This window comes from Microcebus murinus, chromosome 23, assembly GCF_040939455.1.
Source record: "Microcebus murinus isolate Inina chromosome 23, M.murinus_Inina_mat1.0, whole genome shotgun sequence".
Taxonomy (NCBI): Eukaryota; Metazoa; Chordata; class Mammalia; order Primates; family Cheirogaleidae; genus Microcebus; species Microcebus murinus.
The window spans coordinates 5,643,159-5,787,337 of record NC_134126.1 but is presented as its reverse complement, the minus strand read 5'-3'; the positions used below and the strand labels follow the sequence as shown (position 1 = coordinate 5,787,337).

Here is a 144,179-nt window from a genome sequence, read left to right as displayed (position 1 = left end):
ATCCCGGGCCAGTCCTGGAGGCCCAGCACAGCCCTCTGCTTATCACTTTCAGTAATGGTTTAAGCACACAATGTTCTGTACTGAAATCCTTCTTGCTTAAAATACATACGGTGGTAGTTTCTGTTTCCTATAGTGCTAGTGCGTGCTGACAGAGTAAGAGGGGACAAAGGGAGGGAGGGAGGGAGGGAGAGAGAGAGAGAGAGAGAAACCACAAAGAACTCCCAGCACATAACAACTCCACTCTAAGCCCTGCACTGGGAGCCCTGACCAAAGCTAGCTGGCCTGGCGTCTCAGCAGCCTAAGGTCACACCCCTCAGGTGACCCCATCGCCTTAGAGTTTGTTTCTGTCTGAGAAGCTCAGGGCTGTCAAAAGCATTTACTGTTAGTTCTAGCCAACACCTAATGAAAGGCGCCTGGCCTCCCTTTCTTAGAGCATTTATGAAAAACAACTCAGGATTGTGAATCCTTCCTCGGCCTCCCTGAGATGGGTGGGATCTGCTACGACTCCCTGTGAGACGACAGACCCTAATCTTGATCACTGCGGGCCAGCGAACACAGCCAGCCGACCGCACGCACCTCACGAACCCCATGCAGGCGGTCACCTCCCTGACTCTACTCCAGCCTTCGTTTTCTCCCTGTCCTCACTCACCCATTTCTTTTCTTTGAAATGCCCAGTCACCTCTGTGCAAATCAGAATGGAGCTCAGCTCTCTACCAGTAATCACTGAATAAAATCTGTTCTTACTGTTTTAAGTAATGTCCAACTTTATCTTTGACTAAAGAAAGACGTGTCCTCTTTGTTCTTTTTCTTCTACTCTTGTTAGATCCACTGTATCTGAATCATCATAATAATTTATTTTTCTATTAAAACTTCATATTGGCTCAGTTTAGATCATAAAGATTATTAAATGCCATAATGATTTGCTGTGGGTGGTTATAAACTCACATTTTCTATATACTTTGTGTATTTTAATGTGGGAGTTGTTTTCCTCTCTCCAGAGTCTTTTTCCTGTGATTTTACCTAAAGCCCAACAGACTAGGCAAATACCTCAACTGCCATTCAGTGTTATGAATCAATCCTATAAATGTTGGAAAACCCTGCTCTACTTAAAGTCTTAGGCTAAATGTTAATAAACTATGTGTCTCCAAAATTCATCTACATATCTATGATTTAGTGTAGGTACTATAAACTACAAAATAACACTAAGAGTCATTTTTGACAATTAGCAGCAAAAAATAAAATCTCCTATTGATGCTTTAAAAGGGAAATTGCGTGGAGTAGAGAAAGACTGCAAGAGATCCATTCTTTTGTAGCCTTCGATTAAACAGAAATATTTCAGAAGACCTTGAATCCTCTGAAACACATTTATTATGCATAACTCGTGAGTATCCTCATTTCATGTAACATTTAGGTTTTGCATTTGCAGGAAATGAGTAATTAGTCAAACGGGCAGACGTCCCATTATTTAGTTCAGTTCTTTTGATGGGATAAAAGCAGTTGTTTAAGAGGCAGTTGTAGAAACTTTGTGTTTTAAGAGTAATATACTTGTAAATGTTTCTGACTTGGAAGAAACTGCTGACAGGTGTGGTTATGGGTTAAGCTTTAAGAATGCTCGAGAAACTCCCCTGTTGACTAAGTATCAATTCACTGTAGCCCAGAGAGTTATCCCCTGGACATCCCCTTTGAACTTTTTTTCTCCAAAGGGGTTCATGCAAGGAACTGTGATTCCTCGTATCATTTTTTCCTATAAAGAAAGCACCTACATGGACAACTTAAAAACTTCCAGTAACAATAACCTTATCATTTTTCTCATTATTCTTAATCATTTCTAATAATGAAGCCATGAAAAATGTGAACAACCTGGAATAAATGCTATGACCTGGTAATCATTAGCTCTCATTTAATTCCTACTTCATTAACTTCCAGTGAAGGCCAGACAATTCTCCATTTCTAAAAGAAATGGTAAATTTTTCCCACTTCCAACCTCATAGGAATAACATGAAGATAAAAAAAAAGAAACTGTACCAGAATATGTGAAGTCATTGGGGGAGATTAATATTTTTAGCCATAATCTTAGAATTATAATGCTAATTATTTGGAATAATTATATTATAAAAACTTAATACTTTACAAATTTATAATAGGAGAAGGAATGTAGACTTTTGGAACTATAAAGATTATAATTCCAATGGTGCAAATACCTTCTTGACATAAATATTTCTTTCATTTGTGTGAGATCTCAAGTCAGACTCAATTATTGAGGAAATTTTCTGTACCAAGAAATTTAACTAAAACAACTGATGGGATTGTCCCCAGTTTTCAAGAATATTTCAATGAGAATACTGACTACTACACTCCTATCATTTCATCTTTTTAAAGTAAAGGCAATTAGAAGAAACTATACATGTATAAAAAAGATGATATGATAGTCAAAAATAAGGGGGCACAGAACATATGATGAGCTTAAGCCTTTCTGGATACAATTCCTATTACAAACCATACTCAAGCTGTATCAGAATCATGAGATGAGACGGAGGCCAATCAAAGATGCTAACATCCAGGAGCAGACGGCAGACAGAGGAAGGCGCTCGGTGTGAGGCTGTTCCGGGGCTCAGAGTACTGGGTTATTGAGTGAGCACATTAGGGGAACTGTGAACCACTCTTTTCAGTAAGTATGCAGATGACTGCAACATTTTAAGGTGACTGCTAATGGATCTTGGCAATTTATGGTTTCCAGGCTCCATTTAACTAATATCACAGAGACTTTCGTCAATTTCATTAATGCTGATTTCCACAATCTCTGCACAGTCTTCATAAAGTAATTACTTTTGAAGCAGATGCCAGCACTCACTTAGTACATTTGTGTTTTCCCTTTTTAATGTAGTGATAGATAGTATACAGATCCCACAGTAGATGGAATATGTTGAGAAATGTTTTGTGCCAGTTCACTTCTATCATCACTTTTCTTGAATAACAGACATATGTAGTTCAGTTTTAATTAAACATACACTTTTTAAACTTATTATTGCTGGAAGTATTTTGTTGCAAAATAAAAAAGTAAATTTATAGATTTATATTTACATTGTATGATAAATTAAAAAAACACTTGCAAGAGTATTGAGACTATCTTCTACACATTCCTTTGCAAGAGTGCTCAACTTATATTTCCTGGCCATGTTTCATGTACAATTAACTTTTCATTTCCCCACATTTCCCCATGACTCCACAAACATAAGATTTTCCATTTTATTTTAATGCAATAATAAATAAGAGTATTTTACTAAAAATAAAAATCTGACACAAACGCTAAACCAGTAGGGATGATTGGACATAAATATAAAGCATAAATCACAATCATCTTAAGCAAGCTAATAGTTAATGTGAGGAAATAGTCATAAAATTAATATTGGAATGAAATCACAAATGAAATAAATATAAAAGTGAGCAATCAGAACTCTAATTTTATTTTTCAAAATATTTTATCTATTTAAAAAAATATTGGGATATTTTGAACATATACAAAAATTTAAATTACAATTAACATCCAAATCTTTATTATCCACATTTAATAAATGCTAATATTTTCATACTTATATATGATAATTTAAAATAAAAAACTATTTGGGACCAAATATTTACTTTCCTCCATCCCAGATAGAAATATTACACTATAGTTGGTGTACATCTCCTCTATCAGTTAGACATTGCTATGAAAAATGCTGTGTAACAAACTGCCCCAAAACTCAGTGGCTTAAAATTCTTAATTCAATCTTTTATTCTTATGGATCTGAATGAAAGCTGTGGATTTAGCTAATCTAGGCTGGGCTTCAGTGGGTAGCTCTGCAGATCTCGGCTGAACCCATTCATACATGCAAAGGCTAGTTGGAAGACAACTGGTTGAGTCTGGCTCCCTGTGTCTTCCTTTTAGGAGTAGCAGCTGGCCTACGTATTTTTCCCCCCAACAAAGCAGAGGAACAAGAAAGAAAGGAGAAATACCACAGCTCTTGAGGCCTAGTCTCAGAACTGTCATATCACCATTTCTGTGTCATGCTTTTGGCCAAAGCAAGCCACGTGACCAAATCCAAAGCCAAGAGGGGGAAAGTGCAGCCCACATGTAATGAGAGGGCACACAGGTTATAAGTCAAAAAGGCTGAATACAGGAAAGGCTGAAAAACTGGGCCAAAAATGAAAACAACCTCAACTTCCACACATATTTTTATACTTACCTTTTCTGTCTATATTCATAAAAAATAAATTAGTTATGTGCATATTTTTAACTTTTAAAATTTATATTAAAATGATATAACATTTGACTTGTGCAGTTTGCCTTTTTTAATCATTTTGTTTGCAATGACTACCTATAATACATTGATCATTAAATGTAGATTTTTTTACTACTGAATTTTTTCTGTGACATAATTAAGCTATAATGTATTTATAATATGTTGATAACATGTATGTTTTTCCTAATTTCTTATTATTACAAAAATGAATACAATGAAAGTCTTGCATACATCTCCCCATGCAAAAGTATGAGAATTTCTCTAGGGTGTATCTAAAATAAAATTTCTGTGTCTTAGGGTAAGTGCTCTTTTTACAGTCAAGATCAATGTTGTCCTATAGAAATATAATGTGGTCTCCAAATATAATTTTAAATTCTCTAATTCTCATGTTAGAAAAATTTTTAAATTTATATATTGAACATATTTAATAAATTTTATATAATACAATATATTCAAAATATTATAATTTTAAAATATAACTCAAATACAACATTATTTATGCAATATTTTACCTTCCTTTTTTTGGAAACTAACGTGCATTTCATGCTCATAATTCAGCTCAGTTTAACACATTTCAAATGTTCAACATCTACTTGTAGCTAGAGGCTACCCCGTTAGGCAGTTGTAGATATCACTGAATTACTAGCCTAACTGTTGGTGCAAACATCTGAGCATTCCAATTGTACATCCTGATCAACAGTGGTATATCACATATTTTCAATTCTTTGCCATCCTTAAGGTTAGGCAGAAAAAGAACACTAATGGAAAAATTGAAGAAATCTGATTAAAATCTGTAGTTTACTGAATCATACTATACCAATGTTAATTTCTGAGTTTTACTAATTGTAAAGAACAATTATAGAAAATGTCAAAATTAGGGGAAGTGAATGAAAATTATACATGAACTCTGTACTATCTTTGCAAGTCTTCATAAGTCTAAGATTATATCAAAATAAAAACTTTTTAAAAATCACCCCTTAAATGAACTTGAATTTCATTTTCTCCCACAGATCACAATGTATATCCACTCAATCAAGCCTTCTGAAGCACTTTTTGATATACTAATTGAACGTATTTTTATTTAAACTATAATAGTAGATAAAAATTTTTACTAATCCCAGTCTCGGTTAACTCATCTATTAATATAATTATAGACTGACCAGACCATTCGTGTCAGCGAATGCTGGAAGCAAGGTAAAAAGAGGAAGTAAGCAACTCTGGGAACTGAACTTGACATCTTCAAGAGTTCTCCATCTTTCCAGTGTTGTATCACTTTTCTGTACTTCCCTAGTAGCGTTGATTTTATTCTGCCATGTAGTTAATGTAATCGCGTGATTAGCATGCAGTGCTTTCTCTACGGGTAAATAATTAAAAAGAAACAATTCTGCATTCTTTTTAGTAGTGTGCATAATGTACTAGTCAAATGTCTCAAATTGAATAGATGGTGACAGTAACATTCTAACCCTTAAGAATTCACTAGAGAAGTTGAAATAACACATTCTTCCTTTCACTTGAACTTATCTTTTACCATAAAATTTTGTCTCTGCCCCACAGTATTCCTCAGAAGTCTTCAAAATAGTTTCTTAGTAACTCAAGGTCTTAACTAAAAGGAGAAAAAAAGTAAATAAGAAAAACACCCTGTAACATACTCCTGTTGCTGCCCTACTTTTAGTTACTTAGAAATCGTGAGCCTCTTCTGAACCAGCCGAGGCTGCAGTGAGGCCCGCGTCCTCTGAGAGGCCGCTGCGGTTCTTCCCCAGCTCGGCGCCAGGGCCTCTTCCAGACCCGAGTCTGCGGCGGGGCTTCCACACGAGCACTGTCCCTGAGTCTCCACTCTCCCCTGCTGGCCTCTGAGCAGTACTTGCCACAATTCATGTGATAATTCAGCTTCCACTTAAATTTTCAGTTTGAACTCACTTTTATAATAAATAGCCAAGTAAATCCACTTTTAAATGAGCTTCAAAGGTCCGCAAATCAGTAACTATTCAGAATAAGCATCACAAGGGGCTAATACAACTCGGAAGTTACAACTCTGTCCTGAAGTATTTCCCCTTTAACCGTAACAGTCACTGATTAAAATGCAGGGAGTGCAGGTTTCACTCGTGCGAGTGCCCAGGAAGTGCGCTGAAGGGGACAGTGACGGGTGCGAGCACAGGGCCACCGGGGAGAAGCAGGGACTTACACGCCCCGTCCATCCCATTCGTAATCGCATCTATGACTTATGTTGGAATTTCTCAGCCTGGATTTTCAAGGTTAAGGTTTTCAGTAGTATTTCCTCCTTAGCTCAAAAGACACAATTCCCAGGCCTCAATGACACACTAAAGGTGCAGCCTGTGTCTGCAGCCACGGTGTCATTTTCAAGAGCTGTGTGAGCCAGCACTTGAGTTGACTACTCGAGCGTTCAGCTAAAGCTCTGAAGCCGCAACACAGCAAAGAATGCTGCATGGAGGTAAAGAGCAAAGATCTGTCTCGATCGATGCAGCCGATGACTAATTGTGGCCACTAACTTTTCCACTAGCATTTTCTGAAGTTTTGGAGCCATTTGTTTAGACAGAGAGATAGGATGCTAGCAGTTGCCACCATCCTAAAAAAAGAGCTTGAGAAACTGTCAGCGGAAACACTTCCCTCATATCAGATGTCAGTGGGGAAGTTCAAGAGTGAGACTGAGGAGGAGAAGCGGCCTCTGAGGACGAGGCGCGCTGGGGGCCGCGCGCTGGGGGCCGCGCGCTGGGGGCCGCGCGCTGGGGGCCGCGCGCTGGGGGCCGCGCGCTGGGGGCCGCGCGCTGGGGGCCGCGCGCTGGGGGCCGCGCGCTGGGGGCCGCGCGCTGGGGGCCGCGCGCTGGGGGCCGCGCGCTGGGGGCCGCGCGCTGGGGGCCGCGCGCTGGGGGCCGCGCGCTGGGGGCCGCGCGCTGGGGGCCGCGCGCTGGGGGCCGCGCGCTGGGGGCCGCGCGCTGGGGGCCGCGCGCTGGGGGCCGCGCGCTGGGGGCCGCGCGCTGGGGGCCGCGCGCTGGGGGCCGCGCGCTGGGGGCCGCGCGCTGGGGGCCGCGCGCTGGGGGCCGCGCCGGGGAAACGCGGCTCGGCGTGTGGGGCGGGACGGCCGCGCGGTGCTCCGGAGTGGCCGCGCCACTGCTCCAGCAGGTTTTCTCCACTGACTCAAAGCCAAGGCTTTGCCAGGCAAGTGGGGTGTGTGTTTCACACAGTGAAGGGAAATGCCCTAGAGAAACTCACATGCATTCTGTTCAGTACTCACAGTAGCACGGGGCGCCATCGAGGGCACTCTTGACTGGTAAGAGGCTGCTGAAGACAGTCACTGCTGAGCTACTAAAACACCTCCTCTCACTCTTACTCAAGGGTAGGTCTTAGGAGCAGATGTTTCCGCAGTTTTACTCTCATGAGTAAAAGATCATGTAAAGAAAATATTCCAGTTGTGGAGATGGCTATTATCCCTAGCCATCGATTTGTCGATGCTTTTATACCAATTAAATTCCAGTGCTTATAAAATTAGCATGTCTTAGTTTGTGTACCCCATGGATAACGGAATCGGGAGCCCTGTTTCCTGGCTCTAACATGATGGAGTCAATAGACTAAGGAAAGGAAATAGGTAGAGTGGACAGCCATCGGGTGTCAAATCAGACATCTGGGGTTAAAAATTCTAGACCTAAAACATGTAAATTGTGTAAAGTCAGCAAATTACTTAACTTCCCAAACCTATAGTTGCCTCATTTGTCAAATGGAGATTAAGTAGTCCCTTCCTCCTAGGGTTATTGTGAGGATTGATGAATATACAGAAAAGATAGTATGTAATGACTTCTCAATATGTGTATTTGCAACCTTTAAGTTTCTAAAAAAAATCTGTAAGTGTAGATATTACATTTTAAAATAATAATATCTATCTCATTTTGTAGTAAAGATAAATTAATACATGTGAAAAATGTTGTTTGTGTTCTAAAGATCTATAATACACATATTATAATTCATAGTTTTAAACCAATGAATCTTTGTAGTAAAGATCTTTTAAATTCTTTAAGAGAAGCATAATACGGCAAGAAATGTAAATGAAGTGAATTATTTTAATATCCTTTTGAATGATATTTATAAGAGAAACACAGAGAAAGCATATGTAACATTCAGTTTCATGTGTCTACATGTCAGCATCGATAATAAATACAAGAACACACAATTGTATCAGCAAAGTTGCCTGAGAATTTGATTGAAGGTGGGTATCCTCCCATCAGAGTTTTAAGTATATCACGTGAGAAGTAAGCAGCCAGTGATTCCCGGAAATGGCCGCTTTGGCATGAGCTAGTGTGCAGGGCATCCTGCAGGGCTATTTGTGCATCTCTCTTATCTTTTTTGAACCTATTTCCTGCACTGCAAAGAAACTGACACAGGATGCTTATGAAAAAAGGTTTAATTTTTCAGTCCACATGTGTTGCAGCTGAACATCAAAAAACCCCTAGATTTCACAGAAGCACATTTCAGTATTTTTCTAGTGGAAACCCCCACGCTGTGGAGGGTTCTCACACATCGCCTTGGAATCATGTCACTAAAGTCTCTCACACTTCTCTCCCAGGGTGCTGCCATCAAGGTCTCTTTTCATGCTTTCACTTTGGCACAAAGTGTGGTCCTACTAAGTGATTTTGAAACATTAACTGTAAAAACAACATACCCTGTTGAGAGTTTCTCCACACTAAAATTTATAAAATATACTTAAAATAATTGTGTAATAAAGCATTTTGAAATCCAAAAAATTGAGTGCCTTTTGGTCAGGGATGTTCAATGAGGCATACAACTCACAAGTTAAATCTTAAAAATCTCATAGGATGATACATTTTCATTCTAATATTGAACTGAAAAAAAAAAAGCTAAAATTTCTGAATCATACTTGAAAATTAGATAAAGGTCTTAATATGCTGTTAAAAGCTACCGTCTTCATACAGTTATGAAAATTTCTGTCATGAGAACTGCCGAGGGAAAGAAAGCAATCAATTAAGTTGATGGAGGGAGGGAAAAAAAGCCAATCTAACGTATAGCTCTGGAAGGTAAAAGTTGCCAGGAAAGAGCTTTGATTATGAGCTGTGGGTTCTACAAAGGAGCCAGGAGCCCCAGGCCACACTCCAGCTGGGAAAGACACAGATGTGAAAAGGAGCCACAGCGTAGGAGAATCACTTGATCTGGACGGGAAAGTTCCTCTCTTTGCTGTCCTGGGCGAGTCTTCAAATGCACCATGCTCAAGACACTTAGAGGAAATGGCACCGTGAAGTAGTGACAGCTTTCACCCAGCACAGCAGCAATTTGAGAAGCAGCTTAGAACAATGGAACAAGCATGAACTTTGAAGTCAGGCTTCGGTTCTATTCCAAGTTTTGACAGACTTGATTAGAAAAGTTAATCTCTTTGAAACTCAGTTGTCAAATTTGTTGAGTGGGGATAATGACATTTCTCTTAAAATATTATGGTAAAGATAAGAGCAAGTAATCTAAAATGTCTAAGACGATTTTATATCTGTTATCTTAGCATATTTATTATTGGCTATCATGATTATTTTTATTAGTAGTGTAAAGTGTTTTTAGACCAAACCTGTAGGAAAAACATGGCCATGAGTGTTTCTTAGGATAATACTTCCTTTTAATTAGTGATGCATGTAACAAATGAAAAATTAACCCAGATAATTGTGCCTGCAAGAGCACAGCACAGTCTCCTGATTATCAGCCTGCTCTGGATCACTTTACTTCCCGGAGTTCATTCCCCTCCACATCATACCCCTAAAATATCACTACATGGAAACAGCCTCTTGAATGTGATTTTTATTTCCAGATGCCTATACTATGGCAAGGTTTTGTTAATTGATAAAACCACTGTAAATAGAATATGTTGCTTTCAAAAATGATAAGAAAGGGAAACTGGTGTGTATTAATTATATTGATGCATTTCTAGGCCTATCTGTGACACATCCGAACTTGAAAGTAACTATTTGACATAAGTACTGTGACAAAGCAAACAATACTTCCCCAACCACGTTAAGTGTTTTAAATGATGGAAAGTGTGGTCTAGAGGTTAGGACAAGTGGTTGGAAGTCACACTCCCAAGAGCTGTCTCTGGCTCTGACAGTGACGCACTGCCTGACTCCAGACCAGTCATTTGACAAGCCACGAGCCACTCTGTTTATTTCTGTTACTTGTCGTAAACCTCACTCATTAGTGATTATCTAAGTCATTAAACTTAAAGTCTAATATTGTGACACAAATTTAGATCATTTGATATCTATACAATCATTATATTAATCAATAAATAAAATACAATAAATTCAGCATAATAGTGCCCAATAGGTCCAAATAATATTCTGATGAATATATGAATGAAGAATAAAATTTCAACATGGATGAATTGCTATCAACATATAATATCAAAGTAAGAAAGAGTTAGGCCTAGGAAATAATGATATCAACACAAAAATGACACAAAAACTACGGTTATTGAATTTGACTGTCACCACGCTGGAGATTTCTCTATTCAAAAAATTACTATTGTAGGACTTTCAGAACATCTGAAAATAAAGAACAGTGATCCATGAGAGATGGTAAACAAGTAAGTAAGCCACAGTTTACTGGCTGGAGAAAATGTTTATGCTACAGTGGAAGACGAAGGAGCCCAGACAGAATCCAGCAGATTCCTCCATGAGCTGAACAGGCAAAGCTGGAAGTTCAAGGAGATCAAAGCAGATATCAGCAGAAAAAAATTCCAGAAAAGAACAAACTATACAGAGAAATAATTCTAGAATTTGCAGAAGGCTCTACTTCAGTATGTAGTTGAATATTGATTAGCACCTGTATATGATAAAACTGCCAGGGGCCAAGCAAAGAATGACTCGAATGGATTAGAGGGCACAGTGTTTAGACATCACAGAGGGATGGGATTAGTCCTACAAGCCAGAGTGAAAAATTTAAAATTGAAAGGGTGTCCATTTGGTAGAGTACTAAGAAGGGCTTTGCCTTGCTAGTGGAAAAAATAATTAACCTTTGATGAAATATTGCTTTGATTCCACCTAACACAGCTGGACCCGAAAAAATATATTTTAAAGTAACTTAACTATGTCCCATAAATAAGCATAAGAGTATTTATAAAAATGCAAAAATATCTAGCACCTTAAAAGGTAAAATATACAATTTCTGGCATCAAATCAAAAGTTACCAAGCATGTAAAGAAGCCTAGAGCATTAAACTGATAATGAAGAGGAAAACCAATCAACTGAAACTTCCCCAGGAATTACACAGATAAAACAATTAGTAGACAAGGACATTAAAACAGATTTTATAACTGCATTTCTTATGTTCAAGAAGTTGGAAGAAAAATTGAACATAGTAAGTAAAGTGATGAAAGACATAAAAAGACACAAATCAAACTTCTAGAAATGGAAACTACAATGTTTGAAATGAAAGATGCACTGGAAGAAATAAATGTCATATTGAATTGAGTAATATTACTCAATTCTAAGAAACGACAGTGAGCTAGCACCACTTATATTATCCTGGATTGAGCTTAAGCTCATTATCCAAAGTGAGGTGACACAAGATCAGAATAATGGGCTCCATATATACTCACCATCAAATTGGTACTGACTGATTAGCACTATGGTGCTCAAAGGGTGGTGGTGTTCACCAGGGATTTGGGGATTGGAGGGGTAGTCCCACATCTGAAGGATGTGGTGAGTATTGTGGAGAGGAAGGGCATACCTCTAACCCTTGCTAGGGAGAGGCTAAGATATAAAATGTAACCAAAATGTTAAGAAAAACAAACATCTGTCAGGTGTTGGGCAGGTGGGAGGGGGAGGAGGGGATGGATATATACATACATAGTGAGTGTGATGGGGGGGATGGACATGCTTGAAACTCTGCCTCGACAAGGGAGGGGAGACAAGGGCAAGGTATGTAACCTTAACGTTTGTACCCCCATAATATTCTGAAATAAATAAATGTCATATTGGACATTGCAGCAGAAAGTGTTAGAAAACTTGAAGACATAACAATCGAAACTACTCAAATGAAACACAGGGAGAAAAATGACTAAAAAAATAAAGAGAAATGAAGAACATTAAAAAAAAGAACCAACTAGCAGAGAGATGTAGAACAATTTTAAGCAGCCAAATATATATGTAATTCAAGTCCTCAAAGAAGAGAAGAGTGGAAAGGAAAGAAAGAATATTTGAAGATATAATTGGTAGAAAATTAGTAAATTTAATTAAAACTATAAGTCTATAAACTGGTATAAAATTAGTTGAAGGTGGACAGTTATATGTGAAAGATATTAACTATAAACTCTAAAGCCAACACTAAAATAATAATAAAAAAGATATCTAATAAGCTAACAAAAGAAGTGACATAGAATCATAAAAAAGACTAAATTATTCCACACTGAGGTAGAAAAAGAGGAAAAGGGAACAAAGAACAGATGGGACAAACATAAAACAAATAGCAAGATGGTAGATTTAATTCCAGCAATCCCAATAATCACTTTAAATATGAACAGTCTAAACACCCAAATTAAAAGGCAAAGTTTGCAATGGGTACAATATATACTATCTGGGTGATGAGCACACTTAGAACTTTGACTCAAGTAGTACAAAAGCAATCAATGAGACCAAAATAGTTTTACCCCCCTAATATCCTGAAACTGAAAAAAAAAAAAAAATCAGAGTTTGTAAAATTTGACAAAAAAGCAAGACCCAACTATACGATGCCTATAAGAAACACATTTTGAAATGGGTAAAAAAAATCATAAAATGATACAGAAAGAAATACCATGCTAACACTAACCTAAAGAAAACTGCTATGGCTACATTAAGGTCAGACAAAGCAGACTTCACAGTAGAGAATATTACAGGAATAAAGAAGACCATTTCACAATGATAAAGAGTCTATTTTATCCAAAGGACCTAAGAATTATAAATGTTCATACATCTAATAAGACAGATTCAAAATAAATGAAGTAAAAACTGATAAAACTGCAAGAAGAGATAAATTCACAATTATAGTTGGAGACTTCAGTATCCTCTCTAAGTTAAGATTGAACAATAAGATAGTTAATTCATAATAATATAAAAGACAAACAACATTATCCACCAACTTGAGCTAACTGACATTTATAAAACACTCCACCTAAAACAGTAGACGATACAGGCATATCTCAGAGATCCTGCAGGTTTGGGTATAGAACACCACAATACAGCAAATATCACAATACAGTGAGTCACATAACATTTTTGGTTTCCCAGTGTATATGAAGGTTATGTTTACTCTATGTTGGAGTCTATTAAGTGTTCAATAGCATTATGTCTTTATAAAAACAATGTACACATGTATATACCTTAATTAAAAATACTTTATTGCTAAAAAATGCTAATGATCATCTGAACCTTCAGTGAATGATAATCTTTTTGTCGTGGAGGGTCTGGCCTTGATGCTGACGCTGCTAACTGACTGGGTGGTGGTTACTGAAGTTTGGGTGGTTGCAGTAATTTCTGAAAATAAGACAGCATGAAGTTTGCTGCATCAGTTGGATCTTCCTTTCATGAAAGATTTATCTGTAGTATATGATGCCGCTTGATAGCATTTTACCCAAAGTAGAACCTCTTTCAAAATTGAGGTCAATCCTCTCAAACTTTGCTGCTGCCTTATCAACTAAGGTTATGTAATAGCCTAAATCCTGTGTTGTCATTTCAACAATGTCCACTGTAGCTTCACCAGGAGTAGAGTTCATCTCAAGAAACCACTTTCTTTGCTCATGCATAAGAAGTAACTCCTCATTTATTCAAGTTTTATCACGAGACTGCATCAGTTCAGTCACATCTTCAGAATGCACTTCTAAGTTCTCTTGCTGTTTCCACCACATCTGCAGTGGCTTCCTCCACTAAAGTCTTGAACACCTCAAAGTCATCCATGGGCATTAAAATCAACTTCTTCTAAACGCTTATTAATGTTGATATTTTGACTTCCTCCAATAAATCGTGAATGTTCTTAATGGCATCTAGAATGGGACAACCTTTCCAGATGGTTTTCAATTTCCTTTGTCTGGATCCACCAGAGGAATCACTATCTATGGCAGCTATAGCCTTACAAAATGTATTTCTTAAATAATAAGACTTGAAAGTCAACATTACTTTACTCCTTGATCTATGGGCTACAGCATGGATGTTGTGTTCTCTGGCATGAAAGCAGCATTCACCTCCTTGCACAGCTCCATCAGAGCTCTTGGGTGACCAGGTGTATTATCAATGAGCAGCAATATTTCAAAAGGAATCTTTTTTTGAACAGTGTGGCTCAACAGTGAGCTTAAAATATTCAATAAACCATGTTATAAGCAAATGTGCTGTTATCTAGGCCTTGTTGTTCTATTTCTAGAGCACAGGCAGAGGAGACTTAGCATAATTCTTAAAAGTGCTAAGATTTTGGGAATGGTAAATGAGCACTGGCCTCAGCTTAAAGTCACCAGCTTAGCCCCTCACAAAAGAGTCAGCCTGTCTTTGAAGCTTTGAAGCCAGGCATTGACTTCTCCATTCTAGCCATGAAATCCCACATGGCATTTTCTTCCAACATAAGGCCATTTCATTTGCATTTGAAATCTGTTGTTTGGTATAGCTTTATCAATTATCTTAGCTAGACCTTCTGGATAACTTGCTGCAGCTTTTACATCAGCACTTGCTACTTTTTTATGTTATGGAGATGGCTTCTTTCCTTAATCCTCATGAACCAATCCCAAACTTTTCTTCTGCAGCTTCCTCACCTCTCTCAACCTTTGTAGAACTGAAGAGAATTAGGGCTTTGCTCTGGCTTAAGGGAATGTTTGGCTGGTTTGATCTTCTACCCAGACCACTAAAACTTTCTCCATGTCAGCAATAAGGCTGTTTTGCTTTCTTATTATTTGTGTGTTCATTGGAGTAGCACTTTTTATTTTTTTAAGAACTTTTTCTTTACATTCATAACTTGGCCAACTGTTTACCACAAAAGGCCTAGCTTTCAGCCTATCTCAGCTTTTGACATTCCTTCGTCATTAAGCTTAAGCACTTCGGTAGGAACACCGACTACAGCCGACAGCCACAGGTGAGCGCGCACCGCGACTGTAGCCGGCAGCTGTGATGTGACTTTTCTAACTTTTCATCTATCAAAATTAAACTGTGAACATTTAAAAATAACATAATGAAAACACATATGTATATGTTACCTGTTTTGATTTACATGACAAGTAAGGCTGCCTGTGAAGCAGAACAAGCTGTCAGCGCTTCAGCTTTCCTCGTGGCACACAAGCGAGCGGCCCGTCAGTGCGCAGCGCGGACCCGCGCGGACTGCGCGCCGCGGGCGGGTGTCGCCGTGGGCGCCGGACCCAAGTGGTTAATCATGCCTAGCTTTTGATTTAAAGTGAGAGTCATGCACCTCCACCTTACACTTGAACATTTAGGGGCCACCGTAGGGTTATCAATTGGCCTAGTTGCGATATTGTTGTGTCCCAGGGCTTAGAGAAACCTAAAGAAAGGGAGAGAGATGGGGGGCCGCTGGTCAGTGGCGCAGTCAGAACATACACAGGGACTGACCAGTCCCTCGTCTTACACGGGCGCGGTCAGTGGAACTCCAAAACAATTACCATAGTACCAGCAAAGATCACAGATCACCATAACAGATATAATGACAATGTAAAATTTGAAATAGCGCAAGGATTACCAAACATGACACAGACATACGAAGTGTGCACATGCTGTTGGGCAAAGGTGCCAATAGACTTGCTCGACACACAAAGTGGTCGTTTTTTTGAGGCATAGTCTCACTCTGTTGCTCGGGCTAGAGTGCCTAGAGTGCAGTGGCATCAGCCTGGCTCACAGCAACCTCACAGTCCTGGGCTCAAGCAATCCTTCTGCCTCAGCCTCCCGAGTACCTGGGCCTACAGGCATGCGCCACTATGCCCGGCTAATTTTTTCTATATATTTTTAGTTGGCCAATTAATTTCTTTCTATTTTTAGTAGAGATGAGGTCTCACTCTTGCTCAGGCTGGTCTTGAACTCCTGACCTTGAGCAATCTGCCGGTGTCGGCCTCCCACAGTGCTAGGATTATAGGCCTCGACAAAGTGTTGCCACAAACTTTCAATTTGTAAAAAAAAAAAAACTCACAGTATCTGTGCAACAAAGTGCAATAAAATGAGATATTCCTGTGCATCTTTATTGAGTGCACACAGACCCATGTACCAGGATGGAAGATATTTGGAGCCATAAACTGTCTCAGTAAGTTTTAAAAGATTGAAGCCATACAAAGTAGAATTAAATTAAAAATCAATAACACAATACCTTTGAAAAAAACCTCCAAGTATTTGGAAACTAAAAAACACACTGCTAAATAACCTATGGGTCAAAGAAGTTAAAAAGTATTTTGAACTGAGTAAAAATGAAAACACAGCATATCAAAATATGTGGGATGTTGCTAAAGTAGGAATAGAAGGAAATTCAGACTAATCATCTTAGAAAATAAGAAAAGTCTTAATTCAATTATTTCCATTTTCACCTTAAGAAACCAAAAAAATAAAAGCTCATGAAACTTTAAGCTAACAGAAAAAGGGAATAATAATAATCAGAGCAGAAATCAATAAAATAGAAAACAAAAAATCAAGAAAACCAAAAGCGTGTTCTTTGAGAAGATAAATAAAATTTCTTTTTCAAAATATTGACCACTGTATAGTACCATTCAATAGAAATTAGCAAAACCAACTATTCTGGTTCTCATATCCTCTACCCACTAATTATTTTTCTATTGCTATATGGTTTCACATAATCCCCTACACTTACAAGCACATAATTTATTAGATTATGTATCTAATACTGTCGATATTCAATAATTCTTGACTTACAGAACTGCCAATTTCCAGCACCATCCAACGGATTGGGCATGAACGCACCCCTGACGGAGCATGCGCGCCGCCCAGCCGAGCCAGTCCCAGGCCGCCGGGCGCGGGTCTCGGCGCCGCCACCGGAGGCCGACAGGGCGGCGCACGCCTTCTGGAGGTCGTTCTCCGCCACCGAGAGCCACCTCGCCCACGGTCTCGCCTCCTGCGAGGCGACCTGCACCCCAAATGAGCCAGGAGCCTGAGAGGCGCAGCTCCTGGCTGAAGGGGTGGGTCCGGAGGACAGGCCTGGCGTCGTGACGGCCGCAGGCGCTGAGCCTCTGGCGGGGCGGTCGGCACAGCCTCGCCCTCCGCCCGGCCTCCCTGCCTCCCAGCCCCCGGGTCCCACCGTACTGACCCAAAACCAGTGCCCAGGGAGCTTCCGACCCACGGGTTTCTTTCTCAGAGTTGGCTTCATGGGGAACCCAAACTGCAACATTTTTCTTATCTTCTTGTAGCAATATGAAGAATGTTTGCACAGGTTGAGGAGGAACAGAACCAACGTACAAGGGACTAGTATATCTAATTCTGGAAAGGTTTGTTTTTATTTTTAAAAAGAAGATGAAAAATATAGAAATATATATTTAATATATATCATGTATGTTAACTATATATACATCTTTAGTTACCATGCGTTTAAATAGCACATTTCTAGCGACTTACAAGGCTATTTTCATGAAATGTTTCTCTTCAAAGTTCAATTCCACATGGATGTCATGTCTCCTAATTTTATCACTGAGGAAAACAAAATCAGATAATACTTTCCCACTTTTACAGGGTCCCAAGGCTCATTTGTGATTAGCAACCTAAGCAATGCATTTTCTATTAGAGATATCCTTCCTTCTGTTTTGAATGATGTAAAGCAACAATTGAAACTAAGCTCCATAGGAGAGGATACTGAGCGTGCCTGTTTGTCTGTTTGTCCCATTGCCACAGCCTCTGAGAAGAAAATTAGAGGCAGAGCCCCAAGATATGGAAACCTAAATTTTTATTCACTAACAAAGAAGCCTTAACTACTGGGCTGTAAAGCATCCTATCACTGAGACCAAAAAGGGTTGGGGGAAACACTTCAGATAGAAGATTTTGCTTTCTTTTTCTTGAAATACGTTTGTTTGTTTGTTTGTTTGTTTGTTTGTTTGTTTGTTTGGTTGGTTGGCTGGTTTTTCTTTAAAAGGCAAAAGGGTAGAGAATGAAGTGGAGCTAAGGGGAGTGGAGAGGTCTCCCCATAAGGCCTTGCCTGAGGGGGGCACGCAGGCCTCAGAGGCTGGGGTGGAGGAGGAGCTGGGAGCAGACACCGCTGAACTAGAACTGCTGGCAAAGTGACAAAGAGTTTCTCAAGACAGAGAGCTGTTCGCCAGTCCAGGGAAACAGAACAAACAGAGGCTGAGCATGGAATGAGGAAAAATCCTCTGTCGTTCTTGATTAACTACCACGTAATAGCTGTCTGACCTTGGGGGAGTTATTTAATCCTCCCTTTCCTTAGCTCGGATGGAAGTTTTGTGGCTACCTCACAGGACTGCTCTAAAGGTGAAATGATGTCATCTTCCTCGTCAGACTGCTCAGCGTGATCGGCTTCTCAGGAGCCGGTGGGGCTGTGATAACCGACACCCGAGTCTCGGGTCCCTAGCATGTGGATAGAATAGGGAGCTCTTCTGTGATATTCTATAAAACTTTATTCTATTTAAGCTCTATTGTATTCTTTTCACAACTTTTAAAACACTGCAGCGGTGTGAGAGCAGTAAGCAGCACTTCTTCAAAGCAACGTTATGCCAGGAAAGCACCATGGCCTGTCAGAGCCACGAGACAGCGGGTCTCACAGCCTTCTTCCAGGGGCTCAGGGAAAAGTCGGTTCACTGTGGAATCCCAGAATACACCCCAAATTTCACCAAATCTAAGAGTTCTGATCGTTGTTTCTGAGTAGAATATATGAGACAGTGGTAGGACATTTCTCCTGATACAATTAACTTGAAGAATGAAAACAAAGTAATTGCCCAAAAAATGTTGTATTTTTAAAGATATCAGAGAGCTGTAGAGCAAAGAGAACTAGATGAATTAAACTTCAGAAAAGGAAAAGCCCTTTGTAGTTGGGCTGAGATCGCTGACCGTTTTCTTCCCTGGAAACATGTGCCACACTCATGCCTGAGTAGAGGATGGGCTTTTACACAGTCAGAGAAAACCCTACAGGGGAAAAGAGATATAAGCAGAGCCTTTGGTGGACACATGCTGGGTTAGAATCTAGAACAGCCCAAGCACACAGTGAGCTTTCTACATGGGTCATCTGTTTTGCACTTTTGCTGGGGGCCTTGCCTGGAAAAGCTGAATGACGTCTCTCTGAGTGTGCTGTACTCAGCTGCCCCTTGAAGGCTCTGTGGAAAGAAGCCCATGATGCATAATCATGGAAGAAAGCAATCAGAAAAAACTGGGGAGGGTTTCATTGCCTCCTCTCTATCTGGAGCATGAACTCCTTCCAGGAAGGCTGGAACTCATATTCCTTTTCCAACCCCCATGTCCCAATCACCCAGCACTCATGCCCAAGCAACTACAGTTGGAAAGAGAAAAAAGGGTAGAGGTAATTGAAGATACGCTGAGTTCCTTCCCTTTTATTGTTGGGTGTCAAATGATATCTCCCAAAGGTAGTAAGTCAAGTCACAGTGGTAAAAGTTTGATCATTTTACTTTTCTCATGTACAAGACATCTGGAGGTCTGCTGGTGGCCCTAAAGTGTGACTTCATGATCTCATCATGGACTCAGATCCTTCTGTATTTCTGTTCAGCCATCCTTGGTCACTGGCTTTCACTCTTTTGAAACTTCATGGTAGCAAGATCGCTACTGAGGCAGATGGGAAAAGGGGACAGGGCAAGGGACAAAAGGCATATGCCTGTTGAGTCTGGCCTCTTTTAAAGTGCCTGCAAGTGTAGCTGGCACATAGTAAGTGTTATTGCTGAGTGAATAAAATGAATGAATCCCCCATGTCCCTGCCTACACCTGGTAGGCACCACCATAATCCTCTCAGAACACCCTATGCTCAACCCTACATCATACACAACATGTGTGTGAAATCTCTGTGCGTTTGGCTCCCTCCAGGATAAGATTCACCTCTGGATTCCCTCATAGCCTAGCAGAGTGACTGGCATACAATAAGCACTTAATAAATATTTTTTAAATAGTTGAACAAATTAACATAAGCTTTAGCCTTTAACCTTTTTATTCAATAATATTTTTCAGTACCTCATAGGTACCAGGTACTATTCTGCACATTTGAGGGGAAAAAAAGATCCCTGTCTTCATGGATTTTGTTTTTTTACCTGTTTTGTAGAGATGGGGTCTCACTATGAGGTCCAGGCTGGTCTCAAACTCCTGGCCCTAAGTGATCCTCCTGCCTTGACCTCCCAAAGTTCTGGGAATACAGGCATGAGCCACTGCACCCAGCCCTCATAGATTATTTATTCTAGTGGGGAGACACAGAGAATAAATGTAAACATGCTATATTAAATAGTGCGTTGGAAGCTATTAAGTGGAATGAGAGGGAAAAGCAGACCAAGGCAAGTGAGACCCAGGATGTGGAGCGGTCAATTGCAGTTTTAATCACAGTGGTTATGGAAGGCCACATGAGAAGATGACATTTGACCAAAAGCTTGAAGGAAGTGCAGGAGGTAAGGGGAGATCTGGGGATATTCCAGGCAGAAGAAAGAGTTGGTGTAAAAGCCCTAAGGCAAGATGGGCCTGACAGGTTGAGAAGTAGCCAGGGGGCCAGTTTGGCTGGGGGTATGTGAGAGGAGGGAGGGGTAGCAGATGCTGAAGCTACAGAGTTGTGAGGAATCAAATCACATCAGGTCCCACCGACCATTATAAGAGTTCTGCTTTTCGCTTTGGGTACAGTGGGAGGTCTTCAAAAATATGTGTTTAAAAATAAGTTATTTTTCATGGTCCACTAACTTAATAAAAAGACAAGGACATTATCATCTGGAACTGGTTTGGAGAAGAATCTCTTGTTTGAAGAGTTGAATTTATATCCACATATATCCACTGTTCAAATACATTTTAAATTTTTGAAAAATATTTTTTTCTACTAAACTAAACTCTATTTCCTACCATATAAAAAGTAATTTCAATTTCAATTTTCCTTAAATATGTCTCGACAAAAGTCATGGCTTATTCTTATCTGTTCAAACAAAAAGTTTGTTTAGAAGAAAATTGTTTTGCTTGTGGAGTATGACTGAAAGATTACAGATCATACTGGGATGTAGGAGACAGAGCCCTCAGAAATCCTAAGCTTTCCGCTACCCATTGTGATGGTCTGTTTTTGTTATTTTTCTAAGTTCATAAAGGAAGACTTAACAAAGGTAAAGATTTCACAGGGAAATCAGGCAAGGAAAGAAAAAAAGAGAGAGACAGCAAGAGAGGAAGGAAGAAAGGAAGGAGAAAAGAATTCAGGTACAAAAATACAAAGGTTTTAGCAGAAAAAGAAAATTAAAGAAGTAGGAAGAGGAGATAGAACATCTTTTCTGAGAAAGAAGAAATATTAATGAGTATGGATAATGTCCTTAGTATATATTATAGTTGGGCACAATTTTAATCATTGGTTAATTTATCAAGTATTTCTGTTGAGTTAGTTAGATGTGGCTAATATAGACTTTAATTCAATGTAATCATGGGTCCTTTTTACAGTTCTCTATGAGATCACAAACACCTGTGATCCCTCATCTCCCAGCAGTTGTGCAATCAGATGCTTTGAGAGAGAGCCACAGCTTCTCAGACCTTCTTCCTCTGCATCAACTGATATTTGATTTGAAAGTTGGGTATGGTTTCTGCCAGAAAAAGAAAGGAAAGGAGAGAAAAGAAAAGAAAGACTCAATATTTTAAACCTATTTCATGATTATTTATGAAGTGATATTTTATGTAAAACACACAAATTTTCTCATAAAAGAGAAGTGAAATGGTGGCATTTTCCCTGGTATTACCCCATTGTCTTTGAAACTGCCCTAAATCAGGGGAATTCTATATAAAGGGGAAAATTCCAATGCACTGATAATTTTAGGTCTTCCCAGCAGCTTCTAATTTTCCATGAGTGGTGAATAATGATTCATCTAAAGATGTAAATGATAAATTACAAAACGTGACCATCTATAAGATACTTTTTTTAAGGAATGTGATTTCCAGGACTGAACAGGGTCCCATAATTCATGATGCAACTATCATATTGGGCAGTGGTTTCCATTTTCTTGGGAATCAGTGGCTGCTCCACAGTGAACAGTGACTGTCAGGGGAGTGGCAGTTCAGCTTCAGAGATCATCATGGACATCCTCAGCCCCATCCGTATCCCACTCTGTCCTTGCTTCCCTGTTTTCTTGCACATGTCAGCCTCCTGCTGTCATTTGGTATAAGCTTTACTAATCTCCCCGCCCTGTCTGCAATTGCCTGCTCACATTTTCACATGGAGCAGCTAATGCTCCTCAACCTTGCTTAACCAAAATGTGAGAAAAGAAACCCCAGGCTAGAAGAATGGAACAAACTCCCACACAAACCAGGCTTCTTTTAATATTCTGTACACTGTTTTGGTATGTTAAAACCTTAGTATTGTAACTAAAAGCCTGGCCAAAACAGAACCAACAGGGGGAAAAAAACCAAACAAAACAAAACACCAAATGAAGATGCAATAGAACTTAAAACTTCACAGTGACAACAAAGAGAAGACAAAGATCTCTCAAGTGTAAGTTATTTGATTTTCATAAAGAAAATAACAGTTTATAAGTTTATATCTCCTGATCTATCATATCATCTGAGACAAAAGATAAAACAAGATTATGAACTTGTTCAAAGTTTGAGTTTTCCATCAAATGTATTGCCCTGGTTTTCTGCTTCTACAACCCAGTGAAAAATAAGACAAAACACGCTGGAGGAGAGAACATGGATAAGAAGAAATTATTTACACCTTAGGATTCTGCTACCTTTGAAAGTGTGAAATACAAGCCCCATGAGTTGTTGACAGCCACCTTTCCCCAATTTGTAGTTGGCCCTGGTCTACAACAAATTTATAATTTACAAATGTTCAGAGCCCACACACCTCCCCAGCTCAGGCTTAGCTAACCTTCGAGGGGTTTGTCCAACATTCTCTTATATTACTTAAGGTACTCCAGTATACTTTCAGTTTTCTTCCTATTTACCTAAGCTACTTAACACTAAAAATGGGGCTACTGACACTCGCAACCATGAAAATCCTATCTAAAGTAACAGACAACTCAGTATGTTTCTACAACAGAAGCTTTCCACCCCTTCTAATGCAGACGGAAATAACTTAGGTTTTCCATCCTCATTACGGATTGGCTCAGAGCCTGCAGCTGGGTATGATATGCAGTTGGGAGTGATCAACACCCAGCTATGAGGACCTAAAAAGCAGATGGCAAGAAAATTAGATTGGGGTTGGCAGGAATAGTCTGTGATATTTCCACATCATTAATATCTGATGTTTCACATATTAATTTACAGAAATACAGCTAGCTAAAAGAAAAATAAGTCCATGACAAATAAATATTGATAGGGAAAGCAACAGTCTGAAAGATTAGCCCAGGCAATGCAGGGCTGCAAGGCTTGGAGAAGTCCTGCATTTGGAGCAGTTCACTTGCCAAATACTGAGTTTTAGGGAGGAGAATTCTAAGCAAAGGGCCATAAAATTGAAAGAAAAATGGAAAACATACTACGTATGACAAAGTCTATCTAAATCCTATTCTTTCTGGAGCTAGTTTTGATCACTATAGAATCTCAAAAGGAGATCTTTCCACACCACTACCATAGCTGCAAGTTGCTTAATGATCACCTTTGACCTTTACACAGAGGAAACTGAGTAGAAGTTAGCTGATTTAATCAAGTTCACACAACAGGAAAAAGGTACAGCGTGAAATTGAACTCACATTCCTTTGAAATGCAGCAAGATTAATATGCCACTAGGATTCAACAGGCTAAGTATTTCATTTATTTAAAAAAGAAAAGAAAAATAGGATAGTAAATCAAGTTTAATTGAAAGGGACAGAGCAGGCACAGGAAACAGTGCAGTACCACAGACCACTTATACCCACAATAATAGGAGAATCATGCTAAGAGTGGCCACTATCTGTTGACTTAAAGCTAATTTCTCAAGTAGGAAGAGTATGACCAGAAACAAATATCCAGTAGGTCTGACCTCAATACTTAGTAAAAAATAAATATGTAAATAGACACAAAAGCAAAACATTAGAAAGGACATAAAGGAAGTGCAGTTAATGTATTCATGAGCAACAAGTGGTCTGGCTTTGGAAAGAACAGAACATGTCAAGCAACCTTGTTATAATTTTCTTTAAAAAATCACACAATTAGCTGGAGAAACAAAGCAAATAAGTCACTGTTGTTAACCACTTCAAAGTTTAGTAAGAGTAAAGGAAATCAATGGAATAGAGTTATTAGAAACTTAAAAGTTAATACAGTCATTTATTGAAGTCTCTAGCTAATATTTAAAATACACCTTCCTTTATAAATCCTCTACATTCTGATCTTTGAGTGCCTTTGTTTTTGCATTTGTGTCATGTGTTATGTAATATAACATTCCAATCCAACTGCAAATAATGTGCCGATGTTCATTTTGATGAGGAAAATGTTGGGCGCCGGGCGGCAGCCACTTGCCACATCCCCATCGCTCCGCATCTCCGCTGACCAGCGCTGCACGTGGCCAGTTGGAGGGCAGTTGCTGGGGCTGGGCCCGTGGCAGAGAGCCACCCGGGCCCCCAGGCCCACCTGCCGCTGCCTGTTTCCTGCCACGCTACTTGCGTGATCCTGATTGGGTAATTTTTTAATCCCACTGTTTTTGATTGGACGTTAAAGCTTGTTGTTGATTGGATGTTAAAGCTTGTAGTTGATTGGATGCTTTTTGAGCCCCACAAAGGGTATAAAAGCAGGAGGAGACCGAGGAAGGGGGGCAGAAGGGGCAGAGGATTGGAAAACAGGAAGAGAGCTGTAAGACTAGGTGTGCTGAGCCTGCTGTGGAAGAATAAAGACTGTTCTCTGACTCTGAGTGCAGCTTGGTTGGGTTCTTTCCCTGGTCAAGAGCTGTAACACTAGCTGTACACATTGCCGCAACAATTTAGCATACTTGTCCATTCATTTGGATTTGTGAGGAAGGCCCATGCTTCAGTACTTGCCAAATTTTATCTTGAAAGTACAGTCAACAGAGTCAGTTGTGATTACTCTCCCTTGTTGAAAAATTATAAATGACAGGTGATAATAAATGAAAATAAGTCAAATGTGGAATAAATATATCAAAGACCATATTAATCAAATATTTCTTCAGTATTTTCAAGAATGACTTAGAGAATGAGCCTATTAATGAGAATTTAATTGATAAGATGAAATTTAGAGTGAATGAGGCTCATAGAATGACCTGAGCCCAGTTCACTGATGATCTCACATTCAATTTTCTATTTTTTTGTCTAGTATAAAAAATTTTATATTAAAAAACCTTTCTGAACATTATTCACATCACATATTAGAGGGGTATCCACTCCACAAATGGCAAGGTTGTTACAAGGATTAAATAAGAAATGGATATATACTCCAGTCACAAGGTCTCCATTAATACCACATTGTTTTCTTTTTTGGAGTCTCAGAGTCAAAGGGTTGTCATCCAACCCCTGGTCATGACACATTGCTTGTTCATGATCTACATCTTATCATTAGCACTGCTTTCTTATAAACTCTCAATTTATAGAAAGGGGTGCTCAGTATTAATTATAAAACTAGAGCAGCGTGAGAAAAAGAAACTAGATTCTTATCTTGCTCAGTTGCATTTACTAAGATCATTTACTGATTTCACTGAATTGCAGGTATTTGATCTTATTAAAATCCCTCATACTTCTTCATTATATAATAGAAAATAAAATCGTAAGCAACTCTAAAATGTTTAATCTTTTCATTTATAAATGATACAAAGTTCACACTAACCCACTCTGCATACACAGAGAAAAATCTTTCCAAACTACCTTTGTTGAAGTTTTTTCAAGTAAACTCTCTGCAATTTAGCTGAAACACTGTCAGTAGTCCTACCTATGATCCTTGAAGACCCTGGAGTCTGCAGGAGCCAAAAGAGACCCGGGTACTCTTAATTCCCTAACCATGGAGCAGTTATGCTAATTCAACAAAGTCATCCAGAGCCCCTTTTAAAATTTGCAAAGCTTTGTGTTTACAGATAGGATCCATTCTTCCATGATCTTTGATTATGTTTGAGGTGTCTACTTGTTGAACACCAGTTTCTCCATTGCAGCCTTTTGAACTTTCCAAGGGGTGCTGAGTGCAAATGCAGGAAGGCAAAGAATAGATGCGTGTTGATTTTGTAGCCAATGCAGCAGCACTTTGGTCCCTTCCTATACTTGCAGTTATTCACTCCTTCTGTGCTCCTCCCTCAGCACATTCCTTTCTCATGGCACTTTGCACACACATCTGCCTGCCCTACCACACTGAGAACCCTTCAGGACAGAGATCCCTTCATCCTTGCAGCTGTAGTACCTTATGTCTGATAACATTGTAGGAACGCAATTAAAGTTTGTTGAATCAAGATATTTTGTTTCATTGAGTCAAAATATGCGTTCGCATCAAGGACTCTTGCAGTATAGATATATTTTTATTTTTAAGACACAATCTTATTATTGTCTCTTTTCCTACAATTCTTAATATCCACAACAAAATTGTGACAATATACTAAAGGCTCAATCGACATCAGGTTTAATCAATATTAAGATTCAAAATGTCATTCAGCAAAGCACTCCCCACCAGTATTCAGGTAGTTGGAGTAACTAGAACCAAAATAAAATCAGCTCTGCAAAAATGAAAAATTCTCTCATTTTTCCCATAAAAATTGATAGCCACAACCTGAAATATTTTACTGAACCAATCTGAGTGGTATCTTAAAATATAACACTGGGATTTTTAGGGCAAGGAAACTATTCTGTTGATACTGTAATAGTGGATACTTGTCATTATTCATTTGTCAAACCCATAGAATGTACAGCACAAAGAGTGAACTCTAATGCAAACTATGGACTTTAGAAGATAGATGTGTCACCGTGAGGCCATGCATTGTAACAAATGTATCACACTGTTGAGGGGTAGTGAGGGCGGTAGAGGTTGGGGCACAGTGAGAGGTGGAAGTAGGTGAGAACTCTCTGTACTTTCCACTCCATTTTGCTATACCCCTAAAACAAAAACCAAAGTCTATTTTGTTTTTGTTTTTAAAAAAATATAACACTAAGACTACATGAAATATTCCTTTTCTTAGGACTCCAACCTAGATACTTAAGCACAATTTCACACCGGAAAAAAAAAATAACCCACATTGTTGGGAAAGCCACTGTATCTTCTATTGGCTTTTTTGAAGACCTCTCAAGTTCAGCAAAGTCATTGATTGAATAAGGCTGCTATGTTACCCTCTGTCTTCACTTAGTGAATTTTACAAAGACAGGCCAGACAATGGCGCTGTGTGAGGTTGACAGGGAACTTCCAGTGCCTTGCCATGGACTGGGCAGTCCCTGCCTTGCTGCACGGGCCCTGCGGCTGGCAAGAGCCTCCGGAACAGCTGCGTCACTATGCTCCGGGTGCCTCAGCATGCGGCCAGACATAGGGATTCCGGAAGGACGCTCTTTGGGGAACTTACTTCTCTGTCGAGCTTGAGAGCATACAATTGTAAATGCTTGAGCTTGAAAATCCGTATTAGAATAGCAAAATGTTGGGAGGTTTAAAGCAATTTGTTAATACAAAAGAGGTAATATTTATGTTCATCTCAGATTAGAGTTTCCTAATGTGGTGTCAAGAGAACGTTGTTTTCCTATCTAAAGTTTTGGTTCTTTAACAAGTTAGGAACCCAACATTCACAGACTTACATAACCTGCTGCTGCTGCTGCTGTTCTTATGCTTATTAACATCCAAAGGAACTATTGTTGTAGAAATATACTTTGAAAATTGACAATATATTTGGATGATAATAATAGTAGGCCACTAAAAATAACCTTTAAATCATTTTTCTCTGACATAACTTACTCAGAAGTACCTAAGGGAGTGAGAAGTTACTAAATAAACAAACGTGAGCAATGCTGAAGATGTTATCAGGAAAGTGAGTAGGGACTGAACCACAGGAAGTGTACACACAAATATCTTTATGTCATCAGTCCCTGTGTCCCATCAGTTTTGTTTGGGTCACTTCCAAAGTTGTGAGCTCATATCACTAGTTCTTTTTTTTAATGCATCATGTTATCTTTCTAACTAACATAAAAATTATTCTTATTACATACAATATGATAAGTTCATTATCTTGAGATTTATGACTGCGTGCAAGTGAATTTTGTAATATTGTAAATATGTTTCCTTCAAATATTCTTCATCTTGATGGTAGAATCAGGGCAGAAAAGTTCATACTTTCTTCTCTTTTGTCAGCTTTATCCAACACCATCAGAAGCCTCTCTAAGTAAAGGCTGTGGTCCCTTTGGGGACAAAATCCAAAGGATGCTTAAGTTACACTGGGCATTCTGTAGATAAGCCACACTGCATAAGCTCTATAAGAGCTTATATCACACTAAAGACCTCTACCCTAATAAGCGATTAGTTCTTTAGTTCCTTGCGTTTTTAAAAAACTTTAATCTTAATTAAACTCGACTACATCTCTCCAGAGATACTGACAAAATCTGGAAGATCATCACCTAAGGAGTATACATTATTGGTCTATCTAAATGTACTTTTATTTTACCTTGAGAAATTTTTCCTTTGATACTGTGTGATTTTAGTATCAATACACATATATTATGTCATATTTGTGTGTCAATTATGCTTTTTTATGTATAGATTTATTTTGATTTAATTTTATTCTTTTCTTAAGCAGTAATATGTAGAAATTATTTTGATATATTAATTATGTTTCTAATAAATATTAAAATAATATTAAAGCTACGTACCCCTTAAAATGATCATGTGTGTCACCAGTAGGATGTTTTGCGCATACCTTGGAATTAGAAAATACTAACAAGAAAATTTCCTGCCATGGAAATAGAGGATGCAAGTCAGAGCGGGAAAACATGCAGGTAACCTCTCCTAACTCTCCTTCCTACCAGATAGGTGGAAAATAATCAAACAAAAAGTATTTGTTTACTTTGCACGGCTTCTCTCAAGATACTGTCACCGATGAATTTTACAGTCGAGGACTATCCAAGCATTGAGGGGAACTGAACTCTAATGTTGAGCTTCTATGTGACACAATAAACACATTAAATGAAACATTTTATTGGAAGGCGCAGTTTTTAAGAAGAAACAAACCCACTCTGGAACCGAAGCCTGATCTGACGAGGCTCGCACATGTGCTCTGTGTGTGCCTCTGACAGTCTAATGCTCCTTCTTTCTAATCAAGTGACCTGTTCTCGTTTGGTTAAGTTTCAACCACAAGACATCACTGTATGTTTTTTTTTCTCTCTCTCTCTCAAGATACACGTCACAGCACACAAAGAAAAGGGGAACTTCCAGTGTCTGTGGTAATATCACTTGATAAACAGACTCCTTTGAACAGCAAGGCCCGTCTGGCCTCACTATATAAAGCAGCAGAGTCGTCGGCCAGCTGGCACTTGCAGTGAGGAGACCATGCGAGCAGCAGCCATCTCCATGCCAAAGTTAGACAAAATGCCAGGAATGGTCTTCTCTGCTAAAGAATTGAAAGGAACGGGACATTCACTTCTAGATGACAGAACGCAGAAAAGGAGGCCAAAGACTTTGTAAGTTCATTCAGTGTCTCACTTTGTGAATTTTAACTTAGGTTATCTTTAATGCAAAAGGATTTAGGAAGAATGGAAGAGAACATGAGCATTTAGTTTAGCCAGATCAGAGCAAGTACCCGTTGTGAGTTATAAGTAATATTCAGTGTGTTAAAATATAAATCATGATACAGCATTAAATTAGGTGGAATTATTTTCTAGACATTCACTTATAAAAATGGGCTGTATTTTAATATAGAAAAATGTTGTATCAACACTTTTTATTATTGCCTTACTCCTCAGAAAAGTCTATTCTATGCTCTTTTCTTCTTATAAGTGAAAGGAATTCTACTGAAGAAAAATGAATATTCACTTTTGTATCTTTTGTAGTGGAATGGACATGAAAGCATACCTGAGATCCATGATCCCACATCTGGAATCTGGAATGAAATCATCCAAATCCAGGAACATGTACGTACGATGATACTTTGAACTAGCCTCATCATTTACAAGAGTAGCCTGTGCATGTAGCTCTATATCCTAGCAAGAGATTAATACTGCATATAATAGACTTCATTGCTGTTAAGTAATATGCTAAATACAATTAGGCTACATTAATACAAATGTAAGCTAAATACAAATGTGTATACACATATATTTGCTATTTTTTCACACTGTCTGGTTTTATCTATTTGGATTCTTTTCAAACTTTATTGACATATTTTTTTCACAACTGTGATAACTCTAAGGGAAATTTGTTTTTATAGATAAATTTTTAAAAAATGTGTTGTAATTATAGTCTTAGTTTGTGAAGTTATCAAAATGTAGCAGCCATTCTTATTTCATTTGTGCTTACACAAAAAATATCTTACTAATTTACATAAATTTTCTCCTTGCAGACTTTCTGCTGATGAAGTGATACAGTGGTCTCAATCTCTGGAAAAACTTCTTGCCAACCAAAGTAAGTATAGATTAACTATTGAATGTTGCTGGGTTCAGCTCTCTCAATCTATTAATACCCTAATAGATTGAATGGCTTCATTAAAATATTATATTCTAGATAGGATAGTGTACAAAAGTTATATTCTAGTTTTTCTGTGGTCACTGACAACTTCAGCATAGCATGTATGCCCCTTTGTAATATAACATTGACTTAGCATTCAACTCTGCTGCTATCTTTTAGACAAATTTGCCAAGATAACTAGATGTTTTCCCATGGATCACTAGAGAAATAAAAAGATTGTGCTGGGGTTTTGAAGTTTAAAGGTTTTAAAAGGAAGCCAAATAGCAATATCTTGACTAACATCTGAAATGTCATTTTGAAAGGTGCCGAAAGAATGCACTTTTGTAAAGCTGGATTGTAAGAGTAGGATTTATTCATTTAATTATTTGTCATTCGTACCTTCATTAACTCCCTCGTTCATCCCGTATTTATGTGGCAGGCATTTTAGAGGAGCTAAGGATTCAAAATCAAAGATGTGATCCCTTACTGCATTAAAGGTCATTGAGATACACTAAGTAAATAATTGCAGTACATGTAACATGATACACGTTATAACATAGATATAAAAGAATTTTTAAATACAAAGAGTCTTGTGAGGATTTTCTGATGAGAGAAGGTAAAGACTGAAATCATCTTGCCTTCCCATTGTCATGGGCACTGCAAATCCACTGGGGTGGGACCTTGTCCAGAGGAGTGGATAAGCAGCTTGGCTCTATCCAGAGGGTGAGATTCTCTGGAATAGAGAACCTCTTCTCCCTACAAACACTTTAAAGACCCTGGCTTGAGAATAAAGTAGTTCAATGTAGTTCTTCCATCTTATCATCTGACTTAATTTATAATTCAGTCAAATAAATGGCATAGAAATTGCTCCTGCAAAAGTCTCAGCGAACACCAGCAAATATAGCCAATACCCCAGGCACATCAGTGATGTACAGGCCTAATATTTTCCAGCCAATATGAATAAGATGAGGAAATTACATTTGTTAGGTATTAACATGACGCTAATACTCTTTGCCAATTATTGATTCCCTAAAATACTCTACATTCTGGCTAAGAGTTATTACTTATAAGAAAAGAGATTGTTCCATAGCCACCACTGAGCAGCTGTGTCACAGTGGACAAGTTCATCTGGCCCCAGATTCTTTTTCTATAAATAAAAGAAAACCTAAGGCCTCCCCATCTCTACAAACTATAGCCAAGCTATTTCAACACTAACCATCTCTTACCTTTGTACAAAAAGAATGCAACAGTAATTTTCTTATAAATTTCTTCTTCAATTTGTTCATTTATTGGCTCAATTACTTTAATTATTTCAATCTATGCTTTCTTTTTAGCTGGTCAAGATGTCTTTGGAAATTTTCTAAAGTCAGAGTTCAGTGAGGAGAATATTGAGTTCTGGCTGGCTTGTGAAGACTATAAAAAAACAGAGTCTGATCTTTTGCACTGCAAAGCAGAGAAGATATATAAAGCGTTTGTGCATTCAGATGCTGCTAAACAAGTGAGTATTACGTTCATTTAAGCAATTTCTGTATAAAAGAACTTAGACACAGAAATAACATGCAACATACATAACCAGATGAAATCCTTTTTGGATATCATGATTTTACTTTTATATATTTAAGTATATAAATATAGTTCAGTGCAACTAAAATCTACTTTTCTCTATTTGTGAAGATTACAGCACAGTACAATGAAAAGATGGATTTTGCAAAAGTAGCTAATATGATAGGGGTAGGGGAAGGAGTATGGGTGTTACCGGCCAGAACTGCATGTCAGGGAGTCCTCCTTGAACTACCTCATCTTAGATAAGGATAAAATGCAGATCAGTGTAATATATACAATTACAGTAGCAAAAAATATTTCCAGTTAGCAGTGGTACTACCTTCTAGATAAATAGTCTGGGTCCAAGCAGAAAATAGCCACACAAAGAGGCTCCTCCTATAACTCTTGAATGCCCACATCACTCTTTGCAATATATGTACCACCTAGTTTAGATATTTACATTGTTCATGTTTGCCTCTTTCACATCTCCCAACTATACTATGAGCCTTGGAGATCTTTTTATGACAGTCCTTTCTAAATCTTCCACTCCTTGTACTGGGCAGATTTAGAAAAAGCATTCAAAAGATATTGAAACTAATTTAAACGAGGGCTTAAAACTACTTTTAGGTGCTTCAAAAAACATAGCAATGTCATAAAATTTGCAATAAATAAGAAATGCATATCAACTAATGAGGATTTCTTTTTAGATCAATATTGACTTCCATACTCGAGAATCTACAGCCAAGAAGATTAAAGCAGCAACCCCTACGTGTTTTGATGAAGCCCAAAAAGTCATATATACTCTTATGGAAAAGGACTCTTACCCCAGGTTCCTCAAATCAGATATTTACTTAAATCTTCTAAATGACCTTCAGGCTAATAGCCTAAAGTGACTGGTTCCCGCTGAAGGGAGTTAAAAGGTGGTGTCAAGTACAGAAGGAATGTGCCAGTTTGGCTCCCTGGGTGGAAAACGTGGCCTCTCTGGGTGACTTGATGGGCCCAGGGGAAGAAGAAATGACAGAATGGATTGACATGGAAGGTACCCGGCACTGAGTCGCAGAAGCACATGCAAGACAAAGTGGAAGACTGCAGAGGGGCGTGATGGCACTGTCACACGACACAGCGGGCCTCTGTGTCAGAAAATCCCTCAGCACCAAGCAGGCCGGGTAACCCCAGTCACACAGAAACTGTGAATAAAGGTTATGAAACTGATTTCAACAAGCTATAAGCTTCAAGGTCAACTGACATTTATGCTGCATATTATTATATATGGTTTGTATTGAGCTGCTGAAATCTCATTAACTTAGATAACTAGTTGAAAAGATATATTTTGAAATCACCATTTATTGACACGAAGATGTTAGGTGTTGTTTTGTTTGTTTTTTGCTTGGAAGAAAACAGTGCATTTAACTTTTTAGTGCTCTTAAAACCATAAAGTTAGAATGTATTTGTAAATTAAATTATTGGGCTAATAAAAATGTGAGTTTTGTATTAAAGATGTATAGAAGCAATTTCTGTGTACATTTCCTTGCTACTTTTAAAAAATGGCATTTATTCCTCAGATTTAAAAAAATCAAGCAAGGACTTTCTTTCTACTACCTCTTCAAGTTCTAAAACTACTATTAAATGAATACTATTCTTTATGCATTAGATTGGACAGAATTCGTCAGTTTTCTCTCTGCTATGACAATACATAAAAACCAAACAAATATGATTTTATGTAGTCAAGCGTGGAATCAATGAGAAATTAAAGAAGTCTTTTTAAAAAAGCAATAGAAAAGTTACTTAGAGAAGTAATCTAATAATTTATACTTTATTGTGATGTAAAGTTTATAAAACTCAGATGTACTTTCTCATTTAACATTCATAGCAATCCTATGAAAGCTGAGACTCAGAAAGATTAAGTCATTAGCTCCCAAATTTAGCTAACTATCGATATTACCTAGAATGTTAAAATGGACACACGTTCTCCTATTTCAGGGTCCCCTACCAGATTGACTGAATTAGAATCTCCACGGGGAAGGGTATAGGAGTCTATATTTAAAAGGGAAGATGATCTAATAACCCAGAGTTGGGGACTGCGGATTAAGGTGCAGTCACACTGCGAGGAATTGCTCACCAGGCCTCTGACTACACAGCCTGTGCTGCTACCTCTAAGCGACACTGCCACCCGCTGACCAGAAGACGTAAAGTCAGCAACAGTCCCAAGTGTCACTTAAGTAGGAGAATAAGATCCCTCTATAGGGATCACCTATAGAGAGCCAAAAAATAATGGAGGTGTGCATACTCCCATGGATCCTGTACAGCCGTATGTCCCCATGCGCCTGTGCCCACAGCTTATTCAACCATCAGTCATCCACGCAGCACAGTGAAACGCTGCGGGCAGTCTCACTACGAGCTGGCCCAGTCATCAGGCATAAAACAATGGGAAGGAGCAATATGCAGATCAGCTATAAACAGCATTGTTCTTGAGTTTCTATGGGACAGAGTCCAAACTGGCTCTGCCTTATGCTTTATTCCATCCTTTACCAAGTCATATAAGAGAAACTAAGGAAGGGAGTCCAGTTTCTTCTTCTTCATCATCATCATCATCATCATCAGGTATCTCTCTCTCTTCACTCATTCAATCACCAAATTCTCTCAATTGTTTTTCTACAATTAGTGTACAAAATTACAATTAATTACAACTGAAGTTGGCACATTGCTTGCTCATTTTTATTCCCCTGTAGTAACAGGCTTTTGTGGCTTCCCAATACATGTTACATGTTCTCTCTCTTGTCAGCTTCTTTCCTTTAATTCATCCTCTAAACAGTCATAGACAGCATTTTCTGAAACACGGATTTGGCCATGTCATTTCCCATGACATATAAAATGAAGTTCAAATGTCTCCTTCTGAAATTCAAAACCCTTCCAGTGTGACCAATATAGCTGTCATTACTCCCCTCCGGGATTTCTTCCTACGTTGAAGTCAAACTGGATTATTCACCTTTTCTTAAACAAGCCCAGACCCTCACCATTTCCAGGCTTTTTGTCACTATCTACTCTCTATCTAAAACACCTATCTCCTTCCAGTTTTCAAAGTCCAGGCAATTCTTCAAGGCCAGATAGAATAAAATACTTTCTCCATGAAGACTTTTTATCACCTTACCCCATTACGTGGTTATTTTCAATGTCCAATGGAGATGCGCGGCAGCACACAAACACAGGACTATTTTTAGTGTTACTGTCACACTGAAGAGAGTCCAGGCCTCACGGCTGTGAGGGGAGAGCAGTGCCACTGTGCAGCCCACACACCAGTCAGACGAGGAACGCTGCCGGTCTTCGTCTTGACAGAATGCCATGTTAAAGACCCACCAATTTGGATCAGATGATCCAAGCAAGCATATTAGATACTGCCTTATTTTGAAAAAAATGTCATGCTGGCTGTTTCGATTCAAGATAATATAAAACACTTGAAAAGATAGTTTTCTTCTTATTGTCATATTTTTGTTATTTTGTGATAGTTTCATAAGACCTGTCGAAGAAATCTGATTCGCGTTAGTGACATTAACTATTCAAAGAAATCCGCCCCCGCGGCTCAGTCTGAGATCCCAGCCCCCAGGCTAGCGCGGCCGCCCCGCGCAGGCGACACCACAGCCTGCACTCGCCCCGCGGGGCGGAGCGGCCTGCAGCGCCACCGGCCCGAGAGCCTGGAGGAGGCGAGTGGGTCTCCAGCCCAGATCCACCCGAGAGCCAGCACTGCGAGTCTAAAGCCCCGGGAAAGGAGGCGCCACCGAGAGGGAAGGCGGGGACCTGCTCCACCCGCCCGCGCCGCACAGGCAGAATGCAGGCTGCTCAGCGCCCTCCCGGCCACGCCTCCCGGCCACGCCTCCCGGCCACGCCTCCCGGCCACGCCTCCCGGCCACGCCTCCCGGCCACGCCTCCCGGCCACGCCTCCCGGCCACGCCTCCCGGCCACGCCTCCCGGCCACGCCTCCCGGCCACGCCTCCCGGCCACGCCTCCCGGCCACGCCTCCCGGCCACGCCTCCCGGCCACGCCTCCCGGCCACGCCCTTCCGGCCACGCCTCCCGGCCACGCCCTCCCCGCCGCCGACCCTGGGGCGGGACAGGCAGGGGGAGCGGCCTGGCGCGGGCTGGCACCACTGTGAAGCCCTGGACCCAGAAAGCTGCCCCTGCCAGGGGTCAGACCCGTCGCTGCTGCCTCCCCACCGCCCCTGCCAGTCTCGGGTGGGGGGCAAAAAGCATGGAAAACCTATTTGAGGAAATTATTGAGATACAAGTTACACGATGGTCACCAAACCCAAGGAAGATTCATAGCAAATAGGACATCTCCAAAACACATAGTCATCAAGCTGGCCAAAGTCAAAACGAAGGAGAAAATTCTCCAAGCTACAATAAAAAAGAAACAACTAACTTAGAAACGAAAGCCCATCGGACTAACAGCAGACTTCTCAGTGGAGAGGTTTCAAGCCAGAAGGGATCAGGGCCCAATTTTTAGTCGTCTTAAACAGAACAACTGCCAGTCAAGAATTTTGTATCCTGCAAAACTAAGTTTCATAAATGATGGAGAAATAAAGATTTTTGCAGACAAGCAGACACTAAGGGAATTTGAACTAGACCTGCCTTACAGGAAATACCCCAGACGGCATTACATTATGGAACAGCACATAAACACCACCAATATAAAGACCCCTGAAAGTTAAAGCTCATAGCTCTAATAAAACAATAGCACAAGAGAGAAAACAAAACAACAAGGTATCATCCAACATGATGAACAGAACCATATCCTAGTCTCCCGCATATCAACGCTAACACTGAATGTGAACAGTATGAATGCCCCACTTAAAAGACACAGACTGGCTGAACAGATGAACAAAACATACTACAAGCATATGCTGTCTCCAACAAACACATCTGACTTGCAAGGATTTGCACAGACTCAAGGAAAAGGGATGGGAAAAAATATTCCATACAAGTGGAAACCAAAAGCGACCAGGTGTAGCCATTCTCATATCAGATAAAATAGACTTTAAATCAACAAATGGTAAAAATAAAAAAGACAAAGATGGCCATTTTATAACCTTCTACAGATGTTTCTCTACAGTCTATGTTTCACTAGGTATTTATTTCTCAGTGCCTCCTTGATCTTGAATTTGGAAATGAGACAAAAAGAAAAAGAAAGAGAGAGTGGAAAAGGGAGAGGGAAAGGGGGACAGGAGGGAGGGAGGAGGAGGAGAAAAAGGAAAAAGAACTGGCTGAGTGTCTTAAATGTTTATATTCTCTTATATCTCATTTGATAATTTGAATGCCTGAACTGCCATACTTTGAATATTTTACATTCTCAAATTGATATTTTAAGCCAAAAAGGATTTTGCTACAATTTAGAGTTATCTGCATAAATTTACTCTAAAACTCCCATAACTGATAATAGATTAGGCTAGGAATTTGAATCTAAGTCCAAAAGGCCAACATTTATAAACCCTTGGGGACCATGCTTTAATTTGGAATATTTCCACTTATGGAAGATCTATGTGGTAGGTTTGATCATTAAAAAAGAAATCAAGTTTGCAAGATTAGGGAGCTTGTTTATTTAAATAAGAAAAAATGGTACATTGTAAGCCCATTTTTAAATACAGAAGATGTTGTTAGTTACGTCCATTACATTTTAGAATTTAATGTTCACATCCTCCTACCTCCCTCTCCTTTCAAACTTATAAGCAGTGTCAGATGTCTAGGACCCCTCAACTGAGTATGACAACTTCAAATATTGTAGGTATCTTTTCTAGAGGACATTCTCTTACATCACCCGAGAGAAAAGACAACCTCCCCACTCCTCAAATGAAAGTCAATATGACTTCAAAATGTTCTTTAACTGTAATGTTTCTTAGAGAAAAATAATACATTATAATATACATTGGATTTTTTTCATCTAGGAAAACTATTATGTTTGCTTTTGTCCTATATTTAATGTGTATTTTTACTTTTTATAGTATTAGGTGGCTAATTTTGCTCCTTTTTTTAAGAGGGAAGGGATAATTAGGGTGGATTTTGAAGAATAAATACAGCCCAGTCAGGGAAGAGATGAGGTGAAAACATTCCACATGCAGAGAATAGTCTGTGAAAAAGTCAGAAAATCAAGAAAAAAATACTGTTTGTTCAGCAATAGCGACTTATTTAGTTTGGCTGGAATATGTGGGGGAAGACAAAGTATAACAGGGAAAGCTAAAATGGTAGTTTAGGATAGATTCTGAGAAGTCTATTCCAAAGACTGTTAGTTTTATCTTTTATATGATAGGTAATCACTGACGTTTTAAGTAAAAGAGCAAAGTTATAAATGGTTTTGAGCATCCAATTATGGGCCAGCCACTGTGCTGGTTACATATATTACTGGTTTAGTCCACACTAAAACTCTTTGAGATAAGCACTCTTAGCTGCATTTTATTGATCAATAAATTCAGAAACAGGTGAAAATATCCAACAACAAGTGAACTGCAAACCCAAGATTTGAACCTAGGGTTGAATTTTTCCAAAGACCATTACCTCATGCTTCTTCGTGGAAGGGACATATTTCATGTGTTTTAAAAAGTTAATTCTAGATTTAGTGTGAAAGATACTTAAACAAAACAATATAATTAAGGAAGGAAAGCCAAATATGAGGCTACTTTTGTAACCCAGCAGGAAATAATCAGAGCCTTGATTAACAGGGCAGTAATCAACACAATGGGAAGGAGAGGACAAATTGGTAATGCTTGGTGAGTAATTTTCTGCAATGAATAATTAAGAAAGAGGGATATAGGTAGGACACATCTGAGATATCTATCCTGAGTCCCCCCAATTACAGCAGAGTCCTTTGCCATAACATATTGTCTTTGAGGTCCTTCAGTTACAAATGTACCTTAAACAATTTGGAAATAGAAGACAAGAGCACTGGAAGAAGATTAAGACATGATTTTAAGAGGTTCCACTAGCAAAATAAATTATATTTACTATATCTGCTTTCAACAGATAATGGTTTATTTCCAGCCAGTCTGTATATGAACCATTCCCTGTGTTTTCTGTGGGGAATCACTTTTATCTTGCGCAAAAGAGAGGCTTGCACATCACCATGCTGAGAACTAAAACCAAGAACCAGGAGACTCAATAGATTCGCAGCAAGGAATTTCTCCAAGGTCAAAAGCACCTTTCAAAGTCAGGAAACAAAACTGAAGTCTAGGGTTCAGGACAAGAGACAGGCAGAACAGCTGTCGAACAAAGCAGAAGCCATCACAGTGACCAGCACACGAGATGGCCGGGAGGAGGAGCCCCGCTGCTGCGGCGCAGGGCCTGGCCATCAACCCGGTGCCGGGCCTAAGCGACTGGGGCATGTTGTAGTGCTCACTTCCTGCCACAGAGACGAAAAAGAGGACTGAAGACCTGAGGCAGCCAGTTACTCCTTGGGACATTTTTAATTTCAATCATCCTTACCTTAACTCCTCAAAATAGGCAAAGTTGTTTTTTACCCTTTATTTCTGGAAAGAGAAAAACACCCAGGAAGATAATAAATTTCAGATATTTTCCTATCCTTCCCCACAAAAATTTGCTGCTGGTCTAGTCAAACCTAAAAAGTGAAAAACTCAGTAGGCTTGGTTTAAGTTAGTAAGATCTACACATTCCACACTCGTTTCCTCTTTTATACTCTGCATTGAAACACTCAGTTTTAATTAACCATAAAAACAGATTGTACTCCTAGCCTAGTGTTTTTTTCCTTAAATCTGTTAGTTAATTCAGGGTTTACAATTGACCCACTGTGAACAAGTAATGGATAGAACATGTTCCCATATGAAGAATTCAATAAAATAATTCCTAGAATTTTTATTTGGCATAATTTTGACTAGGATGATTACAATTCATAGTATCTAATGTGGTAATAAGAAGTGTCAAAGTAATGGGGAAGAAGCACAAATATTTCTTACTCAAAGATTTCTTAATTCATGCTTCAGAATACTTGGCTCAACTATATTCTCCTAGAAAAGAGTCTAGACCATTTTCTAGAGTCTAGTCTAGAAAATAGTCTAATGATGAATTGATGAATTAATATATTCACCAATAACAACCCCTGCTATATGCCATAAGCCCTGCTAGGTGCTAGGGACACTGAGATCAATAAGATATAGCCCTCAATACTTGAGAGGTTCATTGTGTTGTGGAAAGAAAGGAGCAAATGAATTGCAGTGAAATAGAGTAAGCATGATAGGAGAGGTGTAAAAGAGACACAAATAAGACTGTCTGATAGGTGATCCACCCAGTGGCTCTCTTCAAGGTGGCCCTTCCTCCCTTAGTGGGAGAGACTGTAGTTCCAACGTTGTATCAGCACCTCCCTGGGCATCAGGTCATGCCCAGTTTGTCTGCTCTTACAAGTCATCTCTCTGTATTTGTTGCAAACTCTGCTGGATGCTATCTCCTCCCTTCCAGATATCCTGTAAATAAAAGGGGAGCGGTGAAGGCAAGCCACACCTGCCTCTCCGTGGGATGCCACAGGCTGAGGAGTCATGCACAGCCTGCCCCTCCTCCTGCTCCTGTGGAGCTTGTCCTGGCCTCCCCTGGGCAGACAGGAACCATGTGCCATGAGACCTCAGAGGACAGAGTAGTGAAGTAATTTTGTCCTGGAGGAAGATTATGGCTTCAGAGAAGTAAGAGTTGCACAAGAAAGTGTGGATGGCATTCAGAGTACAACAAATTACTTTTTGAACTTCTAGATCATTAAATGAATTGCAAGCTCTGTAACTTACAAGTAAATGTAAACTCTGGTGTTATTTGGCTCCAAAAGGCTAGACTAAGTCTGTCCCACTAATTACCAATATTACTTTGCTTCACATTAATATATTTTTACTTTAGTTATTGTTATTATCCAAAATAACAACATTCTTTTTCTCATTTGTTTTAGGAGATTTCCTAACTGCTCACCACTCTCAGGCCCTCTCTGGCCCTAGGAAGACTACATTTTCCCATGCCTGTGAAGGTAGGTGGTAAAAATAGGACCTTCTATGGACGTTTCTATACAGTTGATATTTGACTGGGTATTTACTTTCCGGTAGCTGTTTTACCTTGAATTTGCTACTTTCCCTTGAATTATTAGGGACATAAACTGAGTACTATTTGGTGGAATGTGAACAGATGGAATAGCCACCAGTTCCAGGCCTGGCAATAAAGCACTTTGATTGTTCTCTCTTCTCCATGCTCCTCCTTCTAGAATGAGCCTTCTAGTAGCAAAGGAACCTGACATTACCGCACCACATGAAGGGATTCTCATACCCAAAATATCTTGCTACCCACAATGGCATTTTCATGAGTGCTAATTAAAAGCCACTGAAATTTGAGAATTATTTGTTGCAGTAACTAGGGAGTTTTTACTGATGAATATGAAGAGACTGATATAAATTTAAATTCCCTTCCCAAAAAAACCCAGTTCTTATTTCGTCTCTAAGGATATATGGAGCCACCTTGGAAAAGCCCAGCAATTTCGCCATCATAATGCAGCCTCGTTTAGTCCCACACTAGGCAGAGGTTATCTCTCTAACCCTGTGACGTTCTCTGAGATCGAGCTGCCTGGAAAGGGGATGTAAGCTATGGATGAGAACAATATGTGAAAAGCTTATTTCAGACACAACTTATGACAGAAAATTCCAAAAACAACACAAAAAAGGGAGGTGAAGGCTAGCAAGCAGGAAGAGAATAAATGATGGAAAATTTTGAAACTGATTTAAAAAAACTAAGAGAAGGCAAGTTGGCCATGCAACATGGATTTTCCATCACTTGCTTCGACTCAATTTAGAGCCACATCCCACACGGACATCACTACAGTGGGCTTAAAATGGCCAATTACGAAGGACAAGGCAGAGGCCAAGCAGATTCGTGGCCTGGAAAGCCAGCCTGCGGGCGGCCTGGGACTCCGACAGGTGCGAATTCACTGCGCCTCCGAACAACCAGAGGCGTGAACTCGCCAGGGCCCATTTCCCTGGGAGAGCAAATGACTACGCAGGGGATAATTCATGCGACGACGACAACAGTCTTGTGATGGACAACTTTGAACTCACAGAAGCTGGACGCAGCTGGAGGAATCGGCTGCTTCAGCAAGCGGAGCCCGACACGCACTCCGCCTGGGGCGCGGCCCAGCGGCGGGCCAGGACAGCAGGAGAGCGACCGGCCGCAGAGGACACGCGCGCCAGCTTCCGCCAGCCTCTCCAACACACCCGGCGGGCGCCGCTCGGACCGCGCTGTCCTCCCCTGCAGGCACGCCCTGCCCTGCTCCGGACGGCGCTGTCCTCCCCTGCAGGCACGCCCTGCCCTGCCCTGCTCGGGACGGCGCTGTCCTCCCCTGCAGGCACGCCCTGCCCTGCTCCGGACCGCGCTGTCCTCCCCTGCAGGCACGCCCTGCCCTACCCTGCTCCGGACCCGCGCTGTCCTCCCCTGCAGGCACGCCCTGCCCTGCCCTGCTCGGGACCCGCGCTGTCCTCCCCTGCAGGCACGCCCTGTCCTGCTCCGGACCCGCGCTGTCCTCCCCTGCAGGCACGCCCTGCCCTGCCCTGCTCTGGACGGCGCTGTCCTCCCCTGCAGGCACGCCCTGCCCTGCCCTGCTCGGGACCCGCGCTGTCCTCCCCTGCAGGCACGCCCTGCCCTGCTCGGGACCGGCGCTGTCCTCCCCTGCAGGCACGCCCTGCCCTGCTCGGGACCCGCGCTGTCCTCCCCTGCAGGCACGCCCTGCCCTGCTCGGGACCGCGCTGTCCTCCCCTGCAGGCACGCCCTGCCCTGCCCTGCTCCGGACGGCGCTGTCCTCCCCTGCAGGCACGCCCTGCCCTGCTCCGGACCGCGCTGTCCTCCCCTGCAGGCACGCCCTGCCCTGCTCCGGACCGCGCTGTCCTCCCCTGCAGGCACGCCCTGCCCTGCTCCGGACGGCGCTGTCCTCCCCTGCAGGCACGCCCTGCCCTGCTCCGGACCGCGCTGTCCTCCCCTGCAGGCACGCCCTGCCCTGCTCCGGACGGCGCTGTCCTCCCCTGCAGGCAGATGGGAGCAGCGACGACCACAGGGCCGAGCAGCAGGCCGCTGCCCACCTGGGGGACGTCGCTGGCTCCCCGCGCGGGTGGCTGGGCCTGCGGGGTGGCTCCCACGATAACGGCCTTCTTCTCGCCCGGTTCTGATTATTTAAGAAATAAAATGAAAAGATTGAGGCGGAAGCCAAAATATTGCTAGTACAGATAGGTCAGAGAACCCAGCACTGGGAGGGTCAGAAGGGCCGCTGATTCGGGGCAGAACCGGACGCACTCGCTCCAGCTGCGGGCCCGGCGGCGTCCCGGGTTCGAGCCCCGTGCAGGGCGCAGGGCGCGGCCTTCTCCGCGAGGAACAGCGGGCAGCGCCGGCGAGGCTGGGAGGAACCGGGGTGGGAAGGAGAAGAGAAGAGAAGGACGATGGCCGCGCCGTGGTCTCCAGACAAACGCGGGCACACGCGGGCGAAACGCGCCGCCCGCCGCCTTGCGCGGCCGCCTGTTCCAGCAGCGAGGGCTCCTCCCGCACCCGGCGGCGTTCCCGGCGAGCGCGGCTCCGGCGTGGAGGGCGGCGTGCGGGCCGTCCAGGGCGCAGCGCTCTCGGCCGCCGGCGCCTCCCAGCAGCCGGGCGCCCGCCGCGCCTCCGCGGGCCGGATGGAGAGCGTTGTCCCCGACCTCGGACGCGATACGCCGACGGTCAGGGTTTGTGACCCATCTACTTCTGAAAACGGAGTGTTATAAGATTATGAACTCAGCACATTATATGATAGAATAAATTAAAATTAAATAAGGCAAAACCATCTCAAGGGAGCATCTGTCCATTATTTACAACACATATCTGTCGAGGCTGCTCTGCAGACAGGGCTGGGGGCCGGGTCGCCGGGCGCGCGGCCGTCGGTGCGCCAGTCCGGCCTGGGAGCGCGCGGACCGCGCCGAGCACCGGCGCGAGGAGACGCGCGCTCCAGACCTGGACTGTCCCTCCTCTGACCCCAGAGCCGCCCGTGAGGGAGACCGCGGGCGGCCGCTACTCCCGTGTCACAGACAGCGAGTCAAGGCTGAGCGCGCGAAGCAGCTCGCCCGAGCACCGGAAGATTCGTCTTTCACTCCGAATCCGTGTCCCGCTGCGTTGTGACGACCGCTGTTGGGAGGACGGCCTCACTCCCGATAGGTGGCACATGTCTCGGCCGCCATCAGAAAGCCTCTGAGGGACATGCACTTTCATACGAGTCAGCCATTTGGAGAATTTGCTTCGTCTTGCTTGGTACCTTTAATTATCTTTTCAAACATTTCAAAAGTGTTCAGCGTCCCTGGGTCATGCCGGACAGTCTGCTCAGTGGTCCTGCGCGTCCTGGAGCAGAGCTGCGCGCGGCCGTGTGCCGGCTCGCTCTCGACGCGGCTCCACCACGCAACACGAGCCGCCGCTCCACGGGAGGGCGTGCTCACTAGCATCGGCCATAACAGAGGACGCAGAACGCCGCGTCCAAACGACTCGGTTCTGAGGCCGGCTCTGGACGGCAAGCCTGCGGCGGCGGGGCGTCGCGTGGAGGGTTGCTCGGCGGCGAGAGAAGGAAATCGAGTCTGGAAAGAGAGAGAGAGAAAGAGAAGGGAAGGAATGCGGGCACTGTTCACTCTGGAGCCGGCGAACGCCGACAGCGGGACGCCCGCGCGAGCGGGGAGGCCCGACGTGCCCTCAGGACGGCCCGCTGCCTCGGGGCTGCGGGAGCCACGCAAAGGGGACAGGGAGGAAAAGGACGTTAAAATTGCCGACGAGCGCCACAAGCAGGGAGCGGGCCGGAAGCCAGGAACACCGGGAAGGGGAGGCGGCCGCGCCCCAAGTGCAGCCGCCAGCGACGGAGGGGCCCCGACGAGACGCTGGGACCCGCCGCCCCGCCGTCTCAGGGCCCGCCCCGCCGTCTCAGGGCCGGTCCCCGCCGTCTCAGGGCCCGCCCCCGCCGTCTCAGGGCCGGTCCCCGCCGTCTCAGGGCCCGCCCCCGCCGTCTCAGGGCCCGCCCCCGCCGTCTCAGGGCCCGCCCCGCCGTCTCAGGGCCCGCCCCGCGTCTCAGGGCCCACCCCGCCGTCTCAGGGCCCGCCCCGCCGTCTCAGGGCCCGCCCCCGCCGTCTCAGGGCCCGCCCCCGCCGTCTCAGGGCCCGCCCCGCCGTCTCAGGGCCCGCCCCGCCGTCTCAGGGCCCGTCCCCGCCGTCTCAGGGCCCGTCCCCGCCGTCTCAGGGCCCGCCCCGCCGGCCGGGGGCGTCGGTGCCCGGAGCACCTTGCCGCGCGCTGCCCGGAGCGTCTTGAAGCTGCTGGACAGGAACTGGACCTGGGAACCAAGGGAGGAAGATAGAATTGGCAATGTTTGGAGTTCTAGATCTGATCCAGCAGAGTTCAGTTGGAAAGAAAGTAGCATCTGAAAGATCTTAATAAGAACCGAAAAAATTGCAATTAGGTACGCGACACTTACTGTGTGACAGACATTATGCCAGATGCTGCCTCACACAAACTTAAAAATGTCAGTAACTGGCCGTGAGCCAACAGTCAGTAAGCGACAGAACTCGAGACTCCGTGGTCGCTGTCGCTGCTTCAGCCCGCCCGGGTCCCTCGGTTCTCCGTCATTTCGACACAGGCGTCCCTGAGCTTTGTGAGGCCGCGGACCCCTTTGACATTACAGTGAGGCCTACGGTGGGCCCCTTCTTGGAAAAATGGAAAATTGTCAAATGCATAAAATAAAAGAAATAGAATTATAATGGAAACCAATTATTTTGAAATTCAGCTAATAAAACACATTTTAAAAACTGACTTAAGAGTATATGTGGTGCTTGTTTTTCCATTCTTGGGATACTTCACTTAGTAGTATGGGTTCCAGCTCTATCCAGGAATATACAAGATGTGATATGGGGGGAAGGGACATACATACATAATGCATACATAAGACGTGCACCGTCTGGGGGATGGTCACGCGTGCGGCTCGGACTTGTGTGGGGGGGTGCAAGGGCATTATTTGAAACCTTAAAATTTGTATACCATAATATGCTGAAATAAAAAAAACTGACTTAAGAAATAGCATTTTTTTAAATCTCATTTTTAATGTATTAAAAAATAAGATTAAGCAGCAGGTCCATCTTTTAAAATTTTGAAATAGAAATGAACACAAATGATATTTTGAGATGTGGAATCAATTGTAACATGATAGGAAAATATTTTTTCTTATTGGTGGCAAATTTATGAGTTTTATTAATACTATTGTAATCATTGCATTCAAAACTAAAGGAAATGCAAATTTTCACTTAAATTCTAGTAAAATATAATATTTTTCTCTAGTCAAGGTTCCCAGACTCACTGAGTTCTTTCCATAGATCCATAGACTTCAGGCTTAAGAACACCAATAAAAATGAGCCTATTAAATCCATTTTCTGTGTATAAATATTTAGTGTGCTTCAAAGAAAGACACAATTCAAAAGGAAAGGATAGTCTCTGCCATGTGACAATTCGTGACTATAATTTAGAAATAGGGTACTAGAAGTAGTTAAGTACGAATCCACTGTTGATTTGTTCCCTCCAAAAATGAAAGAGATACTAAGAGGCAGAGAAGGTTCCATAGTAAGAAAATAACTGCAGGTTAAAGTAATCTTAGGGGCTTTAAGAACAGGAAGGAACAAAACCCAAAGCAAGAGCAAAACCTGGAAATCCACGAATCTGAGGAGTCTGGACTTTATACTGAAAGAAAACTGAAAAAAGGAATTACCACAATGAAATCCCAAATTGAATAATGTTGATCTTATAAGGGGAAATAAAATACATCAGATAATTTTTTAAAAGATGATAAGGAGACCACCTAAAAAGGCTTTTGCTATTTACATAAGACAGAATGAATGGATAGATGGATGGAAGAATAGATGGATGAAAGCATGGATGGAATAAAAAGAAATGGATATAGAAATTGAAAAATTATGGATAAAGCAAATAAATGATCATTAATTACCAATATTTTGAATCTAGAGAATTAGGGAATTGGTAAGTAACAATGCAATTGAGAGGGGAATTGATTTGGGAAAGTTATAGGATGAATTCAGTGGGACAGATTAGATTTTAGAATGTTATAGAATGGAAATTCTGCAGAAGCTTATGTTATAGTTCTTAAAGAGACAGAGTTAGAGAGACAAAATTAGAAGTTCTCAATATATAGCTGATGCAATTTTATTATTGTTTTTATCACTAAAGGAAATTGCACATACAGTTGATTCGAATGACGCAATGTTGAATTCCACAAGTTCACTTACGTGCAATATCCTCCCACCTCTGCCACCCTGAGACAAAACCAATCTCTTCTTTTCATCCTCTTCCTCAGCCTACTCAACATGGAGATGATGAAGATGAAGACCTCTATGATGATCCACTTCCAATTAGTAGTAAATACATTTTCTCTTTCTCAAGATTTTCTTAATAACACTTTCTTTTCTCTAGCTTACTTTATTGTAAGAATACAGTATATAATACATATGGCACACAAAATATGCATCGATTGATGGTTTATGTTATCAGTAAGGCTTCCAGTCAGCAGTAGACTTTTAGCAGTTAAGTTTTGGGGGAGTCAAAAGTTATATGTGAACTTTCAACTGTGTGGGGGATTGGCATCCCTAACCCCCAAGTTATTCAAGGGTCACTTGTAAACAGATAACAGCTAAGGTATACATAAACAAATTTCTGATATAGTTTCAGTTATTCAGAGTTGACTGAGTTTTCTGCTGGACAGAGTACCAGCTTTAGAAGGAACTTTAGGGATTTCATTCCAAACCCTTCAATCCAAAATAAAAATCAACAAAGGGTTCGAGAAGAAAATTCAACACAATTTTCATGGGATTCTAGGATTCCATATCTCTGCATTAAGTACCTGCACAGTTTTATGTGCTTTATATATTTTAATCCATTCAATTCTGACAACCACCTCAAACAGTATCGCTATTATTATCTATATTTTACAAATGAAGAAAGCAAGACTCTGAGAGGACAAGAGTTGAGAATTTCCCCAGAGCTGAGAATTTTCAACAACTACACTTTCAACTGGGATTATGAAATGGAACACTAGGCGAGGCAATATTAAAGCAAAATACACGATCAACTCATAGTAGACTCTTAATATTTTGCTAAAAAGAAAAAAATGTGCGAATTAAAAATGTGGTCCCAAAGAGAGTAAAATTAATTCCATGATTGATTCTTTCATAAACAAACCATTGCAATAAAAAAGTAAATCACAAAGTATACAAAAATACCATGGGATGTCATTGATATAGATAAGTTTCAAAATCATCACAATTTAATAAATTTATAATAATATTTAGCAATATTTTTCAATGACTTGAGAAATAATAATGATAACTTTCATAGCACCCAGAAAGTCTGGTCTTTTCTCCATGCATGGTAGACTACTAAAAGCATCAGATGGGTTGCGGGGTTCATGGGGGTTCCAAACATAAATTTCAGGTGAACCAAGATATTTAATCCCTCAGCCCTTAAGTCCGGTCAGGTTGGGCATAGGTTGGCCAAAGTTTCAGGGCTGACCAATCACGATCACCCTTGACAGTATTTACCACAATGATATGGACAAATTTTGTCTTCTTAAATTTTTTAATGTGAACTCTGATGTCAAAAAGGTATGAAGATATTGAGAGTTTTCTACACATGTCCTCCAAATACTTTCCCTTCTTCTTTAAAATTACTGTTTCTCTTTTTACACTTCATATTCCTGCATTATCCATCGTCCTCAGTGCCATACATGTGTCCTGGTATCAGATATTAAATATTTTTTAAATGAACAAAAATACTAACTGAAAGTTATTTTCCACCTTTAAATGGCTCTTATTTTCACTCTGGTTTCACTTCTTTTCTGCATGGGCCATAATGCAACCGAATAGATTTTCCTTTTGACTAAAATTAGAAATGAAAAGCCCTTCACCACTCATTTATTTCCCTTTTAGACGAGCTCCTTGGAAACCACACAAAGGGAGATTTTTGTGACTCCTCCTGTGGTCAGAATTCAGCCCCTTTCTTTCACATGTTTCCTGCTTCCTACAGTTCAGAACCTTTTTCTATCACCTGTGGTTTCTATTTCTCTCGGATGGGTATCTGTTCATCCAGTTTCTGAGGTGGGATGGTATTGTATTTCCACTAGGTTTTCTTGCAAAGACTAATCTCCTTTGTTGCCTGTTTTACTGTAATTTTCCATCTATTAAAATGAAAATGAACCCATGTCCCAGCCTCCAGAACATAATAATGACAGAAAAAAATTCTAATTACAGCAGTTCACATTTATTCCAGGAAAATGCCTGACTGCAACTTTACTCACATAACCTCAAAGCTAAACCCATGCTTTTAGTTGTATCATAAAAGGACTGTCATTGACAAAATGAAGCTTCTTCTTTTAATGCCCTGGAGTCTAAATTGAGAATATTTGCAGAAGTCTCTGGGGGCTCCTGACCATACAGAAGGAACATTCCTTAGTCAACAAGGACACACTAAATGTCTACTCTACTACTGCAATAGTGGCTGAGAGGAAATCATGAGACGACAAAGAAATATTAGTGTCTTTCTGCCTAAGTGCTCTCTCATCCAGTCTGTGAGAGGGAAACAAAATCGCACACTGTTGTACTCCACTCTCTGGAATCATAGAATGTCAACTCAAGAGGGGAGTTAAGAAGTTGTCTAATCTAGTCTTCCTATTTGTTGATTATGAAATCCCAATGCAAAGGTATTAAATGGTTCAAGAAGACCCAAATAATAAAGTCAGAGTTAAAAAACCATGAGTAGATAGAGCACAGGAGCAGATCTGAAGTTTTAACAAAACTTTTGTTTTAACAAGTTATAACAAAATACACGAGACTGGGTAATTTATAATGAACAGAAACTTATTTCTTACAGTTCTAAAGCCTGGGAAGTCCAAGACCAAGATGCTAACATCTGGTGAGGGCTTTCTTGCTGCATCATCCCGTGGCCAAAGGGGAAAGGGCCAAGAGAGGGTGGAGAGAGAGGGCCAGAGAGAATGAAAGGGTGTCAACCCCCCCTTTATAACAAACTGCATTAATGCATTGACTCAGCCCTCACGGCCCAGTTGCCTCCCATTAGGCTCCACCTCCCGGCACTGTTGCACTGGGGGCCAAGCTTCCAACACAGGCTTTTAGGACACATTCAATCCATAGCACTGACTCGAGCTGGTACATAGAATTATAACTTGGTAATATTTCAGTAATACTTGAGTAATACAAGGCTCTAGTAATACTCCAGTAATACAGTGCTGCAGGCTGTTCCTTACTTCCTAGAACAGGGTAGTTTACTATCAAATATACACAGATTTGTACAGAGGTAGCAAACCTATGGTTTACAAAGGTTCTCAAGGTGGAACAGAAAGTGCCAATAACACTATATGAATTTTTGTTAAACGATAGTTATGGAGCCTCCTTATGTGTCTAGCCAGTGAGTCTTCTGCATACCAGCATCAGGGAAATTGCCTCGTCCTGAATCCTCGTGACTGTCACTAGTAGCCAGTTCACTGATCCACCACTTACACCCCCCCCCATTATCTCATACTCTATCAATGCAATTGGGGGAGCTATTATCCCCCAAACTGGAAAATAGCAAAACTCCAGTAGATATTTCTGAGAAAATTGCTGCCAGCAATTTGAATGTGTTGCAGTAGACTGAGTATATTGAGAAAAATGTCTCTACCCTCTCATTTTTCTTTCATGTTTATCTACCTATCATTTCTCACTTTTCTATCTGTCCATACCCTTAACCAATACCTACCTTGATTCATTAGAAAAGCATTTTCCATTTTCCTAGCATTAAATTGTCCATCTTCAGAACAATTAATAATTAGTTGTTTTTCAAAATGCCTCATGTCACCCACACCTAAACATCACCACTGAAAAGTTGTGTAGAGCTTCTTTTGTGTCACCTCTCTATCCAAATGCAGGCTTATCATGGCACTGTTGACATATATTTGTACAATTTATTACATGATAATCATTGGACTATAGTATCTTTGAAGGCAAAATGTCTTATTCTTTTTTACATCTTGTTTCCTGTTACCCCTGGCAAATCTTCATGTTTGCTGATTGAATGATAATATCAGTCAATCCATCAATAACCTAAACAACATTGTTTACTACAATACTTGGGTTAGGGAATGTGTAACTTAGGAAGAAAAAAAAATGTAAACAGTCTCTATGGGTAGCTGAAAGAGGAGCCAGGGAGAAAGTATTCTCCTTTTACTCAGCAGCAGTTTTCCCTGAGACAGAAAACACTACCATCCTTACTTGGATATTATATGTTTTTCTGGCTGAAAGTCTTGTTTTGGGTTGCATTTTTTCATAATTTATAGTAAATATGTGCCCTTTTAATGAGGCTACCTTTGTGTTTAATTCTTTTTGTTCTCTTATTATAATTATCATATATCTGAAGAAAAGTTAGCTTTTCTTTACAATAGATTAGAACTGCAGGTGTCAAAAAAATATGGAAGGGGGAGAGATGTTCCACATAAAGGGGAGAAAGTTGCTATAACAGTTCTTGAAAGAAAGCAATAGCTACAGATGGAAAAGAGAGGGAAAGGAGAAAGGAAAGGGAAAAAAGGGTCAGAAAAATCCACAGGGCAGGGAGGAGGTGGACATGTTGCTTTTCTATTGTTTCATACAAAATTGTTGCCTTGTTATGATGGAAAACCCTTTATTTCATCCAAGGTACACGGTTGGGTTTTCTCAGTAATGTCTACTTACTTATCCAATAAATGCTTTGTGCGTATGGAGACCATTTTTTGTTAGTGTTGCTAATAAAGTGAGGAGGAGCCTAAGCTCATCCCTACTGAGCTGCTAAGAATCACACAAAGCCTTTGACGAACTAGGAAAAAGAAACTTAGGAAACTTCATGGCAGCGAAAGCCATGAAATATCAGCTCTCCCTCCCCCTGCCGCCAGAATTCACAGAAAATTAGGTATGGGTTTGGTTTCCACAGGCTATGACATTGAAGTTTCAGGGTCATTTTTACTTAGGACTTAGGGGAGAAGAAAGCCCCAAGAGAAATGTGAGGTACACAGGGTTTCTGAGAACAAACTCTCTAATGGGAACTGAAATAAAATTATTAAAAGGTATTTCCAGAGAAACATATAGATTGATGCATAAAAATTTTACTAAACCGGACTCAGAACTAGTATTAACTTTAGATATCAAACTTATCTTTATCCTCACATGGAAAGGCACTTAGAAAATGTGTTTAAGAGAAATTGAAGATGTTTTTGGTGGGTTTACAGAAAACTGTTTCTAGTGATGAGTGACAGAGGCTAGACTTCAACTCTATTTGTTATAAGAGGATTTGTTCTCTTCCTTCAATGAGTGATTGTGATGTGGTCGGAAAAAGTGGGAATTAAATCTCAACAAAAATGGCTTTCTCAATTGTGTGTTACAAAGCATAGAGTCCCTAGAAGTGTTTGTCATCCTACTCCTTAGCAGGACGCAATTTTGGCCTCTTCCTTAGAATCAGAGCACTTTAGATCTCTCAGAACTTTTGTTGGGGATTTCAGACCTCCAAAATTTAATCTGGAAAGTTAACATAACAGCCCATGAAAGAAGTCCTTTATACTTTGCAAAATATAAAAAAACTATTCACTGTATTATTTTGGCAACTTTCTTCATATCATAAGTGATGACTGTGATGTCTAGTTTCATGTGTCAATTTACTGGCTATAGTTCACAGTCATCCAGTCAAACACTAATCTAGATGTTGTTGCAAAAAGGTATTCTGTAAACATGGTTAGCATCTACAATCAGTTGACTTTAAGTAAAGAATATTACCCTAAATAATGTGGATAGGCCTCATACAACCATTTGAAAGGCTTTAAGAGCAAAATGGAGGTTGCCCGGAGGAAGAAATCCTGCATGGACACTGCGTCTCCAGCACGCTGGCTTGTCCTTCAGATTTGGACTTTCCCGCCCCCACAATCACAGGAGCCAATCCCTTGAAATATATTTACTTTATATATAGTATATATACCATATATATAGACAAAGTATATTGCCTCCTATTGGTTCTGTTTCTATGGAGAACTCTGATTCATACAGTTGACAGATAGATTGCACTGTGCTGAGGGAGATGATTAATGCCAGCAAAAGAATTTAATTGCTAAGTTTTTTAGATAACAGACAACTAAGAATATATTCTTGAGCTGAGAAATTAGATGAAAGTCAATTTAAAAAAAAAACAAGTGAAGCAATAGAAAACGATGCTAAATATAATTTGATCATTCCCCAAGCTTACATCTTAGGGTTGAATGGAATAATAATCATCTTGGAGAAAAATACGCTACATCATATAGTATGAAATACATGTCTTATTCTCCCCCCAAATTATAATTTCTTGGACAGCAAGGAATTTGTGTTGGAATGCCTGCTCATAGTAAGTACACATAACGGTTGCTAAATAAAAGAATGAATACATTTATGTTCTGAATGTGAATTTTTCAATACATGTTGACTAGATGCTTCTCTGTTCCGATGGTGCTGAGTCTGGGAGCACAGTGGTAAATACACATAGTCTTTCCTCATGGAATTGTGCGATGGTTTATCTGATGCAGTGACCGACAAAGGTGCCTAGGGATAGAGTGGAGAAAAAATATGAATTATCTGGATTTATGTCATACTCAGAAAGTTAGCAGTTTACTTTCCAGAATGCTTAATTTGCCTTCTTAACCATTATTTACTTAAACTGTTAGACAATATGGCGATAAGGGCATGGCTGGAGTTGTCAGATAGACTCAAGCCTGTATCCTGGCATCACTATCAACTACATGACCCTGGACAAGTTGCTTAACATTTCAGAACCTCAGGGTTACCAATTATAAAATGAGCATACCACCTAACCAGTAGCAAGTGTGTGCACACGTGCGTGAGAGAGAGAGAGAGAAATAAGGTACTGTGTATAAAGCTACCTGCTCAGTACAATAGCATTTGGAAAGCTGACAATAAATGCTAACTAGAATTGATAGACTTTACATTTAAAAGCTGTACAATCTGTGGGGTGACAAGTTCTTTTAGGAAAGTAACCAGCTCAGAGGCACTTCCCTTTCTTGTGACTTTCAAGATGTTCCCAAACCATTGGTTTATCCACGGGAAAATCACAGGATGGTCCAGATGAAATAAATAAATAAATAAACCATCAGGGCAGCTACAAGAGATGAGATCACAAATCAGCACTCAGAAACTGACAACCATTAATCTTGTCACTAAATGACCTAACCATAAACACTGTGACTCTTTTCCTTCCTTCTGTGGTTACTCAATAGGTAAGAAAGCACCCACCTTTAAGAAACTTCTGGAAAAAAAGAGAGACAAGATGAGACATTTTTTCCCCTCAAGTTCATTCAAAACCCAAAGATGGTAATGAGCTTTTTAAGGGTGTTAATCACCCCTTTTTTCTTCTCAAACTCTTTCTTACATCCACCCACAAAACACTTTTTATAAAAGACTAGTGACTAAATAAAAGGAAATAACTAAGGCTCGTGGTTGCTTAATTAATTTCATGTTTTAAGAAAGTACTGAAAATCTTACTATTGCACATAAATTCTTGGAGTTGGAAAATACCTAAAGAGATTCTGTCCTTCAATCTTGCACCTGAAGAAAACATTCTTTCTGTGAGATCCTGCAGCTGCTAGAACCAGTGTGGTGAGGAGGCGCTCCTTGCTGGGGGTGGGGAATAGGAGTTAAGAAATCCACTTCCATTTATGTACAATAGGAATTATTTAAAAATCTGACTCCATCTAACTTCTACCATTTGGTCATCTATCCGCACCCATAGTTTCTATCCGCACCCACAGTATCACACATAACCCACCCACTCTCAGCATTTGCCTTGTTTTTTTAAGTGTTACAACCTCTCACTCTTTCAGAGCAGGGACTGTGCCTGTTTTGTTCCTCCCTCTTTCCCCAGCACCTAATAAACTGCCTCGCAATAGATTCTTAGTGCTTACTTCCTGATTAAGTGCTTAGCAGTTTGGGTACATTCCCTAGAGATGTGCAGAATAAATGAAATTTTGCCACATGATACCTTTTAAACATTCCGAGATATTTAACAGATCTTCTCTTTTCCAGAATTAACAACCCCATATCCTGGGGCTTATGCAGAAAATGGCGGACGCAGGGACGCAGCCGCCTCCCGGTAGCTCGGCATCTCCACGGGCCGGTGCTGCGCAGCCAGTTGGAGGGCACCCTGCTGGGGCCAGCCTGGGGCAGAGAGCCACCCTGCCTGCTGGAATGCTCCCAGGCCCACCAGCCTGCCTGTTTCTGGCTACACTGCTTGCGTGATCCTGATTGGGTAATTTTTGAATCTCACTGTTGCTGATTGGATGTTATAGCTTGTAGTTGATTGGACACTTTTTGAGCCCTACCAAGGGTATAAAAGCAGGAGCAGCCAGGCAGAAGGGTGAGAAGATCACAAGACACAAAGAGAGGTGTAACAGTAGTTGTGCTGAGCCTGCTGCGGAAGAATAAAGGCTGTTCTCGGAGTGCCGCTCTGTTCTTTCCCCCGGCAAATGAACAAGAGCTGTAACGCTAGCTGTACACACTGCCACAACAGGGCCACTTCTGACATGACAGGTCCCAGAGCTTGCTCCTTGGGAGTCACTGTCTCCAGAATGTACCCAGAACAGAGGACTCCAGCAGAATAAAACGAAACTGTTGTCTCCCTTGAGCCCACTTCACTGTCTGTACCCCTTTCTTATTTAATCTCATATTTTTGGACTATATTGCATTAAGGTCCTATTCAATTTTGTGTTAATTTATATGAAGGAAGCTCTACCCATTGCGTGAACCTGAATGTAAGATTTGAATTTATTCCTGCAAACCTTTTCATTTCATATTTCACATTCCTAAGAACATTATTTTTTTTGAGACAGTCGTGGGGCTCAGGCTGGGGCGTGGCGATCGCAGCTCCCGCAGCCTCCGACTCCTGGGCTCCAGATCTCCCCGCCGCAAGGGCTAACTTTCAATGAAACCCTTTTAGAGATGACGGCCCTCTCTGCTGCCCAGGCCGCTCTCGAGGAGGCGGGCCTCCGCCTGGGCCTCCGCCTGGGCCTCCGCCTGGGCCTCCGCCTGGGCCTCCGCCTGGGCCGCGCGGCCAGCTCCGTCCTCTAGGCGCCCGTTCCCGTCGCCGGCCCGCGCCTGAGAAGGACAGAATCACGGAGCGATCAGGCAGACAATGCAGCGCCAGAACCTCAGCAGCTTGCCTGCCACGTCAGAGAAAGCGGTCCTCGCTTACCGCTCCGGCGAGCACAGCCCGCGGAGGGCCCGCGCGCCCGGCCAGTGCGCAGGCGCCGTGCGCATGCGCGCTCGCCGCCCGTCCTCCGGAGAGCCGTCCTTCACGCACACCCGTAGGCGAGGCGCCGGGTGTGCTCCACAGGTAACGACCGTCAGGTAAACATCGTTCCAGTCTAAGCTAATTATTTCCCATTAAATCTATATTACTTTTAAAAATGTTTTAATGCACGGTCTCAGTCTGTCTCCCGGACAGAGTGCCTGGCGTCATCATAGCTCCCCGCAACCTCAGACTCCTGGGCTCAAGCGATCCTCCTGCCTCAGCCTCCCGGGTAGCTGGGACTGCAGGTGCGTGCCACCACACCAGCTAATTTTTTCTATTTTTGGTAGAGACAGGGTCTGGTTCGTGCTCAGGCTGGTCTCAAACTTACGAGCTCAAGCCATCCTCCCGCCTCGGCCTCCCAGAGTGCCCGGATCACAGGTGTGAGCCTCCGCGCCGCCCACGTGTCTTTTTAATACCTGCTTTGGTTCCAGGCTGCCCCACAGGATTTCCTGGTTAGAACCAATACCTACCCTTCACTATTTCCTGTCCTCCTTGCCTTTATCCAATCTATTACTAAACCCTTTGATAGAGGGTTTACTAGCAGTAACTAGTTAGTAGTAACTCTTACAAAGAGTCAGTAAGGTTCTTCTTTCTCTTCATATTCTTGGCTCAATTTATTTAACAAACACTACTGAAGATCTCACTATGTCCCAGGCGATGAGTTTGGTGTAGGGGTACTACTAATTTATTTATAACCTCATCGCATTTCGGAAAGTAATATAAATGAGTTATAAGGTTACAAAAGGAAGGAAGGGTGGGAGGAAGGAAGAAAGGAAGGGAAGACATTAAAAATAGGAGCAAATGGGAGAACAATAAGACCAAGACCATAAAATAGAATCAGAAATGAGGCTTAAAATCCAGCCCATGAAGATCTATAAATTTCTTATGGTTGAATCAGAGTTAAATTTAAATATTTTTATTTTATTTTATTTTTAATTATTAGGCTACATAACAGTTGTATATAGGGTACATGTGATGTTTTGATATAGGCATACGATGTGTAATAATCAAATCAAGGTAATTGAAATACCCATCACCTAAAGCATTTGTTATTTCTTTGTGCTAGAAACATTTTGACAGTCAAGGCAAAATGGGAAAACTTGACCAATATCACAATCAAAAGTGTTCCTAACATAAAAACAGAATTGCTCAGAAGTATCGTTCTTCCTGGTCCTAAAATCAGTTAAGCGTTTTCCCCTAAGGGTTTGTGTGGAAATAGAAATGATCATGATAAAGTGTCTCCTCTCTTTTTTAAAAAAATTGATACCCTGAGTTTCTAACTACTTTCCTATTTATTTTTCGTTTTGCCCAGAAATTCTCTTGAAAGTGATAGTCTACCCTTGCTGATTCCATTTATTCACTTCCCATTCATTTTTTGACCCACTGCATTGAAACTTCTATCCCCACAACTTCTCTGAAGCTCCCTGACAAATGAAGTTAATGTGCCCCATAACCTCACACTTACATTCACAGCAAAGGACTCTCATCTGCTCCACCTGTGTCCGATTGATTTCTCTCTTTGGCAGACTCTCTTGCATGTTAGAGGCGGAATAGTTCGCATCAAGAACTGCCTTTACACGGTTGCCCCCTGCTCAAGGGCCTACTGACTACCCACCACATCAAACCTGAACACTTCCTCCCAGTTTCTAGGGTGCCCATATTCAACCTTTCCCCCATATTCTATAAACCCAAATAGATAGATAGATAGAACACATTACATGTCAAAGACGTAGAAAAATTTTATTGAGAAATTTTCAGTCATCTCACAACATAAATTCAATTCTGCTATGGGTGTTTTTATAGACAATGTGTGTACTAAGTACACTAAAGACAAATTGGGAACAAATATAAGCCCTATAATGTAAGCAGGTTTTGGATGAACTGCTTTAGATATATTCTCTTGCAAGAAGTTATAATGCTTGTTCTAATACATGGTGTTGTGACTTTCTTGTACACTTATTTTAAAAAAGTATAAAAGTGTTTAGCATATGACCAAGCTTGCTACAGACTGTTTATTTAGTATTTTCATGAAAAAACATAAACTGTTAAAATTTTGTTTTTGATGAATTAACAGAAAGGAACTATCATTACACACCAAATAAAAGGAGATCTGGTCAGACTGGATCTCTAGGATCTGTCTAGTTTTATAATGATAAAATTCTATGAAATTCTAAATTATCTCCTGGCCACAGAGTCTTGAGACAAATTTCATTTCAATAATGTGTAGATTATATGCAAAGAAATGGATATGGATAAGGCTTTCTGATGGTTTTCAACTTTATTCCAAGGTTATAGTTTTTGTGATTAGAAAACTAAACTGAATGTGAGCTCCACCAACAAATAACTAAGTGACATAGGACAAGTCATTTAATCTCTCCGAGTTTATTCCCTCATTTATAAAATAAAGATAGCAACAATATATGTCCTCTTCCTCAAGATCATATTACAAAAAATAACATATATAAAAGTGTTTTACAAATGTTTTATATAAAATTTAATTATTTTATAAATAAATATAACCATCTAAAAGCTAAATCTTTCAAAATTATATTCATTCAAATTGAAATAGCTAAATTTGTGTGTGAATATCAGATGACTTCTTCCTGCCTTGGTTACTAATCCATGGCCAAACATGTTTCTGTAAAAAAATGGGCACTAGGATGTTTTTTAAAAAAAATACATGTGGCTCAAGATTAGACTTCTTCTGCTTTGTGGTATCACATGTCTGACCACAACAACTATTTTTAATTATGGGCTCTGCTTTTTAGTGACATCGAACTACACGCATAAGAGTCATCATCCTTATCTAGATGCAGAGATGTGTGACGTGTTTGATCGCAATTTGCTTTTTTGTGTTTTGTTTTTTTCTTTATCATTTTAGCTTGCATTTCTGCTTTCATCATTTTTAAAACATTCAGATCACCTCACAATATTGAGACAGTAATAGACCACTGGTTCCTCAAGGCTATAAAGTTCTGATATGAAAACAGGCTAGCCAACTGTTCTTCACCTACCTTATTTAATTAATACAACTGTTTTCAAAGAAATTTTATGGAATGAAAATGAATTGCCATTATTTTCAACTCTAACTGAATAAAAATAACACTAAATACTGAAAAATTCAATAACCACTTGGAATTCCTTTCCAGGCTGTGTCTGTAATGGTGATGCAGAGTGAGTGCACGCTCCTTGCCACTTCAGCTACTTGAAATCTTGACCAAGAAAATGGGGCAAAGACTCATGAATATGTGGTCAGTTGGATGAGCTGGAACATCATTAACATTGTGGGTTTGTGGGATTTTAGTGTTGAAGAGTTTGCAAAAGGCCTCACACCTGCAGGATCTTGTCCTGGACAGAGCATCAACTTGGCAAGAAACAGAGCTGCCTTCAAACCCCTACTTCATAGTTCGTTGTTGGGGTTCCAGCTCGTTGGCAGCAAAGAGGAAATCTGTGACCCTTGGGTAAGTAGAGAGGGAGATAGGCCCTACCGTGCTACATACAGTACAGGCATCCGTGCTTTTCTGCCTTGGAAACGGGGAGGATGTGAGATAGGAATTCTTTGTTGTCACAGCGAAAATAAAACAAAACAAAAACCTAAGCATAAAAGGACTTTATGGACTAGCATGCGATTGGGCAGTTCTAATCATCCTAGTTCCTAGCTCTGTGAACCTGGGCAATTTAACTATTTGTATTATCATGGATAAGCAGATGATAATAATAACAGTAGAGGGAAGAAGAAAGAAATAAGAATGAATGGAAATTGATTGGCAATGAGGACTAAAACAAAAATGATGAGGGTCAAGGACACAGAGAATAGGGGCAGAGAGGTTTACGTCATGTGTTCAGGGAAAGTCCCTCTGATGAATCAACACTGGAACCTGAAGGAAATGAAGAAGTGAGCTTTGTGTACTTAAGAGAAGAGACTTTGAGGAAGAATGAAGAGCAAGTACAAAGTGCCCAACCTACCGAGGAGGGTTGTCAGCAGGGGAGAAATATTATTAATACAAAATCGACAGGTCACTCTGAGAGTCCATGTCCTGATGGAAGGTGCTGGGCAGAGCCTGCAAGAGCAGCACATCCAGCTGAGATTCTCCATACCCAGCAGGATGCAGGCAGAACAGAGCAAGAACTAAACGGAGTCTCTAGGCAGCTAGACTAGGGAAGCCTCCGAAGGTCTCCTTCCTTGAGCCACGGAAGAGCACGGAAATAGCTGGAGGGCTGGACTCAGAAAGATTTTCAGTCAGAGACAAGAACTTAGCAGTGACTCACCTGGGCCAAGAACTGAGCACATTAGACAGGACCAGAGATGACCACCAAGGACTAGAAGTAGATGAAGGGGCACCAGCATGGTCAGAGGATGGCAGCGTAGGACCAGGTAGTCTCTCCCTACCTTGATACCACAGTTCTATGGAAACCCTCAGAACAACCAGGTTTTGAAATAAAGTAAGAAGAGAAATTTCAATTTCTTGGATACAGGAGTTTATGGATTGAAATTCATATTCCCTCAACTGTTGAGGGCAACAATAATGCAAATAAATGTATATTTATATACATTTGTCATGGAATATATACATTGCCTGCCATGACATCTTTTTTCCTCCTACTCTTCTGTGCTTTGGGTTTAAGGTTATCTAAACTATGGATATAATCTTGTACAGACCAAATCCTTGATATGCTGGGTAAGTAATATTCTACTGTAATTAAAGAACTAAATCACAGCTGTAAAAGTGCTATGCTGAAGTAGAGAGCGTCTGTTGTGGTTTTGAGTTTTACTTATATGTTAAAAATTGCTTCTTACATAAGTTGAAGTAACTCGTGCTACAGGTCACCCAGCAAATAAATACCAACGCTGGATTTGGACTCAGATCTGCAGGCCCCAATGCTCTTAACTAAAATGCTCTAGAAAACACCTACATTTCCAATAATAAGGCAAAGGGTGTGTACATCATAGTAAAAAGAATACGAAATGAGATGTTTTAACTCAGGTCTGAAGCTCAGGTGCTTGTGATGTGGCGAGTCGGCCTCCCACAGATCTGCTGGCATGAGGGCTTTAGCCACGTGGAAGGGCAGTGTCTGGAACCTTCCTCTGACACATTTGTGCTCACCTACCGTTCTGCATGCAGGCTGTGACACTCCCCCCGCAGGCGCAGATACTGTAATTTGTGTGTGCTGTTCTGAGGAACGAAGAGGAGAGGCAGCACTTAAACAAACCAGTAAATAAATAGCACGGCAGGACCTGGATGCTTGGCCTCTGACAGTGGCAGTCTCTCCGCTTGTCAGACACACACATTCACATGACCCCTCAGGCCACACACTCTCCCTGCCACCGTCACCACCACCACAGCCACTGCTGTCATTTGTTCCAGCTCGTTGGCAGCGAAGAGGAAATCTATGACCCTTGGGTAAGTAGAGAGGGAGATAGGCCCTACTGTGCTACATACAGTACAGGCATCCGTGCTTTTCTGCCTTGGAAACGGGGAGGATGTGAGATAGGAATTCTTTGTTGTCACAGCGAAAATAAAACAAAACAAAAACCTAAGCATAAAAGGACTTTATGGACTAGCATGCGATTGGGCAGTTCTAGCAGGCATCTCTAGCAGGCCCGGGAGTTGGAGACGTCATCCGAACCCTGCCGCAACCCCTCTCGCCAACCGCCGTCACCTCCCGGGCACCGCCGTCGCCTCCCCCCCACGCCGCCGCCTCCCCTCCACGCCGCCGCCTCCCCCCCACGTTGCCGCCTCCCCCCCACACTCGCCTCCTCCCCCTACACTCGCCTCCTCCCCACACACTCGCCTCCTCCCCCCCACACACTCGCCTCCTCCCCCCCACACTCGCCTCCTCCCCCCCACACACTCGCCTCCTCCCCCACACACTCGCCTCCTCCCCCCCACACTCGCCTCCTCCCCCCACACACTCGCCTCCTCCCCCCACACACTCGCCTCCTCCCCACACACACTCGCCTCCTCCCCACACACACTCGCCTCCTCCCCACACACTCGCCTCCTCCCCACACACACTCGCCTCCTCCCCACACACTCGCCTCCTCCCCACACACTCGCCTCCTCCCCCCACACACTCGCCTCCTCCCCACACACTCGCCTCCTCCCCACACACTCGCCTCCTCCCCCCACACACTCGCCTCCTCCCCACACACACTCGCCTCCTCCCCACACACTCGCCTCCTCCCCACACACTCGCCTCCTCCCCCCACACACTCGCCTCCTCCCCACACACTCGCCTCCTCCCCCCACACTCGCCTCCTCCCCCCACACACTCGCCTCCTCCCCACACACTCGCCTCCTCCCCCCACACACTCGCCTCCTCCCCCCACACACTCGCCTCCTCCCCACACACTCGCCTCCTCCCCACACACACTCGCCTCCTCCCCACACACACTCGCCTCCTCCCCACACACTCGCCTCCTCCCCCCACACACTCGCCTCCTCCCACACACTCGCCTCCTCCCCCCACACACTCGCCTCCTCCCCACACACTCGCCTCCTCCCCACACACACTCGCCTCCTCCCCACACACACTCGCCTCCTCCCCACACACACTCGCCTCCTCCACACACACTCGCCTCCTCCCCACACACACTCGCCTCCTCCCCACACACACTCGCCTCCTCCCCACACACACTCGCCTCCTCCCCACACACTCGCCTCCTCCCCACACACACTCGCCTCCTCCCCACACACACTCGCCTCCTCCCCACACACACTCGCCTCCTCCACACACACTCGCCTCCTCCACACACACTCGCCTCCTCCCACACACACACTCGCCTCCTCCCCACACACTCGCCTCCTCCCCACACACTCGCCTCCCCCCACACACACTCGCCTCCTCCCCACACACTCGCCTCCTCCCCACACACACTCGCCTCCTCCCCACACACTCGCCTCCTCCCCACACACTCGCCTCCTCCCCACACACTCGCCTCCTCCCCCCACACACTCGCCTCCTCCCACACACTCGCCTCCTCCCCACACACTCGCCTCCTCCCCACACACTCGCCTCCTCCCCACACACACTCGCCTCCTCCCCACACACTCGCCTCCTCGCCCCACAGTCGCCTCCTCCCGGGCACCTCCCTGCGACCTCCCTCCCGCGACAAGCCGGCGCGGACCGCGGGCTCCCCAGCCCTCCCTGTGACCGCGGCGTGGCAAACTGGGTCCCAAAACGTGACCATTGTTATTGATCATGGATTAAACACACTGTGTTAGTCACTAAAATCCTCGGTCCGACAGCTGTAAATCCTTGTTCACGGGCTATGACAACGTACGAAATTTATTTCTAATTAATCTTTCTACCCAGGGCTTAAATATACAATCCCAAGTATGACAAAACAATAAAGCTATGTATCTAGCTCTGTAAAAGTGTCACTTATGTTTCAGAAAAAATTTGGCTATTAACTTTTTCAACGGAATTGTTATACTGGCTTTTCATTAATAGTGACTTATGATGACACCTAGTGGCTAATGGGCAAATTTTGAAATCTCTGATTTGATCAATGTAATCAATGTTTAATTCTGATTTCATAAATTCAGTGACAATGTTTTCTTTTATAGGTCTGGTACATTTAAAGAATAAAATAACTATATAGAATTTCTCTTTCCCAACACAAAGATCAAAATGCTCAGAAGAGTTACCTATAATTAACAAAAGCCACCATATAAAAATTTTATTTAAGCCTGGATGAATTGCTTTAATTTCTGACACCTTGTATGCAAGCTGCACATGCAGTCTGATTATTTTGCAAAACTAAGACTTGGGGGGAAAAAGGAAAGGAATAAAAGGAAAAAAGACAAAAAGGAAAAAAATTTACTTAACTAAATCTTCAGATAATGTACAAGCTATCAATCATAGTTAAAATGAAAGGCAAAAAATAACATTATATTATGCAAGTTCAAAATGAATCAGTTAACCCTCCAAAGTACAGTAACGTGAAGCAGAACCATTTAACATTAAATTATTGGAATAGAAATCACAGATTTATAGTCCTATGTTGCTAATTAGCTGTGTGACCTTGAGAAAATTGTGTAACCTCTCTGTGCCTCAATTCTATAATTGGTAATATAAGAGTTTTAGAATTTAGATAACTTTTGGGAGGGTTCTTACATGAGATGCTATAAATTGCTGTGTTGGTCACATGGTTTTCTTCACGTAGGCACCTGTTCTAACACAACAGAATATGAAAGTGCTCCATTCTGAACTTAGAATTAAAGGTTTAGTGTATACCAGTTTTTCTAGCATGTGACTTTTCTTTTAGGTCATACATTCATAATCTGTCCCTAATATTTAGTTCATTTATAGTCTCAACATTGAATAAATGTTTCCTAATTTCATTTGCTATTGAATAAAGTGATAGCAGCTTTGAATGTTTCCTCAACTTGCTTTGCTAAAATGAAAAAAGAAACACTAGTATGTTGTACTTAATAATTAATAAACAGATCTTTTTTCACTTTATCCATGAAATTCATAATTTTGTGTAACTCCATCAAGTCTTCTCATAGCCATCCACTTTCTACATCTGAGAAGCTCTAGTCCTGTTTGAACTCTCATTTCATGGTCATCCTTCCCACCCCCGAGGGACACAGCCCCACCCCTTTTCTTAGTTTTCTGTACTGATAGTTTTGTTTTCATTTTCCCTATTTAAGAAAATTATTAATATTTCAAGCATAGAGAGAATTATAATTAATAATAAATCAAAACCCAACTTTTTGTAATTCTAACATTTTGTTATATTTGATTTAGTGAAAATAGAGCCCTGCACCATTAAGAAGACCCCGTGTACCTATCCCATCTCCACCCCTACCAAAAACCACTACCTAGATGTGCAGTTTATAATCCACCTGCAAATTTTTATAACATATAACCATAAGTAATATATAATGGTTTGTATGTTTTTAAATACCATATACATTTTTATGTAAGTATATATCCTTTTACAATCTTTTTGTATAGAAGTTGTTATTTTTAATGCAAAGTTTTTGTTTAAGATTTATACCTTAGTCTTTTCTTTAAAAAATCTTCCTCTAAATGAGGGTTATAAAAATATTCTTCATTAGTATTTTAGTTACAGCTTTAACATTTATGTTTTAACTCATATTTTTGTATATAATGTGAGGCTGGAGTCTAAATTTATGAGGTTTTTTTTCCCCATATGGATAATCAATTGTTCTAGCACCATTTATTGAGTTATCTATATTTCATGCTCTGATTTCCATCTCTGTACTATTTTCTTTTTCCATATGAGTAAGACTTTTCTGTGCTGTACATTTTTCTGTTTGTCTTCCCTTGCCCAGATATCACACTATCTTAATTTCTATAACTTTAGAGTAAACCTGGATATCTGTTTTCTCCACCTTTTTGAAAAATGCCTTAACTACTCTTGACCCTTTTTAAAAAACATATGAATTATAGCAAGAAGTTGTCAAATTCAAAGGAAAGAGCTCTAATGTAACTTGGCTTGGAATTACACTGACGATATAGATTAATGAGGACAGAGTTAGTATGTTTACAAGATTCTTATCCATGAACATAAGATAGCCCTCCATTTATTTATGTTCTCGATTTGTTCTGTGAAAAATACTAAATTTTCTCTAGAAAATCTTGCATATCTCATGTTAAATTTACTCCTAGGTTCTATGTAATTTTTGTCACTATTCTATATGCTATGCTTGTTATATTTTCTCATTGTTTATGCTATGTAAAGAAAAACAGTTTATTTTTACATGTTAATCTTGTAAATCACCAACCTTGCTAAACTTTCTTTGGTGTCAAATAAGTTGCCTATATCAATTCCTTAATATTTTGTTAATTGATAATCCTTCCTTATGATAATAATGTCATCCCTTTACTACTAATAGTTATGCTATTTTTAATTTCTGCACTAGGTGTGGCCTCCAGCAACACAATGACTAGAAACAGTGAAGATAATATCCTAGGGAAATGCTTCAAATGTTTTACTCTTAAGATAACATTGGCGATAAATTTTTGCTAGAAACTCTTCATAGGATTAAGGAAATTCTCCTCTACTCCTAGTTTTTAGGAGTTTTTATTATAAATGGTATTGCATTTTTTATCAAATGCATTTGCTATATTTATTGAGACAGTCATGGGGCTTTTATCTATTAATGGGTAGAAATATACTAATGGATTTCATAATAATAAAACTTCCTTGCATTCTAAAACAAATGCAACTTAGTCCTAATGTATTCTTTTACATATAATTGGATTGGATTTGCTGATATCTTAGGGATCTTGCATGTAAGTACATAAGACAAACAAACTTGTAATTTTCCTTTCTCATGTTGTCTTTCTTTGGTTTGGGTATAGAGGTTTTACTAGTCTCATAAAATGTGTTTGGGGTGTATTCATTTACTACTCTTTTAAAAAGTTTATTTTGTATTTGGATTACCCATTATATATTTGGTAAGACGTGCCTGTGAAATTATCTGAGGCTGGATTTGTGTTTGTGAGTGTGGGTGAAGGTAGGAGAAGGAGGGAGGTGTGCTGATGGATGGATGGGGAGATAAATAATCTCAACCTTTCATTTAAGTCCCATAATAGTTACATCTATTCAAATTTTCTATTCATTTTTGAGTCAGCTCAGGTAAGTTACATTTTTGTAGAAACATGACCATTTATTTCTTGCATTCAGTGTTCTCCTGTGATTGTGTTTAATATCTATTAGATTTTCAGACCTGTAGCCATGACCTTTTTCCATCCCTAATGTTAAGGTCATCTCTACTCTTTTTCCCTTCATCACTGTTGCCAGAAGACTTTCTTATTAACTTTACACAGAAACAGACACATTTATTTCTAAATCCTTTCTATATTTCCTATTAAATTAAAATAAGAACTCCTACCAAGAGTGTACAAGAGTTTTTATTTCTCCACATCCTCACCAGTGCTTGCTGTCTTTTGTTTTCCTGACAGTAGCCATCCTAACAGATGTGAGGAGATATCTCATTGTGATTTTGTTTGCTTTTCCCTGATAATTAGTAACATCAACTATTTTTTATATGTCTGTTAGCCATTTTTATGTCTTCTTTAGATAAATGTCTATACAAGTCTTTAGCCCATTTTTTGCTTGGGTTTTTGGTCTATTGAGTTATAGAATTTCCTTGCCTTTAAAACCTATAAAACTGTGACATGAATACACAACTTAGTAAAGTAAAAAGTTTATTTTAAAAACACATAGTTTCTTCCCACTACAAGGATGTCCACACTTTTTAACTCTGACTGGCCACTCCCAACCTCCTCATTTCCACGTTTTTGCGTAGAAATGTGAGTGTCTGTTACGGTTGATTTCTACTTTTATTCCACTGTGATCTGAGAAGATACATGGTATGATTTCTATTTTTTTAAATTTCTTGAGGTTTACTTTTTGTCCTAGGATATGGTCAATCTTAGAGAATGTCCCGTGTGCTGATGAGAAGAACGTATATTCAGTGGATTTTGGGTAGAATGTTCTGTAAATGTCAGTCAGACCCAATTGTTCTAGAGTTTTGTTTAAGTCCATTATTTCTTTATTAATTTTCTGTTTGGAGGATCTGTCTCGTGCCGTCAGTGGGGTGTTGAAATCTCCGGCGATTATGGAGTTGCTATTAATCCATTTGCTTAGCTCCAGTAAGGTTTGCTTTATGAATCTGGGTGTACCTAAGTTGGGTGCATATATATTTAAAATTGTGATCTCTTCGCCCTTCACGATTATATAATGACCCTCTTTGTCTTTCACTACTTTTGTTGCTTTAAAAACTAAATCGTCTGAAATTAGAACTGCCACACCAGCCTTCTTTTGGCTTCTATTTGCTTGGAATATTGATCTCCACCCTTTTATTTTTAGTCTATATGCATCCTTGCAGGTTAGATGTGTTTCCTGAAGACAGCATATACTTGGCCTGTATTTTCTTATCCATTCAGCCAGCCTATGTCTCTTGAGTGGAGAGTTTAAGCCATTCACATTTATTGAGAGAACTGATAGGTAAAGTAGATTACCGTTCATTCTGTTGGGTTGGATGTTGTTGCTATGATTTCTGTCTTGAGCCATTGTAATATCTGGCCTTTAATATCTTTGGGTTTTGGTTGTTTTTATATTCGTGGGTTATTATTATGATGTTCTGTGCATAACGCTGTTTTAAGTACTTCTTGTAGGGCTGGTCTTATCTTGGTGAATTCTCTGAGCCTTTGCTTGTCTAAGAATGTCTTTATTTCTCTTTCATATACGAAGCTTAGTTTTGCAGGGAATAATATTCTAGGCTGGGCATTGTTTTGTTTCAGAAGAGTGAGAATGGGGCCCCAGTCTCTCCTTGCTTGTAAAGTCTCATTAGAGAAGTCTGGTGTTATTCAAATTGGCTTTCCCTTGTATGTTACTTGCTTCTTTTGTCTTACAGCTCTTAGAAGGGCCTCTTTAGTTGATACTTTGGTCAGTCTGATGACTGCATGTCATGACGTCTTCCTGTTTGCATTGAATCTCCCAGGGGTCCTCTGAGCTTCTTGAACTTGTATATCAAGATTTTGAGCAAGGCCTGGGAATTTTCCTCTATTATATCTTCAAACAGCTTGTCCAACCCTTGGGTGTTGTCTTCTTCCCCTTCTGGTAACCCTATGACCCTCACATTAGGTTTTTTCACATAATCCCACAGCTCTTGTAGGCTTTGCTCTTTTCTCTTGTTTCTCTGCTCTATTTCTGTGACTGATTTATTTAATTGGAGGGTGTTATCTTCAAGCTCTGAAATTCTTTCTTCTGTTTGATCTACCCTGTTCTTGAGACTTTCCACTGTGTTTTGTAGTTCCTTGAATTGATTCTTCATTTCCAGGAGTTCGGTTAAACTTTTCTTCATTGTGTCTATTTCTTTTTCCAGATCCTAGAGGCTTTTTGTGGTTTCTTTGTTTTGGTTATTGAGTTGTTGTTGCAGCTTGGTGAGTGTTCTTATGATCCACAGATGAAATTCCTCTTCTGTCATTTTGGTTGCCTGATTTTGGTTGGTGCCCGTTTCTAGGGGGCTGGGGCTCCTCTTTGGGGGAGAGTTTTCCGTTTGGTTCTTCATATTTCCTGAGTTCCTCGCTGATTTCTTCCCATATCGATCAGTTGTTGTTTCTTTTCTTTAGGTTTTTGTTTGGGTATTCACATGCCTTGTTTAGTTTCTGAGGCGTTAGGTGGTGTCTGTGGGTGAGATTCGTCCACTCCCTGTCCTGAAAAGGGTGTGCAGGATGCTCTCCCTGTCAGTAGGTGGCGCTTGTTTAGAGAAACAGGCTACACTGTTGTTTTTATGCCCTGTTAGCAGCTCTTGTTCCTGTAGAGAGAACTCTAGTGCCTCAGGTGGTGGGTGGGGCCCTGGGACTTCCAGGTGTGTCCTTTTCTCCCCTTCAGTGAGGGCTAGTCTAGGAGAGAGTCTGGGCAGAGCTGGGTTGGGTAAGCCTGCCCTCAGGCACCACCAATGTCATTAGCAGGGGTCAAAGTTCTGTTCTCTGCTTCCAGGAAAGGCTGCCAGGGAGGGGCTGGAATGGCCTGTCTCAGTCAGAGAGTCTGCATGTGGGGATGGGGCTGTCTGAGACTAGCAGTCTGGAGCGGGCCTGGCTTCTTTCCACCGTCCCCAACTCCTCAGCTACTGCTGGGCCTCTGCCAGCAGGCCAGACCACACGCCACCACTCTTCCCCTGGCTATGCTGCCAGCGGGGAGGTTCCCTATACAGGAACGCCACCTGGGCTGAGCACAGGGCCTCCCTTTGGGGGGAGGGTTGCCCTCTTGGACGCTGATCTGCCCCTGAAGGCACACGCACCACAGTAGGCTGTTCACATATATCCCTTCTGTGCTCCAGGCAACACGAGGCCTCGGTGCATGGCATGTGGTCTGCAGGTCTGACCTCTGGGCCCCAGAGTTCAAACTATATCCCCACCGGGGAGAGCAGCGCCAGTCCCAATTCACCCACAGGGAGCCCACGCTGGGTGTATGTCTCTCAACCTCAGGGTCTGCCCCGTTCTCCTGGGATCACCTCGCTAGCAGCATCTGGGAGGGCTGGCGAGTAGGGAGCTCACAGTCTGAGTTCCCCTTAGTCAGCTATAGGGCCCCAAAAGGGAAGGTCCCATTCCCTGGAAGTGCCTCCGGCTGGTGGCTATGTTGTCTTTCTGTCTCTCTGGGCAGCCTCAGGTAGGGTTGGGGGAGGGGAGGAGGAGGCAGTATGGCGTCTGCCGCGAGGCTCCGGTCTGTGCACACGGAGGTGCCCCAGGGAGTTGGGAGCCCGGTGCCGAGTCCACCACTGGCTTACCGCTCACTGGCAGCAGCCGTCACTGGGCTGGTGTCCGTAGGTGTCTCCACTCGCTGGGGAGCCCACCAGCAATCCGGGATGCAGGGGAGGGGAAATGGCTGATAATTCCCACTGGTCTCCGGGCTGCTCCGGCGGTCCCAGCTTCCAGTTCTCCTCCGTGACCTCCTCCCGTGGAGTCTCCCGTGGTCTCAGGTAGTCCTCCTTCTGACCCTCATCCGATGTAGGCTCGTCTTCTTGCTTCTTTCTTCTGATTTCTGCTAGAATCTGTCTTTTCTGCAGAGACACTCTGTCTGGCGGTGTTTCTCATCCGCCATCTTTTTCCCCCAACCTCCTCATTAGTGTTGGCAGCATTTTTGTTCCACCTTGTTTTTATACCACTGAAATTATTATTATTGTTCGTAAAGTCAATACTTGTGTATATAAAATTCCATGTTTACCATTTTCTTTGTTTCTTTGTATCATTTTTTCTTATCTAAATCTTCTTCTAGGTGTAATTTCTTCTTTATCTATTTAAATGGTTTCATTGAGAATCAGCTAGTATATATAGCACTTTAACTGCATATAGAGTGTATAGTTATTTTCTTTTAGCACTTAAATTTTTTCATTATCTTCCTATTTCTAGTTTTGTTACTGATATCTGTAATTATTCTTTAAAGACAATCTGTAATTAAAGTCTAATTACTATTAAGTTTTTCTCTTTTACCTTGATGAAATTCTACAGTTTTATCACAATATATCAAGCTGTGGCGATATAGATATAGATAGATAGATCCTACTCAGGATTCAAACATGGTGAATCTAATGAATCTTATATTAGTTCTGGAAAGTTCTCAATTGACTTATCTTTCATGTTTTCCATCTCCTTATATCATTATGCTATCTTTTGAATAACATTCTTAAGTTCATTTTCAGGAACACAAATTCTCTCTTTAGCCATATCTAATCTATTGTTTAACCAGTTAACTAATTTTTTAAAATAAGTATATTTCTTATCTCTAGAAGTTGTTCTTGGTCCTTTTTCAAATCCCCATAATCTTTTGAAATGCTGTTTTGCTGTTTTTAAAATTTAGAACCTTTCTTATAATAGACTATTCTGTTTAAACATTTTTGTTTTATAGTTTCTATTTGACAGTTCTACTCTCTGAAAGTCTTAGGGATCTGATCTTGACTCTTTTTGATTTGGTGTTTTTGCTCATGAGGGCCTGTTTGCATGTGTGTTTGCGAATTTTGGATATCAAGCTCATCTTCAGCATGGATTATCTGCAGGAGTTCTGTGTGGCCTGTGTGAAACGTGTGTCATTGCAGACATACATCATGTGCCTTCTGCCAAGCACCCAGCGGGTATTGCTAGCCCATACTACTTTTTATATTGATTTCTTACTTGGGAATTTCAGGAACTCATGGGTAAGGTAGATTTAAATCCTACTCCCATGATGACAAATTTCATGAAAGGCTTCATTTTTCTATTTGCAGCCCAAGACAGGTAAGCCTCTTTGCTGTCTCCTGTGCCAGGGAGAGATGATTTCTAGTTCGACCTATTCTGATGGCTTTCCCTTAGAAGCCAGCTTTATTGTGGGGTGGGGAGAATCTCAGCACCAACCCCATAGGCACAAGTTCAGCCATACCCCTCGTCTCAGCACAGGCCCCCCAGCCCGGATCCCGCTTTCGCATGCCCACAACCACGGTTCTTCTGTTTTGTTCCTTAACCACGAGAAAAACAAAAACAAAAATAAAAGCCTATTCTTTACCAAGATGAGCCAAATATCAGTTTTTCTTCTAATCATTATGATTTTCAATTTTCTCTTTGTTTAGGAAATTAGGAGTTTTTCCTTTCTTACTAGTAAGAACAACCCAGAATTTAAAAGAATTTTTGAACTGTTTTAGCCTGCAAATCTCTTTGTTTTATAATGGGAGGGTTTTCAGTTACATGATTCAAAGAATTGTTGGAAATAAAAACAGTCATTTTCTTCTTCAGTTCAATTATAATCTGCTTGTGTTGACAAGAATTGTATACACAATAAGCTAAGCATAACTATGGATAGGATATTGTGTTCCATTGTAAATGAAAAGACTCTTCTCAAATAACTGCCATGATCACTAACATTTTAAAGGTATATATACTGCATTGGCATTATCACAGGAAAATAATAACAATAAAATAATAATATTAATAAAATTTACCGATTATTAAGCACTTGTATATTTGTCATTACTGATCCTCTTATAATATTTGATTTATTCCTCAGGAAACTAACATTTATGTTAAGTGACCTGCTTGTATTTCAGGCAGCTAGTGTGATGACTCAACTGTGATACAGATCCATCTCTTTCTAACACCAAAGTTGGTAATTTTCACATCACGGACTTCCATTATGATCATTAGTGGGTCATAATTCATACAGTTTATTTTAGATTTGTTTACCTGGAAATTCTCCAACTCAAACTTGCCCCAAGTAAAAGTCATGTTACTTTTCTCCTATTCACTATATTCACCCCCCATAAGCTTGTATACTCAGAGCTTATTTTAAGTTGCCAGAAATAGAGATTAAAGTCATAAAAATATGAACAATGCAATTAAGGGTAGAAACTGTGTCTTACTTATCTATGTAATCCACTGCCTCACATATTACATGATTTTGTTAAATAAAGCCAAAGTGATCCCAAAGTACTTTATTTCTCTAATATCTTAAATATTTCTCTAAGTATTTCCTAAAGTACCCTACATTTTACAATAAAATATATTATAAATATAATCTTTCTTCAAAATATTGAAACTTTAGCCCTTAGCAGCTATGTATATAAAAATCTAGAGCATTTATTTAGGGTAAAAAGAAAAGCTGAATTTTAGATTTAAAAATTCAATATCATAATTCTCTTGTGTAACAATTATAAATGTCAGCAAATTCAAGTGTGCAAAAAAAATCTTAATTTTTTTCTATTTTTCTCTTTATTTTCTAAACTTCTGTGTTAGTAAGTTTAGATTTACTATGAAATAAACCAATGAGATTGGCCGGGCGCTGTGGCTCACGCCTGTAATCCTAGCTCTTGGGAGGCCGAGGCGGGCGGATTGCTCAAGGTCAGGAGTTCAAAACCAGCCTGAGCGAGACCCCGTCTCTACTATAAATAGAAAGAAATTAATTGGCCAACTGATATATATATATAAAAATTAGCTGGGCATGGTGGCGCATGCCTGTAGTCCCAGCTACCCGGGAGGCTGAGGCAGAAGGATCACTCGAGCCCAGGAGTTTGAGGTTGCTGTGAGCTAGGCTGACGCCACGGCACTCACTCTAGCCCGGGCAACAAAGTGAGACTCTGTCTCAAAAAAAAAAAAAAAAAAAAAAACCAATGAGATTTATGACCACAGCATAACTTGAACCATGTGGTCCCACGAGGACTGCGGCATCTTGCTATCATCCACGGCACCACCCAACCAGAGGGGCGTGCTGCGGTGCCCCACCCTCCACGCCTTCCCCGACTGGCCTGGGGCAGGAAGGCAAAGCAGTCCCTGCTCAGTAACTGACTCTCATTTTCTCAGAAAAGAAGGTTCTTGCTGCTAGTCAGACTTTTTTCCTTTTTTCTCTGGTACTGAGAACAGAGGTAGAAAAATGTCTGCTGGTTCTCAAAATCTATATTTTATGTCCTAGTTTAAGCATTTGAACTTCCAAAGCCAATAACGATATTGTGTTGCTGTTCACTTTGCTCTCTGTGTGTTGTGCATCACCCTTCCCTGAGGCGGTGATGTTGCAGGCTTGGCTGCCCGGATGTTTGGATGCATGGGAATGGCAGGGTATAGAAGGGTGAAGAAACTTCCAAAGAAATTAGATGATTTGCTTACTTGATCTAGAAAGAAAAGACAAGTTTTGGAAGCCAACAAGAGTTGGCTTTAAACATCAGTAAAGATATTAGCTTGTACCATATAAAATTATCAGTATGCTACCATTTTTTACCCTGTAAAAAGATAATTACATACAGTACAACCTAATATAAGTATATACATACTATGAGTAGGTTCATCTTGCTTATTCTCTTTAATGAAAATCAAGGACCATTTCAAATCTGCATTTCTTTGTCAAAGAGGAATATAATTTCCTTTATAATGCCATCCTAAGAGATTAGGGTTGTAAACTCTCCATTACCAATGAATTTTTGTGTTTCATTATAATGTAAACGCCATTTGGACAGGTTGTGAGTGCCCAGGAGGGGGCGGTGTGCTTCAGGGCGCAAGGCACGGGCACTGAGACGCGGCCTGCGTCCTAGTGCACAAGGCACAGCCAACACTCACTGCTGTGCGACCTTTCTCTGCCTCTGTTTTTCTTACCTTATAAGGCAGGGATAATAGATTAATAAAGATTGTAGGTTGGTTATGGGGATTAAGTGACTTAATATTTGCAAGGCTCACAGATCAGTACTTGGTATTCTATGCCAAGTGAGTATTTATTTTTATTATTAAACATTATGGGTTGAATGGGTTGTGTGCCCTCAAAATTCATATGATGAAGGCAAAACTAAAGAGACAGAAAATGGATTAGTGGTTGCCTGGGTCTCAGGGGGTTGGTGACTGGAAATGGGTACAGGGGATCTCTTGAGAGTGATGGGTATGTTCTAAAATTGGATTGTGGTGATGTTTGCATGATTGTATATATTTACTGAAATCATCAGATTTTATGATCAAATTTAGTTGAGTGAATTTTATGGTATGCAAATAGCTACTCAAAAAAGCTTCTAAAATAATAACTTATTGATCAGTATGGAGCTATAAACATGTGAGGAAAGGAGAAACTTGACATTGTGAGAAAGCTATTGCCATAGTGCAGCCAATTAACAGCTTTAACATCCCATCTTCTTTATGTTAGCAAAAATATCTCTGTCCTCATCGTGGAAGCATTTCTAGTGTTTGATTATGTGTGTTACTTTATTACATTTTATAACCTTCATCTACGGAAGATCCCACAATGGGAATGGTTGCCTAATATTCAGACAACACTCACTATATTTTACGTTCAGGATATTGCTATTTAGGAAAGGATTATTTACTGTGACAAATCTTAAATGGGAAATGAAGCAAAATTTAACTAGAAAAACATTTTTCTGTGCCAGAGTCATATGTGTATTGCAAGAAGGAAAAACAAACTTCCCTTTAGAGTGGTTTTAATTATTCATAGTCTCTGACGTGATTTTAATATAATCCAACACAAATGCTGCCTGATTCTTCTTTGCCAATTTTGATGAGTATTACAACAATCCACTCTACTGTTCAGGGACAAATCCTTTCCCTTTCCAAATCTTGTGGATTTCTTACTCAAAGCATTCTGACTTCTCGTGAAAACTGAGTTATGGAGCTGGAATTTACACTGATTTAGGTGGTTTCCTATTAATCTCTGAAAGCCTCTTTGGATCCTTTCTTGGAACAAATGTTGAAGGGCTAGATAAACACAGTTTACATCCGCAGGCCCATGGACTGCTGCCCACCCATATTTAAAGTCTTTCCTACTCCTCTAGAGCAGCACAAGGCCCCACATCACCTTCACCATATTGTCTTGCATAATTATTTCTTAATCGCTTTCTCTAGTCTACTGTTCTCTGACCTATTAATACTCACTCGGTACTTATTTTTACCAGCAAGTCTTGGCTGTTCTTAAGGGCAGAGACCATGTCTTTATTGACTTCAAATGTCCAGCACATAAACCTGTTAAATCCTACCCATTGTTCAAGGGCCTTCCCAGTGCTACCCCTTCCATAATATATTTATGATATCACCAACCAGATATAATTTCTTACTCCTATTCTTTATAGGTTGTACCACTTCTATTACATTTATTGTGTTCTCTTTTGTTATATAGCAATTTGATTACCCTTCTTATTCACCATTACACTGTAAGCTTGTGAAAATCACAGGTGTATTATAATATCTTGTGTACTCCACTCTGCCCCACCCCCAAGCCCACTCAAAATCATTCTCAGAATTAGAAGGTGCTCAACAGTGCCAATGAATTAAATAGCAATGGTTATGCCATCCTCACAGTTACAATAGCCAATTCAAATGGTAGAAACAATGAACAAACAGGCTTTACCTGGTTTATTTGTTTAAGGAACAAGAAATATTTGTAGTCAATGAAAAGTACTTCTCTGTGAACATTTTGAAAGGGCTACATCCCTTTGCCAATATCCCTTGTGCCAGTATTTCTACAAACTTCCCCATCTCTCATGTTTTATAAATTCCCATCAGCATCTGGGGTGATTTTTATATAACTCTACTTTCTGATATATTATGCAGCATGGCATAGTATATAAGAAATGTCCTTTATGGTCACATAGCCCCAGTTCCATATTAGGTAGCTCAGCTGAAGTTTAGTAAGCATGCTGCTTACCCTATCTGAAGTTTAGATTCCTTATGTCTATTATGAAGACCCAAACAAACAGCCTCTTACGATTATTATGAAGATTAAATGTCTTTAAGGCACTCTTTCCAATACTTGGCATATTAAAGGTACTAAAATATTATTTTAAGGGTATCAATTCAGTTGCACAAAGATTTATAGAGTTCCCACGAAGGCCATGCACTAATTTGTTCTGAGGACCCAGGAATGATTGAGATAGCACACGCCCTATTTCTCCAAGAGGGAGGGAGACAGACAATTCAACATGCAAGTGTAGCGCCTTGTGATAAGCACAGTGACACAGGAGTGCATACAGACTGCAGCTAGGGCACAAATGAGGGGTGCCTATGAAATCAGAAGACATTTTTGCTCTCCCAGTAACTTCAAATCACTGCCTAAATTCTAAAACTTAGCACCTGCAAAGTATGGCCATTATTAACAAGAAAATCCACTTGATGGTCTGGTGCTAAGCGGACAATGCAAGGTGCCAGGTGCCATATAACCACATTGCAGAATTATCATGCCCTCTGAGTCCTACCACACTCTAGAATTCAGCGCAATCTCATGGGGAAACAGGAACCAAATCCGCACACAAATATCCATCCATTAGATATGTAGAAGAGCCTCAAGATGAAAACATAATCAATACACATGTATTTTCATATTTTCTCATTGGGGTAATAACTTAAAACTCAATAGTTTTAAAAGAAGAGACAGGGCCTGATGCTTGTTATGCTTCTAAAGCCTGGTGTGTTTTTAATTGTCTAAAATAGCATGCTAATTTTAAAAGGCAAAATAATAAAAGACATACAGGGTTGTGAATGGAAAAGTTTCAAAGCTCACAAGGCCAATTTCTCATTATAAGTGGCCCCTGGGGAGAGATGAGAAACCGCACTTTGCTTGTCAGACAGGAACCGGTGTGCTACTTTACATGTTGCTTTACTCATAGCAACCTTAGCGGAACTAGAATGTTACAAGGGAAACAACAACGTGAGTTTAGGTAAATGGAGTCTGATGGCTTCACTACTTACCATGAAGGACAGCAGTGACAGGAGAGCCTTGAGGCTATTTCAGGGCCGTGCCCTGCATCTCCAAATGGGGTTGGCAAAGAGCTGCAGGAGAAAAGGCACCAAGTCCTTAGCAACTTCCCTGACTGGCATCTGCCTGCCCTCCCTTTCCTGACACTGCTCTGCTCTGCACCTAGCAGAGGGGTGAATATGCATGTTCTGGCCTTTGCTTCCCTTTAGCCTAAGTTCTAAACATCTTGGGCAGGTGCAACCTAGGAAAACCTTTTATTTCCCTTAGCTGTCCTTGCATTTCTAGTGAGCTCTACTTAAGTTGATTTCAAATATTGTCCCTTCTTATAATCAAAATAATCGGTTTGAGTGTGGTCTTCTGGGTGGTTGCAAATATACACGTCATCATTACATTTCTATAAAAGCAGCACCCTCCTAGCTCTTATTCATTCCCATCCTTCTCACTTGGATTCTTTGTAAGAGTATGATCTCCAATGGAGAGATTTGATCATGAGGAGTAAATTAAGTCTTCTATGTCATCAACTGGAAAAAAATGAAATTAAATATCATTAAAGAAAAATAAATCCTTTTAGTTCACTCTTTCCTCTGCTTATTCACAACTAATAGCATACATATATATAATCATAAATTTTTTCTGAAGTATCAACATAGGGCAAGCTATGATCCAGCTAAGAACATAACAAAGACTAAATGCTATAAGATTAATACCTTGTCATGAGTGTCTAGTTCTTGCTCAGTGAGAATAAAATGGAAGAGCTCCCACCAATGCACGGGAGTCTGCTCAGAGAGGAGCAGCTGCCCAAAGCTGCCGGGTGGTTGATGACATGCTAACATCTATCGAATTAAGAGCCACGGTGATACTGAGTCTCAACTTCCTCTTCTGAAAAATGAAGATAATAGGATCTGCCTCTGAAGGTTGTTGAAATGATTAGGTGAAGTTCCTAGCTCACTGTGCCCATTGTGTGCTCTATATAAATGATAATTATTATTTTTATTATTACTCTGAATAATAAATACTCCATAATACCCTTGAGGACATCTGTAAACACAAAACAAAACAGAACTCCTCAGATATATCCATCATGAGCCTGCCTAGCAGACATGTGTGATACAAGGGGAAAGCCGTAGCCCGACAGCTGGAGACCGGGGCATGAGACGGGTCTGCGCTCGGCTGTGAGACCTGCGTTGCCCACTGTCCTCTCTGTCAATTTTGTCGTTTGAAAATTTAAGGAGTCAACCAAACTTATTTGTAATGCCCTGAGAGCTCACGGACTATCAATTTTATGAACCCTCTGGATTAAGTAGGACCCATCTGCAATATCTGAGAGATCTAACATCTTGTGTCTGCTCCTGCACTCAACTGTGAGAAACACAGCCAGATGATGCCCTGGAGCCCCTGTGGGAAGGAGGGCGCCATTGCACACCTGTCCCTAGAGAACTGCAGACTAGCACACCTGAACTCCCAAACGTCCTCAGATCCAATCCTCCTGGGCAACTCTACAAGACCCCAGATACATTTATTTCTTGACAAAGGGACAGGCTACTGTACCAGCTGATAAAGAGCCTATCTCTTAGGAACCCAAAGCACTTGACCGATAGTATCACATGAAAACTGTTAGTTGCTGGCGGGCAGCTTGCATGCAAAATCATTTCGATAAGTAATCTGAAACACCGAGAATCAAGCGACTTTCTCTTTGCGCCAGTGAGTCAGGGGAACGTAACTATAAATTCTGTTTACTCACCCAGCTTCCCAATTAGGTCAACTGCAACTGCCCAGGCAACTTTGATGACCCTGCCATGGATCTTTCACCTGGCTGCTACCTTGTGCTTCTGAACCTCCGAGACCTCGGCCCTGGCTCTACCTACCCCACGCCACCACCCCCACCCGTGGGGTCCACACTGCGCTGCCCCCGCCCGCAGCACCCCGGCACCACCGTCGTCGCCGCTCACTCTCCGCAGCTGCACGGGCCAATGCCCTCTGACCTTGATCAACCACAGTGTCAGCAGTGTTACTTAAATCAGCAGTCCCCAACATTTTTGGCACCAAGGGAAGCTTTCATGGAAGACAGTTTTTCCGTGGACAGGTCTCAGGGGTGGGGGCATGGTCTGGGGACGATTCAAGCGCATTGCACCTATTGTGCAGTCAGACCTCTCTGCTAATGATCGCCTGCATTCGCCGCTCCCAGCGCCGGCCTCGCCGCTCAGCCCCGCAGACCAGCAGGCACCAGACTCGCGCAAGGAGCCGCAACCGCCTGCGCAGCTACGCAGGGCCCGAGACGGACGCGGGCCTGACACGAGCGCGCGGGACGAGCCGGGCGGGCGGAGCGGCCCTGACCGTGCCCGCAGCTGCAGCTGCGCCCGCCGCCCGCCGCCGCCGCCCGCCCCCGCCGCCCGCCGCCCCGTTCCTGCGGCCACCGACCAGCGCGTCTGCGCGCGGCGGTTGGGGACTGCGGAGTTAGATGCCCCTCCTCCAAATCCTGCAATAGAGAATAGAATTTTCCACAACTCAAAATTAAAATGTACGCAAAATTTGCCTCTGGTATCTATCTCTTAGCTTTTTGTGTCTCCTTCTAACAAGACCACCTGAATAATTTGTGAATCTCGGTGCAAAATGAAAATAAAGAGTCCTTTGTTGAAAAATTGAGACTTTTAAGATAGTGACACAGAGCACCGAAGCCAGACTGTGGGCCGGAGCGACTGCGCGACACACCGCACGCACATAAAGTCAGCTCGCTGGCCGGTGCCGTTCCTGGGTCGCTGCCCGCTGCATGCTCTGTACAAGTGATAATTATTATTTCTATTATCACTCTGAACAATAAAAATTTCTCTTTTTCCCAAGTTCTAAGCACCTCTTAAGAAATGGTCTGGTGTCTTCGTCAACCATGAAGCGTTCCCCCTCTCTCGGCGGCAAGCCCCAGTGGCGTTTTCGCCAGTCCCTGGACTCCCAGGGCCACTCACAGGCTGCCCGCCTTGGCTAGGGTTCCAGCTCAGCCCCGCCCAAGCTGCCCCCAGCTACTCCACTGGACTGCGCCATTTGCTACCTGGGAGGGCGTCTAATCCAAGTTCCCATTTAAGTATGGCCTCCAAATCTCGGCTTCATTTTTATTGACTACTTTAGTGACATTTTATTGACTACTAATTTCCCAGGGGAAATGCTCTGTGCGTGAACACTGTGAATCTCAGTACCTGTCAAACAACCTTGCACGCGGTCCACCTACGGGCAGCCCTTGGGTCAGCTCTCCTCGGGAGAGGGCTCCATTCCCCTTCCCCAGGATGACAGACTAAACACTTAATTTCTCGTTCTACAGAACCAAAACATCTGTAGGCTAACAGCAGCTCTGCCAACAGCAGACGCTACAGCCGGAGTCAATAAACTACAGCCTACAAACAAAGCCTCACATCCCTCTGGATACTGCTTGACCCAAAACAGACGTAAGCGGAATACTCCTTAATTACCACTGTTTCCATAATACTTTTCTGACCCCCTTTTCTCAGGCATGTTTAATTCTCCAGGCTATTTCTAGGCATTGAACTTAAGCAATTTAAATCTGTTTCCAGTCTACAGATAGTATCATTCATCCTACCAAACAACCCTGGGCCTTGGCAGAAAGTAAAAATAAAATAATAAGTATATTATTGTTTATATTATTAAATATAACTAGCGCTTTGAGCTTCAAGAGTTTTTTAGAAAAGTTTGGGTGCTTTTTACTTGTCATCAAATTCAAATGAATTTTGTTTACATCATGTTATTGAAATACTAGGCATAAACTAAATTTCAGAAATTTAAGCTAGAATTAACTAAGGGAATCTTTATGGAATTTTTTAATAAAATAAATCATTTTCAATAATCATCACCCCTCAATTTATATTTTTCTGTCAGATATTTTATTATATTCTGATAGTAGGCAAGCATACATTGTGTTTCTTTAAAGAATCGTGCCCAAATTATATCATTTGAGGCAGATAGATTCAGAAACATAACATTCCATTTGTGCAACTGAATAAAAACCAAGTTAATAACACTCAAGGGAAGAAATGATAGTCTCAATATGGAATTAGTTAGTTACAATAAATATAATATAGCAAGAATGGAGGGGAATTCCTTTAACCACAGCATCTGTGCCATGCGGCTTTCTGGAAAGAATGGAGGGAGGTAAATCTATAAACACATGTGTCTAAAGACTCTAGGCTATTACCTAAATTGAGATGAGAATGTAAGATATTTATGATTCTTCCATTTACCAGAAGTAAACCAGAGAGGGAATGAGAGCCCTTATGTTTATAGTAAAAAGTACACAGAACTCGGCAGTTAGGTCCTGGCTCTAGCCTCAGCTGTATCCCAGGCATTGTGTGATTCAGTACAATGCACAAGAGATCAGTTTCCTTTTTCAATTAAATGAAAGCTTTGAACTAGATTCTCTAAATTTCCTTTAAATTCTAAATTTCTGTGATAGAACATCTACATTAAAATGGAGTTGGAGAAGCAGTCTCTAACATAAGCTCTTCCACTTCCTAAATAGGCAACCGACATTTAAATATAAAAATAACTCTCTTTTTGTAAAAGTTGCCTTCACAACGCTGTTTGGAAAAGATTATAAGGAAAGCAAACAATTGATATAAATTTCCCATTTATATTTACCTTCCTACTCACACAGAAAAGCAATAAGATGGTATAAGTAAGTGCTCACCAACCCTGGGGGAAAAAAACAACCAAAATGCCATTTCTACTAAATTACTGTATTTGGAATTTTTCAATAGAGTTAAACAAGTTTCAATGTTGTATTAGATACTATTTTCTGTAATACCTGAAAATGTGTTTGGGAAAGATGGATGCTTGTTTTTAATTTTCTGAAATTTTTCTTTTTCAAACAATTCATCCTTCTTGTATTCCTTTGCTCAGCTTCATCTGTAAACATCACTCAGAGAATCTCCGTTAGCCTGGTATTGTGCATTCGAAATTCCCTACACGGCTCCAGGCACCCAGGATTATATTTCTTATAGCAGTCATTACTTTTCATGAATAGTAGATATAATTTTCTTTGGGCAAAATTACCTTTTCTTCATGCAATAATGGTTCAAGTATACATTTTCTATATCTGAAAAAAAGCATTTATTTTCCACATGAGTTTTAGAGTTCTTAAAGCAACTTCCCAAATATTCAAGCTTGAGGGGGGAAAAGTATATCAAAGTAGGCTTCTGAAGCTTCTGGGATTGCAAATTTTTTTAATTCTTTGCCTTTCCTAAAACATTAAACTTGTTTTATCCAATTTTATTTGCACTATTATGTCCTTTAAACCTTTCAAAGGTTTTAAGATCCAGTTTCATAATGCTGTTTTTGGATCCTAAAGACAAACGTTTGCTTTGTGTTTCATTCTAGTTCCTTATTTGCCAGAGTCACAAGGACTCCATTATTCAAATTTGCATGTTTCATAAAAACATATATTTGTGTAAATTACACTTACAAAGTTTGGCATTTCTACACATATCTCATTAATCATTACACTAATTAGAGATTATAAGAAGGTTACAGCAGAGAGGCAGGACTACCTCTTAAGAAACTATGAGGCATGGGAAAACTCATACAATATAATCCTTCCCAAACTCCACCCCACAATTTTTATCCAAGTGAAAATTAGCTAAAACAAACACTAAAGGATAGTTTTTGTTTTGGATGAACTTGTTGGAGAATACATTCATTCATTCTTAAAGCATTTATTGAACATCTACTATACCAGTCTCAATGCTATGTCCACATATGTAGGTGAAGCACAAATGAGAAAAGTGGGAGATTCCTTTAGAAAAGGAGGGAGAAAGCATGCAGGATAATCCTGAGCTCTAAATTGTTTTAGGTCCCACCTATCAGCTGAAGGAGGTATCCTTCTCTTTCCCGATTACCCCAGCCTCTGAGTCACTACCTAGCCATCCACTTCCTGAGTCATTAGACACCACTCAAGCCTAGGTGGGATGGGGGTATTTATCATCATTGGCCACTGTCCTGGGACAGATTTGTTTCAAGATTAGGTGGATAAGTTTTTAAATGGTGATCTGCAGAAAAACCATTTTAATTTCTGTGATAGGGAAAAAAACCAGGAAATGTGGCACAAGTATGTTTGTTCTGCTCTTCTATAGCAGAAAATTTATATACTTTGCACATGGCAGAAAGGGACAGGCTTACCTTACAAACAAGGACAGGGAGTTGATTAGGTGATTAGAGACAGACTAGCCAAAGCTTTGCAAATACACACTGGTGGGCCCCTGTGTGTTCAAGGCCTTCCTCATTTAAAGAAGCAAACAATGGTGCTTTCCATCTGTGACAACAAGGAAATGCTCAAGTTCCAGTTTCCTTGATATTTCATTGCTTTCAGTTTTGTCTAAAACTGAATATATTACATTATTTCATCAAAATGAAAATATGGAGCATAGTATGTTTCAGGATGTAGTATGTTTTATGCATGTTTCAGGACATAGCATGAAAGATCTTCTCTCTACCAGACACTTAGAAATGCTAGAAAAAAATATAACAGGTACATCTCCCATTTAAGTGTGTAGCCAAGCTTGCAAAAAATAAGGGAAATCAAGGGGGAAAAAAAAAGGAAGTCCTAAACCCAAATCATAAACTAGCATTTAAAGTATAGGTGAGTTCAGCAGTTGCTAATCTCAGTTACCTAGAGATCTGGCTTTTAAGAGTCCTTTGAAAGGCAGAAAATGAAATTGAAGGCTGTCCCTACATTGAGCCAGGGACTCGCAGACTGCTACACCTTCTGTGAAAGAGTAGACAGAAAAAACTAGTCACCTGCAAAGACTGATGACAAGGACACATATCTATTTCAGTGTAATACCAGGTCTGTAATTTAAATTTATCCTACCTGTGTTGTCCAGGAAGCCCAAGCCAAGTAAATAGCACATCAGTCCTGGATTGGAAATACCTGGGCTGCCTGACAGAGCCAAATGCAAATCTTCTTCAAAGGGAGGCACCCTCAACCCAGTCCTCGGAGAATTCCACAGATTAAACAGCGTGGATATGCAAAAATGCAAGTAGACGCCCTCAGTTCACATTAAGCCACTGCAGACAGCTTCCTTCACTTCCAGGAAAAGAATATCATTTTTTAGCTATGTTAACATTGCCTTAATTACATTGGAGGAAACAACATTCTAACTGATGCCCTGGAAGCTGGCCAGGAAGGACACGATGATCCACCAAGTGTTCAGGAGAAAAGAGAAGCCAAGAAGGACCAATATTGTTTTCAATTACAAGCTGGAGATCCAAAACCAGAGAGCATTACTGACTTCCAGGGAGGGCCAAGAGAATGGATTTAGGGCAGCTGCCAAGAGGAAAAGAAGAATGGGAGTTAGTGACTAAACTCTCTAGAATGGCAGGACCACGATGATAACTAAAGGTATCTTTAAAGCCAGTCATTTGAATAAATGCAGGCAAAAATGCTAACTTCAACAGCTACTTAAGTTCATTTTGTGCTGGCAACAGGGTCAGGTACTCAGTAATCTGTTTCTAATTTATATCGTCACTATGTTTTGGGCTCACACAAACCAGAAGCCAAAGTTAGGTTGTTTCTGGTTGGCAGGAAGTCAGAGGGGACAAGACCAGGATGGGTCAAGTGTCTGGTTGCAGAGTTTTAGGCCACACCCGAGCCGGGCGCTGCGCGGAGAGAGGCGCGGGAGGCAGCACAGGCAGACAGGACGGCTGGGAGGCCGCAGGGGCCGGTGCAGGGTTCAAGCAGGAGCAGGCGCCCGTCTCCCTCCAGACACTGCCCGAACTTCTCCCTGCTGGATACACTTCCCTGAAGAATCCACCAGTGTCTAAGAATTCGTCCTGTTCCTAGAATATATTGAAAAGTGACATCCTATGAACAAATGGCAAAAACTGTATAATATAAACAGGATGCACCGTGATAATCGGCCTATGGTTATTTGTTAAACCACCACCACTGGCATTAACCAAGTAGCTATATTTCTCCCTTTTTTGCAGAAGATATAAATGGCAAATCCTAATATTTATAATTTCTAATATTTCATTATTCTGTTGTGAAGTGCATTCTGGGTTTCAAACATACAAACTACTAAATATTCTTTAATTGTACCTATTTGAACTTGTGTTACTTTGGACTTAATTTGGCTAAAATAAGAATAGATTAAGAGTGCTCTATAGTAGGCAGGTTGCAGTTAGTTGGAAAGACTCAGCCTTTCAAAGGAAAGGGCATTCCTAAGCTGCATCAATGAAAGCACTACGATCCCGTTACCTGCCCGACAGCTCTGAATCATTCTGATTCACCTATGTTCCAAGGACTACATTGCTCTCACTCCATTGATTGAACTTGCCCTTCCCTTCTTCAGGGAACTAAACATGCTTAGAAACCTGCCACAAGGACCTACACTTTGTTCTGGAATTCCTCCAGGACCATCTTCTGCCTACTCATTCTGTTACTGTCCATTCCACAACTTCTTCATTTCTCAGTCTCTGTTGATGCCCAATTTTTACCATGTAGGAAGATGCTTATGTCTGACCCCGCTAAGCAGGGTTTGAAAGGGGCACTCTTAGAGAGTAAGAGGGTAAAAGTACCTTATGGGGCAGTCCTTGCAGAATCTTCCTGCCAGCTCCCTGCATCAAAACCATGAGAAAGAGGAAACATTCTTGAATCCCAGAAAATGAATTTTTCGGGGAAGAAAAGATTTGACTATGACACTGAAGATTTCCTGGAGAGATGTGGCATTCCAAATGTCCTGAGGTAGGGAAGGAAACCGGAACCACTAGCAACCAGGGAAAGTGGGTGCTATCAGCAAACCTGAATCCTTCCCAACTAAGGCAAACCCTGCGCCTCGTGTCATTGCTGCATCTGCTCGGCTTCTGACATTCGGAAGTCTGTCTGCCTATTCTAGTCCCAAACTCATCTTTTGGGTTTGATAAATTCAATCTCTTTGGGTTTGGACCTCAAAATCATTAAATGCAAGTAAAGATAATCTTCTACCTTATTGGACTCCTCAATATTTTAAGCACTCCATCAACTGCATTCTGATCTTCTTTTTTGCTATTTTATTACAGCATTCCTCAACTCCCACCACTCTGTCTCTGTCTCTGTCTCTCTCTCTCACACACAGTTGGATTATATCCAGGAAAAGGACACTAATAATCTCATCTTATTCTGTATTCATTAGACCTCATTTTAAGCATTGTATTCAATCTAAATTTTAACAAGCATATTAACAAACTGGAAAATGATGGAGAGTTCAAAACTGCCCTAGAGGACCAGTTGAAGAAACTAGAAAGGTTTGACTATGAAAGAGTCCTTTTTAGATCCTTCCATTGTGATAAATCCCTAGTAATTTGACTATTCCAAACAAATCGATTTTAATGGTTCTCAACAATTTGATGACATGTGTGTGCAGTGGTAGCCTACTTGTCTGTACTCAATTCTCTGTCTTTTTAAAAAGGGATTTTACTTTAGGCTATACATTTTTTAAAACTAGAAAATGAATTATTTTGGGAAGAGGGTTTGACTATTACATTGAAGATTTCATGGAGCTGCTGCTTCCAATTATCTGATCACTTCAGCTGGTCTGCTAACGTCTGATAAAACCTCTTTATCAGCAATGCATTGGAATCCCACAGCACTACTTTCCATATTCAACAAAACCTCTCTTTGCATAGATACTTGTGTGTAAAAACGGAACATTCGTACTGAGGCCAGAGTGCCATAGAAGGTAATTACAGAGACAGCAAAATCCTTTCATGCTGGGAAAAATAAAATGCTGAGTGTCTGGTGAAATTTCAGAACCTGATTCAAAAGGATCATAATAAAGAGGAGATAAAATTGAGCATGGTGGACTGCTCTACAGGATATATTTGTAAGTATGAGATTCTATAAAATAGTTGATAAAACAAGAATGTTGGCTTGATATAAATGACTAGTGGATGGTGATTTCTACAGGACTGCTGGGAGTGTTGGCAGGGTTTCTTCTAAGAAAAAAACAAACTAGTAAACACATATTCTTATGCCCAGCTTTTTATACTTAAAACAAAAATTTACAGTCACCTCCCCCTATATAAACAAATTTTCTAAATTGGGCAATAGGAGATAATAGTTTTAAAGTATATTCTTTCATTTTATGTGTTTTATGTATGTATATGTATGTATATGTTTAGATAAGGATATATTATAAAGTCAGACATTTTGGAATTCTTTATTTCAAAAATTATGCATTACCAAATTATTTGTTCCAACAGTTTATTAGTTGTACTGACTCCAGATTTGATTGTTACAAGGTTTATCTGAAGCATTGTTAATCTTGATTTGATGAAACTTCTTTATTTCTTCATGTTATGCCTAAGCACAGCTACACGCAAATTACTTATTTTTTTAAAGGGCAAGAATTTTGTGTGTTCTGGCAAACAAGATCTCACTAAAATGTAATTTGCTTCGGATTTTTCTAAATTTTATGTAGGTAGCATACTACATCATAAAATAAAGACATGTGTTTAAATACAGATATTATATATGAACAGAAAGAATTACTGATTTCCTATTAGGATAATAAAAATATTTAAATATGTGAAAATATTTTTTTTAAAAATTCATTTATTTTCATATCACTTTAAGATTTTATTTAAATACTACAGGAAACTTGACTCTATTTCTGGCATAATACATATCAAATTCAATTAATCACTAATGCATTTATAAACACTCTAAGAATTAGATTCTATCAATGAGATGTATCCTTTCTCTTAAATAATTATCAGGAGAAAACTTTGGAAGCAAAATCATTATGGAGACCTAAACTTGTTCTAAATAACCTTAGATTGTAAAAGTGCACATTAGTTTCACCAAGAACTTATTGAAAAATAAAAAAGATAAGCAAATTGATATGTAATATTAAGATAAATATAAAATATTTAAAGAAAAATCAATGGAAAAAGACAAATAAAGCAGTATAGGAATTTTTATAATAGTTCATTAAATTAATAAAATTCTTGATAAGGAGTTAATAGATCAAAAATAGAGATAACCATAATCTAGCATTTATGAAGTGGAAACATTATTTACTTAAAACTTAAGGCAGATTATTTATAGAAATCCTTGCCAAATATGCATTTTACAGGAAGCACACAATAATCTTTTTATTTTTGTTTTGTTTTGTTATTATTTTATTTTTAGATCAGTGGAATGTTTTCACATATCATACCACCAACATGAGAAAAAATGATTATTGTTGATTTGAATCTTGGTGAATTCATCTACAATTTAAATCAGGTCTATATTATATCAATTTAGGTCATTCTTTCTTTCACAGGAACTCTTTTTTTGCCAAAATTTGCAGTTCTATGGAATATTTGAGGTTGATTGTTATTTTTACCAGTAATTGACTCCTTGTACTCTACTCTGAAGGGTATAATTTAACTAAAAATATTATTAGATTTAACTAATAAACAAAATAAATGTGTTAATCAATAGGAAATTTTAATCAAATCCTTATCCTAAAGACCTATACTTTTTTTTAAAAAAATAGAATTTATCCTTTTGGGAATTACCTAAAATATTTCTTATATGTTCTCAATTATAAATGTGAGAGGGTTTCATATGTCACTCTATATTTTGATGTATTTAACTGTCAATTGAGATGTATTATTTAATGATAAATACTGTTGAATGCAGGATTGCAGATACTTCTTTTTGAACCAGTAGTAATTTTGCAAATTCTTTGTCCTCAGACTGTGGATTATATTTTCTCATTTTGTCTGATGAAATTTCAAAGGCTGTCTTTTCTCTTCTCATTTTAGAGGTATGAGAATTTTAACTTCTATTCCTTCATCTGCTTTCTACCTTCCAAAATAACCTTGAAATACTTTGTCATTTTCCTTCATGTTTAACACATTAACTGCCATGTGAGTTGTATTTAACCCACACTAGTTTTGAGCCCAGGGCCTCATGAAGCAAAACCTTGCAGTTGGTTCCTGAAAAATCTTACTTGTTGATGTTCTTATTGTTACAATTAATATTGACAATTTAATTCTAAAAACGTGGATTGTATTGCATTTAACTCATGCTCCGAAAACAATAAAAAATAACAAGTTAGAAAGGATAATTTTGTTTTAATAAAACACCATAGCCCCAGGGAAAAAGTTTTTTTCTAGTGTGGTAGTCAATGTGTTAAGCCTTCATTTTCCTTTACTATAATTTTACCAGTGTTTGGTTCAAAAAGGTAATAAATTCGGGTGGTCAATCTGACCTTTTTATCCAAAACTGGGTTAAATATTTGTGAATTCACCTCTTTGTTTCAATGTGGACGGCATTATGAGGGCACAGGGAATGTTCTGTGATATTCCAGCAAAGTAGTGGCTCATGGCAACTGTGAATCAATAGAAGCACAGAAGTGCAGACATGTGGGTGGATATTTGATCCCAGAAATCTTAGAATTTAGGTGGCAGGGCACCAGGTGCTGGGCAGGGGCACAGAAGAGCTCCAATCACTGGGACATTTCAGAAGGGACTGGAAAACCAGAGAACTTCATAAAACTCAAATTTTTTGTGGTCTTTTCATTCTATGCATAATACATCTTGTGCATAATTCTGTCCCTAAATATTTTCTGCAATTTAATTATTGATACTTTTATGAGATACTCTATTTGTATTCTGTAATTTAATAAATCTGTCAACATTTGACTTAGAGTACTAAACAACATATAAACAACAACTTGCACACACAGATTATCAAATAATATTTGAACAAACACTGCAGGGAACTTACAGTCTAGTGGAAGTAGATAAGTCAGATATATAAATAATATTATTTATATGTATTTTTATAGATATATTTATATTTTCTCCTTTTTCGATGTCCCCCAACTGAGTGGCTTAGACCAGAGAACCTCTTCAGAATCAGTCACATAGCTGGGACCAGCCACTAATATGATGTGTGAACAACTGAAATACAGGAACATAGGAACAGCAAAAGTGAAGAGAAGAAGGATTTGCAGAGACTTGTTGACATGTGAAGAATGGATAAGGTTAATAGAGAAAACTTGTGAGATCTGAGTTGAAATGTGAAACGAGGAAGGAATGCAGTCTGACAGAATGTGTACATAAAAAGAGTTTAGGAAATATTTTCTGAGTGACAGTGCAAGAAGATGAAGAAAGATCAGATAAACTGGAACAGAAAGCTTTTGCATACATGCATTTTTTTCTAATTTTGAGAGTTCCATTTTAGAAAAAAAGGAAATTGAGACTCTGAGGCTTAGTTAACATGCCTAATATCACACAGCTAATAAGAGCCTGATCTCAAGTGCGTGTCTGTCCAGCTTCAGAGCCAAGAATTGTTTGAGCATGCTCGGTCACGTCTCAGGAGCTGTTAGAAGCCCCTAAACTCTAGTGCATCTGGGAATCACTTCGCCTTCACTGTGCTTCTGGAGTGTTGCATTCTAAGACTGCTCTGCTTTTGCCAAACAATTCTATTTAAGTTATTAAAAATATATATATGATAACCTATAAGAATTTACTATTACCAAACAAAATAAAGTCCATGTTTAGTCTTGCATTTAAGGTCATCTAGAATCTCACTGTACACACAAACTTATCCCTATAATAAACTTTCCCTTTTGCTTAACCTACTTTGAGTCTATATCTGCAATCAAAAGAGTCCTAATTAATGAATTAACCTATGCCCCTTCCATCTTGTTCCTTCCTATAGTTATATTTAACTTCCTTGCTGCCTGGTCCTCCTCACTAACAGTAGAGACCCACACAGAAAACAAAGTCCATCAGACCATGCCCCCGCAAGTTCCTATCTTCAAATCTGCAGATGTACTTGAATCTGCGCCTATACTTTTCCTACCCTTTCGTTACAAGGGAACAGTAACTTCTTATAGTTCCACTTCTCCAATGGCTATCCCAGTCCCCACATTCTGAATTCTAGCTCCTCCTTCTTTCTCAGGAACCTGAAATTCTCATGATTTTCCCTCTTTCTCCTGTGTCTTCAACTGCTGTCCATGGCCAACCTCAGGTGTGTCACTGGCAGTGCAGACTACTGTGATGATGGCCCTGGAGACACGCTGGTGGCCCGGAGTGGGCCACGGCAAGAGCCCTGCCTCTGACTCTATTCTACCTTTCTATCAGCAGCTTTCAAAAAAGACAAGGAAGAAAGAAACAGTGCAAGGAAGAAAGGACGAACAAATTACAAATAGCTCTGTGGCAGTAGCCCTCCATGTGTCCTGGGCTTCAGTCCCTCTTGCTGTCCTCCCTCTCGTTCCTGTCCTCCCTGCGCCACTGAACCCCCTCTCACCAAGGTCATCGATGACCTTGTTAACAAACCTGACAGCATTTTTCAGTCCTTTGCTCTGTTAATCTCTTCCCACCTTTTTACACTCGATTGGCCACTCTTTCCTTTTTGGTAGACCCATCCCTTAGGGCACAGTGGTGACCAGGAGGCTGAGGCAGGAGGATTACTTGAGGCCAGGAGTTCAAGACTAGCCTGGGCAACATAGTGTGACCCACATCTCTACAAAAATGAAAAAGAAAACCCTCATTCCTCGGTGTCTGCGATATCATATTATTCTGATTTTCTTCCCGCAAGTTCCTTTTTCACAGTCTTTCTCTTAAATGTTTTTGTTCTTCAGTCAATCCTCTTGGGCCCTCTGGTGTCTCAGTTCACACTCTCTCCCTTCATCTCATCATTTTTATTTATTTAGATTTTTGCCCAGCCTTATCTTGAAATCGAATCTCTCACCTAAATTTGTTCCCTTTCTTCCTCTCAGTTTCCGTATCCACCGCATCAACAAGTTCAGACAGTTCTTCCTCCAGAACGTCTGAGACCCCTCCTTCCCGCCCGCGCCCGCCCACGCGCCTGCGCCCCCATGGCGCCCCGCCTCCCGCCCGGCGCCCCGCCTCCCGCCCGGCGCCCCGCCTCCCGCCCGGCGCCCCGCCTCCCGCCCGGCGCCCCGCCTCCCGCCCGGCGCCCCGCCTCCCGCCCGGCGCCCCGCCTCCCGCCCGGCGCCCCGCCTCCCGCCCGGCGCCCCGCCTCCCGCCCGGCGCCCCGCCTCCCGCCCGGCGCCCCGCCTCCCGCCCGGCGCCCCGCCTCCCGCCCGGCGCCCCGCCTCCCGCCCGGCGCCCCGCCTCCCGCCCGCTAGGCTTGCTCTCGCCCCGCCAGTCTACTCACAAAACCAGTTTGAAATGTCAGCAAGCTTATTCCACATTTTAAAACCTTGAATGATTTTCCAACTCCTTACCATGAAATCGACACCCTAAGTGGCCTAACGTGCTCGGCCGCTGCCTGTCCTTAAACGTCTTCTCCCGCCACTTCCTGAGCGAACATTTTCAACGCGATTACTGGCCCAGTCTTAACTCTCTAGCCTTCGCTCCCCGCGCTCTCTGCCACACTCCGGATTCCCGTGGCATCTAAACCCCTCTTATCGTCCCACTGGCCGTGCTCAGGCGCCCCTGCTTCGCGCCGCCGCGGCCCTTTCACTCGGCGCCAGGCCCAGCGCCGTGCGGCCGCCTCTCGCGGCGGCGGAGGCGAGGCGGGAGCTGCAGACCGCGGCCCGCGCGTGGCAGGCGCTCAGCACAGACTTTGAATGAATCAGTGAAGACTGGTATTAAAACGCTCCGTTTATCCTCAATAATTCACTGTGTATAAATGTGTAATTATGTTTAGCAAACTATTTCCAGCTTTCATTATAAAGTGTGGATTTAATTATTCTTAAAACTTTGCAAGTTGTTTTCTCAAAGTCCTGAGTTAAAAACCCTCTATGACATGTACCGTATGTAAAGGTGCCTGGGCTGAGGGAACTTCGTCTAAATATTAAATTCAAAGTTACAATGACTGGAACAGATAAAACCAGGTAAGCAACACCGCTCTTAGAATTCACTCTTAAGGAAGTTTATTTTTATTTGGTTATTTACACTTTGGCTAATTAGAAAGAGGCAAATTCTTATTCACTATATTGAGAGAGCTTTCTGAAAATAAGAATTGTTCCAAAAAGGGAGCCTTGGGAGTTGGAGAATTCTTTGTCAGTGGATTCTAAATGAAAAGATCCTTTTCAGAGATTGGTATTTTTGAAACTTCATAATTTGATGAATAGGTAGACCAGAAGTGTTCTAAAGTCACTCACGGATCTAAGCACCTATATTCCTATAAAATATGTCGGAGAGATGACTATTTTATTCCCTCTCCTCCCTACCCCCACCAGGGATTGCATTTTATTAACTTCAAGAACAAGAACATATCCTTATTTTTTTCATAATTTATAATTCTGTATGTTCTTTAAAAATTGAGTCTAACATATAATTATTTTAAATGACTAAATTATACAGATATATTCTGCGTGTCATTAGAAAAATGAGCAGGCGAAATTGTTGGATTTGCAAGATGTGCAGAAATCAATCTAAGAGGCTCCCTTCAAAGTAAGTAAAGTTTAAATTCTATAGCAATTTTAAAACATATTCAACATCTGCCCGGCTAGTTCAGTTGGTAGAGCATGAGACTCATAAAAGCATATTCATCACATGATGAATAAGTGTATATTTATCCAACTGCTATCCTAATGCATTTCATTCAGAAAGTAAAGTTTGCATTTACACATGAGTAATTCCACCAGAAGGGCAGCCATGTACAACACTAAAATTCCATTTTCATTATTCATGGTTTACACTTGAGAATTCAACAAGTTAAATACTTTTAAAGAGTCTATTACAAAGATTTTTCATTCTTAAAAGTTTTATCGTTTAGGCTAAAATGAGATCTTTGATCCAAAATATTTTCACAGTTCAAACTGTCCACGTACAAATGCCAGAAAGCTTCATCCCTAGGTGAGGGGCAAGCGTGGAGGAGTAATCGGATGCTCACCGAGACCCACCACGCCTCTCCTATTGTACACTTTGCCATAACTAAGAATGTAACCATTTGGATGGAAATAGTGGCTGAATTAAAATGGAAAGTATAATGCCTGGAAGGGGAACAACCCATTCTACTGGATTTGCTCAGCTTGGAGAATCCCGGGGTTGAGGATCCCTGCTGGGGCTCCGCATTCGTGGTTAGGGACCGTGCATGCCTGACCCAGTCCGTCGGAGACCTCAGTTCTGCCCACATCTTGCCGCGTGGCCAGAGGCCCTAGCACATGCGCGCTCCTCTACTGAGGTACTGAAATGTCCAAAAATGCTTCCAAGCCACTGCGCGACGGGGAGGAGCTGCAGTGGCAGGCGAAGGAGACAGGAAGACCTAAAGCTCAGCTTTGAAACGACCAGCTGAGGCTGCTGAACTGCACAGGTGCATCCAAGGAAAAAGATCTAACAGGCTAAATAGGGGACAGTTTCCTTTTTTTCTGATTATTTCCACAGAGTCTCACTGTCAGAGCTTGCATTTCGTGCTACCTACTTGTAGACCGATGAGGAGGGAAGGGAGAGGCCAAAAAAAAAAAAAAAATAGAATTCACATTCATGGAAGGATCTCAGATAATAGTTATTTGATAGGTGCTTTGCATTCATTATCGAATTTAATTTTCATTATAACTTTGTGAAGTAGACATTATTATTCTCATTTTATACATGATAAAACTGGGATTTTAAGAATTCACATAAGACCAAAAACCATTGAATATTGCACTGGGATTAGAACCTAGGGCTATCAGATTCCAAACACTCTTCATTCCTTTGTCTTCATGACATCCCCAAATGCTCCCCTATCCCTTTGGTGTCCACTGCCTGTCTGCACAGAGAAAGGAGAGGACACAAAACTGGAGAACTTGTATCAGGAAATTCAGCAGATACAGGGACAAATGTGTTTTGAATAATTCTAGTAAAGGCACTTGGATCACCATGGGCCAACAGGAAATTGTAAGGTACTCAGGAAAAAAAATTATAAGCAAAAATGGGTTCGACCAAAACCAAATCTCATTTCACAACTTTACCCTCCACCATCATTACTCCAATCACAGTTTATCACCATCAATCTCATGAATCTTAGAGGCAAAGGAATTCTCTTACCAACAATTGCCAACACTTAATTTTAAGCTGACCCAACACAGTGATGGCATCCTCATTCGTGTTGTGGGTTTTCTTTCCTGCACAATGGGAATGAGTGGAACAGACAGGCGTGCACTACACCTCGCCGAGCACACTCCATTTCACTGGATTGAAAAGGTTATTTTAGGATACTCTTTCTAAAGTTCTAATAAGAGAAAAGAACACTGAGTCAGACACCATTTCATGGAAATGTTTTTTGAGAGCAATCTTAACACAGTGCACTGTTAAGCCTCAGTACTGATGCGAACAGTCTGTCCAAAACTGGCAGGATCCATCTGAATTTTTAGAAAACAAAAGATATTTGACCTTTTTAGGACTCCCAATATTTTTCCATGTTCTAATTTATTTTTTAACCTCTTTAGCTAATCTTCCTTCACTATGTCAAGAACCTGCTAATCCTGACGGCTGTTCCTGCAGCCCACGGGCAGGGCGTGTTGGGTCTACACCCACCTGTGATTATATCTAGTTGTTTCAAGGCAAAAAACTAAGCGTTTACCATAAACTGAATGGCAGTGAACACACTATTTTTAAAGAAGAAAAGTAAAATTATCTGTATGTGAGAATACATAGTCTCTTGCCAACTCACCTCATGCAATGCACCAAAATGAACAGAAAGTAAGCCTCAAAGCCAGTATCTTTCACGGATATTTTCTAAGTGGTAAATGGCTTTGGTTATACTGTTTAGGTCAAATGTTGCTTGACATATTATACCTTAATAAAAATTAAAACCCTCAAAATGAAAAAAATATATATAGCAAATAAGAGATGGAGGAAATAATAGATCTAGGGGTACTGACTTTGCTGTGTGAGTGCATGCAAATAGGTTTTGAGGATACACTGTGAGTCTCAGAGACAAATATTGCTGGTGGCAGCAGCACACAGCACACAACCTTTTTAAAAGCAATTTGTCATTGTACCAAGGACCTTAAAAATGTGCAGTTTTCACCCACTTTCATTCTACTTCTGCTAATCGCCTTGAATCATGCTAACAATGGCAAACTTTAAACACAGTTGTGCTACCTTTTGGCTTTCAATGGTGAAAAATGAGACAAAATCAAAATGCTTTTTGAGAATAATTATATAAACTATGGAATGCCCCCTTGTAGAATATTCTGTGATCACTATAAATGATATTACTATCAATGATTATAAACGAATAATAATAAATTATAACACTGTAAATGATTAAGACAATTGTGATGACATATGAAATGTTTACTAAGAGTATATATACACACACATAAAGTATGCACACACACAGAGTATGATTACTTTGTGGCTAACAAACATACAAATATACATATAAAAAGACTACATCAAAATACTAATAGTGGTAATTTGTGAATAGGGAGATTATAAGACTATGGTCTTTATCTTCATAACATTTACTTTATCAAATTTTCAAGTATATACTACCTTCATGATTTGTATAATTTTAAAAACTTATGTAGTAAAAATGAAATGTAAAAGATCAAAGGAAGATAAACTTCCTTCCACAACCGCACACAAATGGAAATTAATTATATTTTGGTGTCATTTTCAAGATAATATAGTTCCAGGTAGTTCAGCAAAACTTTGAGAGTGTTTTAGCCCAATCAGCACTTTTTGTGCTTCTTTTCAAAGCCTTACCTTGGAGGAAGTGTTGCAGTGGGCCCAGTCTTTTGGCAACTTGATGGCTACAAACTGTGAGTATTATGTGTGTGATCTCTGAATACCTGGCCAGCTTGGTTGTTAGGAGAAAGGGGGGGGCGCTAGCTGAATACATGGGGCTCCCGGCACAGCATGGACACAGCTAAATAAAGGAAACCTGAAAATAGCTTGTCATGCCAACTGCTATTATTTCCTCTGGTGTTAATTAAACCAAGATTAGTCACTGTGAATATTTATTCTTCACAAGTATATGTGTAAAATCCCTTAGAAAATATGCTTACATAGTAACACATACTGAAATATACTGCCTTCCATAGCCTCCTAAAGTTAATATTAAATTTAAAAAAAAACTTGTTGTTCTCAGTGCTTTCAAAAGTAAGAATAAATTTGAGTCTTGATGGTCTTAGATGCCTCCTAAAAGTTTGTATCTCCCTTTGTCAATCTGGTTTAAGTGGGACTGTATATGAGCCCATGTAGAGTCGTATATGCACATCAGCATTCAGATGGTACAAATGAAAGATAATAGCAGTGAACGTGAGGGAGATAAAGTCCAAGGCTCAAGGCAGGGAATGTGAAGGAGGCTGTGTATCCAGAGAACAGTCCATCATTTGGGTATAGGAAAAACTGGCAGGTTGTAGAAAATGATAAAACCAGAAGGCAGGCACAGAAAATAAGGTTGTGGGCCTTCACAGAAAGTTCTGTTGAATTTGTTATTTTTTTAATGGAGTTGATTCCCCTCAAATGTTTGTTAATCTTTGCATGTAGACCCATCTTTTGTATTTAAGATCCTGTTTTAGCCTCTCTGGGAATGTTTAATCTGTTAAGAGATATGGCCTGTGGAGAAGAGTTAGCCGTGCTATTTAGATGCTTTACTTCTGGGGTGCACCAGGGGTTACTCTGGACAGGCGCCCCTGCTCCTCCCGGGCACTGCTGTGCTCCTGGGGCACGACCTGCTCTTTCTGACGCAGCCCCCATGTTCGGGCTCAGTTGTCACTGCCGGGCCCAGAGCGCAGTGGTGGGAGGTACGAAGCCTACTGAAACGCTCTAAGCAGCCACTCTGGAACTTACTTCTTGGCCTCTTCCCTGGGGCTAGGGTTCGCCTCTCAGACCTGGCCTCCACCTGAGCTCCTATCTTTTGTAGCAGGCCTTTCCAGTGAGCACTGAGGCCGAAGCTTCTTTATTTGGTGCAATCGCCACTGCTTTTCACTTTTTAGGTATTCCTCAAAGTCTGTAGTCCAATACGCCAGCATGACTGTGAATTTTTTTAAAATATATCTTTTGGGTAAATTTTAGGACATTGAAATGGGAGGAAGAAACAAAAGTATATAATCAGTCATCTATATTGATTAATCCTCTGCTGATAGCTTGGATTTTCATCTCAACCCTCTGTAATCCATGTTTTGCAACATTGCCAGATTAATCTCTTTCTTAAGGTTTCAAACACTTCATCTGTAAAATGGGAATCATGTCACCTATCTTTTCAGCCTTATTGTGCAGGTTAGATATAAACAACTAGCTCAATGGCAATACAGATTAGGCACACAATTATAGGGTAGTTCTTTTTATTACCAAGAAAGTATATGTCTCTGAACATCATTCATTTTTCTCTGCTGCCTAGAAAAAGTCCAAAATCTTTGTATTCACTACTCTCTCTGTACTCTAACCTAAATCATTTTCTAAAATTCATCTCTGGCTATGTCCCTTCAAGTAGCATGCCCTCTGCCAGTGTGACTATCACTCCAGTTTCTGCATGTACATTCATGACTCTTCTGCTCCAATCTTTTGCTCAAAGTCCTTTACATCTCCTCTACCTACTCTGCCCATCCTTAAAGTCAAATCAAGTTTCCACCTTTTCAATGAAATCTCTTGGAAATGTTTTTTCTCTCTCTTCTATTTTGTTAGTAAAATTATTTATTCTGCTTTTAATTGTAGGCAGTTTGTGTATTGGGTTTTTTCCACAGTGACTTTCTTACTAGATTGCAAATTCCTTAAGAATATGGATGCTTCTCATTCACCTTTCATCCCCCTGAGAGACTAAAAACATGCTTTGTACCTAATGGGCATGCAATAAATGTTTAATGAATCAATACAAGACTAATATTAGAAAGAAAAGATCAAAACAACAAGCTATATTATGTAAGTTTCTGTGTCAACCCTGGAGGCTGCATAAACAAAAATGAATAGGGTTAAGTATTAGGCAAGGATTCCAAGTGGGCACCTGCCTAGCTACAGTTAGCACTTTAGAGATCTAGTGTCATGAGAGTAAGTAAAGGCTACAGAAAAGCTAAGGACAGGAAGATATCATACTACACTGCACTACACCCAAAATATCATCAAAGTCTTAGGCATTACCAAGATGAAAATTAGGAACAAAATCCTGTGGGTATTTCTGATGGCTAAACCTTAATAGAGACACAGTAGAACTAGAAAAGATACAGAAAAGTGCATTTATAATGACATGGGAACCTACAATCACCTTAAATCCAAGTACCCTTCAAACCGAAAAGGTCAAGACCAAAAAATATCAAAACCTATAATGCCAGAAAGAATTGAGCCAGAAGGCTCATACTTATATTTACTGACTAAATCACAAAAGATGAGGATAAGGGTTGCCCACTGATATTTGAGTAAATTATGTCTCATATAAATAAAAAGTAGTTTAGTAAAAGCACAGTTAACTCCCTTGGATGATTCGTTCAGCCCTACCGTGAGAGGGGCACACACGGTCACAGTGCTCAGGGCCTGCGCTCCCTCCAGAGGGAGGGGACAGACACACAAGTGAACAAATTAGTGAGTAAATAATTCCAGAAACTGGTCAATGCTTTGAAGAAAATAAAACCAGGTGATGTGACCAAAAAAAAAAAAAAATGTCAAGTACAAGAGTGCAATTCAATCGGATAAGTAGAGAACTGTCAGAAGGGGTAAATTTGAGCAAAGAGCTAAATGATGAGAAGAAGCTGGAAGCAACCGTGCTGGGGTCTATGGGCAGAGTGGCCCAAGCAGAAGAAAGCCAGGTGTGAAAGGCCCAGAGGCATGGGTGAGGCGAGTGTCTTCAAATAAGTGAAAGAAGCTCAACATGAAAAATCTGCAGGGCCTTATAAGCCACATGAACAACCTTAAATTGCAGAATAAATAACAAGATTCAATGCACATTTGAAAGCTCTTCCTGGTTCTCTTCTGAAGCATTGAAGCAGGCGGACTAGTTAGAAGGCTGTTACAATAAACCAGGTAAAACCAGAACTCTGTGGAGAAGACAAGGCTGGGAGTCATTAGCATATAGATGCTAACAAAATCCACGGGGCTATGAGATCAGTTAGAACGTTCAGATGGAAGAAAGCAGAGATCCAGAGATGGAGCTGAGGTGCGTGCTACTCCCAAATCCAGGGACTAGGAGGGTCAGCAAAGTGCATGGAAAAGAAACATCATGTGATTTAAGTACGACCGAAACAGCATGTTACCATGGGGGCCAAAGAGGGGAGTGCTGCAGGGAGGCAGCCATGAATTGTGTCAAAGACTGCAGAGAAGTCAGGTGCGAGGAGGAAAGAACAGTGACCACTGGATACGGCAATGTGGAAGTCAAAGAGGCCGCAACAAAAGCAGTTTCACTTCCTCAGAAGCAGAGGAAGCGAGGCGTAATATAGAGAATAATTTAAATAAGTTTTGCTGTGAAGGTCACCAGAGAAAAGAGCAGAGACTGGAAGCGGGCATGAGGTCAGCACTGGGAGTCAATAGCTGCGACTGGGCTTATTTGTGACATACAGCAACGTATTTGTACGATGACGGCGACCGCTAGCAAGCAAGAAACAGATGTCACAGAAGAGACTGGAAATAAGTGTAAGGGCAACGGGAAAATGTAAAGTGATAGAGAAAGCAGAAGTAGGAGGGAGTCAGAAATATTGTTGGGCCAGCTCAAAAAGGAACAAGGACACTTCCCTTTCAGGAGGGAAGTTAGAAAGGAGAGGGACAGATGGGGACAGGCTGGTTGATTTGGTGCAGAGAGGACAGAAACCTCCACTGGTGCGTTTGTGTCCTCAGCGATGTTTGGGCAAGGTCCTCAGCGGCTGCTGAGGAGAGGGTGTGCTGGCGTGTCGAAATGGGAGAAGATACAAAATGTAGAGATTTAGAGAGCCATAATATTACGGAAGAATCGCTGGATGACTGGGCAATGTCAAGTGCTCATTTAAAATATGCCGTGACGATTTCGGGTGGAAAGCACAGTTGTGCCTGTCCGGGCGCCCTGCCCAGACGGGAGCTGACATCCCACCACGCCATTCCGGATGGGCGGGAGTTCTGAGTCACAGGGTGTGCTTCGGTCTTCTAGTTTTGACCAAAATCGTCTTTAAATGTATCGTCTACTTTCCCCCTATTCTAAATTGTCCCAATCACACGCAAACATCCTTAGAAATGCCAGCTGCAGAGTGCAGGATTGCCGCACTGCCGAAAGCAATGAGGCTGCTCCAAACCGGTGAGCCACCTGTGCTGGCTGTTCCTCCTTCATCTGCATCGCGGCTCCAGGCAGACGTCAGAAGTTAGTGACGGATATTATTGTCCCCTTGTGCACGTCCCGACCCTGGAGGCAGAGCCTTCTCTCAGCTTTCTTCATCTGTGAGAGATTCTTTGCTGCTCAGCGTGATTGACAGCTTCCTACACTGTCGTTTACTCTAATTCCAATCTCTCCTAACTACTGCTGTTGCCATGCTTCCCTTCATCAACCCTGATATTACCTGCACTGCCTTGCCTCTGCCCTTTCCACTTACCACTTTTTGTTTTCTTTAACTTCTCATGTACTTCTTCACCTTGCAAGGGGAAAATAACCATGGCCTTGTATAGACATCACTGTTCAGTAAGAACATTTTTTTGTCTTATTCTCAGAAAACCAAAAAGTAATAGCATGCCCAGTATAATCCTGTGGTCTAAATTTAGTGCTTCTTGGATGCTGAATAATTAGGGACTTCTTATTCACTTTTCAGACCTATAGAGAGTCACTTTAAAATATGGAAGTATGAAGGATCCAAAAGCCCAGATTGACAAACATTTGTTTATTTAGTGTCTGCTATATATCAGGCAGTGTGTAGGAACTGAATATATGAAGATGAATAAACTACAGTCCTAATCCTCAAAGTGTTCTTAGGTGAGTGGGTGGAAAATGGAAGCAAACCAGTAAATATAATAGACTGTGGTATGTGGAGGGAGAGAACTTTAAGTTAAAACAAGTGTGTACTAAATGCTATTTGTCAACTTATCTAACATGGGGAGGGAAATTTTCTCAGAAATTAAGATATGTAAACTGAGTCTTAGATCAGGGTTTAAAACCTGCCACACAAAAGAACTGTATTTACAGTAGCACGAAGGTGACACACTGCTTGGCCAGGAATAGAAGGCTTGAGCAAAGACCGCGTCCAGGAGCCACAGGAGAAGAGGCTGGAGAGGTAGAAAGTGCTTGATCCCAAGGGCTCTCAGCCACTGCCAGGAGGTCTGTCCTTCATCACCAGGGCAATGGGGAAACTTAGAAAGGGTATAAATAGAGGATTGTGGCTAGATTTTTTTTTAAAGATTTTTTTTAATAAAAGTGCAGAGAAGATTAAAGGCAGGATCAGACAGATGAACTGAAACGTTTTCAAATGAGATGGTTTACAAATACACTTCAAAAATCATAAACAAAAATACATAGAAGGAGAACAGAAGATAATGCTATAAATATTAACAGAGACAGTGTTTTAATATATAAAGAGATTGGGAAATTCAAGAAAACACTTACAATGCAAAACAAAAATGGACAAAAGATTTGGGATTCACAGGAAGAAAAGAGAAATGGTCAGTAAATAAGAAAAATGTTTAAGCATTAATTTTTTTATTTTATTTCAACATATTATGGGGGTACAAATGTTAAGGTTACACATATTGCCTGTGCCCCCCCTTAAGCATTAATACTTTAATAGAAATTTAATAATTATAAGTCACTGGTTTCACCCCATCAGATTGGAAAGGTTGGAGTGAATAAACATTGACAATGCTGTTGGGAATGAAAAATAATGAAATGTTTCCAAAGTCAGTTTTAACATATGTATTAACAGTCTCGAAAAATATTACATCTTTAATCTAAGAATTTCACTCTTCTAAATTAATTATTTTTCCCTAAGAAAATAGAGATGGAAAGATTTATAAACCAAAATGTTCAATGTAGGATAATTTATAACCAAAAAAAGAAAAAAACACATGTTCAATAATAGTAGGACAGCTAAATATATATATATACATATAATAATAATAATAGGTTATTAAGTATGAAATGTCTGATTTCCTTAGGTACTAAATTTGACAGTGAATATCTCTGACAGTTCATTTCTTGTTTTATTTTTATTGTGAAGGTACATCCTCAGTCCTTCAAATACATAGTTAGGCTTGTGATTATCTTTCAATAAAATTTTTAGAGCCATATTTGCAAAACCATCTAAAAATCAAAAATTCTAGTTGTTTTTGAATATGAGTTCTGTCATGGAAGAAATGCAGCACAGACAGCTTGAAATATCAACAAAGTGTTTGGGAAGGACGTGGCCAATGAGTGCACAGCACATCTATGGTTTGAGAGGTTCCGATCTGGTGAGTTTAATCTTAAAAATGAGCCATGTGGGCGACCTGAGACCGAGGAAGATAACGGTGAGCTGAAAGCTGTGGAGGAAGTGAGTCGTCTCAGCCCACTGTGAATTAGCGGCAAGGCCTGACGTTACTGGACCATTTGAAACAGACCTGCCAGGTAAAGAAGCTGGATAGACGGGCTCTGCATTAACTAAACGAGCATCAGAAGATGAACCATCTCGAAGCTTGCCTTTCTTTGCTGTCACGACATAAAGGCAGACCACGTCTACACATGTAACCGTATTGTACATGTGATGTAAAATGGATTCTTTTTGACAATCGCAAGCATTCACGACAATAGTTGGATAAAGATGAAGTGCCGAAACACAGTCCAAAACCAAATATTCACCAAAAAAGCTAATGGTGGCCAGGCGCAGTGGTTCACACCTATAATCCTAGCATTCTGGGAGGCCGAGGTGGGTGGATTGTTTGAGCTCAGGAGTTTGAGATAACCCTGCACAAGAGTGAGATCCCATCTCTACTAAAAAATAGAAAGAAATTAGCTGGACTATAAAAATATCTAAAAAATAAGCCAGGCATGGTGGCGCATGCCTGTAGTCCCAGCTACTCGGGAGGCTGAGGCAGGAGGATCGCTCGAGCCCAGGAGTTTGAGGTTGCTGTGAGCGAGGCTGATGCCATGGCACTCTAGCCCAGGCAATAAAGCGAGACTCTGTCTCAAAAAACAAACAAAAAGCTAATGGCATCTGGTGGTCAAGTGCTGGTGTTATCCACTACAGCTTCATGAAACCAGATCAGTCGATCACAATGGATGTCTGCTGCAACCAACTGAACAAAATGAAGAGGATGCTTGTGATTAAGCAGCCAAGATTGGTCAATAGTGACAAGCAAAATCCTCTCATAAGGCAGTGCTGGACCACACGTTCCCCAAACAACACTGCTCAAACCGCAGAGGCTGGACTTGGAAACTCTCTGTCATCCACCACATTCATCTGCCCTTGCACCAACTGACTAGCACTCCTTCCGGGCTTTGGACCACTTCTTTCAAGGAAAGATATTCAATTCTCAATAAGCTGTGGAAAACGCCTTTCACAATTTCATCACCACTCGCTCCCCAGGGTTCTTTGCTGCTGGCGTGAACAAGCTACCACTAAGATGGCAAAGCTGTGTCAATAGCTTAGGTGCATACTTTGGTTAATTGTCCTGTTTCTTGTTTGAGATATAATAAACCAGTGGTCCCCAACCTTTTTGGCACCAGGGCCCAGTTTCATGGAAGACAATATTTCCACACATGGGGGCAGGGGTAGCGGAGCTCTGTAGCCTGGTCCCCATTGGTCTGCAGCCCCGGGGTTGGGGACCACAGTAATAAACTACCCTTTTGATTGAAATTGGACATTTCATATTTAATGACCTAATACATTATGGCCTAGCCTTCCATGAAATATTATACGATCATTAAAAGTAAAAAGAAGAAAGTGTTTACATGATATTAAGTATGCAGAGTGATAGTGATAGTGAATAGTGATTTCATATTATAATGCCAATAAGAAAAATTTGAGTGTGTATCTCTGTTTGTGTAGATATATTAATGCTAGCTAGATAGGCAATTATACATGAACAAAGGTTTGAAAGAATAAAACAAAATATGCCAAATTGTTAACAGTGATTATTACTTTGTTCTGTTTTAGAAACAACCCAGGAGATCATTCTTCTTAGTAAAGTATCACAAGAATGGAAAACAAACACCACATGTTCTCAATACTAAACTGGAACTATTTGATCTACACTTATGTGCACATATAGAAGTAAAACTCAAGGAAAATCAAGTGGGGGGAAGGGAGGGGTAAATTTACACATAGGGTATAAGGCACAGTAACTGGGTGAAGGGCACACTTGTAACTTAGACTCAAACTGTACAAAAGCAAATTATGTAACCAAAATGTGCGTACCCCATAAAACTCTGAAATAAAAAAAAACAGTAGCACTTTAAGCTATATTTATAATACAGTAAAGAGAAGGTAGGAGAAAAATCAGAAATGATTAATGTCTTAGATACCAGACAAGAAAATTTTTAATAAAATAGAAGATTTACTGTAAAAGCTGGCACAGATTCTGTTAGAATCATGGAATGTATTATCCCCAGTGGTGCAGATTGAAAATAAAATGGATTTAAAATTGGTTCAGAGACATTTCCAACGGATGCCGGGACACAGGGCCCCTCTGGGATTTGATGGTGTGGGCCTTGCTGCCTCACAGTGAGCCTAATTCCGGAAGAGGCTGGCCACTGCTCTGACTCAGCCAAGAGAAAGCCCACGTTTTCCTTCTGCACCAAGAACACTGGCGTGTGTCACTTGTGTGTCATAGAAATACTAATTTTAGTGACTAGTTTTAAAGAACAGGCTAGAAAGTCCCAAAGGCACCACTCTCTCTTCAAGGAAAAGGCCGACACTGTATACGACACAAGCCTACCTCTTCCATCCTCCCAACTTGCAGCAGCGACTGTTGTCCATACCTACTCACTGCTCAGAGTCACCGTCCCTGGAGCGTGATGCTCAGGAACACACGTCACTAAACTGCAGACCGGGCTTCTTTGGGCTACGTTACCTGACTTGGAAAAGGCTTTTTCACCTCGTAATTCACGTGTATGAGCCAACAGAAATTCTAAACTGAGCAATTCAGTTTTGCCTTTAATAATTACTAAGATTCCTGGAATACTTTACACAGAAGTGTTTTCAGCTGCTTGCTTGGGTAACTGGCAGCATATTCAGACAAAAATTAGCCTGATGTAGAAAGATTCTATAAAAATACCAGTCACATGAGTCTACTCATTCTACACACCAGAATCAGAAATATCAGACAGGTTTGAGTAGTCCAGGTTAGCTTTCACTAAGTTATGATACTATAACAGATGACATTAAAATCCCAGTGGTTTATAATAAGAAAGGTTCATTTCTTGTTCATGACACACAACAATTAGGGCCAGCTCCAGCTCCGTTCCATGTCTTTATTCTGGCCTTCCAGCTAAAGGAACAGGTCTTTTCTAGAATATGTTCTTCTCATGGTGGTGGGTTGGGGAGGGGGGTCAATGGCAGAACCACGTGATGGTTCTTAAATCTTCTGCTTAGACCTGTCCACGGCACTGGCATGGATTGCATTGGCTAGCACAAGTCCAATGGCCTATGCTGATGTGAACAGGACAAGAAAGTATAATCCTCCTACACAAAGGTGAGGGAATAACTGAGGAACAATACTACAGTCTACCACATAGTATCTGAAGGATACTATATTTTATATAGCATATACAGAATAGTATAACTTAGAATCTATTCCAAGAGAGAGCACAATGTGTGAATAGCTTCATTAGCAAAGGACTTGAGTGTGTCAAGAGTTGTGGAACCATTTGGCCAGCCCAAAAAGAAGCAGAGATACTTCTTCCACTACATCAGGAGGGAAGTTAGAGAAGCCAGATATGCATATAGATGGGTTCTAGAACAAGAATCTATAAACATTTTACTATACAACTAAGCTAAAGATAAATATAAACACAAATTTAGAATAGCAGCTTGACCTCTAACACTGGTTTCCAGATCATCTCCCTATCCCGCCCAGCCATCCTCTCACCCCATCCAAGTAGCCCGAGGGGTTCACTCTCATTCCATGATCCATAGATTTTTATCTGGTGTCTCATTCTTTTTCCTGTTCCATTGCTCATTTCTTTATTTTGTGGTCCTTATAGTCTGCTTCCAATGAGGCACTCAGTCCAAAATTCCTCTAAGTACAAATATATCAGTTGCTTATTTTTTTAAATAGACCTCTCTTTCTTTCAGTACACACTGAAAAATGTTGGCTTCCAACTTTACTTCTTAAACCATAAATGACTTTTTGTTTAGTTTTCTGGTTTGCCCACCATTTAGCTATTTAATAGGAGCACCAGTCCCTGCATCTGTGTTCTCTGCTCCCAGATTTCTGTGCCTATGATGAGACAAGACACATCTTAAAGTCACTGTCATGTGAAAGCAAACTTCTTGTTTGAAATCTAAACAAGAATATATAGAACATATTCCCCCACTGGATAGAAATATGTACTCTGTATCATTTCCTATATTACATCTCTGTACATGCTCTACCTGCAACCGTCTGTCCTCCCGACTCGGGCGATGCTCCTGTTGAACCAGCCCCACCCACACTTGCTCGCACGGTCATAGGAATCCATGCTCTAATCTTGTGTGTTCCTCGGGTGCCATAGTTATTGCAGATTGCCAGCTTTCTCCAATCCCAATGCCTCCGTAGAAGGTATGTGCCTCTATTTGAGGTATTTTTCCTGAATACAAAATACTTTGTTATATTTATTCCTGTATCACTGCTGACAAAGCCAGTAAAAGCCAAAAAATCAAAGAGCCTGGATTGATAGTACTGGAAAACTCGACATAATCTCTTGTGTCAAGATCCAAGAAAATATAATTTTACTCATAATTTCCATTTCATCTGATTACCATTATTTCTCATAACAGTTAATGATACTGACCAAAATATTGTTAATCAAAATCCTATGCTTTTGGAGGTGATTATATGTTTGTAGCATTGATTTTGGTGATAGTTTCATGAGTGAAATCTTATCTCCAAACTCATCAATTTTTATACATTAAATTATGTACAACATTTTGTAAAAAATAAAATTCAAAAATCGTATGCTAACAGTCAGTCTCTGAGCAGTCTTATGTTTAGTGAGCCTACACACACATTTCTGTTAACATCAATTGAAAGTTACATTGTCATTTTATCTTTTAGCAATTCAATTCCTCAGATATGTCAAGAGACTTTCTAGATGGAAGAAGATTAATATTTGAACTTTGAGAATACTTGATACTCCCAAAGATTCTGATTAAAGTGCTAAGTGTGTGAGAGCTTGCTTTACACCCCTGCAAACACTAGCACCCACACATGCCGCCTCGGCTGGAAGGCGCCCACGTGCGTCCTCCCAAATGGCAACTTAACTCCAGAGCTGAGGATGGGCGTCTCCAGCAGCAAGTGTCACTTGATGGTTATGATGTCCTCGGCTAGATCCTAAGATACTTTCCAACATCCCCTCCGATTTCCATTCCTTGCCTGGTCCCTTATTTCTGGTTTGAACAATAAACGATGAAGATCAAGTTGAATTTTTCATCTATCTGTGTTTTGCTCCGACTAGATACTAAGAAACACTTCAGGCCTGATCAGAGAATCACTCCCATATAGCTTGGATATTTTGCTTCCAAACTTGGCCTGCATATTTAAATTCTAAACCCTGCTTTTACCTTCCAATTTGGTGTAAGGTCTTAGATTTTTCAGATTCATGATAGAGCTCTGTCCACCTGTCCAGCTTAAGTCCTTTTTCTGGGTCTTTGTGATGTCTCCTGTCCTATTTGTCCTAGACCCATTCACACTGGTGGGCACTTTACTCTGAGTGACTCGGAATAAAGGGACAACCTCACCAATGATTGGTATTTCAAAACATGCTTCAAATGTATAGACCTAAGCATGTGACAGACATAGATATTGATATACATATAGATATAAAATATTTGCTTGTTCAATAATTTGAGAATTTTTTTAAACTGCATTAAATGTTGTTCAGATTTTTTGATAATTTTGACCCATGAAAATAAACTGATTTCTCCACTACTTTTAGATGGTCCAGTAGTCTATGAAGCATATTTAAAAATGGAGCACAGCGACGAGAATATTAAATTCTGGATGGCATGTGAAACCTATAAGAAAATTGCCTCACGATGGAGCAGAATTTCTAGGGCAAAGCAGCTTTATGAGATTTACATCCAGCCACAGTCCCCTAGAGAGGTAACTACCAGACAACAGTGGGAAATGGGACTCAGGACAGCCCCGGCGGGCACTAATATCTGTCAAGCATCCGTAAGGGCCAGACACTTCACACCCAGTGTCCCCTAGCATGCTCTACATTTAGAGCTGCGAACGGGATTTTATAGACAAGAGACCTGAGAATCTGAGAACTTGCCAGTGTCACACAGCCACTGTCTGGTAAAGCTACGGTTCAAAGTTAGGTCTGTCTGGCTCCAAAGTTTCTTCTTAAATTATCTTAATTCCCAGAAAAAGTTAAAAAGAAAAAGGGATTCCTTGGAAGAAGAATTGGCCTGACCAGTAGAAACCACAAGTGCCATAATTAGGCACATGGAAAGCCCGGTGTCCGGGCGCGGTCTGTGCCGGGCAGCAGGAAGCTCATCTCGCCTTCAAACCAGCAAACCCAGCAGACATCCACGTCCATATTACCGCCAATCGTTTACAGCTGCCTGAAGAAAATAGTCATGAGTGAAACAGATACACTGAGTCTCCTCCTAGTGGAGAGAGACAGAGGAATGAATATTCACTTTAAGGGGATAAAGATAGAGGACAGTCTTACATTATTGACTTATTCCCCAAAACTCTTGCCTTGAAAATACTTGGTTTATTGAAATAACCACTTTTCTCCTCTATTTCTCAACTTCTCCTCACTTTCTTCCCATTTCAGAGCATATTCAGTTAAATAAACATTTGTGACTACTAAGGCAGATAAATTTTAAAATCACCAACTTCCCTTTTCCTTAAAAAGAAATCTCTATCTCATAAACTTCCTGGCTTACAGACTGCTCTGACAAACCACAGCGCCCTCCTAAGTAAGCAATTGTTTCTGAGACTTCCCTGGTCTTGGGCCTCGGGTTTTTCCCCCTACCCCAGGATGTGGAGGTAGATAATTACTTTTAAAAAAGTTTGTCTCTTATAAGTCTTTTTAGATACCTATGAAACTGCAAACAAATTACTCTATTCCACTGAAAAGGAGAGGGGGAATAAAGTAAACCTTTTTGGTATATGTGTCTGTCTTCAATCACGCTTACTGATGCTGTACGTGTAATTTCACTTTTCAGATTAACATTGACAGTTCGACAAGAGAAACTATCATCAGAAACATTCAAGAACCCACTCCAACATGTTTTGAAGAGGCTCAAAAAATAGTGTACATGCACATGGAAAGGGATTCCTATCCCAGATTTCTAAAGTCAGAAATGTACCAGAAACTTTTGAAAACTATTCAGTCCAACAACAGTTCCTGACTACCACTCGAAAGTTTAAATTGAAAATGATATATTGCAACTACTGGGTTTGCTCTTTTAATTTAGAAAAACATAAAATCAGAAACAAAGTAGGAATGAAGCCAAAATAAAACTATAAATTGATTTCTAGTTCCCAAATAGATCTCAAAAGGAATAGACTCTAGAACTCTTATAACATGAATAAAATCATTTGCAGCATTCCTATGCAGTTTTGTTAATATATAAGGAAAAAGTAGGTCTTTCTTCCTGACACAAACATACAAAGTTTTTACTGTGGTAGTCAACTAATATATGTTTTCTTATTAATAAAATTTTACAGTCATAATGTACAAATTAGTTCTTTAAAAATTATAACTATAGGAATTGTGTCTCTAGCATGAATATATTCTATGGATAGAGTACTCTTAATAAACTTGAATTATTTCTCTAGATAGTACTAAAAATAAGTAAATAATAATTTGAATTGGTAGACAAATTTGGTACTCATAGTAAAATCAATTGTATTATGTCATGAGCAATATCAAAAAATATGTTCTTGAGAGATATTTTACCTGTAAAATTTGTCTACTATTATATTTATAACTGAACCATATCACATGTATATTCTATATATGAAAAATTTCTGATGATTTAAAGCTATTGAAACTACATGAATTTCTTCATTTATTCTTGCACTTACATAGCTATAAGGGTATAAAATTTGGTTCCTATATTTGAAGATGTTTTTCCTTACAATGTGAATTCATCATGGTCTTGGTAATTAATAAATTCAAATATAAACTAAAGATTTATAAATATATGTTTTTTGGAAGACACAATAAACATATTTTTCCAATGCAAATTTCTAAAGGACCAAAGTTGGTATGTTATAACAGTGAGAATAGATAATATTTTTACTTTTCATAGTTTTCATGGAAAATGTAGGAAATTTAACACATTCATTTGATGTCACTTCACTGTCACTTCATTTTTTATATAGTTATTTATTTAGTTTTTAGAGATGGGTTTCACTCTGTCACCCAGGCTAAAGTGCAGTGGCCTGGGCACAGCTCACTATAACCTCTAATTCCTGGGCTCAAGAAATTCTACCACCTCAGCCTCCTGAGTAGCTGGGACTATAGGCATGGGCCACCACACCCAGCTATTTTTTTATATTTTGTAGGACAGGATCTCACTATGTTGCTCTTACTGTCATTTTAAAACAACATTAAAAGAATTCAGATTCAACACCCATATTAGGAAGCGCATAATATTTACAAGTGCAAATGCTGCCTCTTATACTTAAAAGATTTTAGAAATTTTAAGTTTTATATTTCCAAAGGAAGAAATCATTCAAAAATGCTTTTTCCTCCTTAGAGTCATTTTAAGTGTTCACATTTTCTCTTGGTTTTGAAAAGTGGCTTACAATAGATTTGACCCTTCTACTGCGGCAAAGCCTTCCCTCTGAGGGATTCACTAATTCTCCCAGCACGCGTTGCTTATTCCATGAGTCATTACACTTTGTTGGTACCTAGAAGAATAAATTTTGATGGAGTCGGTGTCTCTACAGTTCACAACATCCCAGGCATTGTCTCTGTACTGGTTTTTACTTTTAAAAAATGAGCGACGGGAGTAACCGCACAGCCGATCATGCCACGTTCAGCTGCTAGGAGGGGCGAGTCACTCACCCACCTGCCTCCCGCCCCAAAACTAAGGAAGCCGAGCAAAAATAAATGAATAAACAAAGAAGCATAACTTATATAATAAAGAAAAGCACTTTGATTTTGCACAATAGAAAGAATACTGAATTCATTGTTAAGAAACATGGGTTTCAATTATGGATTTCCTGGGGTACCTATATAAATTTATTTAGCTCTGAGTAAACTATAGAAAATTATACAAATTACTTATTCTCTCTGCTCTTCCATTTCCACATCTAACCACTTCATCAATGAGGTGGTTAAAATAGATAATACCTTGGTTCCTTTCCAACCTCAAAATTCTAATTACCTTTAGTACTTTTAAATTGCAAAGTTCTTCAATATCCGAAGGGTTTGGGGTGACACTCTCATGCTTGCCCTCTGATTTTAGATATTTAATAGTATAATATATCATTAATACTGAGCTTTGCCACAGAAGCACTCTTCCAAGATTACAGTGCTGAGGTGTTTATAAATCACGAGCAAGCTCTGCCCTTACCAGCTCCCATAACCCAGGTCTGCCCACACCATCCACTGCTGAAACCATGTTCCAGCTCCAAGAAAAGCCTTCAAAGATTGTAGAAAACACTATGGAGGTTCCACAAAAAATTAAAAATAGAACTAACACATGATCCAGCAATCCCACGTCTGGGTATTTATCCAAAAGAATTGAAAACAGGCTTTCAAAGAGATGTCTATACTCCTATCTTCACTGCAACATTATAGTTAGGTTGTTTCCATATCTTCCATAACCTCCATATCATAGTGGCCAAGTTATGGAAACAATCTAAATGTCCTTCAACAGATAATTGGGTAAAGAAAATACTATATATACAATGGAATATTATTCAGCCTTAAAGAAAAAGAAAATCTTGCCATTTGTGCCAACATGGAGGAGATGAAAGACATTATGCTAAGCCAAATAAGCTAGACACAGACAGAGAAATACTGCATGATCTCACGTGTATGTGGAATCTAAAATAGCCAAGCTGAGAGAAACTGGGCTAGTGGAATGGCAGTTGCCAGGGGCTAGAGGGAGGGAGATATGAGGAGATACTGGTCAAAGGGTACAAAGTTATGGTTATTCAGTATGAACAGTTTCTGGAGATCAAATGTACAGAATGATGACAGCAGTTATATACTTGTATACTTGAAATTTACTAAGAGGATAGATCTTAAATCTCAACACACCCATACACACACACAGAAATGGTAACTATGTAGAGTGGTAGATGTGTTAATTAACTGGATTGTGGTGATCATTTCACAATGTATACATATATCAAAAGTTGCATATCTTAAATATATACAATTTTTAAATGTCAATGATAGCTCAGTAAAGCTGTTTTTAAAAAGCCCTCATAGATTATCCTTTCTATCATTATAAGACAGAAATTTCAGGAGAATAAAATATCAATATTCTTCACAGTATATATTGTATTTAAATTTGGGTGATAATATGTATAAAGTAATAGAAATTGCATGATTTACACTGGATGGGGTAAGTGGAGTATCGTTAAGATCTTTGGATCAATGGGTAATGCTCATTTTTGTGGAGATCAGATGGTAACAGAAGAATATAAATTTCTTGAGGCTAGAGCTCTATCTTATTCTACATTATATTCTCACTGCTAGGCAGAGGACATGAAATGTATTACACTTGAACAAATAGAAAATGAATAAGTGAATGAGTAAATAAATGGATCCATTAGTTCAATCACCAATGAAAAATGGATAAATCTGGGGTCATATCTCCTTTACACTATAACTTAGCACTGTCAACCTTTAAAAAGCAATTCCTAGTTTGCACAGAAAACATAAGATTTCAGAACTAACACATGCATAAAAATTAGAGTATGATGGCCTGAAATTGAACAATGGAGCAAATCCTCTATCCACCGCATAAAAAGACTGGACAAACAAAAATGAGAGTGTGACAATTCCAGCCAGCTAGGGACAGGAAAATTTGTAAGTGTATGAGTGTGGATGACTGGTTTAAGGAAGAGCAGGCTATAAAGCAATGCTCAGTCATCCCATCAATAAAACAGTGATAATTCTGGTTGTTTTCATTATTAACACATATATCAAATTTTCTCTTGATTTTTTAATAACTTGTGGTTCCCCTTCCGAATAAAAAAGTCTTTGGTCTACTTTCTCAAAGTCAGGAAGATGAGTTGAATGAGTGTGTGAATAAATGTGTCTCCCAAATTTTCTTTCAATATAAATTCTAAAAATTGAGTTCGTAAATATTTAATTAACTTCTATTTAACATTTCTAAATGCAGAAAAATGGCTTTTGGCTTCCTTGTCATAGCAGCGACCTTAGCATTTGTCAGAGCACACCGGAAGAAAGAACTCGTGTCTGTTTCACTTGCTTTGTTCGGCACATAGCACAGGATAAATGTTCTATACAAATAGATACATATTGTATGCTTTTGATGAAAAATAGAATATCTAAAATATTTTATATTATTTTTCCAAAGAATTAAATATGGGAAAATTTTTTCCAGATATTTAGTGTTACTATGAAAATGTCCCTTGGGCCTCAAACTTGACTGAAATGGCATTACTAACTTGAAATGCCTATAAATGTATGTTATATCATATGAAAATTAATATTAACTAGAATTCTTATTAAGAAGCAAAAGGATTATTATAACACAGAATCAATATTTAGGGGGTCTATTGCTGAGAAAGAGAAGTAGCTGTGCAAAAGAATATTTTCCTTGGCCGGGCGCGGTGGCTCACGCCTGTAATCCTAGCTCTCTGGGAGGCCGAGGCAGGCGGATTGCTCAAGGTCAGGAGTTCAAAACCAGCCTGAGCAAGAGCGAGACCTCGTCTCTACTATAAATAGAAAGAAACTAATTGGCCAACTGATATATATATAAAAAATTAGCCGGGCATGGTGGCGCATGCCTGTAGTCCCAGCTACTCGGGAGGCTGAGACAGAAGGATCGCTCGAGCCCAGGAGTCTGAGGTTGCTGTGAGCTAGGCTGACGCCACGGCACTCACTCTAGCCTGGGCAACAAAGCGAGACTCTGTCTCAAAAAAAAAAAAAAAAAAAAAGTATATGCTTGATTAAGGAGGACTGCAATTAGTTAAGGAAAGTGTTACCACAATAGTCCAATTTTATCTAAGCCACTGGATCTATTTATTTTCTCTTAAAAATAGCAGTTTAAGAATACAGCTTGAAGTCTCAGATATCTGAACTTGATGATGCTCCCAGCCATGATAAACTAGAAAACAATTGTTTCTATGTTTCAAATTCTCCTGATCTCACTCTATCAGTGAACGAGTGCATTTATAGGCAAGTAGGAGACGCTACACATGCACAGCTGTAATACACATATTCTGAGCAGCTTTAGAACAGCTTGGGCCCCTCTCATTCTAGCTATGCTAAGTCAGCCAAATACTGACATAATAAAAGGAAATCAGAATAATTAGCATCTTTACTACTTATTTCTCCCCTTGAATGGATGGGTATTTGTGCTCCAAAACACTGTGGGTCTAGAGTGTTCAGTTTTGCTTATACTTTGATTTTACCTCCTAAATATAATCTCTCTGCCCAGCTCTCTCAGCACCTTCACATCATGTTGTGTAAACAGTGTGCCGCACGGTGTCAAGAAACAAAAAGCTTTGGATTGAGGTACAAAGAAATTGGATGAAAGCCTGTTTGTTCTCCCGATGTTCTTGTACCGTTAGCACCAGCAGACTTCAGCTTCCTCATCCATAAAATAAAGTGAGATTACATAATTGAGCCACATGATGTGCCTGTTTATTACATCCCATTACTAATGTGTTCATCATTTTCTTTCCTGTAACTAGCTTGGACTCAGAGTGAAGAGTAATTTCTACAAAACTTGAAGTTTTCAAGAGGAGGTAGATAATTAACTATGTATTTTGCATTTAACACTAGTCGAGGGAGTTCTTTTGAAGTATTTCACTTAGGAACAGAGAATTTAAACAAATTCTATCTGTGCTTATTCTTAAGTGTTATCTGTCCAAGAATTCTATGTGGGAAATATGTGTTTCATTTTATTGAAGGTTAGATAGTTTCAGATCATTTTAACTTAATAATCTAAATACTGTTCATTTTTCTCATTGTTAAAATTGATAAAACAACTATCAAAAGTTGATAGTTATTAATGACCACAAGGACATATTCATATTAACACATTTTTGACATATTTATTTTATCCTTTGTACTTCGCGGTTTATAAGTTAAAAACATATTCTTAGACATCTGAGATGAGAATGAATATATTTATAATTTTTTTCTATTTTTAGATATACATTCTCAAACTCTGGAGATGTGTGATTTAAGCCTTCGTTGTCTGTGTAAAAATAAAGTCTGATCTTTGCCAAAGAAAGATAGTGATGGAGATTTGTCCAAATCAGAATTCAAGCATCTTGGCAGCGATGAACACTTCCCTATTTATAATTTGCCAGTCACACCACAGTTTCATCAACTGCAAAGGACATTTACCAATTTTGGAAGAATGACTACAAAAAAGTGATAGGTTTCTTCAAAGACATAAATGGTTGCAATTTGAAGAAAATGATATGAACCCACTGCCCAAAAATGTCTTCCCTTTATCTAGGACCTGAAATTCCCACACCTGGTCACAGGTGAAAAATGACATCTAAATTCACCTTGTAAATGAGAAGTGAAACACCAGTGCTAACATTTTAGCTGTTGCCTAGCAGAAAGCAAAACCTGAAAAAACAGAATGCAAGAATATAGGGTAGCATAGGAAAATGTCCAGGCTGAGAGAACAAAGATATTAGGGAAGCTTGAGGTCGCCAGGTACCAAATAGGAACTTGGGGAACTAATGGGAAGGGATCACTTATAAAAATCTCCCTGTGTTATTTATAGAAAACCAAAGGGGACTTAGTTTAAAAATCAGGAATTCTAAGTTGACAATTATTTACTTTAGTAGAAAAAATAAATAACATTCTTATAAAAATAAGGGAGCAAGTATTAAATCCCTCAATAGTATTTATAGAAGCATTCTTTTAATCAAAATCTACCCTGCTCCTACTGAGCATAGATATTTTACATACAAACATTAATTAGATGAGGTTCTGCTCTCAAGGGCATGCGAGCTGATAATTAAAACACAAAATAATAATGGCCAAAGAATACACGTGTAAGACTGCGGTGGACCCCAGCGGAAGTATCTACAGCCTCCCGGGGGAGTTTGGAGAGGGGGAAGAGGTGAAACGTGAGGCACGTCTTGAAGAATAAGTAAGAGATCACCCAGAGGACAGGGGAAGGCAGTGTGGATTGTAGCCAGGGCTGAAGAAGGGAGAACCCTATAACAATTAGATTTCAAACAGAGTGGCGTCTCTGTAATCAGACAGGTCTAAGTTCAAATCCTGACTCCAACACTTAGCAGCTGTGAGAACCTGAGAAAACTGCTTGATCTCACCGAACCTTGTTTTTTCTTCATCTGTAAAATAATAACAAAGCATCAATAGCATCTGCCTCATAGGCTTCTGCATGTGTAAAGTGCATACTAGGTCCTGACTCTGTCCAGTAACGCGAGACCCGGCTAGAGGGAGCTAGGCAGATGCGACAGAGAAACGTTTTGAGCAGCAGCTGCGCCCTGGCGGGACGCGGCGGCGAGGGGAGGGCGGGCGAGCGGGGCCTGCAGCTGCCGCAGCAGGCGCACACCGAGCCGGCGCCGCGCAGGGTTCGGAGGCCGCGGCGGCGAGGGGAGGGCGGGCGAGCCGGGCCTGCAGCTGCCGCAGCAGGCGCAGACGCACACCGAGCCGGCGCGCGCAGGGTTCGGAGGCCCGGGCGGCGAGGGGAGGGCGGGCGAGCCGGGCCTGCAGCTGCCGCAGCAGGCGCAGACGCACACCGAGCCGGCGCGCGCAGGGTTCGGAGGCCCGGGCGGCGAGGGGAGGGCGGGCGAGCCGGGCCTGCAGCTGCCGCAGCAGGCGCAGACGCACACCGAGCCGGCGCGCGCAGGGTTCGGAGGCCGCGGCGGCGCCCGCGCCACAGTGCGCCCAGAGCGCGGCCCAGCCGCAAGCTCCTCCAGGGACTGCTGGGTGCCCGCGTCACTGCCCAGTTGAGGTCTGATGGGGACCTGTGCTGAACGGAGAGCGGAAACCCAAAGGACCCAACCAAATCCTAGGAAAGAAGACAACACGTTAATGGTTCTTAAGTTCCCGGTGTAAGCTGTGGTGACACTCGCGCTGCGGTAACGACTGCCGCCGTCTCACCACATGGAGGGCGTCGCGCTCCGGTTTGCTGCGTTGCCATTCCCTCAGCAAGTAGCCCAGCGTTGCCGCGTGTCTGCTCGGTTAGAACCGAGCGGGAAATACGTCTGCCTTCGTGGAGCGGATGTGGCCTTTGTGTAATTAAAAAGTAATCGAATAATAAATCACATCAGATTATGATACATACCATAAGGAAAAGAAAAACAAAACAAAATTGTCGGGAGTGGCAGATGCCATTGAGGGCACACTGGAAAAGCAGTCAAGGGGCCCGCTCTGCGCGCGCGCGCCCTCCTCCCCTCCGGACGGCGCCGGCTGAGGGTGAGGACTGCGAGGCTTGGAGAAGTTAAATAACTTGTGTGTGTGTGTTGAGAACACTTAACATGAGTGCTACCCTCTTAGATTTTTAAGTGTACACAGTATTGTTAACTATGTGTATAATGTTATGTAGCAGATCTCTAGAATTTGTTCATCTTGCATAATTAAAACTTTACACCTGTTGACTAGCAATGCCCCGTTGCCCTTCTCCGCAGTCCTTGCAAACTGCCATGCTATTCTCTGCTTCTCTGAGTTCGACTATTTTAGATGCCTCACATAAGTAGAATCGTGCAGTATTTGCCCTCTGTGACTGGCTTATTTCACATAGCATAACATCCTCAAGATTCACTATTATCATCACATATTGCAGAACTTTCTTCTTTTGTTAAGGCTGAATAATATTTTATTGTACATATATACTACATTTTCTGTATCCATTCATTGATTGATAGACATTTGGATTGTTTTCACATCTTGGCTATTGTGGATAGTACTGCAATAAATATGGGAGTGCTACTATCACTTTGAGACTCTGATTTCAATTCTTTTCAACAAATACCCAGAAGTGGGATTGATGGATCATATGATAGTTCTGTTTTTTTCATTTTTAAGGAACCTCCATACTGTTTTCCATAGCAGCTGCACCATTTTGCATTTCTATCAACAATACAAATGTATAAGGTTTCCAATTTCTTCATATTCTCACCAACACTTGCCTTATCTACATAGACATTAGCCACCCTAACAAGTATGAAGTGAATTCTCACTGTGGTTTTCATTTGCATTTCCCTGATGATTAGTAGCACTGAACATAGGTTCTTTTAATCTACCTGTTGCTCATTTTATGTCTTCTTTGGAGTATGGTACTGGTATAATGACAGATATATAGACCAATGAAACATAATAGAGAGTCCAGAAATAAATCTACACATATGTAGTCCACCTACCTTTAACAAAGGTCCCAAGAATACACAATAGGGAAAAGATGGTCCCTTCAACAAACAATGTTGGGAAAACTGAATATCTACATGCAAAAGAATGAAATTAGACCCTAATCTTACACCATACACAAAAATAATCTTGAAATGGATTGAAGATTTAAACATAAAACTTAAAACTGTAAAGCCCCAAGAAAAAAAATAGGAGAAAAGCTTCATGACATTGGTCCCAACAATGGTTTCATGGATATGACACCAAAAGCACAGGCAACAAAAGCCAAAACAGACAAGTGGTACTACATCAAACTAAACAACTCTTCAAAGCAAAGAAAATAATCAACAGAGTGAAAAGTAACCTATAGAACAGGAGAAAATATTTACAAACCAGATATCTCATAAGGGGTTTATTTCTAAAATATATAAGTAACTTCTACAACTCAACAACAAAAAAATAACAACCCAGTTGAAAAATGGACTAAAGACTTGAATAAATAATGTTTCAGTGTCTCCCAGCTAGAACCAAGATTTTTCTAATTCTAATACCCACCCTAATCATCATTAAGTCCTGCCTCTCACAAACAAGCTAAATGGAAAATAAATGTACAATGATCTAATGTATTAATATAAAAATATGTATTAAGATTTAAAATGCTATTATCTATAGAGACTGATTTAATATGGATGCTTGCTATTATAACTGTCTCTAGTTACTGGCTGCTAATAAACTCAGACAAATTGGTTTAAAACATCATTGACCTTGACTTCACCACAATGCAATATATCAATGTAGCAAAATTATACTAGTATCCCATGAATATATACAAATAAACAATAAATGGGAAATTTAAAAAAATTTTAAATAACAACAATAAAAAGATCATTGTTGCTTAGGTTTCCACTAGAAAGAATAAGTACCAGCAACTGATGTAATGATGCCCAAGGTCCAGTACTAAGATGAAATGCTTTCTCTTTAATCAGCAAATATGTTGCTTCAGCTAGGAATTGAAGAACACATACTGGGTACTCAGTATATATTGATATTTATTGATAAGAGGGGAAGGGGAGTAGAGAAGCCAAGCTACTAGGCTGTCAGAGGTTAGAGGCCGAGGTCCTCACCATGCCGCGTCCGGACATCACTGTGGTCTCGGATGTCCTGGATGAAAAGTGAGCAGAGGAGATCCAAGGCCAGGGTCAGGGCCATGGCTGGTCAGCACCAACTTCAGTATGAGGAGGAACAGGTATGGGCAAACAGCAAAAAATATCATTAGAAGTATCACAAGAATGGAAAAACAAGCACCGCATTACTCACCATCAAATTGGAACTAACGGATCAGCTGTCACGTGCACAGACAGTAGTAACGTTCATCGGTGTCAGGCAGGTGGGAGGGGACGCGGGAGGGGTATATTCACACCTAATCTGGGGGGCGGACACACTTGAAGCTCTGACTCGTGGGGCAAAGGTGACATACGTAACCTAAACATTTGTACCCCCTTATAATATGCTGAAACAAACAAGCATAAAAAGAAACACCCAAAGCAAGAAAATACTGAAAGGCTCTGGAACGTACGGCCAAAGAATTTAGAGAAAATAAGCAGGAAATCATGAGAGCACCTTAGTTTTAACAAGCAGCGCCTTCCTCATCTGAAGTGGTTTTGTCTGCCAGCCACATGTACACAGCATGTGCCAATTTCTGAAGATAACCCCCAGGCTCAGGCCCTGCCGCTGTTGCCTTGCCCTGCAATCTTGCTTAAAATGAAGAGCTAGCCACCTAGGGCTTGGGTAATTTATCCAAGTACAAACAAGTGTGTTCATAAAAAAAGGACTTGACCAGCGGCATCTCCCAATTTTAACGGTTTATGGGCAGAATGCCTTCAATGAAGTCTTCATAGTTCATTAGGAATATTGATATACATTGTTTTACTTGAGACTCGAAACAATCCTACTAGAAATGCGTTTTGTCCCTGATGTGCAGAGGCGGCACGTAACGAGACCTAACAGGCGGGACCTTGTCTAGCAGGCAGGAAACTTCCCAGCACAAGAAAGGAAGATGCAAGATCTACACACGTACTTAGTTTGAAATTTATACCTTAAAAGGAATAGCGCACAGACAGAGGCGTGAAAATCTACTGTATAATTTAGCTTCCTGACAGGATTGTAGCTCACCTTGCTACTTCTAATGAATAATACGTTTTGCTATGTTATTAGACATTTAAAAGTGTTCCTCTGGCAGCACTTGTAACTGAGTTCTTTCTCACGCTGTCTCTGCTAGTGAGAAGGGGAGGAAGAGGCAGCTAAGGTCATCGTAGTCTGCCCATGCCGTGCTGCTGCCTGCCGGCACGCGGCCCCTGGGTGACTCACACGCAAGTCCCATCGCAAGCAATGACATCTAAAATTGGAGGTGTGTGCTGGCGCAGTTTTTATAGCTCAGTTTGGCAGTTTCTATCTAGAGTTGCTATAAATGAATTTTATTATTAGCTCAAAGATTTGGTGAAAAGTGTCATAAATTCTTATTTTTGGGGAAGAGAAAGAGAAAAAGATTCTGAGGTTCCATTTCCAAGAAAAAACTTGGAAGCTACGAGGTGCCAGGCATGTGGATGGTCATTTTGCTTTTCTTATCTCCTTTAAGCCTCAGAATAAATGTGTAAAGAAGTTATCATTAACTAAATTTTAACCTTGAAAAACCTGAGGTTCAGAGAGATTAAAAACTTGTCCAAACTCACTCAAGGAACTAAGAAGCCAAACCAAGACTAAAACTAAGGACTTTCTGACTCTGAAATCCTTTATCCTTTGCCATAAATAAAAGGAGATTTTGTTTTAAGTGCTCCTTTTATTATTTTATTATTTTTTTATTTTTTTAGTCACATGCACAGAGGTCAACATCTGACATTGAGGGGGCACTTGTGTGACTGATGATTAATTTCCTTGATAAGTCTTAAAACGGCTATTGAGCATTCAAATGATATCATGACGATGGCTGCAGTCAGCATTCTAAAGATACACAAGTTGCCTGTGTATGCTCGGAACCTATCCGAGAGTCTGAAAAATAGTTTAAAACATACTTAATGTATAAAAATTTGCTAAATAAATGATGTTGCCCAGTCATCTTCATCAGAACTCTGGAAGTCACTTGAGTTCCTTCCTTTTCTTCAGCCCTCATGACCAGTTAGTACCAAGCCATCCTACCTTAACCATCTCATGGAGCAGTCTTCATTTTTGTCTACATTACCGTAGTTTTCTTCTGAAAGATGGAAACAGCTTGTCTCCAAGGTGCTTACTTCCACGACACCGCCTGCCAACTATGGCACAGCTAACCGTCTTCAGCAGCTCCCCGTTGCCTCTAGCACGACAGGCAAGTCTCTTCGAAGATCTGTCTTGCTTACCACCCTGCTCTCAACACTTCATCCTCTCTCCTGTGTTCCTCTCTTTCTCTCTCTTTCTCTCTTTCACACACTCACACACACACACAAACACACAAATTTATAAGTCCCTTAAATTTATATGCCTTCTTTCCACTGTGGGGTCTGCTACACATGAAATGATCTTTTAAATTTATTTACCTCATAAATTCCTAATTAAAAAAGGCTAATCAAAGGTTACTCATTTGTCATCTCTTTAAATTGATAGTCTTTAAATTTTTGTTCACCTACACAGAATTTCTAATTATTTATACATGTCTACCTGATTTCATATGTTTAAAATATGGAAGCTTATAGCTTACATTAAATATCACCTAGTATTTTATCTTGCCTGCTATTATTTTTGTAATCAGATGTAATGTGACCCTCATAACTAGGTAGCATTTGTAGCAAAACTATAAAAGTATGAGATATTAACCAAGAGTTTTTTCTTGCATTTCCATTTTGTCAGCCACAAAGAGTAGCTCAAGGAAGCACTTTAAAAATAACACAGAAAACAAATGCACAAGGTCTTGGCTTTTGAGTTTCGAAATAAAGTCTTGAGATTCACAGCAGTTATGAAGGTCATCAAAGCTTTTCATTTCCAAGAGCAGAGTTTTCTCTGTTTTAAAATGGCTGTCTTGAAAACATAAGCATAAAGTTTGTGCCATTAGAAAAAACAGTTAAATAAAAAGATCTCTAATAATAAGGAGGTATTTACTACAAGCACTGTTTACTGGAAATTTTCTAAACTTTTTATCTTCAGTATGGCAAATTTTAATTCAAGTTTATTTCCTGTGAGTTATATTCATTCATTTATCTTTCTATTTTTTATACTTTATTGTGCCAATAGAATTTTAAAAAACAACTCATTAGAAAAACCTGTTTTGCTTTGATAGGTATCCTAGCACTCCTATAAACATTGCCTCTATAACACATTTGCCTCTTCCCAGTTCTGCACTTTTCCTCATTAGATTTTGTCTGCCTGAAATTTCTGCCCCCTTCCTCCTTGCTTAATTCTGTTTTCCATCAATACCTGGTTCAAATCCCATTATGTTTTCCCAAAGACCTCCATGATCACTCCGGACTAGACAACCGTCTCTCTGTCTCTCTCACTTCTGAATACTCATAGAAACCATTAAGTCACAGATCATAAATCTTGCGCTATTTTGGAATAATTCTCCTTCTTGCACTACTTTGTAATATTTCTAGGTCACATTCTTTTCAAGAATAGTACTCTTATGTCTACAAATAGATTGTAAATTTTTAGAGATAACTGTTTTTCATCTTTATACCCACCAAAGACTACATCAGCAGTGCAAGGAGTAAGTACTTTTAGTACTTACTATTTTATCTTTTAGTAAAAATAGTAATAATAATATCATTTAATAAGCACTTACTATGTACAGAGTACTGTGTCAATCACTTCATGTGGATTATCTCATTTAATTTTCATAAGAAACTCATGAATTTCATTCTATTATCACCTACATTGTGTAGCAGATAAAACCAGGAGCCTAGAAGGATGAAGTTCTTTATTCCAGCCACACAGCTAGAAGTGGAAAACCTAGAACTTAATTTTATGCTTTATGCTAAATTTTTGCTTGTAGAAATCTTCCCTCAGGTAGACAAATTTTATTATCCAGTTTTTCATGTCATTGTTTTAGGAAAAGTATTCTTTATCAATGATAAATTGCCACTCAAGTAAGTATGTCACCCAAGAGCAAAGACAGGCCCTCTGGTGGGGACTCCGTGATGTAAAGAGTGGATAATGTTAAAGTTGGTTCATGGTTTTAATGAAATGATATAAATTTTTAGGGAAAACAACTAAATTACAATAACAGAAAACATAATGCATCAGACCGCTACAATAAATAGTGATGATTTCATAAATGTTACACAAAGGTTCTAAATATCACAGCTAGTGATGACCCTGAAAAACAGCCAGGCAGTTAAAAAGCACAACATGGTTTGAAAGAATTACTGTCCACTAAATCACTGTGAAAGAGTAAAGTGTTTCTGAAAAACCTCCCAGAACAATCTTGAATTGGCAAAACAATCTGCATGTGAATCATAAATAAAGAAAAAATAAGGGCAAGGAGATTATATTCTGCTTTAAGTACAGTACTATCCGTTCTTGGCTTACTGCTCCTGAAAGACAAAGTCCTTACCAATAAAGAAAGTATGAAATGTTTGAGGAACTGTAAATAGTTAGGATGTCTAATAAGACATTTCAAAGCTAATATGTCCAAAAATGAACATTTTTCCTTTACTTCTCTTCTATTTATTTATTTATATTTTATTTATTTATTTATTTATTTGAGACACAGTCCCACTCCATCACCCCAGGCTGGAGTGCAGTGGCATCTCTGTAGCTCACAGCAGCCTCAAACTCCTGGAATCAAGCGATCCTCCTGCCTCAGCTTCCGGAATACCTGGGGCTACAGGCACATGCCACTGCATCTAACTAATTTTTCTGGTTTTGGTGGAGACAGGGGATTGCTCTTGCTCAGGCTGGTCTTGAACTCCTGACCTCAAGCCATCTGCTGGCCTCAGCCTCCCACAGTGCTAGGATTACAGGTGTGAGCCACCTTGCCAACTCAAAAATGAACTTTTTATCTTCTCCAAAACCTATTTTTTCCCAGTTTTCCTCATCTTGGAAAACATTATTCTACCCATGATTTAGGTCCCAAAACTTGGAATCTTTCTGAACTCTGCTTTTTCTGTTCCATCCCATATGCAATTAATGAGTCAATCGTGTCATCTCTTCCTTTGAAATAGATCCTGAACCCTATTACTATTCATCATCCTCACAGCTTTGACCCACCCCCAAGCCACTGTCTATTGCGCCCGCACCATTGCAGCAGGCTCCTAGCCTCGACTTCCACCACTGTCCCCAACACTATGTGTGCACATGCGCACACGTCAGAGTGTTCTTGGAAAATGTGTCGCATTTTATCACTCTCCAAAATTCTCCAGTGATTTCCATTTAACTCAAAGAGAAAATGCAAAATCCTTACCGTAGTCTATGTGCACCCTGACACCAGCACCTATCTAATCTTACCTCCTCACTCTCTATGTCCTGACACCAACCCGTCCTCCTTCCCTCTGCTGCAGACACTAGGACCGCCTTGCTCTTCTGCGAAGTCATCATTCTGTTTGCTGTCTACCACAGGTATTTGCACCTGTGAATCCCCTGCCTAGAATGCTCTCAGCTCAGTTCTTTGCTCAAATGTCCTAGGGAGACAGTCTCTAGTCACCCTACATAAAGCAACATTGCCGCTGCCCCTCTTCCTCTCCCCCGCACCTTACTATTCGTCATGACACTTGTCACCCCCAATGCATTATCCTCATGTTTATTTTCTGTAAACCCCTATTACATACAAGCTCCCCAAGAACAAGGACTTTGTTGAGAAGTATGCAAAACGACCAACTAAATGTACATTAAAAAATATTCTTAGCTCTCCAATCTTAGGACAACCTTGTGAAAGAGCATAGATTTGGGTTAGCCAGATTTGGATTTTACCTGTATTCTGTCACTTTTAAAAAAAATAAATTTTACTATGTATATTTGAGGTTTATAACATGATGTAATGGCATACAAGTAGATAGCAAAATAGTTACTGTAGTAAAGCAAATTAACATATCCATCATCTCACATAGTTACTTCTTTTATGATTAGAACAGCTAAAAATATACTTATTTAACAAAAGTCCCTAATACAGTCTTATTGACTATACTCCTTGTACTATACTAATGATCGCTAGACTTATTCATCCTACATATCTTCTACTTTGAATCGTTTGAATCACATCTCCCCATTTCCTCTCTGCCACCCTTGCCTCTGCTAACCACTGTTTTATTCTCTATCTCTATACATCTGACTTCATTTTTTGTAGATTCCACATATGCTAAGTGAATAAGCCAGACACAGAAAAAAAAATGTTGCATGATCTCACTTACAGGTAGGATCTTCCACTTTTTTAACTTTACCAAGTTGAAGAAAATTAATGTTTGCGAACCTCCCCATTTCCTCATCACATGAAAAAAAAAAGGAGTGTGAAGGATGCAATGAAGTGGGGCGGATGAGGAAGAAAAGCCAGGGAAAAGTATAACTAGTGGATAAAAGTTACTTGGCAGAGTTGCCATGAAGGTTATGTTATTCTTAATGACATATGTAAAGTATCTAACAAACTGACCAGACTATTACGATATTTAATAAATGTTCACAGACACACATTTTTGTTTATATTGCTTTCATTCTATTTTCTATAAATGGAAAACCACAGCTGCCTAGAGAGTGTGACCATTCAATACTGAAATCTGAGAGGTATGAAACACAGTGATCGCTGGTCTGAAAATTGAAACAAGTGTAAGCCTATTAGTTTGCATTTTTTAAATTACTAGCTTCAGATGTTCATCTACCCTGGAGTTGTGTAGAAAAAGCAAAATAACCTCCTAAAAACTCAGATTACCATGTTCTTCATTATATTATGCACTATGACTTCTCTCCCATATCATACCCACACCATCTCGAGGCATTTGAAGGACCAATTTCAGGATAAGTTTATTTTAGTAAACACATTTATGTAGACAATATCTACTTTAGTACTTAGCATTTTCTGGAAATGCTAGTTATTTAGAAAGAAATGAGTAGATATTGTATCAATAAGCCCAGACTAGTGTCTTTTGCCATCTAATCTTTTAAGAATCTTTGAGCATTTTCTGATTACAATTCGAATTAAGTGCACACAGTCACATAGCAAATATTATCACGTTTTTCTGCCAGCTGAGAAGATGAATAATATAATTAATGAGACATGTTAATTATTTGCTGTCTAGCAACTGTGATGGATTAATTTTGACTGGTACATCTTGCTAATGTTATGGAGTACAGTAAATATTGGGGCTTGTTATTTTTTCCAGGGCAAGGAAGCCATGGTCTCTAATGACTTGCCTCATTTGTATCTTTCTCTACAATCTGCCAAAGTGTTGGTAGATGCATATTAATCTCTACCAAGTGAACTTCCATGTGAATATCACATTAGGAGACCCATCATCAATTCAGATGAGTCTTCTAGGTTTTCAGAGCCCTCTGTGTCTGTCTGTTTCTCTCTCTCTCTCTCTCTCTCTCTCTCTCTCTCTCTCTCTCATACATCAGTTTCATAAAGACCCAAACCTATGGCAGTACTAAGAAATTCCAGTTGCCATAGTTACATTGTTTTTTTCTACTTAAGAATATATTTCCATAACGTGTTTTTTTGTAAGCTACCCAACAAACCAACCAACCAGTGTGAGCCCATGAGTGGTTGTACCAGAACCATTGTTAGATTTGAAATCTTTGAACTGAATATGAGGAATTTTAAATTATGGCCATCTAGAACAAATTATCACAGAGCAGTTGTTTCCCAAGCTTTTTTCATTATCACCTCCCCTTTTCAGACATCTTCCCCCAGTCTTCCCTTCCTCATGAAATTTTAATGCTACAGATACGCTGGTTATGTACTATGGCCCTTTATAGGCTTACAAGTCATTGTAATACCTGAGTTTTTTTGCACCCCCAAGAAGCAATTTTTACCCGTTGGGAGCAATATCATTCCTTTTGAGAACGCATTCACTACAGTCTTCATTCTACTTCCTCTTCATCACTGCCTAAATTGCATATTCTCATTCAGCTACATAAACCCCTCTATATCTCATGTTTTCTACATGAGCTGGTGAAAAGGCACACCCCCCAAGTCTAAGTACACCTCTAAAAGAGGTGGTCAAGATAATACACATGGTATAAATACACATTATCCCTTTTCTCCATCCCTCCAACCCTTTAAAATAGTGCATGCTGAATCAGGCTCGAATAATATCAAGGCAATCTTGAAGGAAGAAAGAAATCTCAAAAGAGCCATATATAAATTGTGTTTTGCAAAAAGACTAAATGAATTTGAACCTACAGTCTATATACGTTAATGAAGTTCTTTTCTTCCGTGAGCTTTAGTATCCACATCTATTAAATGAAAATATCAATAACTATCTCTTACCTGTTCATTCAACAAATTTGTATTAGCTCAGTTGAAAGCCCCCATGAAGACCACCAGAAACATCTATTGATCAAGAAAAGAGGAGTGTTTATACTTACTGCAACAAGCAAAAACACCACCTTTACAATGTCTTAGAATCTCCAAAGAGAGAAAGTTAGGGAAGGGTATTTACAGGGTTATAAGACTCGTTCTGAACGATTTTAAGGTAATTCTTGAAAAGCAGATAACCAGTTGGGATTGAGTAGAGTTAATGACATAATAATTTTGGATTGATGGGCACAGTGAAGTGAGGTCTTAAAGTGAGTGTTGATAAGCAAGCTGTTTTGCAAAGCAGTCCTGATGAATAAGCTAATAGTTTGTTTTTTAAAGGAAGCTGTTTTCGGTGGCTTTTGGTCTTAACCTCTCAGTATCATTTAACAGAGAGACTGAATTTATTTCAATTCTCAGTTCTTGCAATGTGTCAAACATTAATTTATGCAGTAAAGATAAAAACAAGTTCCTTGCCTTCAAGAACCTTCTACTTGAGCAGGAAAATAAGCTTTGAATAAGATATTATGTGGCTCATCTAACATCAACAATTATTTTGGGGGGACTTTTTGATAAAGGCAATTCTCACTGGAGATAAGTGATATCTCATTGTGGTTTTGATTTGCATTTCCCTGATTATTAGAGATGTTGAGCCTTTTTTCATATGTTTGTTGGTCATTAGTTTATCTTCTTTTGAAGTTTCTGTTCATCTCATTTGCACTCTTTTTGATAGAGGATTGTTTGATTTTTTCTTGCTGATTTTCCTGAATTCTATATAGAATGTTCATAGCAGCATAATTCATAATTGCAGAGATGTGGAAACAACCCAAGTACCCATCAATACATGAGTGGATTAACAAAATGTGGTATACGCATACCACGGAGTTCTACGCAGCCACGAAAAACAGTGGTGATCTAGCACCTCTTGCATTATCCCGGATAGAGCTGGAAGCCATTCTGTGAAGCATCCCAAGAATGAAAAAACAAGCACCACATGTACTCACTATCAAATTGGTATTAACTGATCAACACTTATGTGCATATATAGTAGTAACATTCATGGAGTGTTGGTCAGGTGGGAGGGGGAAGGAAGGGAAGGGTATATTCACACCTAATGGGTACGATGCGCACCGTCTGGGGGATGGATAGGCTTGAAGCTCTGACTCGGGTCAGGCAAAGGCAATATATATAACCTAAACATTTATACCCCCATAATATGCTGAAATAAAAAAATAAAATATTACATGGATCAAATCTTTCGAAGAAGTGTAAGTTGCTACAGAAATGCATAGCAGCATGGGGTCATTCATTAGGCCAATATAAGAAAATGTATTTTTGTAAAATGTGTAGCAGAGTCTCTAAGACACAACAGGAAGGATTCCTGAGAATATCCACTGGTTTCCAGTGTTTGGGGCTTCAGGGTAAAAGGTGGTATAGTTTACCCCATTTTTGTCACTGTGACTCTGGAGGGATCTGTAGATTGTGCCTCAGAAAACGTTTAAGTCCCAGCAAAGAACAGCAGCGGTCTTTACTCAGGAAGACCCTGCCTCACTCTGAGTTCATGAGGGCAAATGTGATATCAAGGAATAGAAGCCATGGAGATTATAATTCAAAATCATTAGTTCTAGTTAACCCAAATTGTCTGAGATGACAATCAGCAGAAATCTATGCCCTCATTTTTATAAATATTGCATTTTAGTAGGTCTGAATATCAGAGATATATGTTTAACAAATTCATTGCCATGTGAGTTGTATTTAACTCATGCTAGTTTTGAGCCTGGGGCCTCATGAAGCATATGTAACTCATACATCTCTTTACCTTGGGAGCTGCGGGAACTATTTTTCAAGTTGCATATAACTCACACACAGAAAACAATTAAAAATAGCAAAATTTTCATGAAATTAGAAAGGATCATTTTTTTTTGAAGTTTTTATTCTATTTCATAATAAAACACCATGGTCCCAAGGAAAAAAATTAATTTTTTCCTAGTGTGGCAGTCAATGTGTTAAGAATGATGGCGCAGTGGTTTTCTTGATATAAGTCTTTGGATTCCAGAGGGCCTGACTCCTACCCTGTCCATGCAGGAAAGCAAAACTCATCAGCAGTTGTAATCTAGAATTATTGAAGTACTAAAAGTTAAATAAATCTACTCAAAAAAACCAAACAGATCCAGGAAAATAAGGCAATGTAACTTAATAGAATTATGGCTTTGGCTCTGTCTACTCAGGCTCAGCTTTGGCAGATCCTCTGGACAGATCATCCATGAGCCAACAACTCCCACTAAATTCTGCCCTCTACTACCTCAAATCTGGCAGGTCCACACTCACCTTGCTCCTTCCCTGACTAAAATTGGCTCCACCTTCAATGTACCTATTTTGTAAACAACCGTCAATCACACCAGTTTCTCTAGGCAGAACTACACTAATCTGTTTCAAATGTGCAGGCCCATCACTTACTATTGATTAATAACATTGTGACCCTAAGGCAGGCAGTTAAATTCTTGGTGTTTGACTTTTCCCACCTATATAATAGAGCTAATAATGGTATCTAAATTGTATAGTTGTTCTGAGGTTTAAGAGAGAGAGTGCATAAAAAGTATTTAAGCATAGTAACAAAACCAGAGAACTGTAAATTTTAGCTATTATTATTATCATTCCTTCAACATGCATCTCCAATTTATTTCTTCTCAATTGCTACTGACTCCAACAGAATCTTGATTTCATCACTTCACACCTTATTATTTTAATAGCTTTCCTACCACTTAGTTTTCTGACCACTTAGTTTTTCCCTCTTCTTTATCTTAGACATTAGTAATTAAGTAACTATTCCTTGACCTCAACTTCCCATCACATCCACTTCCTGGCTGGCATATATTCTTCTACCTTGCTTTCAAGGTTTTCCATAACCTGAATCCACTAAACCAACCTAAGCTCAGATCAATGAAATAAAAAGTTTGTTCTTTGAAAAGATAAACAAAATTGATAGACCACTATCCATATTAACCAGACATAAAAGAGAAAGGAAATACAAAATATCATCCATGAATACTATGAAAACCTCTACACACACACACATGCACACAAAAATACTAGAAAACCTAGAGGAAATGGATAAGTTCTTGGAAACATATAACCTCCCAAGCCTGAATCAGGAAGAAATAGAAACCTTAAACAGACCAATAATGAGCAGTGACATAGAAGCAGTAATTTAAAAAAATCTCTCAACAACAACAACAACAAAAAAGCCCTGAACCCTATAAATTCACAGCTGAATTCTATCAGACCCATAAAGAAAAACTGGTACCAATCTAACAAAAATTATTGCATAACATTTAGAAGGAGGGATTTCTTCCTAACTCATTCTATGAAAACAGTATCACCCTGATACCAAAGCCAGGAAAGGACACAACAACAAAGGAAAACTACGGACCAACATCCCATCCCTTATGAACACAGATGCAAAAAGTCTCAAGAAAATACTAGCAAACTGAATTCAATAGCACATCAAAAAAAAAAAAAATCCACCACGATCAAGTGAGTTTTATTCTAGAGATGCAAGGCTGGTTTAACATACACAAATCAATAAGCGTGATTCACTACATAAATAGAAACAAAAACAAAGACCACATGATTATTTCAATAGATGCAGAAAAAAGCATTTAATAAAATTCAGCACCCTTTCATGATAAAAGCCCTCAACAAATAAGGCATAGAAGGAAAATATCTTAAAAAAATAAATGCCATATGTGACAAACCTACAACCAACATCTTGCTGAATGGAGAAAAGTTGAAAACGTTTCCCAAAGAACTGGAATAAAACAAGGGTGCTCACTGTCACCACTTATTTTCAATATAGTATGGGAAGTCTTAGCCAGAACAATCAGGCAGGAGAAGGAACTATGTCCATTCAAATCAGGAAAGAGGAGTTCACATCATTCCTGTGTGCTGATAATATGATCTTGTATCTAGAAAACTCTCAAGACTTCACCAAAAGACTCCTGGAATTGATAAATAAATTCAGCAAAGTCTAAGGTTACAAAATCAATGTACACAAATCAGTAGCATTTCTATATACTAATAACACTCAACACAGAATTAAATCAAGGGCTATTCACAATAGCTACAAAGAAAATAAAATACCTAAGAATATACTTAACAAAGGATGTTAAAGACCCTTACAAGGAGAACTACAAAGCACTGATGAAAGAAATCACAGATGACACAAATGAATGGAAAAACATTCCCTATTCATGGATTGGTAGAATCAACATAGTTAAAATGTCCATACTGCCCAAAGTGTCTTACAGATTCAATGAAATCCCCATCAAAATACCAGCATCATATTTCACATATGTAGAAAAAAATAATCCTAAGTTTCATTTGGAACCAAAAAAGAGATTAAATAGCCAAAGCAATCTAAAACAAAAAGAACAAATCTGGAGGCATCACATTATCTGATTTCAAATTATACTACATGGATATAGTAACCAAAACAGCATGGTATTGGTATAAAAGCAGAAACATAGACCAATGGAACAGAAGAGAGAACCCAGAAGTAAAACCATCTACCTACAACCAATTGAGCTTCAACAAAGCAGACAACAACATATACTGGGGAAATGTAGCCCTCTTCAATAAATAGTGCTGGGAAAATTGGATAGCCACGTGCAGAATAATGAAACAAGATCCCTATTTCTCACCATATACAAAAATTAATTCAAGATGTACTAAAGATGTAAATATAAGGCATGAAACCATAAAAATTCTAGAAGAAAACATAGAAAAAAAACTTTTAGATATTGGCCTAGGCAAAGAATTTATGACTAAGACCCCAAAGGCAAATATAGCAACAACAAAAATAAATTAATGGGACTTATTAAATTAAGAAGCTTCTGCATAGCAAAGGAAATAATCAACAGAGTGAATAGACAAGCTACAGAAGGTGAGAAAATATTCACAAACTATACATCCAACAAAGGACTGATATCCAGCATCTACAAAGAACACAAACAAATCAGCAGGAATAAAACAACCCCATCAAAAAGTGGGCAAAAGACATGGATAGAAGTTTTTCAAAATAAGATAGACAGATGGCCAAAAACATAGGAAAAAATGCTCAACATCACTGATCATCAGGGAAATGCAAATTAAAACTATAATAAGATACCACCTTACCCTTATCAGAATGGCCATTATTAAAAATTCACAAAACAATAGATTCTGGTGTGGATGCAGAGAGAAAGGAACACTTACACACTGTTGGTGGGATTGCAAATTAGTACAACCTCTATGAAAAACAGTATGGAGATTCCTCAAAGAAATAAATATAGACTTACCATTCGACCCAGCAATACCACCAGTAGGTATCTACCCAAAGGAAAAGAAGTCATTTTATCAAGAAGACACCTGTACTTGAATGTTTATTGCAGCAGAATTCATAATCGCAAAGATGTGGAATCAACTTAACTGCCCTGCAATTTCATAACTGGATAAAGACAATGTGTGTGTGTGTGTGTGTGTGTATACACACACACACACACACACAAACACACCATGGAGTACTACTCAGTCATAAAAAAGAATGAAATAATGTCATTTGCAGCAACTTGGATGGAACTGGAGACTATTATCCTAAGTGAAGTATCTCAGGAATGGAAAACCAACCACCATATATTCTCATTAATAAGTAGGAGCTGATAGATGGGTACACATGACACAAAGTGAAGTAAAGGACATAAGAAACCAAGAAAGGAGAAGGCAGGAGGGTGGGTGTGATAAAAACTTACCTATTTGGCACAACGAACACTTTTCTGGTGACGGACACACCAAAGCCCTGACTCAAGCATTATATAGGGTATCCGTGAAAAAAAAAAAAATACTTGTATACACCCTTAATATTTTGAAATTAAAAAATAATTTTTTTAATTCTCACAACCACCATTGGAGACAGTGTTATACTCAGTTTATTGATAGGATAATGAAATCTCAGAGAATTTGAGAATATTATCTCACCTCTTAAATGGAATATACAGAATTCAGCTTAGGCATATCTGACTCCAGGTCTATAGTTTTTGAGCTACTCATCGTTTTCTCTCTCTTCTAATAGCAAAAGAATCTTGAGTGTAGTGATCATTTAAATCCACTTAGTTCAGTTATCTATATTTAATAATCCCCAAAGTCTTCCCTTTCTTCAGCATTTTATAATAAAACTTTAATTGTGAATGCAAAGAATGAATAATTCCACGTATAAATAAGGTACATATGGATATATGTAGAGATATTGCTATATATTTGAATGCATTAAACAAATGGATAATATATATCATACACATAATGCTTATGATAATGATTCAATAGATAACACTGATGACCTGAATAAACTTTCTTGCCCGTCTCACAGTGGAACTGGTTAAACACTTTAGTAAATATGGCTAAAAGAATAGTCTCCATTCTGTTCTGAATTTCTCATTTTTAGTATCTTATTTTTTCTTAATATGTATTTCACTGTTTTTTTGCCATCCTAATCTGTTATAAACATGGATTTCTTTGTATCAAGGTCTTATTTTCATAATGTACTTTTTCACATACTGAAAGTTCAAGTGTGAGATCTATCATGACATTGTAATATTTACTCAAATGACTACTCAATATTTGCCAATCACTATGGTAAATAAATTGCATGTGTTATTTTATAGAAACTTGTGAGGTAGATATTTCTACTTTTTTGTAGTTGAAGAAACTGAGGCTTACAGGGCTTATATGAATTATAAATTCACACAGTTGGGAAAGGGTGGACTGTATTCCAGGTGCAGAAATGATTCATTCTAATCTGTATGCTCAACTGCCATTGAGTGCAGCTGAGGAGGGAATGTTTTTCTAATAACAAGCTTTGCAAAATGTCAGCTGCATATTTTACCTGCTAACCAATGCTTATTCTCTTCCTCTATTTATGTGGCATTCTGAGCTCTGGGTGAGGCAACTATTCTCTGTGCCAAAGGAAAGAGTGTTTATTCAGTTATTTATGGAGGAAATAAAGCTAATGTTGTTTTTTTTTTTTTAAGAAAAGTATAACTTCCAAATTAATCATTAACTTGAAAATGGATCATCCATTGGGAAAACATTTTCTATACCACAGCATTAAATATTTTCCAGTTACAGTGCTCAGAGAGCTGTTCTGAGTCAATTTTATCTAAATGGAGGTTATATTTTTATTAATTTATCAATTTGGTCAATTTACACATTTTATGCAATTTATATATGTAATAAGTTCTACAACTTGCATAGTTAACATCACCTAAGTGCATAATGTGAAATAATGTTAGTTATATAAAATAAATTAGTCAAGTTACCTGGAGCTTAATTTCACCTTAAGTCTAGCTCGTCCTAGACTAAAGGATATTAAAGAGCCTTAAAAATGCTTCAAGTGGTGATTTGAACTACTAATGGGAAATGCTATAATTCACATACTGAAAAATATTCTTCATGTACAAAGGTGATATCTGTGACTTCTTTTCAATATGCTATACTGTGTTTTCTAAGAAAGAGGAGAAAGGATTTTGCTAATCTGTCCCTATGTCTTACCATGGTTCCTGCCAAAAGCAGTGACAGGCACTTCTAAAAATGTAATTCTGGAATCTTATGAAGCTAAGTGGCCTACCTGAGCTCAAACTTACAAATTCAATTTTCTTAGCCCCTTCTACAGTCAACTATACTATCTGATCTTCAAAGCCAAGAAAGGTTTACCCTACCAGAATATGCCTAGAGGAATCATCATGTAATAATTTTTGGTTTTGTTTTTACCCTAGTTAAGTGTGATTTTAAAGCTTAGACTGCGTAATTTATTTTGCAGCAGATATTTACCCCATAGATATTGAGTAAAGTGGCTTTTCTCCTGAACATTTATAAAGCAATAAGTAGAAGTCACATATCAGGGATCTACCACAATGCAACTTTTAATAGACACAAGGTGCGTTTTAGCCAAAATCCACATACTTGGCTGGGGATGAATGAATGTTCTATTTATAGTTAAATATTAATACTTCCTCTACCTGAGGAGATTCCTGTTCCGGAAGGCATTTTAGAACACAAAGTACTAATATATTTTCAAAATAGTGTGAATGAGTAACAATCTTCTAAAATCCCTACCAGGAAGAAGAGAAATGCTAAATATAAATTGAAAACCCCATCTTATTTAGGAAATTAAATCATACCTGTATAAATACTTGGAGTCATAGCAACTTTCTACCACAAACCAGTAAACTGGTACATTTTCAAAATTCTATACTTCCTGTGTATTACTTTATAGTGTGCTTTTATAATCATCACATACTTCACGGCCATTTCCAAGTCCCAAACTGCTGCTATTTATGTACCTAGATAAGGAGCAGGAAAACTGACTCACCAGCTAAAAAGGATAATCATAAAGCTCTGTTTCTGTTTTCTGTTTCTATTCAACTCAGGGTATTCTAATGAAAAAGAAAATAAGAAGTGTTCTCATTTAGTTTCAAAGCATTAACTAAATTCAATAGTCATGTAGCATAAATTCTAATACTGAATGTTCTCCTATAACATTGCATTCTCTTTCTCATGCATAAATACATTTTATCTGTACAGCCATTCTTTGTAGAAGATTACTGTTGTAATCACCATTTCATATAAAAGTAAACAAGTGAATGAGTTGAAGTGTTTCCTTAGAATTAAAGTCAGGTTTCAGACTAAATCCTTCATACTTTCTAAGGCAGACAAGTTCCATCAAAAAAGAGGATAAATCATTACCCAAGAATGAGGCTAAACCAAAGAGGATACAAATCAAATTGCACTTTAGCTAATACAGCTGCCATATTTAGTGACTGTTCTGTGCTTCTATAAAACAATATATTTCTATAATCCTTCATAAGCCAGTATCATAATAATAAGCTTTCCTTGTCTGATTATAATTAACTCTATTAAATAACATATCCACTTCTCATAGATTTATGTCTAAATGATACACATTTTGCCCTCATATCTGGAAGTTTCTAATTGCAGATTAATACAAGAATATGTTCCAAGACCCCTAGTGGATGCCTGAAACCACAGACAGTGCCAAACCTGATCGCCATCAATCAGAACACGCTTGGTTCTGTTCATATCTTCCACCCACAAATTTAATGACTTTTCCATCTTACACTTTTCATGCACTGTGGCTGTAACTTTCACAGTTTGAGGTGTGACAGCAAAACTAGCACGAATTTCTTTTTCCTTTTTCACAATATTACCAGGTGTAGGGACCAGATGCCAGGGCCCCCTGTTCCCTGGTTCTTGGCTTCCAGCACCAATGAATGGTTACTGCCACCGCAAATGAGCAGGCGAGCAGATCAAGCAGGCAGAGTGCCAATGTTTATGAAAGCATGGGACATTCCAGAGAAGAAATGAGTCAGCCCCGGTGAGTGGAGGAGACCCTGAGTTTAACAAGATTTTCCCTTTCAAGCTGATTCTCTAATTTTATGTTAAGTGGGTGGGTGGAATATTCATGGTTTTTCTTGGAAAGCGATGGAGAATTCCCAGAATGGTGAATCCTCCCCTTTTCTATCCTTGTCAGAAAATTTCTGGGGATTGCCATGGTATCTGTAAACTGTCATGGCACTGAAGGGTGTGTTTTTTACTATCTTAATGAGGGTAGGTCACTTGAGGATACTGTCACCTTACTTGTACTCATGCTCCAGAGACCCTCATTTGTGGCCTTGATCATATGTCAACTCTGTGGCCTTTTTACCTCTTTCTGGTTGGTCAGTCCTTGGAGACCCCTTACTGTAGACCAAACATCTGGTCAGTCCTTGGAGACCCCTTACTGTAGACCAAACATCTGGTCAGTCCTTGGAGACTCCTTGACACATCATCTGTTCCTTCTTGGAAGCCCCCCTTCTGGTCAATTTGCTCCTCCTAGTAGACAAAGCATCTCCTAACGTCATCTACTTCTCAATAGAAACTCCGAGACAAAGCATCAGTCCCCTTCCTCCTTGTCCCAACCTAACAACCTCACAGACAGAAGCCTCATTCTTACTGTAGATCTTAGCATACAATTTTTTTCTTTCCTTATAGGATGGAAAACTTTCACCTTTTCACTTAAAGGGAGTACCTTACAGCTTCCCTTTGGCATATCCAAATTGGCAACATCACTACTCTTGCTCTTTGGGGCCATTACTAAGTCAAATGGGGCTAACTGAACACAAGCAGCGGCATGCTGTTGCTGTGACAGCGGATCTGATCGCCGAGACGGCTGCTGAGTGACTAGCGGGTGGGAAGCATGTGCAGCATGGATACTCTGGACAAAGGCAGGATTCATGTCCCGGGCAAGACAGAGCAAGGTGGTAAAAGATTTTATCATCGCACTCAGAACAATGTGCAATTTCAAACTCACAAGTTATTTCTGGAATTTTCCATTTAATATTTTCAGATTGCAATTGAATGTAGGTAACTAAAACTGCAGAAAGCAAAGCCCTGAATAAGAGGAACAGTAGTTATTGTCCAAGGAAGAAGTAAAAAAAAAGGAGCATAACTTAAGATTTTTAACAAAAATGTTTTTTAGATAGGCAATGTTTTTGCAATTGCAATAAATGCAATCTACTTTCCCCATCTCTGGGTATATTTTAACAATATTAATAACATAAAGTCTAACTAAAGTCTAAATCTATCAATAAAATTAAGATATGATTCCACATGATCTTTTATTTCATGAATCTGACATAATGGAATTTAGGCTTTATGTAGATATGTTTGGAGCCCTGTGGACCTAAATAATTTAATTTCTAATTAATACTAACTAGATGCTGTTGCAGTAAGAATGTAGCATAATAGACTACTTGATTTTTTTTAATTTTTAATTTTTTAGAATGTTTTATTGATGTATAATACTTATACATATTGAGGGGTACATATGCTATTTTGATACATGTATGCAACATATAATGACCAACCCAGGATAATTGGGATATCTGTCACCTCAAACATTTATCTTTTCTTTGTGTTGAGAACATTTCAATTCTCTTCTATATATTTTGTAATATACAATAAATTATGGTTAACCATAATCTGCCTACTGTACTATCAAATACTAAAATGTATTCATTCTACTAGCCATATTTTTATACCCATTAGCCAACTTCTCTTCACCGGACCCCCCATTCCCACTTTCCGTAACCACCATTCTACTCTCTACCTCCATGAGATCCACTTCCACCTTTTTAGCTTCTACATATGAATGAAAACATGTGACTTTTGTCTTTTTGTGCCTGGCTTATTTTACTTATCATAGTGACCTCCAGTTCCATCCATGTTGCTGCAACTGACAGAATTTCATGCTCTTTATGGACAAACAGTATTTCATTGTGTACATATACCACATTTTCTTTATCCTTTCATCTCCTGATAGAGCTTTAGGTTGACTCCATATCTTGGCTATTGTGAATAATGCTGTGATAAACATATACTTGATTTACTTTTTGAAAATAGATCAGATGGATTTATTCTCTTTTGCACCTTAAACAAAAGTTTGACTAAACCACAAATTAGTACTTCAAAATTATAGTTTGTTTCTTTTCAACCTCTTCTGTATTAATTACCTCATATATATTTCTACAAACTCATGTGTGTATATACACCTACACACAGTTTGCTTAATTGCCTAACAACTATTTTAATTATTTTTAAAGCTCAGTACTTTTTTCTTCTCCTTTCTGAGCAATTTCATCTTCAATTATCACATCTTCGCAGTAGCTTTTAAATCTACATCTCTCGCCTTATGTGATGATTAATTTTATGTATCAACCTGATTGTACCATGGGATGTTCAGGAATCTGGTTAAACACTATTTCTGGGTGTCTCTGAGAGTGTTTTCATAATAGATTTGCATTTGAATTGGTGATCTGATAAAGCAGATGGTCTTCCTCAGTGTGGGCGGGCATCATCTAACCCATCCAGCCCATTCAGGGCCCCTCCCCAACAGAACAGAAAGGCAGAGGAAGGTTGAATGTACTTGTGCCCTCTTGCTCTCTCTCTGCCTGACAGTTTGGTTTGAGATGTTGGTCCTCCCCTGCCCTGGACTGGGCCACACACCATCCCATCAGTGCTCCTGGTACTCAGGCCCTCAGACTCAGACTGGAATTTATACCCCTGGCTTTCCTGGGTTTCCAGCTTGCAGATAGTAGATCATGGGATTTCTCAGCTCCATAATTACATGACCCAATTCCTTTTATATAAAAAATAAAAGTGACATATATATATGCATATATATATATAACTTTTATTTTTAAAAATAAGTGATTTTTATTTTAAAATTTTTAAAATTTTTAAATTTTTAATTTTTAAATTTAAAAATTTTTTTTAAATCACATTTTTAAAAAGAGTGATGATTTACAAAATGAGAGAGGCAACAGAAAGTATGTCATTGCAATAATGATTAGTTTACAGTAGGGAATAAAGGGAAATCTGTAGACTATAGCTAAAGCTGAAAATTTGTGTTGGGTTCATATACAGAAAGCTCTTGAATACTGAAACAAGATATTTGAATCTCACTCTTTGGACATTAGGACCACTGCAAATTTTAGGAGGGGTGAAATAGCCCAATCTTAATTTTTCGAAGGTAACCATGAAACTGTGAAGGATAAAGGGATGGGAAGAAGACTAAGCTCATGGCAGATGAATAGCAGGAAACTTGGTGAAGTGAAGTGAGAAGTGGTGAGGGCTGAACTGGGTGGTGAGAGTGGAAATGGTGAGAAAATGAAGGCAAGAGACACTGTAGAAGTGGAAGGGATGAGATTGGAAACCGATTAGATGAGGAAGGTAAAAGAAGATAAGATGATTTGAAATTCTGAGATTTCAGACATATGCCACCCGGAGTATGATGTATTAAAATTAAACGTGAAATACATGAGAGAGACTGGATTTGGGAAGAAGATGAGGAGTTTGTCTGGATATAAAACATTTGATTTGATTCTGAGAAGATTCATAGTACACAGTTCCAGCTGAAAACTGGTCATGGGGATCTGGGGTTAAGGAGAACGCACAAAGTATTAATATGTTAGTCAAGGCTCTCCAGGGAAACAGAACCAGCAGGAGATACACATATATTCATTCCCTCCTGTCCTTATTTACATCTTCAAATCCTAGCTAACTATAATGTCTTGTAAGAAACTTTCCTTAATTCTCTGAGTCAAAATGGCTGTCTTTCTCCTCTTTTCTTCATTTATACTTCATTTGTGTCTCTGCCATGGTACCTGTTATATATCACTTTAAATTATATTAGTTCAATTCAATCCAGTAAACATTTATTGACAGCCTCCTCTGTATTGGGTCAATAGTAGGAGAAACAAAATGAATCAGATGGTGTCTCTCCTCAAAAATTTACACTCTAAACACTGAAGTATAGCAGACAGACTTTGCATCATAAAAATGATACATTCTAAGAAGTAGGAAGTGGGGGGGAAAGATACAAACAAGGTGCTATGAAGGCTTAAATGAAGTAAATCTTTATCATGTCTATCTTTCACACATAAGGGCAGAAACCCTCTCTCTCTCTCTCTTTCACTCACACACACACACACATGCACACATATACACACACCATTGTGTCT

The 144,179-nt window shown here is 39.9% G+C and overlaps 2 protein-coding genes, 2 long non-coding RNA genes and 1 other non-coding gene across 5 annotated transcripts; 4 read left to right on the top strand and 1 right to left on the bottom strand.

The window, feature by feature from the left end:
- The first annotated feature begins 29,789 nt into the window (after positions 1-29,789).
- RGS1 (regulator of G protein signaling 1) lies at positions 29,790-34,005 on the top strand. The gene is made up of 5 exons (XM_012772394.3): positions 29,790-29,970; positions 30,340-30,420; positions 30,849-30,910; positions 32,287-32,450; positions 33,202-34,005. Exons 1-5 carry the CDS (start codon positions 29,840-29,842, stop codon positions 33,385-33,387), a joined length of 624 nt encoding a protein of 207 aa, XP_012627848.1. The 5' UTR covers positions 29,790-29,839; the 3' UTR covers positions 33,388-34,005.
- Positions 34,006-47,586: 13,581 nt separating this feature from the next.
- LOC105875390 (uncharacterized) lies at positions 47,587-93,395 on the bottom strand. The gene is made up of 4 exons (XR_012914524.1): positions 93,321-93,395; positions 79,033-79,110; positions 78,583-78,663; positions 47,587-54,137 (listed from the first exon to the last, which is right to left on the bottom strand). It is a non-coding gene; the product is annotated as an uncharacterized LOC105875390 (long non-coding RNA).
- LOC142864029 (small nucleolar RNA SNORD60) lies at positions 64,590-64,671 on the top strand. The gene has a single exon (XR_012914626.1). It is a non-coding gene; the product is annotated as a small nucleolar RNA SNORD60 (small nucleolar RNA).
- Positions 88,359-91,569, top strand: LOC142863878 (uncharacterized). Its single transcript, XR_012914523.1, has 3 exons — positions 88,359-88,446; positions 90,311-90,381; positions 91,408-91,569. It is a non-coding gene; the product is annotated as an uncharacterized LOC142863878 (long non-coding RNA).
- Positions 93,396-94,901: 1,506 nt separating the features above from the next.
- On the top strand, positions 94,902-112,275 carry RGS13 (regulator of G protein signaling 13). Its single transcript, XM_012772395.2, has 4 exons — positions 94,902-94,993; positions 98,234-98,295; positions 110,523-110,689; positions 111,769-112,275. Exons 1-4 carry the CDS (start codon positions 94,929-94,931, stop codon positions 111,952-111,954), a joined length of 480 nt encoding a protein of 159 aa, XP_012627849.2. The 5' UTR covers positions 94,902-94,928; the 3' UTR covers positions 111,955-112,275.
- Positions 112,276-144,179: the final 31,904 nt, after the last annotated feature.

Bases quoted from the DNA above. Each gene is read 5' to 3' on its own strand.
- RGS13 (XM_012772395.2), top strand. From the start codon at position 94,929: ATGAGCAGGCGAAATTGTTGGATTTGCAAGATGTGCAGAAATCAATCT. The intron at 98,296-110,522 runs GTGAGTATTATG...CACTACTTTTAG, and splicing joins CAACTTGATGGCTACAAACT to ATGGTCCAGTAGTCTATGAA. The intron at 110,690-111,768 runs GTAACTACCAGA...TTCACTTTTCAG, and splicing joins AGCCACAGTCCCCTAGAGAG to ATTAACATTGACAGTTCGAC.
- RGS1 (XM_012772394.3), top strand. From the start codon at position 29,840: ATGCGAGCAGCAGCCATCTCCATGCCAAAGTTAGACAAAATGCCAGGA. The intron at 30,421-30,848 runs GTACGTACGATG...TTCTCCTTGCAG, and splicing joins TCATCCAAATCCAGGAACAT to ACTTTCTGCTGATGAAGTGA. The intron at 32,451-33,201 runs GTGAGTATTACG...ATTTCTTTTTAG, and splicing joins ATTCAGATGCTGCTAAACAA to ATCAATATTGACTTCCATAC.